Consider the following 144,179-nt stretch of genomic DNA (forward strand, 5'->3'; position numbering starts at 1 on the left):
TGTGCTGACGCCCTACAAAAAGTCACGCAGCGATGCTAAAAGACCTAGAATCAGGAGATTGGGTCGTAGTGAGGGATCTGAGGAGAAAGAGTTGGAAAGCAAGCAGGTGGAATGGACCTTTCCAAATCCTCCTCACCACAGAAACAGCAGTGAAAGTCGCAGAACGGGCCACCTTGATACACGCCAGCCACTGCAAACGCGTTCCTGAGCCCACGGTTGAGACACCATCAAGCGTGCAGAGCATCAGAAAGTGAACCAACACTTTCCCCCGCCTTGAACTGTGAGGAAAGGAGGGGTGTGGTTAAAAGTAGGACCACACGTTTCTCGAACTCAAAAAGAGCAGTACACTGGTTACGGGGGTGAGTTGAGGCACCACGGCTGATGCGATGATGCCAACGAATATACAGTGGTGCTGGAGGGGTGACAGAGGTAGAGGAATTTGCAGCATGTTCCTGCTCACTGCCACCATCGTCCTGCTACTGCTCCTGCAACAAGGCACATCTCAACCTAATCAACAACAGGGGTGCGAGAAATCAAACAGCAGCTGCAGACAGAGAGAGAATTGCTGCCCGAGTTTATTCGCCCCTACTGAAGCCTGAGGAAAATTCTTGGTACACTGTAGTACTATCGACAACCAGAAGGATTACAAACGACAGCTGCTATGTCCGCACACAACTTCCTCACGGAGTGGGGGCCGCAATACCTGTGACGCCACTACCATTGAACATTTCCGAGACACTAGGCGTCATGGTAGTCTTAACCCTGGGAGTTTCTCTGAAAAACAGAACTGATAAAGACATGGCTAAGAGCATCAACATGTGAAACATCAGCATCACCAATTACAGGGGTTCAACGGCTAGATTCTGGAACATGACACAGGTGACACAACAAGGAGTTCACCAATCTGTCATGACAACAACAAACCCCACCCAACAACAAGGAACTGTCTTTTTCACTAGGAAATGCTTATATATTTAGATTGTTTTTGTTCATCAGTTTTGAATTTCAATGATTAATGTTAGTTTGATTAATGGTAATTTGTGAGCGTAATATGCCCAAATGGAGGAAGGTAATGAGAATTCTTATTATTCATCTTCTCTGATACAAATGAGTAACTGTCATATGATTCGGTGTATGTGTGTGTTATAGTCTGCTGATTGAGTGAACATCATGTATGTTAAAATCTACTGACTAACCATTGTCCTGATTGTACAGCACATTATGACGTGACTATTGTGCTTACATTGTTCTGATGGTAGAACAAGGTCATCCTTTTACAAGATAATGTATTGTATATAATCTGACAACTTCCTCTGCTCTGGGCTCATTCGTGCCATCTCACACTTGAGACAGCAAGGACTCCGTCTGCAGACGACCGAATAAACTCTCAGATTTAGCAGTCAAAATATAATAAACTTTCTGAATAACTTGAGAAATGTAAGTGTTTTATTATTAGCAGTATTCATGCAGTTCACAGTGAGAGGATAATAGCTAATTATGCTATGCTAATTGGTGTTATTTGTGATTTAGTAAAATACTAGCACCATTTTTATTTTTTTTGTTGAATGTAATTTCAAGTGTCTGGTCAGATATGTCAAACATATTTCTTGTTTCTTTTTTTACTCTTCAATATAAATGGGTCAGATATTAGCAAGCTAACGTTAGCGTTAATGTTAGCTTTTTAAGTTGGTTCACTCAGCTATGTTACGCAACAGTTATGCCCTGTTAGGGGTATTACACTTAATTTCTACGTAATAACTAGTTTGTGTGGTGCAACTGCTTTATTTAGTGACGTTAATCTCTACTTAGTGAACACTTTTGTTATAAACAGGCTAAGTTTGAAGTTTGAACATCTGGAGTCACACTTGGACGTAACTGTTCTCTCCTCCTAAAGTTAGGTGAGCAGGACGTCACAGAGATCAGCTGTCAGTCACTGTGTAAAAGTGCAGTCAATGCACAGTCTTCATAAGGCTAGCACTACAGTGAAGTGTGTGTGTGTGTGAGGCGTGTCAGAGTTTCAGCCACACGCAGGCTCCATCACGCAGGTAAGCCGGCAGACAGCTGTGCTGCGGAGGTCCGTCAGAAGCAGAGCTGTCAATCAACTCTTCCCCTCTCTGTCTCTGAGGCGAGCCCCTGTCACCCTGCCCTCCCCCTCATCCATCTTTTCTTTCACAGCTGCATTCTGTCTGCCCACCGCTCTCTCTGACTCCCTCACACACACACACCCACATTATCATCTCTCTGTGGGCATTTGTCATTCTCTACCCTTCCTCCAACTCTTTCCTTCTTTTTCATTCTGAGCCTCACCTGACACACTGACCATGAGTTCTACATTATTTCTTGTTCTTTCATCGCTGGCTGACTTTAGCATTCACAGCCGCTTTTACTCATTTGACTTTTCCTCTCATACTCTATTAATTTCCCTTTGAGCGCCCCCTTTCTCTCTCTCTCTCTGTTCCTCTCCATGTCTCTGCCTTGCTGAGGTGGTCTAGATGCTAGATGAGTCATTGCAGCTTTTGCCACCCTGCAGATGATTTATCTGCCCACAAGGAAGCAGGGAAGGGAATGATGGAGTGATGTGTGCGTGTAAGTCAGAGAGAGAGGGGGGGCATTAAAGAAAAAGGAAAGAAAGATGAAGGGAAGGGGAGGCGGGAGAGGGGAGACCAGGGAAGATGCAGTCAACCTGCTGGCATCATACTCCTTCAGATGGAAGAAAACAGTCTGTCGACTGTCAAGAAAAATGCTCCAGACAAATATTTAATTCATCAAAGAACCTCTGACGTTTTAATAAATTAGAACGGAACGTTATAAACACAGATCAGACTTTATTTTCCTGCTTTTTGATTATTTTTTTTCCACTTTGAGAGAAGATGCGTTTTCAACCCGACCACCTTTCAGAAAAGTGTCACGCATCAAACATCTGCTGTTACTGGTTTGTAACACTGACAGGACTGAAAAGTAGCAGAAAGATGTGAGGAGAAGAGGAGATGAGGGGAGGGAAGGGGAGGAGAAGAGAGGAGGGGAGGAGAGGAGGATGAGGGGAGGGGAGGAGAGGTGAGGATAGGAAAAGGGAAAAGGGGGGGCATGGACAAGAGGAAATTAGATGAAAGGTAAGAAAAGAAAAGAAAGGAGATGAGAAAAGGAAAGGAAGGAATTAAGGGAATATTGAGAGGAAAGGAAAGGAAAAAACAAAAGGAAAAGAGATGAGGAAAGGAAGCGAAAGAAGGAAGGGAACAGTGAGAGGAGAGAAGAGAAAGAAATGTAAGGAGAAAAAGGATAGGAAAAGAAAGGATGGAGGAAATGCAATGAATGGAAAGAGGGAAATTAAGGAAGGGGAGGTAGAGGATAAGAGAAAAAAAGGAGAGAAAGGAAAGGAAAAAATGAAATAAGAAAACAGGACTGTAAATGAATGCAAAGGAAAGGAAAGAAAAGAGGAAAGGGAATAGTAAAAGGAAAGGGGGTAGGAAGGAGAAGACAGAAAAGAAAAGTAGAAAGGAAAGAAGGAAAGGAGGAGAGGAACTGACGGAAAAGTAAAGAAAATTAAGAGTAAGAAGAGAAGGAAAAAAAGTGAGAATAAGACCAGCCTGTCCAGCCTGACACCAGACATCACGCAGAAGACCTGCGCAAGGAGACGAGAGAAAAGAGGGGGATTGGAAGGAGGGAGGGAGGGAGGGTTTGATGGATAGAGGCGGAGTGGGAGGGAGGGAGTGTTTGATGTAGGGAAGGAGGGAGAGTGTGATGAAGGGATGCAGGGGAGGAGAGGAGAGGATGCTGAGAGAAGCAGCCAGGAGGGAATTTATTGCAATCATTACACTTGATGGACTCACTGAAGCTGCACTTCATACACACTGTCTGGCTCCTGTTTGTGTGTGTGTGTGTGTGTGTGTGTGTGTGTGTGTGTGTGTGTGTGTGTGTGTGTGTGTGTGTGTGTGTGTGTGTGTGTGTGTGTGTGTGGTAAAAGGCTTCATATTTACACACACACACACACACACTGTCTGGTTGTGCATTTGTCTGTGTTTTCTTTAGCGAGAGGGAGGAGGGGAGGAGATGAGGGGGAAATGGGGAAGGTAGTCTGAGTTTCTCTGTCATTTTCTGTCTGGCCGCCTCTTCCGACAAGGTGTCCTTTTCACATCCTCGTATATACATCGGCTACTTCCCTCCATTTTTTTCTTCTTCTCCTTCATTTACATTCCCAGACAGCAGAAAAGTGATGACATCATACAGCTCTTGCTACTTTGCAGAAGTAAACAGTGTGACAAATATGTGCTTCTGAAGTTTTCACCACATTATCTACATCGGTATTGATTGAGTGTTGTAATTAGTGGAGTGGATCCGAAGTTATATAGAGTATCTAGAATATAGAAGTTATGCAGTCTAAAACTAATGTGATATTAATTATTATGACTCAGGCTTTATGTTAATATATGTCTTTGTCTGACCTCCTCAGTCTGAGTGTTAAACTGCTGTGTGGAGAATCTAATTTAACCCAGCAAGAATGACTCGTTAGATTAGGATTTTGCATCCAATTCTATTGAAATAGTATAAATCTGTAAACATATGATGCTGTTAAATATTATAAAAAAGTACCAAGGTGCATGAGATGTAGGCAGATCTCTCTATCTTTAGTGATATCAGTGTGATCAAAACATGAGGATTTAATGGAGACTTATGAAAGTTAAATTGATTTCATGGAGCAGAGGATTATGACTTTTATTTTTTCTTCCATGTCTGACTTTCTTGTCGGAGTCACTGCTGACAGCACAGAAAAGATGTCGATGAACAATAAGTCTTTAAGTTTCAATGGAATCCCCAGTGGTAACTACATGTGTCTTCTAGAAACACAACACTGACATATTTTCACCCTATAAATTGATATGGCTAACATGTTAGCCAACAGTTGTATTAACACATCCAGTAGACATTAGCATTTCTTGGATGTTGTGTTTCTGATAACGTAACGGATGCAAGTCTAGTATTCACTCGTCTTTTGGCTCTGTTTTTGTCTCCACCACCTACAGTATGTTTACCAGCTAATTGTTAACTTGGTTTCTCTGTTGTTTAGCTTTATGCAGGTAGTGTAAAGTGAGTTTCTCAGAGCTTTTTCACTGAAGACAGCTGCCTTCTGTAGTTAGAAGATATCGAACCAACACAATAAGCTGAAAGAAGCTAAAACGCCCCAGAGCTGAGGTGATACTTCCTTCGTCATCACTAGCAACACCTTTTACAATCATTAATAATCATGTTATTCCTTTAACTAGTTTAATAATCTACTACTCATTAATTCTACTATTCACTTGAATCCATATTTTATGGATCTCAGAAACCAATTTCGTCAATTGTGCTTCTGGACCTATAAGATCAACAATTTCATCAGATCACATTTGGACTATGAGAAATTGTGATGCCATTTTTCACTATTTTCTGCATTTTTCTAGATTATATGATTGAAAAAAATGTTTTTAATTAAAAAAACACGACACATAAAACTGAAAAATAATCATCAGCTGCAGCCCCGAAAACATTTAGCTTCTATTAACCTTCTTCGGCGTCCGCGGCTGTCGGCCAAGTTTGTCGTTCACCCACCTACCCAGCGAACCACCCATTCAGCACGCCTGCCAGTCACCCAGACAGCCGCCCTCCCCGCCAGCCAGACAAGCCAGTGTGCGTATCCCAGAGCAGCGGTCGCCCAGCGGTGCTCGAGTGACAGCGCTCAGATTTAAAACCCGGCAGCAGGGTTTTGTTTCTGCCCCACTGACTCTTCCTATAACCTAACCAGGCTTTATCAGTCCTGCACAGGCTGCACTGGGCTGGATACAGCACCTGGTGGAGGAGAGGGAGGGAGGGAAGGAGGGAGGGAGGAAGGAAGGTTGAGAGAAACAGACAGAAATAATAAGAAGGAAGAAGGTGAAAAAAAGGACCAAACCTGTGTGGTGAGGAGATGGGAGTGAAGAGGAGGAGGGAGAAAAAAAAGCAGACGGAGGAGAGGAAAGAGGAGTGCAGGGGGTGTAATGGAACAACTGTGGAGCTCTTTCACACTTCACTGTGGTCCTGCCCTGCAAATGACCCTGTCATCAGTTTGCTTGTGCGTATATTTGCACGCGTGTGTGTGTGCGGCTTCCGACAGGTGTCTGATATTGAATCCTGCTACCTGACACAGTGTCGTCTGCCAGACTCACATCCTCCTCACACACACACACTCACACACACACACACTCAGCATGTCTTTAGATCAGAGATGGGTTTGTCCCCACGGTGGGCCGGATGAAAAATGACTTTGCCACCTCGGGATGAGTGTACATTTGACTGAGTCCGGTTTATTCAGGAGAGCGGGGGTGTAAGAGTGTGAATGACATCTAAGTGAACTGAAAGTCACCTTGGCTTGTTTTTTTTTTCCTTCTTCTTCTTCTTGTTAATTGCTATTGATCAGCGAGGACAGCGGAACTCTCTTGATTTTTACAGCAGATCAAATATCCTTGAGTTAAATCTCCAAAAACAGGACTGAAGGAGAAACACTTGGCCTTTCCTTGTAAATTCAATAAAGCTGCGAGCTGAATTAAACATTCATGAACGTTCGCCTGAGATCTGGCATTAAGCAGTTGTTTCATGACTACCTGAAGGGTTCCTGATTACTCTGCATCAGCTGTCCTCTTCTCTTCACCTCTGCCCTTCTCTGCCTCCTTTTAAGCAAATTTATAAAACACATTTACCCTCTACTTCAAAGCGTATAGGACAATCTACTGTCCATTGTGGGCTACTGTAGAAACATGGCAGCCTCAGCGGAAGAGGACCCGCTCCCTATGTAGATATGAAAGCTCATTCTAAGGTAATGAAAACAGGTGATTACAAACTAATGAAAACATACTTCATATATATATTCAATTTCTGCTAAGTCCGTTCTACTTGATGCCACTAAATTAGACGCACTGCACCTTTAAGAAAAGCTGAGAGGCAGTTTGTGGTTAATATGAAAAGACAATGGGTCCCACAGAGGGTACAGTCCTGTGAGGGTTCCCTGTCAGGTGAGGATGTACAGCTGGATGCAACCGGAGCCAAGGTGGCAGGTAACCAAGCTTTGCCACAACTATTGCACCACTGCAGTATTTTTCCCACATTACAGGCTGGCAACCTCTGTCACCATAACAAATACATTTTCTTCTTTCTTTTGCAGAGGGGAAGCTGAGTCAGGCACCAGCTTGATTGCAGAGGGGGATCTATCTCTTTTGTAATAAGATTAGCTGCTGGAGCCTATGATCTACTTCATGGCTAGTGATAAATCAGGCCAATCATTATATCAGCTGATATTAGATTACTGCAAGCATATCGTATCAGTGTCTATGATGGCCAATAAGTAACGAGACTGTAAAAAAAAAAAAGAAGTAGTATAGGTAGATAGTGTATGACTGTAAGACTATAGAAATTATTTTAAAAATAATTTTCTTGATTAATCAATTTATCATTTGCAGATCACACCTTTTTAATACCTATGTTAACATCTTCAAATTGTTTATCTGACCAACAGTCCAAAACTCAAAAGAAGTTCAGTTTACTGCCACAGAAAACAAAGAAAAAGAGTTTCAAAAACAAAAACTCCTAATTGAGAAGCTGGAGCTAGATTGTGTTTATTACTTTTGCTTGAAAAATTCAACAATAAATTATCAAAATAATTGCAGATCAATTCTGTGTCAGTCAATTAATACTAATACAATATTATAATGCAATATACACTACATTTATTTATTTAAAAAGAACATTCATATACGATTTATTACAGATTATTGCAGCATGTTGGTATTTTTCATATAATAAGTTCATGAAAATGAAGCAAAGGTTGATTTTTTGTCAACTTTAAAGATTGGGTGATACTAAGGAAGGAGAAAAGAGAGAGAAGGATGTCAAACAAGGAGAGAAACCTGAGAAGACGACATGCATCCTAACCTCTCTCCTCCTCTTCTACCACCTTCATCCTCCCCGTCCCTTGATGCTTCTTTAAATAAAAAGTCCCACACCCTCCAGTACACAGCCCTCTTCTCTCAGATCCTCCTTCTCCTCTCCACCACCACTTCATCCTGGTCCTCCTCTGCCTCTCCCAGACTCATCCTGCTCCCCCCCCCCTCTCTCTCTTGAAGAGCCGACGCCTCCCCGCTCTCATTCAAACGAGCCTCGTTGACCTCGTCTCACCTTTCCCCCCACTCAGACCCTGCCGTCTCTTCTCTACCTCTCGCTCCTTTCTCTGTCTTTACGCTTCATCTCAGATCTGAAAAACATGAAACGAGCCTCTCTTTGTCTGTGTCTCACTTAGCGTTTTGAGTTCCCTGTGTTAAAGACACGGCTAGAGTGTGTGTTTGTAACCTCCGTAACACTAGCGGAGCATAACAAAGTGCTGGCTTTGACTGACCTTTTCTGGTGTGGTGTGTGTGTATGTGTGTGTGTGAACCCGTGCTCTGATGGACAGCGGCATGACCTAAAATACATGCACTCACACACATACATACACATATAATCACAAGCTTTGCTCACACTGCCTGTTTTTTTTGCTCTGAACCATGCTATTAAAATGTTTAATATAGCCTTGGGCTTGCAGCGAATGCTTTGATCCTCAGCGAGGTTTGTCAGGGAGTATTTTCATGCTAGCGCAGCCAATCACTCTTGAAATCAGTGAGTGTATCTTGTCCCTTTCTGCGTACGCTGGCCGCCTCTAGACTCTACTTAAATATAAAGTGAGGCTAAACTTGTAAGCAGGAGGTGGCAGGATTCCGACTCTAAACTTTCCTCTTCCGCAACTACGCTTTTCCTCTCCAACCCTCTCTGTTCTCCTCTCTCCATCTTCATCCAGGCGTCGCATACCAAAAGAGCGGAGGACGGGACGTGCCTCATATCTGCAGCCAAACCCCCGGACTCCCGCTCTGCCGCAGTAAAAAAAGAACGGCTCGACTCGACCCCGCTATTCCAAGGCGGCGACGGATGAATAAATCACCCTTTTTTTAAAAACGATAACGATTAGGACGGAGGGACTGGTTCAGAGCTCAGGAGCAGTTGAGCTGATCTTTTCCCTCTGAGCACAGAAATGCATCATATTTATATGAAAGATAACCGTACGGCATGAGAGGAGAGACGGTTCACTATCAGACGTTTGCTTGCCTTTCCGTGGGAGTCAAACGTATTGACGACAGGCAGGTTCAAGTGTAGATCTGATAGGGCCAGGCGGGAAGCCAGAGCGCAGAGATGTTTTTGCCAATCAATGTCATCATGAAACACACACACACACACATAGACAGGCCTACATACAGTAATCCTGTGTGTGAAAGAGTAGTGAAATAATTTGTGCCGCTCTAGGTTTTGCAGCCCCGGCGTTATCAGAGTTATCAGGCAGGAGGATCTGCAGCACAGGAGAACGTGGCTTGGTTTGAAAATAGACACACTGTCAAGATGAGTGTGTGAGTGTGTGTGCCAGAGAGAGAGAAAGTTTGCGTGCCTGCTCTTTAGATACAAGAGTTGGAAAGGTTTTGGAAACTGAGATGATTATCTGCTTCAAGTTTCTTTTCTTTTTAACCAGTCAGCCATTTCATTCAAAAGCAGCGACTGTTTTGTACTCACCTTTATCTGAAACATTATAAGCACAATGTGAAATAAAAAAAGGAACGCCTGTGGGAATCAAACCCTTCATCCTGTCACCGTTTGGAGCCATAAGAAGGGATTATTAACTTAGAGAGGTGCAAGACTGCATGGCTGAAAATATCAAAACGATACACTCCAGAAGCCTGTAAATCCCAAAACTTCACGGAACCCCTGGAATCCCCCCTAAAGATCCTCAAATTTCCCAAATGACCTGATTTCAAATGCAACTAAGCACTAAAACATGAGTAGGGAACCGATCTTTAAATACTTAGTTACTTAGTTATCAAGATTGCATTGTATAAGAACACCTACCACTTTATATTTAGACTGTGTCACCTCTCAAGGTTATGTCTCACCTCCAGACAGGAGCCACCTGACTGAACAGAAACAGGAAGTGCTGATCAATGCACAGCCAGGCTGTCTGACGGAACTTCCACCGTTTGTTCTAAGACGGTTCTTTCCATGTAGCCGAGGACCTTGGGGTCATGTTATTTTGATACTAACAAAGCCTTTTATCCGTATTTATCATGTCCATTGGAATCAGGTTACACTGACTGGAAATGTTCCTGTTCAGGGGGAATCGGGAACCACATTTCCTGATATGAAGTGCTACTTGTTATCGCAATAAAACTCTATGGTCAAGTTGGTCTTTGTTGGAAGATGTCTTGAGTTTGGGCAGTTACTGCAAACTCTTATAATGGATACCAGGAGGATACCAGTGATTTTTCTAAGTTTATTCAATATGATCATCTTATTATGTTCCTTTCACTGTGTCTAGTCTACATCTGTTGATTCTTGACTTTGATTCAGCTGCTTTCCGCAACTGTGCAATTTCCCAGCGGAGATTATTCAAGATTCATTTCATCTCTCATCTATATGCTACATTATGTGTCTCAGGAGTATTTTTATACCTCTAAACCTCTGTCTAGCAATTTGTTTTCAGCTGGTGCTGTGATTCATTGGGAAACAAGCTTGACACAAAGGAGGGATTCGTGCATCAAGTTCTACAGTCTACGGTTATTGATAGGATCCTAAACAATTTAAGTCTTGAGAGCTATGACACATATGGGTTAGGTTTCCCCACTTATGAGTATCTGTTGTCTGGTAAACAGGCGTGAATGTTTTCCACATGCGTGCTGTCCCAGGTGAGCTCTGGTGTGTGTGTGTGTGTGTGTGGGGGGGGGGGGGGACGTGGGACGCAGCCCAGAAGAGAGATCCTGCCTGGAAGAATGAAACTGATTAGCTATGTTGGGTGGGGATTGAGGAGCTATTTTACTTGTGCGGTTCTCAGGGGCTGAGCACACAGTTTCCAGCCTTTGTGTGTTTTAACTGCATCAGAAGAGCTGATGAATGGCCTATTTAACGAAACCTCCCCGATGAACAAAAAAGTGAAACCGCAAGAACGTCAAAGAACAAAAAAAGCAACCCAAAACACAGTTCGTGAGTGTTATTCGAACGACCTTGACGAGTTCAGACTAAATCTGCAAACGTGAACAACGTGAATAACGTGAACAAAAGGAAGAAATCTCCATGGCTAATTTACCCTCAGTGAATGGGACTGATGTGTAAATTAACAGACATTGACCCGTAATGACATAATATTACAATAAAATGAAAATCTGTCATGGTAGATTACTGTTAAAACAGTGGCATGGGCAGCTGAAATGCTACAATAATTACACACAATGAGTTCACCAAAGACTGACAGAAATGTTTCTTCAAAAGTACAAAAAATGTGTGTGTTAACTTAGATATTCTACTGTATAAGCACAAAATCCCTGCTTAAAACGATACACAATACCATGAATATAGCAACATTTATTTGGTAGTGACCAATTCTGTTGCTAACTAGGAGCATTGAAACCTAATTTCCCCCAAAATATAATTATATTATATGTACAGGAAGCTAGGTAGTATGGTAGCTCCCTAACGAATTAGCAAGCTAGTCACCTTGGCAAGTTTATGCTGCTACATAAAAACAAAACAAAAAATTAGCTAGTTAGTTCAAAAGTGAAAAACTATAGCAACAATGCAGAAATGTTTCTCCAAAAGTACAAAAAACTACAACAGACAACAAAGTAAAATGTGACATGACCAATATGAATATTTTGATGAAAGAAACTTGATATCCAAATGTTGTCATTTCACTTTCCCGCTTAAAATAGGGTGCTATGTGTTAGCTAAGATATTTTACTGTATAAGCACAACACCTCTCCTTAAATAAGGATACAGATACAGAATAACATGAATAGAGCAACTTTGGTTTGGTAGTGAGCCACTCTTTTGCTAAATCTAACCATTGAAAATTAATTTCCCCCAAAGTGCAACTATATTGTATGTACAGGAAGCTAGGCAGTAAGGTAGCTTGCTAACTAATTAGTAAGCTAGCCACCGTGGCAAGTTGATGCAGCTAAATAAAAACAACAAAACCTCAAGTGAGCAGTTAGCTTACAAGTCAGGAACTTCAGCAACACTACAGAAATGTTTCTTCAAAAAAAAGTTCAAAAGTTTCTTAATTAATTGGCAAGCTACCTTACTGCCTAGCTTCCTGTAAAAACAATAACATTTACATTTTGGGAAAAATTATTTTGCAATGGTCAGATTTAGCAAAAGAGTGGCTAAAAGGAGCGGCCATGGCAAGTTGATGCTAACGAAATAAAAACAACAAAAACTCAATTTAGCAGTTTGTTTACAAGTGAGAAACTTAAGTAACACTACAGATCAAAAGCACCTGTTTGGATTGAAATGTAAAGATAAGACTAGCAAACTCAACTACTCTGCTTGTATTTCAACACAGCTAAACTGATTCACATCATATTAGCCTGGGCAAGATATATTGTATAATGTAGAAGTCCTTATCAGCCTCACTGATTACTGCACAAAGCCTCATGTCAGAGTATGGTGTAGAGTACTGGGTAAAGTATTACACTGTGTATCGCCAAGTGCCAGCACTTCAGATGAAAGCCTAGCACAGCACAGCACGGCACATTCATAATACATGACTTGTGTCTAACACCTGTGGCAGATAATTACTATTCAGATAGACGGTCAAAATACACAAATGTATGATTACATTTGCTCATTATCTGCTACTATCGTCCATTTACAGCTGGGGTGATGCGACATTTTGAGGGATCAACAAATTAGGACAACATGAATTGAAATATTTCTAGTCACTGTGGGTTTCTCTCACTGGTGTGTTCAGATCTGAATATAGAACCTATTGATACTTATTGATACATATTGAAAAATATTGACAAATTTAGATGGATTAGGCCCTATTATCACTTTTTTTCCCATCCAGAAACACCAGTCTACCTCCTGTAAGAGTTAAAACCTTTTTGTGACATTGAAGAATCCTAATTTGCTTCTTTCTTTTTTTTTTTTTTTAGCAAATATGACATAATTCATATGTAAAGATCATTGCAAGATCACTGGGCTGTAGGCTTTGTGTTGTAGGGCTGTCTGTGTGAGCGGAGACAGCAGAGAGAGGAGCTGCCTGCACCAATAACACCAACCATCTGTTGGACGCCAAAGAGGACTCTGTCTCACACCTCCTCCTTCCTCCTCCCTCCTCTCTGAGGCTCTCTTTCTCCCTCTCTGTTTATCTTTACTCTCTATCCCTTTGCCTCTACAGTATATATATAAATATATATATATATAATATCTCTGGCTCAGTCTGCTTTCTCTCCGTGTGACTCTTTCCCTCTTTCCATCTTCCCCTCCTCTATTAATCTGTTTTTATTACCCTCCCCTCTCTCTCTGTCTTCGAGGGCAGCCAGAGAACAGGGTGCGGCTGGATTTGGGAAAGAAGAGAAAAAAGGGAAGTATAAAACGGAGGAATGTGTCTGCTAGTTTATATCAAGGCTCCATTTACTCCATTTACTTAATTCAGTGAAAGTTTATATGTTGAAATACAGAGAAAGGCACTAAAACACCACAAAGTCAGCAGGTGTTAACTTGGCAAAAACCTGCTAAACTTTACTTTAACCATAATAGAACTGTGTGTGTGTGTGTGTGTGTGTGTGTGTGTGGGTGTGTGTGTGAACCCTGCTGTGTTTTGCTTACTGTGCACACCTGACAACACAGACTCACCTACTACTACAATAAACCCATTGTGTGATGTATTGCGGTTTGTATGCACTTATAGATGCATGTAACTGTGTGCATGCATGCGTGTGTGTGTGTGTGTGTGTGTGTGTGTGTGTGTGTGTGTGTGTGTGTGTGTGTGTGAGAGAAAGAGAGAGAGAGAGACAGAAAATGAACTACTACTGAGGGTTTGATTACAGACTGATAGTGATTCCTGTCAACTCGTCAGCAGACCACAGACATGGATAGGAGGAAGAAGTAGGGATTTTATGTGTATGTGTATGTGCATGTGTGTGTGTGTGTGTGTGTGTGTGTGTGTGTGTGTGTGTGTGTGTGTGTGTGTGTGTGTGTAGTGAGGGTGGTAGGGTAGGGCAATGGGGGAAATAAAAGATCCAAATAGCAACAGACTTTCACAGTTCTCAAATTGAATCCAGTGTCTCCAAGTCTACGTCCTGATCTAGTATCTCAAGTCTTTCTGGTTGTTTCCCGCCTTTGTAGGAATGTCTCGTGTCTGACATTATCTGACATTAACTCTATATCTTAAACAAATAAAGACAGGTAGAATGAACAGCAAAAAGCAAGTCATTTTCTTTATGAAATATGTGTCTGATATGAGTATTAGGTTATGAATTGTGTCCTGTGTTGTGTATTTGTGCTTCTTATTAGTAGAGACACCTTTATTGTTGGCTATGGGAGTAACATACAAAAACCCTGACACTATATGAAGTATTAACACCAAGTTGAGAAATCAGGTCAAGTATGGAATCGATCCCTATTTGAACGTTTCCTCTCATTTAAAAAGCGGTGCTGACTAATATTGGGTTTAACCGCTGCTGAATTAGAATACCTTCCAAATGAATGAAATGGTCAATGAATGAATGCCTGTCATTGTATGTTCACATACAATACAATTTGCTGAAAACTGTGTCCATTTAGTCTGCTTAAACACACACACACAGTGGTTTATGGCAGCATATATCAGTTAAATATAAAGGTGTTTTTTTTTTTCTTTCTGAAATGACATGAAAAGAGTCAGAGGCAGATGTACATGTCGATACATGATTACATGTCTTTGAATAATATTTTTCTCTCATCTGCTCTAAGACAAACAGACAGTCATTCCATGCACAGTATCATTCACAGGTTACCGTTACATCTCTTTCAAAACTCCTAGTTTAACGAGCCCTGCAGTACAAAGCCGGGAGACGCAGCCGCGAGGCAAAACTATAAATCTACGTGACTTACTGTAAATTATAATATTTATGACATGATGAAGTGTATGTTTATTCTAACACTCCAAGATTGACAGTGTCTCTCACAAATCTTCCTGTCAGAGCTAAGCGGCATGCGAGTGCTCCTTTGACAAGTGCTAATTAAAGAAAGCACTTGAATGAAGGAGTGGAGGTGGGGAGGAGCAAGGGGAGGAAGAGAAAACGCAAACGTGACTTCTGGCTTCGTCGTTAAACTGCTCAGCTGTCCAGTTGTACTTTTAAAGATGTTTGCTGTTTACAAAATCACACTTTTTTTGGAGTGAAGACTGCAGCTAAATTAGTGTTCCTTTGAAGTGAGGGAAGATTAGAAAAACACATTTTTGAGGGAAGGACTTTTACTTAATTTTGATTTTAAAAAATGTAGCATTTTTTGACCCCCAAAAATAAATAAATAAACAAACAAAATACTGGCTGATCAGCAGATTCTACAAACACTTTTCTCCTATTTATTCATAAATGTCTTGTGTCAGCAACATACGAAAGGATGGATGTGCCTGACATATCAATGAAGAACACACACACACACACACACACACACACACACACACACACACACACACACACACACACACACACACACACACACACACACACACAGCTCATGAATAATCAATGTTAGAGTGTAATGTGTTGGGTGGTCATGTCCATCTAGCTTATCATGTTGAAAGAATCTCATCAGTGTGGTTCTGAATGGACGGGCATGGCTTTGTGCCATCAAAGCAGGTCTGCTACTTTTTTGGGGCTGTGGGGGGTGAGGGAGATGTGTGTGTGTGGGGGGGGGTAATCTACCTGTGCACAAGAGGGAAACATCTAGATTATTCTTAGAACGTGTCCCCTTGTCCCAGGAGGAGCAAAGTGTGCAGCTCTGGGTAACACAGTATATAAAAAATACTAGAGTGTGACGGTACCAACGTTTTATAAAACACCATGATAGCGCTCCACATCTTTTGAATATTACTTTGACTTTAATTACACACTGCAGGAGTCAGTCTGTACAGTATGAATCTGTCATATCTACAGCAATTTACTACACTGCTTTTGTTCTCATTGAATATATAGAGAGCTTTCTTGTCTTTTCAGTGGCTGTAGTGAAGCAGCAGTACATTTTTATTCAGTTCAAGTTATTTGTCTCAGAACAGTTGAAGTCATTCTATTTTAGGGTTGGACAATACATTGATATTATATCCATATCATGATATGAGACTAGATATTGCTAAGCCTGTCACATTAACTACTTTTGTTGGACGATATATTGTCTCAGAAATAATCGCGATAAACAATATTAATGTCCTTTGAAGATCATTTTATAGCACTGATATAATGATAATATAATAGTATAATAATGCAAGGGTGGGGGCTACACAGACTGTCATTATGGTTGGGGACAGAGTTATTTACCTTTAATTCTTCTTCAGTCTCCACTCAGGACGTACACAGTGAGGAATGGAGGACACTACTTGTTTAGTCAATGTGACATGAATAGCCTCTTAGCTGCTAATGTGAAGTGTGGCAATACTGAAGTCAATGTCCATGTTTCAAACAATAAGTCCATATATAGACATGATGATGCTGATAATTACGTTATTGTACGATAATATGCAATTATTGTGACAGGCCTAGATATTGGCGTATATTCTGGATATCAGTATATTGTGTTGCCCCTGTTTTAAAGGCTGTTTCTAGCTCCTCTGTTATTTGGTCTTTTACCCACTTATTCTTTTCACATTACTGAGGATTATTTATCAAAAATAAATAAAAATATTAAAAAAATATTTTGTGAAAGTCATCCCTACAATATTTTGCGATATCAATAGAGGTATTCAGTCAATAATATTGTCAGAGAAACATCATTTTACAAGCCATAACTATAATTGATTCACTCTAACGTAAACCAAACATCTGACATTCAACACATTTACAAAATGATCTGTAGTGATAGTCAAACAACCTGGTTTCAAAAACAGGAGGCAACTATCTGTGTGTATGACAGGCTGGTAGTGTGTGGCGTTAGAGAGAGACCTCAACCACTGACCACAGAGCGGATGTGTAGGTCAGCATGCACACACACACACACACACACACACACACACACACACACACACACACACACACACACACACACACACACACACACACACACACACACACAGCAGTGTTTCAAATATGAAGCCAGCCACAGGAGACTAGCACTTGCCTGTCAGCTGCTGCTAAGGCATGCACACACACACACACACACACACACACACACACACACACACACACACACACACACACACACACACACACACACACACACACACACACACACACACACACACACACACACACACACACACACACACACACACACACACACACACACACACCTCATCCTCCCTCTGTGCATACTTATTATAAGTCCATTCCCACCCTCACCCTATATCTGACAAGTAAGTACTATTACACACTGTGCTGTCATACGGCCACACCTACTGTACAACACACACAAACACACACACACACACCTGAACACACACCACCTCTAATGTGGTGAAGGTCAGGTTTCTCATCAGTGTCCCGTCTGGGTGTGTAGACCACACTGAGAAGCACACAGCACGAACACACCGTCCTGTCTGTGCAGCTGGAGGGACGGAGCCGGGCAATGTCACTGCAGGGAAGCCGGCTGTCAGCAGCACAGGAAGCACCAGCAGTAACAACAACATACTGATGGAGGGGCTAAACAAATACATGTGTGCTGGACCGGATTTGAACCGTATCATCATAAAATATACAGGAAAACAGGAATCATATATCTTGAAGTCCTCTAAAATGCTTCAGCTGCTCCTGTGTCCCTCCACCAGATGCCCTCAGGCTTTTCTGCCTGTTTAAGACAGATGAGAGGTTCCAGATTATACTCAAGGACCACTTGAGATACTGTTGCTTTCTACATTGGCTCTCATAGAAACTAAGGGCCGAATCCACAAAGACTGGATTGCGCCCACTAACAGAAAGGGGAATTGTGCAGCATTTTTGCACCCAAAATTTGCCGGCGTGATCACACCCATAAAGTTCTGCAGCTGAGTGCAATTTGATTTACATCTGTGAGCGGAGCAGTTTCCAGTGTTTCAGGCTCCTCTCCACAAATTGGTCCATAATGAAAACTGCAGAGGGGACAAAAAGCTCAAATTGTGCATCTTTAATGAGCAGAGATGCACTCACAAACACACACACACACACACACACAATCACAAACCAACTTTCATGTATTTTGCTTCTATTAATATAACATAATCTACTGAAATGTCAGAATACAACTATTCATTTGACTCCGGCAGGTCTGAAACATGTTAGATTAATGTCTGAATGTTACAATAATAATGTGTCACAGCTGGCTGCAGCATCACACAGCAGCTGAGGAGTGAGTCTCCAAACCTAGGAGGAGGCCGTGTGCATTTACGCACGCGGGGAACAGCGGCGGTAACTTCATGCTACGTGAACTTAATGTTCTGTGTTTTCTGCGGTACATCTACACACGTCAGCCTCAGGTTTCAGACTCAGGTTTATACAGTAGGATTGTTTGTAATGAAGCAGCCCTGATGGATGAATCCTGAGCTCCGTCAGAGCTGTCAGCTGACACTTTTATTTTTAGAGTGACACAGAGAGAGAGAGAGAAAGAGAGAGACAGAGGGAGAGTGAAGAGCGAGTGTGCGTGCGGTTAACACCAATGCTGTGTCTCGAATCTCATTCTTCTGTACTTACACTTAATATTCTCAGTGCATAAGTGTGTTCACACTGAGAAGTATGGGAAAAAAATGCAGTGCACTGTAACCTGTACCTGGATGGATTGAGACACAGCACAACTCTCTGAAGACGCTAGCACCACCATCATTCTGTTTGATTTGATGGTTTATATATTAAGATGATGTTGCATGATCATATTATTTAACTCATGGATGTAGTTCTGTTTTTGTCAGGCAGTGATCACCTTTTGTGTTTTTTTTTCTTCTTTTCCCTCCACACCTGCCCTGCTCCCTGTGTCTCTTCCCTCTCAACCAATCAGCTCCCAGCTTGCCCTTTTGTGTCTTGCCACCTGTTCCTTGTTGCTTCATTAGTTTGGTTTGTCTTGGTTTTCACTTCAGTTTTGTTGGATCCTCTGTTGTCTGTGTTGTTGTGTTGTTGTGTTGTGCCTAACACAAGCCTTGAAAAGTGATCCTTCAGCTCAGCTCAGCTCTGCAGTCTCCTTGCATTTTGGGTCCACCTGCTCCGCTCCACCGAACATCAACCGGCATCACTGTCTCCGAAATAACGAGCAGCGGGCATCTGATGCTGGGAAATACTTCACCGCCCAAACAGCCACAGTGTAAACATGTTATTTATTTATTTCTCTTTAGATTTAAGTTGTCTGTAGTTATTATATATAATTCAGCCTTTAACTGCATGTGTTTCTTTAACAGTTTTTACTTCATTGTTGGCGGTTTTAACTTTTTAACTTAATAAAGCATCCGGCCATCCATCCATAGAATACACATTGTATTACTTTTTGTCCTACGATGGTCCAATTAGTTGTATCCTGTCAGGTCTGCATGTTTAAAAAAAAACAAAAAAAAACACATTGAATCTAGTTTTATAAAGTTTTGGTCTCTTGTTTTTGTGCAGAATATATCTAGAACTGCAATGTAGTTAATCAGCTTCCTCAGTGTCCATCAAAAGTACACTCAAAAATCCGTATTTAAGTATGCACACTAAATGTTTTGAGTATACTTTTGAGCTCGCTAACCCTGCTTAGGATCAGGGTGTGGTCTGGATTTGGGACACAGCCATGCTTCTCTGGGAGGCTGTATTAAGTGCTAATGCCAGCATGATAAACGCTGCCAACACATACCATGTTTACCATCTTAATTTAGCCTGTTAGCGAGCTAATTAGCGCTAAACACAAAGTAAAGCCGATGCCAAAGGGAGTATTATTAGCTGTGGTATATTTTTAGATTCCTGCGTTTGGGTTTCAGTGCCATCTTTGTCAGTTACATGGAGCCAGAAAATCCTTGTTTGGACACCTGTCAATCAAGCAAATCAAGCCCATACATACAGTAATGTTGCCTTTTGCCATCTAGATGCATGTAATATTAACAAATAATCAAGTATCACTGAGGATAATATATATATAGAGACAGAAGTTGTGACTTTTGGATTAGAATTCAATAGAGTGTGAGACTTTTAGCAGCTACTAGTGACCTCTGTCTCCACTACTGCAGACGGATGGTCACGCAGACAATTACAGTCACAGTGAGATATGTAGACAGGCAGATATTCGCTCAGTCCCACAGACATCTGAACATTTAAGTAGATGTTGAAATGACTGAGGAGCCGTGTAACCATGGCATCGAAATGATTAAACACAGACGTTGTTTGCAGTTATCTGTGCTGCTACCTGCACCTTTCGCTCTGGTTTTGGTTTCAATGCAGCCACTGTCTGCGACCGTGTGTGATTAACTACGCCGTAGTTAATAAACTCCCACGTAATAGTTGTGAAGGAGATGGAAGTCCATTGATTTAAGGTGACGGGCTGCGCCGAAAAAACATACGCCGAAAAGAGGAAGAGGAGGAGAAAAAGTGCATTTGCTCCCAGACGAAAGCCAGCTTATAGCTTGTACGCACAATTTAACCCGGCTTATCTCTGCAGGCTTTGCATCTCTCCGACATCCCCCCCCCCCCCCCCCCCCCCCCCCTTTTACACACACACACACACACACAGAACATTACACTCCTATTTACAAGAAACACCACAACAGGTTCTAGTTGCGGTTAACGTTAAGAGTCATTCTACATCCGACTCCCCTCGAGCAAGGAAAGTAAAGCAGCAGTGTGTTATGGTGTGGAGATAAAGGTGAGAGACAGAGAGAGAGGCAGACACACACACACACACACACACACACACAGAGAAAGAGAGAGTGAGAGAGAGAGAGAGAGGGAGCAGAGGAGCAGAGAGGACGACACAGTGCTGCATTGCAGCAGCAGAGCCAACAAAAATGTTACTACTTTGTAGGAGCCGGGCCCTGTTTGCTATGACGATGTTATCTCAGAGTTATCTAAAGGTCCCTTCCCTCTGAAGATGATCATGATTCATGTATGACCCAGAGGAGGAAGAAGGACACTTTGGTCAGACACATAATGGCCTCTTTATCAGCCTATAAGTCTCCCGTCGTACTGTATCTCAATGTCATTTATCTTCCCTCTTTCGCTCCGGAGGATAATAATGCACATGCAAGGGAGGACAAGGAGCCGCGTGTTTATGTGCTTTATGGGCTATCTGTCGCTCTGGGCGCGGGCGACGGAGATGAAATGTGTTTTAACCTCGTCAGGGGGGGCGTCGGGAGCGTCGGAGGTGATAATGGTAACTTTATTCGAAACGGCGCCTCTTTTCGGCGAGCGAAGTTTACAGAGCGCTGTGAGGGAGGAGAGGAGAGAAAAGAAGCTCAAGGTTAGGCGGTGGAGAAGAAGAAACAAAAGAGATTTGATGTCTTTTTAAAAAAAATAATATTTGTTTGATTCACATGCTGCACCGCTGAGACATTGAGACCTCCAGCAGGGAGATGTTTATTACAGCACAGACTGAAAAATAGCAAATTATAAGTATTCTTTGTAATCTAGACTAACTTCATGCTGCATTGCTGAGAGACAGAGAGAGGGAGGGATGGAGGGAGGGAGGCAGACAGAGACGAGGAGGGAGGTGGAGGGAAGGGCAAAGCTTTGGGGACACTGCTGCATCCAGTCAGCCAGCACAGACAGCCAGCCAGCCAGTCAGTCAGTCAGTCAGTAGTCAGGCTATGGCTGTCAGTCAGTGTTGCTGCTGCAGAGTGGTGCAGTGCCTCTCTCTCTCTCTCTCTCTCTCTCTCTCTCTCTCTCTCTCTCTCTCTCTCTCTCTCTCTCTCTCTCTCTCTCTCTCTCTCTCTGTCTGTCTGTGTGATTCTTTCTATGGTCACTCTCTCTTTCCGCTCTTCAACACCCATCCCACCTTTCTCTCTGTATTTCCCTTCTCTTCTCTAAATTCCTGTCCTTCACTCTTCAATATTCATATCCTTTTATTTCCCATCCCATCTTCGTCTCCCGTCGTCCCCCGCCTCCCTTTCCCTCCACATCCTGTCCTGCACTCTTCCTTTCCTCTTTAGATCTACTTTCATCTCATCTGCCTACAATTTTATCCTCATTTTTTGCTATTCTGTCCTTGTCATCTTCCCGGTTCCTGTCGGAAAAAACTCCCCATCGCTCTCTCTCCTCTCACTTCCTCTCTTTTTGCTCCTCCTTTTTTTCTGATTTGTCTTCATCTGTCTGCACTCAGAATATCACACTGGAACCACACAAACATTTTGATGAGGATCTCTCTAGCTGAGGATCATATGGTGTTCAGGTTGGGTACATTTGTCTTGGCAAATAGAAATATGCACATTTATGAATTGCTAATTTTACTGGTTAAAAAAAAAATCATCCAATTCATACATTGTTGTTGCCTACAAAGTTCTGATTGGCTCTGCTGATTTTCAATGGAGATACAGACCAACATGAGTGAAACATATCCTTCACCATGGCTATGTGACATGATGATATCTGGGTCAATGAAGGGGTTTTTTGTGTTCATGTGGTTTAGTTTAAATTTAAAGGGGTTAAAATGTGAAAATAAACGTATGAATAACTTGCACACATTCTTTTTTTGTGGACTCAGCATCAAATTTCTGCTTTTAATCCATTTTGAGAGAATATATTAGAGGATTATGGTAAAAATGTCTAAGTGGTGTAACCATAAAAACTTTGTGCCAAATAATTCAACTTGCTTAAAAACAGTAAATTCTCAATAAAACACCATATCAACTAGTTTGGCATGAGCTTACATTATAACTTTTATATTAAATAAAGGTAATGGAATACAATTGTTCTAAATATTACATTTCATCTGGGGAATCATGGAGATCAGGAAACATTTACTTTTTTTTAATGAAGTCATTATTAGTATAAGTCCACTTAAATACACTGTAGGTGGATAACATATGTAATATTTATCATTATTTTGTGGTTACACCATTTGACATTTTCAGGAGCATTCAATCTTAATTTTGGTTTAAAATGATGCAAATGTCATTTCAAATGATATAAAACCAACAAAAATACTAAATGTAAAAACCTGATGCTGCTTTTAAAACTAGTTTTTAACATCTTTTTGAATTGCTCATCTTACCAAGCTGTATTTTACACTGACCCATACATCGTGTTTCATTGTGTCACAAATCACATCACTCTTTACAGCAATATTTGAGTTTGCACAGATGATATGAATTAATTACTCTACTTGGCTTTTTACTCGCAAAGCTTTTATTGCACTTACAGTAACATAATGAGTGCTGCACACACAGCGCAGCAGAGGAGAGACAATGAACCAGGTGAAGGACTCCAGTTGTAAGTGCAATAAAAGCCAAAAAGAGTAATGTATTAATATAATCCATGCAAATGATTAACAATTAGACACAATGAAAAAATGAAGAGCCCGTACATAAAAAAGGGCTACTTCTGTCGCATGGGTGTTTTTGGATATGAAAAGTCTGACATGGACCAGGAACTTTTTATTTGACACATTTATAGAAAAGGTGCTATATTGTGATATGTACTTCATATCACCAAATAGGCCTACATGATATAAAATGAGCTACATTGGAATATGAGATTTTGTCAAACTGCAAAGATTTTCAGTTAACAGTGATATAAAAGTGAGAAAAGCTCTGGAACTAGAGGATATTTATCATCTTGATAAACGTCTTAAATGAATAATCAATTATGAAAGTTGTTCATTTTGATTATTTGACTGTTTCTGCTCTATTTGAATAGCTGACCAAAAAAACCGGAGATTCAGAAGTATGGGCTTTTTTTTCTGTCCCTCATCTTCCTCCCTGTCATTTTCTTTTTTTCCAACCGCTTCTCTTTGCTTGAACCCTCTGGCCACCTCATCTACCCCCTTGCTATCCCATCATCCTCCTCCTCCAAAACTCTTCTCTTCTTCCCACATTACTTTCTTTTCATTTCATCTCCCCTCCTCTGCTCCCTCTCATTCCTCTTCACATTTATTCTGCTCAAAAACTCCCTCATTTGTCTGCTCTTCTCTCCTACCCTGTTATTCTGTCCTCTTGCTCGCCTCATCTTTCCATTCCCCCCCCTTTTTTTTCTCCTTCCACCCCTCGTGTCCCTTCTGCAACTCCTCCTTTTTTTTTTTTTTGTGGGCTCTCCTCCCCTCTCCTCTTCAGAAAGCCACTCTCATCTCGTCTGCTGAAATACTCTCGTCTCTCCTCTCTCAGGGCAGGGATCAACCACAGCCCATTTCACACATGACAGAGTGTGCTGTATGCCAGTGATGTATGTATGCTGCTAGAGGTGGCGCTGCTGATGGGTAGCAATGGAGATAGGGTAATGAGCAGGGAGCCCTGTGTGTGTACACGCAACATGTGTGTGTGAGTCCTGATGACGGCCAACAAGGCTGACTGAAGACTATCTGAATTTTAATTCTCTATGCCAAATAAACGCATTGAGATTCTGCTCATACTTGTTCAGTAATATTCTAAGCAAGGAAAAAAAAAATTGTACTCCCTCTTCTAAGGCAGATATCAATATGCTCATTTACCCCATGTGGACGAGAAAGAGGAAGAGAATGGAGGGAGAGAGAGAGGAGGGGAGGAAAGTGAGCAAGGAGTCATAAAGCCTAAAGACAGAAAAGTAAGCAGAGAAGACGAAGATTAAGGAAGAGGAGAGGGAGAGAAAACATTCCATTTCTTGAGGGCAGGAGGTGAAGACAGAGTGGGAGAGACGGGTTACTACACTCAATCCCAAATGAATCAAATGGATCGGTTCTGCTACAGGGCAAACCCCCCCCCCCCCCAAAAAAAACCTTTATATATCTGTGTATGAGAGCACATTCAGTGAAGAAAGTGTATATGTATGTGTGTGTGTGTGTGTGTGTGTGTGGCCGCGTACGGTAAGTCTGTACAGTTTGTATGTGTTTGTGAGTGAACTCAGTCAGTGTTGAACCTTGGGATTGATCCCGTTCCTTCTGTTGAGTGCAAAGACAAAGTCTCGGTGTTGCTGCCTAACAACACGGCGAGAGAGCCGAGCGGTGATTTGACAGTGTCGAGAATACACTCGGGTCTTTTTTTTTTTACAGTGGAGGAGTCCTTGAACTCGAGCTCATCTGTATGCGGCACCATGTATCTAACTGGCTGAAAAGACTGAATTTCTTGTGGCTGCTGTCCTGAACTATGTGTCAAGACCGAAAAACTGGCCGTGGACGTGCTTTCCATGAGTCTCTGCAAGACACGAGAACACTTACATTATGCTTCGATGAGCCTGAATCCCGGAGAACAAAAGTGTGTTAGGACCTCGGGTTACGAGTTCCTAACAAGCAGCTCGCAATACTGTATGTGATGTTGTAAAGGTTACATACACATTGCGACACGGATATCGTACAAGAGTCAGAGACACATATAAACGGATACAAAAGTCAGAGACAGCTACACAATGGATACAAGAGTTAGACAAATGTCAGAATTACAGCTAAAAAGTAATACAAGAGTCAGGGATATGTCTATTAACTGATACAAGAGTCAGAGATACGTCTATTAACTGATAGAAGAGTCAGGGATACGTCTATGAACTGATACAAGAGTCAGGGATACGTCTATTAACTGATACAAGAGTCAGACATACGTCTATTAACTGATACAAGAGTCAGGGATGCGTCTATTAACTGATGCAAGAGTCAGGGATACGTCTATTAACTGATACAAAAGTCAGGGATACGTCTATTAACTGATACAAGAGTCAGACATACGTCTATTAACTGATACAAGAGTCAGGGATACGTCTATTACCTGATACAAGAGTCAGGGATACGTCTATTAACTGATACAAGAGTCAGGGATACGTCTAATAACTGATACAAGAGTCAGGGATACGTCTATTAACTGATACAAGAGTCAGGGATACGTCTATTAACTGATACAAGAGTCAGGGATACGTCTATTAACTGATACAAGAGTCAGAGATATGTCTATTAACTCTTTTATTTCATTTTACTTTTATTTAGTCTTTTTAATCTATTTTAACCTAGTTTTTTTTTACTCTAACTTTTAATAAACTTTCTTATTATCTCCTTTTTTTTCTCCTCTCATTTGTTTTTTACTTTATTTAAAAACATTTTTATCATTTCATTTTCTCTCACGTGCATTGTCCTCAAACTGTTCTTTGTCATTTGTTCCTTGTTTCTGTTTCATCATTTTTGTTCCTTCTCTTTATGTTGTCGTTGGTCCACAATGTCTTATTACCAGCTTGTCAATCAACTGTTTAGCAATTTAAACAATACAACCTGTATGGAAGCAGCTATATAAATAAAGTCTGATTGATTGATTGACACTTAACTGAAACAAGTCAAAAGTTAAGGTCACATGATACAGATTGTTGTTACAGGTCCAAAACAAAGTCTGCGTGAATTTAATCAAAAAATCATGTGACAGAAATGCTTGTGTGCCTTTTTTTTTTTTTATTGCTGCATGTGCAGAACGCTCACCAGAATCGTAAGGTATGCCGACGCCACCGCAGACCCTTCGATTAATATAGTTGCAATAATGATGGTATGGTAATGGATGATACAGCTGAGGAAATACATATTCATCAAGTGGGCATAATGGCAAAATTGAGCGAAAAGTCAAACGTGTGCTTCAGTTAAACACCTTCTACTACATCCTACACCAGTACATACACTGTTCATGTTAATGATAGGTTAACAGAACTGACAGAAGTATGTGTTATACAGTTCTAGCTGAACTGGAAGGAGATTATAGATCATTTTCAAATAGTTGAACGAGGACCAACTATGTAGCTGGATGGTGTTTCTCAGACACGGCGCGGCTATGATAAACAGCTGACTGATAAGGCAGGTATGAGCAACAAAGACGCGCCTGTCTAAGCTCTGGAGATACCGAGGGTGTGATCACAGCAATAGGTTGACATTGGCCCGTTACCAGGAAAACCAAGGATTGTAAACAAAAACACACCGGCTGTTTTACTGTGGTGTTATAGCATACACATTTAACAGCCAGCAGGTCTGAAAGATATGGCTGAAATCACTCTATATGATTTCTCTATAAATAACATTATATTCAGTTGGTAATTATAATGTCATATAATGGCTATGACAAAGTTTCAGTGCTGTTAAAACAAATAGCCTGTTTACTTATTAACATTTGTGTTACTATAGATTTGTATTGAATACAGAATCCTTATATTATAAGCTAAATCTCTGGAGCTTCAGCTCAGCCTATGCTAATGTATATCTTTTGTGATTCAGAGCTCATTTTTATTCAAATGTTGCCTTTTCCAGTCAGCTTGGACGGAAACCCACTTAAATCACAGTCCACCTGCAAAAAAAAAGAGAGGTCTTGGCATGTGAGGAGGCGCTGCAGGAAAAGAGGCCACCAGGCAGCAAGGAAGGAGCCAAGGTAAGGAGGACGGAGCGGCCCGAGTATCTTCAGCAGCGCAGTTGCTCTTCAGGGCCCAGTGAGTCGCCATCTGTCCCAGGGCTGGGGAGGCCAGGCCAGGAGACAAGCTCCCCTGACAGCATGTTACTGCCATATGCTGCTGGAGCATGTACGCGGCACAAACTGGCATGGCTGAGAATGGCATGAGATGGTATGGTCTGGTCTGAACCGAACTGAGTTGACCTTATCTGGTGTGGTCTGGTTTGCGTCAGAAAGAAATCTCGATGATCTACTGGGAATGCTCAGACAGGCCTGGACTGGAATGCATTTATTGTTCAAAGATATAAATAAAGAGTGCATCCATGTGATGAAAATCCATTTCCTGGCACTGATGTCAGCCTTTGTGTTGAACACACCTGATGGTGGTAGAGATTACAGTACGAGAGTCTGCTCTGGCTCAGGAGCAGTCGAGCATTCGGGATGGGAGATCAGAGCACCCTCCTCACAGTTACCATGACAATACAACATTTCAAAGTACATAACCTGTGACAGCATTTGTAAAACTTTTACATTGTGTTATCCTGTAATGTGTGCAATGACAGTCAAAAGAAGCATCTGACAAAAATTCAGCATCACTAGATGTCAGCAAATAACTATTTGCAATGTAAAGTTAAAGTGAAGTAATGGCATCCTGAGCAGAGAATGAAGTCACACTCCCTCTGTGTCTGTTGTAGTCTGTTATGGCCTCTATGTTCTTTGCTTTGGTAGCTGGTCTGGCTGTTTGTGCCATGGATGTATTATATGCCAAAAGTGGCACCCATGCAGTCCAATAAGAATTACTAAGATGGCGCATACGCCAAAAATCCATGTTATGCTGCAAACTAAATATGCACAGTAGTGTCTCTCCTGCTGGCCCCACCTGCAAGTTCCCTGCTCGGCCCACAGACTTTACATTGTGATGACGTTGCAGATTTTTAAATCACTTTTCTCGGCTGGAGGAAACTTTCACAAATATAAAACCTCCACGGATCAAAAATTCATAATAGAGTTATAATTGTTTTGTCGGCTGTTCGAGGTGTCCTGTCGACAGTTTTAAAGAAGTCTTGTTTACAATGGTGGTCTAATGGGGGAAAAATGCTTTTTGGGCCACAGAGGGAAGTTTTGGCTGCGATATTATGAATGGACACTGGGAAAAACAAACTGAAACTGACTGGGCCAGAAGGGTTTTTGTCAGGAAGGTGACCAAGAATCCAACACCTGGCGTGAGAGAGCTGAATGATGAGTGAACTGGCCAGAAACCCAGCAGGAGTTTGCCTGACAGCACTTAGAAGGTTAATCATGTCAACATCAGTGACTGGGGTGTGGCCAGACTGCAACATGTTGTGGAGTTTCTTTTTCTGCCTTATGTGAGTGTTGATTTAGAAGCAGCCTTTCACTCGATGTAGAAAACATAGATACATCACCTGGTTATTCCAATTTGTATAATGAAGCATGGCAGCATCATGCTAGACACTGGCAGACTGGCCAGTGTGGAGCCAAATACACAGAGATCCTTGTGCTGAAGTGCACATGGCCAAGATTTAGCCTTCAGCACAACTACAGCAACCACGTCCAGCAGTAGGCAAAGCCAAAGCCCACATCTCCTCTGGGCGTACTGTGAGAGTGAATCTGATGCTAAGGATGAAATGACTGACAGGCAGTACAAATGAAAGACAGCCAGACACATGAACAAAAAAATCCCCCCAAAAAAAAGAGTGAGCGGGCGGGAGTCCGACATACAGACAGGAGGGCAGGCAGCTAACAGAGAAAGAAGAGACAAGCTGGGTAAACAAGCAGACAGAAGCACCTGGTGAGTCAGAGGGACAGATGGACATGCAGACAGCTAGACTAGATGGGGAGCTTTGGAGGCAGGTAGACAAACAGACTGATAAAGGGAGGTTACTGCCAGGTGACCAGACTGCAGGTCTTATGATCTGCTCGCGTCACACACAGTGTGAGACAGGAAGACTGCCACTTCCCCACTCTGCAGCACCGCCACTGCTGACGTACACACCAACACATCTACCTCCACCGTCCCTGTCAGTATCTGTCCTGTTGTATGTGTCAGTGCTATTTTAAGTTCTACAAGACAATGCATGTTTCAACTGCTTCTTTCATTTTTAAAGAGGTATGAATTTGAGATGTATTCAATAGCAATCTGAAATATGTGTGCATTAACCTCATTTTTCACCCTTGATCTACTCTCTAGCTTAACCTCTCTCACAGTCCTCCTCTCTATCTTCTCAGTGTACATAATATTTCATACCAGGCTATGATGGACTTCCACAAGTTCAAATTTGCACCATGCACATATTCTCCCCCCCGCTGCTGCTACTTCCTCCTTCATTTGTAAAACAAACTGCGGCAGGCCTGTAGGGGTAAACAAAGCTGTACATATTACACTTTGAGATTTACAGTCGGTCCTAATCATGAGGCGAGCGGCCATGATTCGCTATGGAGGGACTGTCACGGGAGGGGAAGAGATGATTAAATGAGAAACAGAGGTAAAGAAAGCATACTAGCAATTGATCTTCTCAGTCTACAGTCCGGTGCCTGCTCAAGGGCGACGGCAGCAGTATGTTACCTAGAACCTGCTTTAAGAAGTGGTCGAAACGTTAATTGTACAATTTAACCTCAGTGTGCAGTCATCTTCTCATCTACAGCAGCATGTTACCTATCATTACTGTGTAGATGAAAATGTCGCTTTGGATGAGCTTTTTCCCTGAAATGTATGTGTGTGATGTGCGACAGATGGACGGACAAACGGATCCTAATCCTGACACTGCGGAGGGGAAATGTGAATTAGCTTCCATCTGCTGGGATGAAGCGACTAAACATACCTAACAATATGCATCAAATAATGGCCTGCGCAGCAGGTTCACTACACACAAGTACTGTGGCGCATCAATATTTTAATATATGCAGACTGCTCGAATCTGTTATTAAAACTTCTGAAAAGACAATCAATGTAAGCTACGTCTTTATTTCACAAGTCTGACTACACTGCTGTTTATCACCATTCCTTTATCAGCTAAAACTTTCTGACTTAAACAGACATAAAAACTTTGAGGAACTTTGTCATTTCCTATCAGCTGTTACAATTTGATATATCATGATTTACATAATAATGCTGGAAAAGCAGCAACACAGACACAAAGAAACATACTGAGAGCAAAATAGAAAGATAAGATGGAGAGGGGGGAAAAAAAAGAAAAACAAAGACAGATTCAGATGGTGTGTGTGTTGGGGATTTTTCCGGACATGTTGTATGTGCAGACAGAGACGTACACACACAGTGCGTTCCACACGACAGATCGGCTTTTATAGTCCACGGGATTTTATAGTGCACACGTCGCTGGAGAGCACACACCCCCCTGGTGGCACTAAGCTCATTTCAGCCTCACTGACAGATTTATGGCATTTCCATCACCTCATGTGTCTAAATGTATGTGTGTGTGTGTGTGTGTGTGTGTGTGTGTGTGTGTGTGTGTGTGTGTGTGTGTGTGTGTGTGTGTGTGTGTGTGTGTGTGTACGCGCACGGTGTTCGACTAGACGCCCCAGAAAGTACTGTCACACTTGACCAGGTGCCAAGTCCAGAGCAGTTGGCAAGACAAGACTGCAGTCATCTGCACAAACCAGTCGCAACACACACACACACACACACACACACACACACACACACACACACACACACACACACACACACACACACACACACACACACACACACACACACACACACACACACACACACACACAATGCAGAGGTGATAAGATTTTTGCTGAATAATAGATGTTTCCCAGTACTGTGCCATTATTTTCAGGTCCAAGCTGCGACACAGTGAGTCACAGCTGGAGGAGGAGAGCTTCCATTCAAACTTGGACACTTATTAGCACATTGTAACATTGTATGTTGAATGTGTACACAGGCAGACAGGTACAAATGACAATTGGGAGTTTTTTCTGCTCCTAACATGCTCCTCCTAAAACCACCAACTGTCATTTTTACATTTCTGTTCATGTACAAGTTGAGATCTAACACTTATTGTGTAAATAAGAAGGTTTAGGGTGTTGGTAGGTTATGATCAAGCTGGGTGTCCCAAGTCCTGGCAAATATCTGTTAATCACTAAAATGTCCCAGTTTTCAACACTCACTACCAAACTGTCCTGAATTTCACCACAATTAAAATAATAATAATATTATACTGTTTTCACCACTTACACAGACGTTTATTATGTTCTGTCCCTTTCATTGTTACCTAAACCAATATAGAAACATAAACAATGAACCACATTGTCTGTGCGTGTGTCAGTCAATCAATGTGTCGTTGTCAGGTTGTTGCTAACCTGTGACACTTGTGTCTCTTTCTGACAGAACCTGTCAGTATGCTAACAGTTAGCTGTCAAAAAAAGAGAGTCAGTTTTTTTCTTAAGAGCTCCAGCAGTCTTACTCCTTCCTTCATAAAGTAACCCAGCAATGAAAATGCTGTGTTGTGCGCATACTGTAAAAGTACATTATTTGTTTTTGGCTACAACAACTGACTGCAAACACCACCATGACACATTATCACCTTATAAAACTGCTATGGCTAACATATTAGCTGTTAGCGCTGCAGATACAGAGCAACGCTACCATTCATTGCAAATCATGCTTTCTGCCACCTAATGAATGTCAGTCCATTATTTATTTTCCTTTCAGCTTTTTTTAATATTCTCACCAACTCCGGAGAGAAATATCTGGCTCTTTGGTTGCTAAATGCTTCATTGTGTTCACCAGCTAGCCGCTAACTTGCTGCTTTTTGGTGATGGGCAGGTAGCATACAGTGTGTTTTTAGAGCGTTGTAGCTAAAACCTGTTGCTAGAGAATAATGCTGAAAAATCAAAATTATGAGCTAAAAGATGCTAAAGCGCTCAAAACTACTACTGGTGACCCTTTTCACACTACAGTAATTTAATCCTCTGTTAAAATCAAAGCATTAATTGTAGCTACTTTAAGCCACTAGCTAGTGCGCAAACATTTTTAACTCACTTAGTTATTTAGTTTCTATTCTTGAAGAGTTACACTTCATGAACATACAGTAAAACTGAGTAATAACTATACAGCAGTTAGTTAAAACTCAACAACCACATACAAGAAGTATTCATTTTCAGGTTCAATGCACTGAATCACACAACCTTGTGTCTTGCATGAAAGACAGAACTCCACACAGGAAGTAGACTACTTTTTTGTATTTGAACAGCTGATGAGGAAAAGAACAATTGATCCAAGGACACAAAGGACTGTCTGGAAATGTGAATCTCCCTCAATCCACCGCCATAATGACTTCCGAGTACTGCTCACTGCACCACCCACCTGCCACCTCCACGTTAAGGATGTAAACACACCCCAAACTCTTTGATATGGTTGGAGAGAGAAAAAAAAAAGGGACATGAAAAGAAGGAGAGAGACGGAGAGAGACTAGAAGAAAGGGAGCGAGTTAGTTCTGTCCCTTGGTATTCACAATGACTCCTAGCAATTAAAGCGGTGGATACAGAGCCAGATAAACTTCCTTGAAGGTCTTGGCAGGAGCTCTGAGGCTATCTCCTCCTCCACACCGACAGGCACACTCACCAGCAACCCGAACTAACCTCCACCTGCCTCCATCAGCCCACAGCAACCCATGTTATCTTACATTAACACACACAATCCTACACATCGGCCTACACTAACCGACAGCAGCTGACTCATTACGCACCACCAGCACACAAATACACACACACAAATACACACACACACACACACACACACACACACACACACACACACACACACACACACACACACACACACACACACACACACACACACACACACACACACACACACACAAACACCTTCCTAGTAACAGGTAGGGTATTTTTGCCTCCAGAACAACCTGAATCCTGTGAGAAAAGGAATCGACCAGTAGCACTGCTATTTTTCAAGCCATTTTTTTTTTGTCTCAATTTAATTTCACGGTCCAAGTCTTGTGACAAAAATACTCTTAATTTACTCATTATATAAAGTCATTATATATTAATTCAATTTACTCAATTATTCACTCGTGGAATTAGCCCTATCGTTTTAAAATAAACTAATGGACACATACCATAACCAGTCAGTTCAACGTTGGGTTAGGACATGGCATCACTGTGTCTAGATAGTATTTGAAACTTTGAAAAATATAGATTTAAATTCTGTTATGACATGATGATATAAAAATGATTAGACTAATGCCTGAACCCCTAATGATTTGTATTATGGTTGTTATTATTTATTATTAATTTATTATTATTATTATCATTAAGTTATAAAGTGCTTTACAGGGTTAATCCAGTGATGCAAATACAATTAAAAGATAACATAGAGCTGGAATAAAATACAGAGAAGTAGTATTTATTTTTTAAAGTTTTGAGAAGCGATTTAAAAGATATTACCCATTCTGAGCAATTACTCACTAATAACACGTTGAGGACAAACTCTTACCAAACCAAACAAAGAGAAAACTTGAAGAAAGCTGAAAAATCCGTACCTAGTCTTTCAGTTGTAATGTATATTGAGCCGAGCACGTTTGACCTTCCATAAAATAACAAAGCAGCTTACATTTTGAAGTCTGTACTTGTATTTCTTGTCTCTCCTTGCATAAACACAACTTACATTTCCATAGAAACCTTCTGTGAAAACATCTTTTCAATCTCTTGTACTGGAAATGTAGACAACAGCTAACACAGTTAATCTCTCTTGACTTAACGAGTCTTAAAAGCCCTGCACGCCCACAGAGGTGTTCTCAGTTATGGCTGATTAGACCTCGGCTCAGGTTGAAGTAAGGTGGAACTGTAATGGGAATTATGTGATGTTACAGAAGTCCATATACTTATATATGATTGATAAGGGTGTAAGTTGATAAAAGAGTAAGTTACTCCAATCAAACAGCAACAGAAGTGAAACTGAGGGGGATGCCTGTCAATTACATTGTGGACACACCCGCTCCATCTTGAAAAGATGCCTAATCAGGGTAAGAGAAATCACCCGCGTGGGAGTACAATATAAGAATAAGTGCTCGGAAATTACAACTTGAATAGTATAATAAAGAATTCGGGGACTTGCCATTTCAAAAGGTAATTTTCTTGCATTTCGACATAATACATTTTAACACTTTCCTAAGCTGTTGGACACCGCAGGTGACAAGTTAGATATATAAGTAGAAAAAACTAGTGCTGATATACTAAATAAAGAAAGTCATTAAATCATTACATTAAATGCAGTTTTAAAAAGTAAGTTGAAGAGATGTGTTAAACATAGGCTGGCCCACTATGGAGAATGTTCTGTCACTCGGGGTGCGTTGCTCAATCCTGGATGGTGGGGACAGGAGGTTGGCACCAGAGGTACGGAGTTTAAAGGACGGTGTGTTGTGGTGAAAAAGGTCAGCGTGTAGGAAGTGGCCCGGGTTAGGGAGGCTTTTGTAACACACAGTAATGGTGATTTTAAATAATGCAACAATGGTGGCACAAAAAGTATGGAGGCATAAAAAGGGGCAACAACATTAACAAAGAAAAATCCATAGCCGTTGTTAGGGATGGGCATGATTAATCGATGATCGATAATTGATCGTTAAAAATGTTGTAGATCACATGAAATTTTTATCGATCAAACGCTGGTTTCAAATAGAAGTTGTGTTGCGTAGTGTGAGTCTTGAAGCAATGCAATGAATTTCACTATGTGGCAGCAACGAGACACCTTACCAACGGGGGGCGATATTTGACAGAGAAAAGGTCTCAGCTACCTACCAGCTGCCGTAGATATCAAACGTAAACATGAAGAGGTCAAGGCGAAGTTTGGCGTGGGACCTTTTCAAACTAAAAATGACGGAGTTCATTGTAAATCCTGCACCTTGGCCAGGCTACCCAGGATAGCGCGACAATGCCTCTGCATCCCGGCTACTTCGGCCCCGTCAGAGCGTTTCAGCTGCTGGACTGACTGTCACCAGGCTGCGCTCACTGATCCCTGAGCAATGCTAAAATGCTAACATGCTAATCAACAAGAATCAGTAGGCTGGAGTTACTTTACTTTGTTAGCAGTGGACAGTCACCTCTGTAGCCTTTAGGTGAGTCACTCTTGTTGCTTTACGAGGCTCTACTTAAATTATCATAATTGTGAAGTAACAATATCTCTGTCACTCACTCTCCCTTTTTCTCTCTCGGCTCGGCTGGGTGCATTTTGGAGTCGTTTAACGTTATATATATAACGAGTAATATTTGATTGTTTTTTTGGAAGTGTTTCTAAAATAGGCTCAATCGTGTTTAAGCGCGCTGTATTGATTGATATGTGAAGAGGTTTGGCTCTTAGAACAGAAACTATCTTGTGGAAGGTGGATAATTATCTACCAAAGTGGCAGATAGGGGTAAAGAGCCAAAATTTACCAGGTGTTATTTTCCTGCTTTTCAGTAAGACACAAAATGCACAAAACAACATGACAACCAGAAGCAGCCATCACTTACCACACAGTGATTGGCTGGAGACAAATTCAAATCATTTGCTGTGAAAACGGCAGCAGATGCAAGGACAGATTTATTGGTATGCAACCAGTTGGCTTCTTATGAAAAGTTAACACATTGGTTAGGATGAGCAAGACAGCATTAACATCATGCTCACCTATTCAGTATTGCTACAAATAAGGGCAAAATAATGTCTAATCCTCTTTACCTTTAGGGCTTTTTTTCTAATATTATATCCAATATTAAAACAGGAGTGTGGGGTTCATTACAGCACGCCAACTGGCAGTTTTTTTTCTCCTGATTTAAAAATGTTGCTCCTGTCCTGAGGGCAAGGTGACGTCATCTGCCAATTTGCATTTAAGAGGAATCAGCAGTACCACTTTCAGAGTGTCTGCAAGTTTCTTGAAGTCAAAGAACTTCTTAATGCCAGCTAGAATTAAATAAATATTAGAGCTCAAATCAAATTAGAGAAACATGTCTTCTCAGAGCTGAGATTTGTATAATGGCTGAATTCTGACCAGAAAAATAGTGTACTGAGAAAGTACAACATTTTTAAGACAAAGTTAAAGACTCAGTCCGCGTTAATCACTATTCAAGAACTTGCATATGAATAATAAATGAATGAATACATAAATGATCCAAAGGCTTGTATAAATCACAGTCAGAACCACACAGTGAACACACAAGGCATGCCAACTGGTTTTGGGGTATTTTGTGGTCGGAGTTGTGCAGTGAACCAGTTAGAAACAGGGTGGGATTAGGAGGAACACATTATAATAGGTATGGTAATGGCTGGTAATCATTCATGAACAATCTCTCTAATGATTTTATGGTAGAAGTTCTGGACCTTGACAACTAAGAAGATGCTAGTGCTGCAACTAATAATGCCAGAAAACTGTAATAATATTAAACTGAAACAATAAAAATTAAAGAAAATCAATCAATTTCAATTAATTGTTTTAAGTAATGTATTGAGCAAAATGCCACAAATTCACAGGTTTCTGTCTCTAAATTGTTAATAGCTGGTTTTCTTAGTCTCCTATGACAACAAACTGACATTTTTGGGGAGAGGTGCACAGTTGGTATCATTTTGTCATGTACAGATAAATTGGAAGGCTACAGACATGTGAATGTATGAATAACCAACCACAGTCAAACTGTTGGTTTCACAGACTTGGGAAGCAAGTAGGCCATTTGACCACATTTAAACTGGATCCAATTGTAATTACAATGCTCACTGATAGAGGGCGCTCCTTTGACATTCAACTGCGGTCTTGACATATGACAAAGAGAAACATGTGTGGCCAAAAAAAGAAAACTAAACCAAGAGAATCTGAGTCTTCCGGGAAACAGATTTTTGGAATTCAAAGGCAAACCTATGTGTTTAGTGTGCTTGGAAACTAAGTCAACCATGAAGGATTTCTCCACTACAGCAAACCGCACAAACCAGACAAATATGACATGTACACCGGAGCTGCCAGAGCCGCAATCATAGCTGACCTCAAAAGAAAAAATACACCAACAGCAATGCCTTTTCACCAAAGCAACTACACAGGAGTCCTCTCTCAAGGAGTCTTATGTTGTTTCTCTTGGGCTTGCTAAAGCAAAGACGCCCTTGTGAGATGGCGAAACAGTGAAGCAATGTGCAGTACAGATGGCTAAAGCTTTTAGAGATGATAACATGGTTAAAAACTTTGAAACGGTCTCTGTCCCATCCCACCGTTGACGCCAAGATTTTTTGACATTCAAAATCATGTCAAGGGAAAGTTAAAACAAGTCATGCATCACTGCAAGTACTTCTGCTTAGCGTTGGATGAGAGTCCAGATGTGATGGATGTTAGCCAGCTTCATTTTCACAAGAGCCAATGACAGTTCATTTGAAGAGGAGTTATTGAAACTGGTGTCTTTGCGGGACTCTACAAAGGGCAAGGATGGTATCAATGCTGTTAAAAGTGTAGTGAGCATGGGAGTTTTGACAGGCTTTCAGCTGTTGTTGCCGTTGGTGCACCATCAATGTAAGGAAGCCCCACTGGATTTGCTAGGCTCCTACAACAAGATGGCACTGACTGTCCAATACATGGATGTATTATAAGAGCTGGATAACGGAACAAAAATGGTGCCCATTCAGTCCTATAAGAATTACTTGGCTGGCGTATAGGTCAAAAAAAAATTTAGCTTCTGGATTTACGTCCACATTATGCGTCCCACTAAACATGGTCAGTAGTGTTTCCCCTGGTGGCCCTGTCCACGAGTTCCTGCTCGACCCACAGACTTTACATTGTGATGACAGTCATGGATTTTTAAATAGCTTTTCTCGGCTTGAGGAAAGTTTTACAAATATAAAACCTCCATGAATCAATAGTTTGAGCTTGTCTTCAGTTCAAGGTGTCCTGTCAACAGTTTTACAGACGTCTGTTTTACAATGGTGGTCTATGGGGATAAAACTTTTTGTGCTGCAGGGGTTTTTTTTAGCTGCAATACCACCAGTGAGCACTGGGAAAAATCAGCTGATCGACTGAGCAGTGCCGCCTTATGCAGCTTTTAAAATACATCCATGGTCCAATACTGCATTGCATCAAACATCAGTTGGGTAACATTTATTGCTAGCTAACTATTACTATATCAGAATCAGAAAAATGTTATTAATCCCTGCGGGGAAATTGCTTTGTTACAATTGGACAGTACATTAACAATAATGTGCAAAGGTTTAAGTGTGGGTCAAAACTCTAAAAGTGATTTAGAGTACTTTAAATGTAAGTTTGCAGTTGTGGCAGTGGATTCTGAAAATTGAAAAAGATGGTCATGTTTTTATTTTATTTTTATCATAGTCTAAATCCTATTTTATTCTGATCTTACAGGAGGCTTCTTTATTGTACCGAGACAATGAACTTCAGCCATATTACAGATTTGGTTACCAGGGTTACCAATCTCATTCAAGTGGATAACAGGTCTTTCAGTCACAGGAAGTTAGTAGGCTTTTTGGATGAAGTGAGCGCCGCTTACTGGGCTTCACAGATGCACAGAGATCAGATGGATGATCTGCGGAAAGTGCTCGCAGAGGTTTTTGGCGCTGTGCACTTAAATCCCAGTATTCTTTGAGGACAGCATTCATTGTAATACAAGAGCTTACTGCAGTAAACTCAGGGATACACATTTTCTCTGCAACCTACTCTTGCTTGTGGATATTACCTTGCATCTTGATAACCTGAATATGCCAAAACTAGCATTGGGCACACTTTGCCTCCTGTAAAGAGATACGAATATATGTCCCTGGACGCAAGAAAATATTTCTCAAGTACCGAGCTGACATGGAAGCACTGCAGCAGTAGTTCAAGCACCGCTTTCAAGATTTCTACGCTGTGTAGCCACAAATTGTGTAATTCACTAACCTGCCCTCTGCTGCTGTCAGTGAGCAACCCTCAGAGTCACAACTTGAACTGTGCAAACTACAGTCACACCCCAAAGAGCAATGAGAGGAGGATTTCATTTTGGAGACTACGACCCGAGTCCTGCTTTCCACTCCTCAGAGATTTTGGGACGTTTGGGAGCACTTACGTCTGCAAGTGAAGCTTCTCGACGATAAAGTGTGTCAAGTCAAAAGAGAGGATTAGGCTGACAGATGAAACTGTGTTCCAGCTCAGGCAGACTGGATGCACATACATTGACAGTGACATTCAGTCTATTGTAAGCCAGCAGGAGGAGCTACAAGTGTCTCATTAAGACAGAACTTACTGATACTGATCCACCTGTGAGTGAGGGGTCGGTGGCTTCTGAGATCAATGCATGCTTATTTGAATATGTTTCATTAAATTAGTAGCTATATTTGGCTAATTGAATGTTATGGTTACATTATCCCACTGGTGGTAGTGCACAGTCACTATCTGACCCCTCTGGTAGTGAGTTTGTGGCCTTTTATATCATCAAAGTTGCCCATCTCTCTTCTAATTAGTTAGTGCTAGGGGGTGGTTTGATGGTGAGAAAAGATAACATAAGATAAGATGTAGTTTTATTGATCCCCCTTGGGAGAAATTCAAAATTGACACAGCAGTATAATAGGGGGGGATAGCAGTGTAAGGGTGAAAATGATAGAATAAAAATCAAGTTTGATCAAATTCAAAATGGCACACAATTTATTCAAATTCAGTCAAGAAGGTCCTGAGGTTGATGAAAACTCCACTCTTGGGTGGAGTAAAGCAGCTACTTTTTGCAAAGTCAGCAATTTTCTTTACTAACACTGATGATTGAATTTTGCCACGTACAGCGTAGAAGCCAAAATACTTCCATACACTCATTCTCAGATGCTTCGCACCTTGGGTGTCACAATTATCTGATCAGCATGGCTAATGTGTCAAACAACATAACGTAGCAGATAGATAAATACACCATGTAGATATGTCAAGTTAAAGTTTTGACATAAAACAGCGACGGCCCTAAAACACAGCAGCCGAAGCAAATGAAAACTTGTCAGAATATTAACATTTGCACAGCGTTGTGAAACCGTGGCCCTCTCAAAAAACAACGACTGCGTGACGCCGCTGTACAGATAACATGATTGATTTGCATTCATTACAGTTCTGGTGTGTCACTTTCATTGAGAAAAACTGTTCCCGCAGGTCTAAGTTAACTCATTTCATGTGTGACTCATTTCCCTTTCCAGCATTCATTAGTGATAAATCTTTTAATACAGTCCTTGTATCCACTGAAAACCCAAGTGCCGCTCAGCGCCTATCTGAGGCAGACTGTCTTAAACTTTTCCGGCTCATGAGCCAAATTGAATCATCTAAGTCTCGCCCTGGGACCCGGGCTCATTAAAATGCACTGGTAAACTTGTCATGTCACCAGAATCAGGTCGTCTCTCAGCTCCAGGTTGGTGAGACCGCCGTGTAAGCCCAGAGCCCGGAGAGGCCCCCCGTCTCTGCTGTCTCCTGCTAAATTCCCTGAGAGTTCAGCCGAAGTTCACTCCACCTTCTGATTTTTTTTTTTTTGAAGTTGTAGCCTATGGCCTGCACAGCCCAGTCACAGTCTGCATCAATAATGCAGAGACCACAGCCAGCTAACATCTCCGCCTTTAGCAAGAGGTCTGCTCGACACGCTGCTTAAACAAAGGGCGGGCTGAGGACGTCTCAGACTAGCACCATGAGAACAAGAGCACTAACACCCGGGCTATTTTAAGTACACACACACACACACTCTCTCACACACACACACTTAAACACACTACTGACACAGGAAGAAATACAGATGAAGGCATGGACATACACACACACTTTGCAGCTGTATAATACCCAGTTGTACACACTCTCAGATAAGCAGACTCTCAAAGATGAATGGATAAGTGTGCTGTATGTACACACAAACACACACACATACATACATACACACATTCAATAGTGTGTGTGTGTGTGTGTGTTAAATCTTTGTGGCTCATGTTAACAGCCTCTGTAGCCAGTCTATTGAATTACTACACAAGAGCAGAGCAGCACTGAGTACAGCGTTTCTCAGGAAAGCGTACGTCCACCTCACACACACACACACACACACACACACAGCTGTATCTCCTCTCATCAAGCTACTTGGGAACATCTCTGTTGTCAGATGAAAATATCTATTCAGGAATTGAGGACAACGCTTGCTCGTTTTTCCCCACTGACCAACATGTTATTGTTGAATTTTTTTTTTTGTTGAAATTTGCAATGAGATTCATAGTGTGCAGTTCAATGGAATGCTACATATAAAAGAGTGTGTAAATATTTCATTTGGAGAGAAAAAAGGAAAACCTCAGAAGTGGAGGTTTTTTGTTTTTTTAAGTACCAGCATCCATGTGAAGTGTGTGTGAGAGTGTGTGTGAGAGTGTGTGTGTGTGTGTGTGTGTGTGTGTGTGTGTGTGTGTGTGTGTGTGTGTGTGTGTGTGTGTGTGTGCGTGCGTGCGTGCGTGTGTGCGTGTGCCTGTGTGTCTCTCCAGTCTTTTCTCCTATGCAGGGACTTACTGAATTATTAAATTGCTACTTAGGCTTTGTGGTTAAATGAAGCTATGCAAACAAGAACTAACTGTATTAAAAGCACTCTAGCAGTAAGTGAATGCACTGTTCAACAAAGCTGTTTGAATGTCTTCTATGAAACTCACTTAAAGAGCAAAACAAAATCAAATGGCTGTTGTTTCTAGGGGCTTCATAGTAACTTCATCAATGATTTCATACTGCAGTTTTTTGGACTGTTCTTAATCAGTGTGGGAACTGTGGAGCCATTAGCCAAATGCTGGCCACTTTCTCTTCTCCAAAGCTTCAGGGCTGTGACTTGTGACATGTTGGTTCCCAAAGAAGCAAAAGGCGAGATAAATGAGGAGAGGGGAGCAAGTCTGGGTGAAAAAACACAACTGTGTTTATTTCACTATAACCATCATGGAGATGGCAAAGCAGCAGCATACATGATACACCCCCACTCCCCTGACCAAATATAATCAAATGTGCCACCTCCATTCAGTCTCCAACTGCAGCATCTGTCTGAGTCAGTGTAATGTGGAAAGAGCCAGAACTAAATCAGATGTATCATTTATCAGCTTTAGTTGAAATCCAGTAATTAGTCTCTGAGATGATGCACATGATTCATGTCAGAACACTGTAGCACCCCCTAAAGGATAGTCAGTGTAGTGATGAAGATGGCAAAATGTTCCAATCATGGATGTATTATAAGAGCTGGAAGGAACGCCACAGCTCAGCCTATCAGCCGATTTTTCCCAGTGGTCACTCGCAGTATAGCAGCTTAAAAAAAATCCCCCTGTGGACCAAAAAGCCTTTTCCCCATAGACCACCGTTGTTTAAAGAGATGTCTGTAAAACTGCTGACAGGGCACCTAGAACAGCAGACAAGGTCAATTATTACTCTTCTATTATGAACGAGGGAGTTTTTATATTTGTAAAACTTTCCTCAAGCCCAAAAAAGCTATTTAAAAATATGTAAGGCCATCACAATGTAAAGTCTGTGGGCTGAGTGGAGACTCATGGGTGGGTCCAGCAGGGGGGAACACTACTGCACACATTCAGTGGGCTGTGTAACACAGAAATAAACCTGGAAACCAGAAACTTATTTTGGCGTATGAACCAGTCGAGCAATTCTTATAGGACTGAATGGGCGACATTTTTGGTCCAGTATCCAGTTCTTATAATACAGCCATGGTTCCATCCTATGTATCATTATTGTCCTGATACCAGACAATCAGGAACTCCAGCTACCAACGTCTGAGGATTTCTAAATGCTTTCTACATTTCTAGTTGCTGGAAAGGTGACAAGAATGGCCAATAACAAACCTACACCCTTTATATCTAACCCCTAACCCCTAACCTTAACCTTAACCCTTTCTCCTCCATAGCAAACAGCATGTTACTGCCCCAGTATGAAGGGCTGCCCTAAAGACTCTCTCATTGTTTCCACCCTGTTTTAACAACAAAATCTCAGAGTATATGAGCAAAACATTTAATATTTCATCATCCCTGACCTACAGTAACTGAGAGACTGACAGAGAAGAAAATAGATATTGTAGCCGAAAGAACCAAAGTTACAAAGAAACATCTAAACACAGAGCTTCTCTGTTACACATGTTGTTAACTGCGTACGGAAGTATAAGATTACGATGGTGAGAAAAACTATTCTCAGTCAACGTAACTTCAGATTCGGAGTTCATTTTGTACAAATTCAGCAACGTTTTGCTTTCGTTGTTTAAATTTGCGACTGTTCTGCTTTGCGACTTCAACTGGCTTCTTCTCCAAAGCAACGGCAGCTGAGGCTCATGGGTATTGTAGTTAATAATAAAGTTAATAAATAATAAAACATATATAACATAAAACTACAGGGTTGTTACAGTATGAGGGAGAGTATTGAGAATATATTTGAAATATGAACACAGTTCCTTCTGAAACCACTGCCTTCACTTCACAGCTATGACTTTTCTTAAAGTATGGCATCAAAAATTCTGGTCTTCTTGTGCTATTTTTACCTTAGAAGGGTTGAGAATGTAGGCAGCATGACGGATGATGGATCCACTCTTCAGTAAAAGGGAAAAAAGGGCTTCTAAAGCTACATAAACACGCTTTAATCTACCAAACAATTTACCCACAAAATCTCCAACAGAGATAAACAGGATTGCTGCAGTCCCGAAAACCAAAAATATGTGTGAAAAGGCTGCACTGTGCTCGCTGAATGACTGAGGTTTAACTTTAATACATATAACGCACCTTCAACGCTGTGGTTTCTGCAGGGTGGCACAGAAAGAATACCATGTTTCGGCAAATAAGTTCTTTGATCAACTTGTCATGGTGTGCCAGCCGAGGTTAAAAATAAAACCACAGCTTTTCTCAGAGGGTTTCACGCAGCACTTTGATCATACATTTTTGAAGTAGCACAACATATTTTTTTACAATTTTTGTTGGCTTTATTCAGTCAGAACTCGGCAACGTGATTGGTTCTGGCCAAGAAAGATGTGTTAAAAATACTGATATATATATATATTTTAATTTTTTTTTAAAGGGGGGGATGCTAAAATCTTTTCTTTTCTTTCAGCCAGAATGGGAAAATCTTGCTTGTAGTGCTTTTGAAAGGATACGCTGCCTCTCTCGAACATAGATTTTTTTTTTTTTTTTTTTTAATGGGTTGCCAAATGACTTAAAAGAAATCATGGCATCAAGCTGTTTTTCCCCCCCAAAACTTTCTCAAGTTGTTATAAAGCAGATTAGACTCACAAAACTGAGCCTGTAGCATAAATTTAATGAACTTTTTCTTGATTAATTATACAAGCAGCATGAAGGAATCGATTTTTGAATGATTGCACAAAGAAAACATTTCCAACAAGACTGCTGCAGCTCCTCGGCCTGCTCCTGTTTCCACATTTGTGACGTTATTTTTTTTACTATACACAAGACGTAAAGTGCATCTGTAGATACAAAGACACACACACACACACACACACACACACACACACACACACACACACTCCCCAAGAGTAAGACAAAGACACACTCTGGTGCAGGCTGGCACTCGTCTTTGCCCGTCTCGCGCCTTCTCTCCACCAACACAATACTGTCACATTTTGGCGTATCACATGGGCTCGCAGACAGACAAGGCTGTATTATCAACAACTGGCTGGAGCTCAGGTCTTGTGTGTGTGTGTGTGTGTGTGTGTGAAAGCTGGAGTTCAGCGCTCAGACTGGTGTGCGTGTACGTGCATGTGTGTGAGGGAAAGAGAGGGAGAGTGTGAGAGTTCAGGTTGAGGCTGAGCCGTCAGCGGCAGACAAGCCCCGTCAAGTCCTCCCTCCTCTGTCTAACACACACTCAGCCTCTCGCCTCGGGAGGTGAGAAGCCGCTAATTGGCAAAGGGCGAACACACACACACACACACACACACATATATATATATATATACACACACACACACACACACTGTTAAGAACAAAGAGACGGACAGAAATACAAATAGACAGATGGACACAGACGTCTGGCTCAGTCTAGCAGTTGTGCAGTGAGCGGTGTGTGAAGCAGACACGCAGACATCACCGCAGCTAATAATACACACAGTCTGCTCGCTCGCTCGCCGACTTTCTCCTCAACTTTCACACTTATTATTTCATGACTTTATGTTTTTTTACCCGCTCGTATATTAATAGACTTGCGACGATGACTTTAATAAAAGGGAAAGTTCAGCCCCTGGTTTAGGTAAAGGTCGAACCAAACTGGAGACAGCAGCATCTGAGTCGCCCGGCTCCGTCCAGCTTACATTTATATTCACTTATGAACTTGTTTCGTGTTATTTGTGCTGGCTTTAAGACTCACTGTTGTCATTTTAAGTCTACGTCATCATGCATGAGAAGTCTCAGAGGTGTCATGTCAATGTCATGACAAGTGAGCAAAAAGGCCATGTGATAGGGTTCTAGAGTTGTGGAAAGTTACAGAATAAGAGGAGAGAGTTTACCTGCTTAATTAAATCACCACAGATATTAAGGCTGGGTGCTAATTTGAAGACCCCCCCCCCAAACATGTTTTAAGACACATGGAAAATGTTCTGCTTTGAATAATCATTTGTGTCTGAGTTTAATTACCTTGTGCATGTTGCATACTGGACCATGATTGGCTGCAAACTAGTTGTGATGTCACAAAACGTGCTGCTATGTGCATGTGTTTAACGCTGCACATGTACATGATTCTACACAGCTCAGATCAAATGTCACAGTCAAGGATTAAAACTTAAAAACACATTTTTGACTTTAATAAAATGATAAATAAATCATTTTAAAAACTGTGATTTTAAGCATCATCATAAATGTTCAGTGCGTGGAAAGGTCTGATGTATAACACTGTTAATTACACTCAATATATAATATTTTTATATGTGATTTTTCTATATCTTTACCATATTGCTATATAAAAACACTTTCACTAATGTAATTGTATTGATTTCAACCATATTTAGCTCAACCACAACTCAACTTCTCGGCGCACTGCAGTTTTCTTTCTTCTTCTTCATCTACTGTTTCTCACCATAGTTCATTGTGTGTATCCCTGACACCTCACCAACACGTTGACTACATTTCTTCACTCATAAAACATTTAAGTGGTTTTATTTTAATATTTTAAAAACCTACATTGTGTATATGATTGTTTGTTCTTCTTTTCCTGGTGCATTACCACCAACTGGCAGCCAATGTAACAGCAAGAAAATTGGCTGGGCGATATGGACAAAATCAAATATCACGATATTTTAGATCCAATACCTCGATATCGATATTACAACAATATTGTAGAAATGACTGTCCATGCTTTCACAAAATATTTACACTATGAAATGTTTGATAAATAATCATCAGTAATGTCGATATAATGAAAAAATGGGTAAAAAGTAAATAACGGAACAGCTAGAACAATCTGGTAAGTTCAGAAAATTACCTATTTTACTGTAATGCAGCATTTAAAACCAGGAAAATACAACTCTGATGATATATCGTGATATTACGATATCTAAAATCTAAGAAGATATCATGTCTCATATCACGATATCGATATAATTTCAATATATTGCCCAGCCCTACTCTCAACGCTGCTTTATATCGCTGCTAATGAGCCAAATCTCCATCTTTAAGTTTAGAAAATCCATTCAGAAGACTTTCAGTGTCTTCTCATATTACCACTCTACTTATATGGTGGCTTTAAAATATAACATTGAATTTTTTGTTGAGGCCTTAAAAAGCCTGAAAACATATTTTCTCAAACAGCTTCTAATTGAAAGCAAAGGGGTTCTACATTATCACAAATGCCAAAATTAGTGCAGTTTTGATTGTTTATGTCAGAAATAAATAATAATGTATTTGTTTTTTTGTCTGAGCTTAAGTGGGCGGGGCTTTGTTGGAGATGTATGATGTCATATAATACTTGCACCAATCACAATTTCGTAATATTTTACTTCGAAAGTTGCTTTTTTTAATGTTAAAAATTTCATTTTATCAAGAAACACATAACATTTGAAACCAAGTTGTCGGGGTGCTTTAGAATGAGCAGCAGCACGCGTTGTTAGATAACTGGCAGTGAGCAGAGCATGATGTAATCACAATAAGTGTCATCATCCTGTTTACACTGTGTCTGGCTCCCTGACTTCACTCATCCATTCAAAAGAAGTGTTACAGTATCTGCTACAACGAAAGGGCTGAAATCAAAGTGCACATTTACAGTATATGAATGCACTCGACTCCAGCATAATGAACTCATTAGGAACCATTCTCTGTTCCATTACAATGATTTAAAGGTTTGAGTTTATTGTAATGAATTACAGCTTGACAGGAACTTTAAAGTCTAATGTATTTTATGATGTATTATGATAAATGACAGCTCGCAAAAATAATGTATAAAAAAAGGTCAACATGTAGATGATTGGCACTTGGTGTATTATCCTTTAATACTTTAATTCCTCTTAATCCTAAATAGTGTGACACTCTGATGTGTTGGTAATATGTAACCTGCATATTGAACATGTACAAACATCATCCAATGGTGCTATGGCTTCTACTGAACCCAACTCACACAACTTTACCTAAACACTACCTCATCAGTAATACAAACAGGTATTCTATTGATCCGTGAACTCGCCCTCATCTCTAGGTCTCAGACTTCAACATTCAGCACAAACAGAGGCAGGATAGATAGGGAGGGGGCTCTTGTACAGACGACAACAAGTGAATACTCTCTACCAGAACTCCCACAGGAAAAAAATATCTCCATCAGTCCATCATAGACCTCTAACAGACAACTAGAGAACAGAGCTGAGTAAACAAATGCATCTTAACCTGACCAGAGGACTCTGCTGTGTCACATAAACATATAGATTCAAACTTATAGTGGTCATAATATGCAGTACCAGTCAAAAGTTTGGATACTAGTTTTTCTTTATTCTTACCATTACTATTCTATAATGTAGAACAATACTGAAGACAAGCATTAAATAACATATATGGAATTATATGGCAAGGAAAACTAGTGAAACAATCCAAAATATTTCATATTTTAGATTCCTTTGCACATGATTTCCGATACCTGCACTTGTTCTATGACTCCATCATCGAGTTATTTCATAGTTTTGATACCTTTAATATTATTTTATAATGTAGAAAATAAATTGAAACACGATAATGAGTAGCTGTGTTCAGACTTTTGCTCATGATGTAGATTTGTTGTTTTTTAATTATGTTTAAGATGATGAGACTGTGTTAAAGAAAATGATGCTAATAGGTTTGTTCCTATGAAAGGTAATTAGTGCCAGCTTGATTTAGATACTGCAGCACATTTTAACATAACTCACTTAAAACAATGTCAGGGTCAGTTTTTAGGACACTGCATCTATATGAATGAGTACTTCATTCATTCTTCTGTTCATGGTATGGTATGTTGAGTGGGAGGTGTGGGGGATTTATGGGATCATCACTCTTTAAGTGAGCATGATGAGAGGATGTATGTATGGATGAATGCTGCTGATGTTTCACCTCTCACCCCGCCCTGCAGTTTTAACATTCTAACCAGCTCTGTAGCGACTCATCTCAGACCGGGCAGGTTGGTGACACCGCCTCATCATCTGCACCGCCTGTCTCATCTGCATTAGAAAAAAGTTGGGTGGCCCCTAGCCCAAAAATCAAGGTATCACATCTCTAATCTAGCTGCCCCTGCTAGCCCGTTCATTAAATCATACAGACAGCTAATGACACACCAGACAGACAGAAAAAAAACATACTTATGTGTATCTGCTCAGAGTAACGGTGAGGTGACAGGCAGCGCTGCCCCGCAGGGACACACACGCAGCGGTGCTGGTGCTGTGGCCCCGGCGGGTGGAGGAGGAGGAGGAGGAGGAGGGGGGGTGGGGGAGCCGGGGTTAGCCTGCATGCTGCTAATTTAGCCGCGTTAGCTTAGCGGTGCTGTCTGGCGCAGCTTGGAAAGCAGCTCCCAACTCTGCACAGCAACTTCTACTGTCTGGCCCAAAAGTCAAAGCCCACACCGGACAGCCTGGCGAGCATTTAGCCGCACCAGTTAGCATAACCAAGAACATCCCCGCAGCCGCCTACCATACAGTATTTATGCGTTAAAATAAATAAATCAGTGTACATCAATAATAGCAATTGTGACAGCCGTCCTACCTGTTAATGCAGCGGATAACGCGCTAGGTCGCCGAGTCTGCGTGTTGAAAAGTCAGTGATGTTGTGTTGCTAGACGTCAAGTCCAACTGCACTACAGTGGTTTCCAGTCTGGGAAGCAAAATAAAGCCCAGCTGCCCCACTGTACGGTACATGCTGCTGACACACACGCTGCCGCTGAAGCTTTGGCGACACCCGCAGTGTTCAGGCGGTACTGCAGCCGTCTGTCTGCAGGGAGCATGAAGTGCTGGTCTCGGTTTCCCCAGGTCACAGGTCAGCATCTGAAGCGAAGCAGCAGCCCAGGTGTTAGTAGCAGATCAGTGCCTGGTTAAAGGGCATATGACCAGTGAAGAATGAGTTTTTCCTGGCTGTAATCATCTCCTTCAAATGTGCTTTCAATGGAAGTGATGGAGGACAAAATCCAGTGTGTCCACTCAGTAAGTTAAAAGTAGATGTAAATGTTATATGAGGCTTCATCAGTCTGAGTTAGTCATATCAAGTGGATATCTGACACACTTTTTAGCATCAAATAACCTCTGTGTTCTCAAACAGCATTTGCTTAGACTCATTTGGACAGCTGAAGCTTCAGATATACATTCAAATACATTTTCATATGGAAGGACTGGATTTTGTCCTCCATCATTTACATTGTAAATGCATTATAAAGGGATCTTCTAATGGTGAGTATGAGCAGGAAGAATAAATACAGCAAGAGAACCTATTTCTAGTTTTCTAGGTTAGTTTGGGCTCCTGTTATAAGACAGACCTCGTTTGTTCAAATGCTTGTTACTCACACCACTCAACTGTTATAATTGATAGTAGATTGATTGCATATAAGAAATGGTGCAAGTGTTTAATCATTCACTTCATTTCTACAATGTTGCTTCATGGTATCAAAATTACCTTCAAAGATATTCAGTTCATCTTTTGGTGGATACATTTTCTACAGTGGTCCTAATAAGATCAGTGTTTGGTGGTGATAGTCAGAAATGAACAGAACAATGTATTAAGATATTTCACATTAACACAACACATCACATGTATTTTACTTCAGAACTAGATGATATATTATTAGAGGAATAAACTGCTAGATACCCATCAACCATATTTTTCATAAATAAATACCCCTCTGACAACAATATCATTTGAATATAACAAACAAGATATTTATCACAAAACTTTATTTAAATGTGTACATAACAATATATTACATAATAAACTATTTAAAGTGTGTGCAAATTGTAAATCAAAACGTGTCACTGCATGTTATGAACAACCTGTGACAATATGCTGCCTTCATATTAAAAAACTCGCTATAAAAGCAGGAAAATAACGCTCGACACTAGTGTTCTAAATTTCCAAAGTGTTGTCTTCATGTGCGGCATCTAACAGGTTAACAATACGTCCTCAGTCAAGTTTACGTACATTATTCCTGTGCCATTCCAGTTCCAAAACTGATTATGGATGTGAATCCAATGCCCCTGAGCAATTTTGGCCATGTGCCCCAGAGCCAAAAGAGGAAATGGGGAGCTAATTTTCTGTGACTGGAACAGTGATTAACACAGTTTTGCCATGGTAACCATACTAAGCAGGCCTGGCAAGGTGCCGAACAAAAGCCCCACCAGAGGAAACTCTTTTAGCATGTAATAACAATCATTAACCATCCTAATGTTGCTGTGAGCTGCCCTGATCATGGCTGAATTAAGTACATCTGGACTGTTTGGAACGAGTCTTGGAGGTTACTGGGAAGTCGACGCATGGTGCTGACAAAGGCCACTGTGCATGATGAGAAGCCATTTCCATAGAAACCACACCAGCAGGGAAGATTAGGGAAAATATTCTGAAATGTACACAGACCTAAATATGCATTTCATTTAAGCGACTCCTGAAAAACTGAATCCTTAAGTCTGTGGTCTTGTTAGAATCGTGAGTTAATAACAGAAATGTGTCCAGGCCTCTTTTTCAGATTTCTATATTTCAGCTGTGGATAAAAAATGCAACACTGTGTGGTTTTTCCAAAATAGAAAAAAAAATAAATAAATAAAAATCCCTGCAGGCATGTTACCAAACAAGAGACAAAGGCATTCCTGTGTGACCAACTCAGAGTAATCCCCGACGTATCCCAACTGGTACTGCTCCTGTCTGACAGGGGCCATGGCAACAACAATGCTGCCTTGTGACATGACTCAAGGATAAAGGCAAATACCAGATCTAGAGTCAAGTGACAAAAATCATTTAGCTCTCTGAAAATGCCAGAGCGGTGCAGACTAATTGTTGAGCCAGTCAGACCGAATCATTCAGGAACAAAAACGGGCACAATTGGTTTTTCCGTGGGCCAGCTGAGGACACCTGTGCCTTAGCCGGCGTGGAGGGAGGGTGAGGAAGGGAGAGAGAGAGAGAGATAGAGCGAGAGTCAGATGGGGCAGTCTCATTTCTAGTTAATCCATCTACATTGTAAGACAGTCTCTAAATATGATGATGAGGAAGGATTTAAGTCCAGTGTTGCTTTTATTTGACCCTTAGCAGTTTTCTCTGTTGCCCTCGTCCATCCCGTGATGAATAGTACAGAGAAGAGCATCCACCCAAAGCCAGCAAGCCAGCCAGCCAGCCCGCATGAGGAGGAGGTGGTGGAGGATGGTAGATGGTGAATTCAAGGCAATGCCTCACCGGTCAGCTGAATAACAAGACTTCCACTTGTTTCTGACTGGATGAGCAGCAAGCCAGCGTGTCTGCCTGCAGTGCTGGGCTTGAACTGGACGGGTAGCTTCAGATAGTGCTGTGATCTAATGGTTTGGGGGAGAAGAACCAAACTTAATGAAGAGACAATCATATCAGTTCATAATGCTAAAAGCATGAATAATTGACATGTGAAGCAGCACTCATGCACATGCATTTCCTCAACTCCCTTAGGGTTGCAGCATATGAACCATGATATAACTAATGACATTACAGCACTAAACTCAAAAAGATGTTACGCATCCATGTAAACAAAAACATTACGACAAAATGTACAGACATTAAATGGAGCAGCATGGATATGGTGTGTGGAATGTGCTGAAAATAACAGTATGTACATAAAGAGAGTGATGCTAGGGTCATCACATGGCTAGTGTGAATCCACACAGCAGTGTTCACAACACACCTAGTGCTAGGTTCAGGTTCAGGCTGTGGCAACACATGGCGTACCCTGCAAAGGAGCTGGATTCACAACATCACTACGTCACAACATCACGCAAGAATCATGAGGATTCTCCCATCTCATGAATCCAGCTGCCTCGCAAGGTAAGACGGTGATGGACAGATGGTTTATCCAATCACCTGCCAAGTATTTTTGTAAAGCGCCTGCCCTTTTCTAAACATACACAGTCCATTTGTTTCCAAGGACTTGTGTAACAAACCACTTGGCTCATCGGATTAACACATGGCAAGTCTGGAGATAAAAATGTCATAACACAATATTATGTGTGACAATGCTTTAATAACAAAAGGCCTGTACGTCTTCTTTTATTCCAAAAACAGTCGTATTGTTGTTGTCTTATTTCAAAACACACACATGTTGTTCCCATTCTGAACACAGCCCCACATCAGCAGAGCACAGCACGGCACAGCTGGTACCTGTGGCCAGGCAACCCCTCCCATAGGCCTTAATAAGTCAGAAGATCAGTACCCAACAGGTCTCCAGTGTGTACTGAAAACAATATCATCCTCCAGGCCCCAACATTTCACAGGACCTCTCATAGTGGGCATGTGGGAAAGTGATGTTACACAGACTCACAGTTACATCACAGTGTGCATTTACTGATTATGCTTCAATAATCAAAGTAGAATTATCTTTAACAGGCTACAAAAACTATAACTAAACATTATAAAAAGATGCTGCTGCTGGATATTAACAAGTACAGAATGTGGAGTATCTGTTGAGGATAATGACCATTTGACTCACCTCAGGGAATATTTGGAATGCTTGATATGGAAGGGCTCCCTAGGGTTTACAAATTTCAGCTGCAAGTCAATTAGAGAAGCCACACATCAAATCTCAAATCCATGCACAGACACAATTACAATTGTTAGAGGTTATGACATTTATCATTCAGTACAAGTCATCATGCAGCTACTATGAGCAATACAGAGTCACAATATATACAGTTAAAATCTAAGGTTTTCAAAGTTTAACCTTCTGCCATCTTTTAATACATTCAACCTCAAAGTCTCTATAGTTCCTTGTTTTACTTTGACAGCTTAACTTTTCCTGCATAGAAGTTTCTGCTGCAGTAAGCAAGAAACACACACACACACGAAAAAAAAATCCCACTGTATGTCTTCATGGGAACGGGGCCTGCCTCACCTCATGCGCGTCGGACGAGTTGTTGCGGATGTTGACCTTCAGAGTGCTGGACTCGCCCATCCGTGTGGCCGGGAAGGTGTACAGATCCTGTGGAGAGTACACACCCCTCCGCACAGCCTCCTCCTGGCTGAGGGTTACAAATGGTGCCAGTTTGAAGAGGAACCATGACCATCACAAAACCACAACAATTCACAGACTAGACAATTTATCTTAAAACAAAACCTGCTGTACACTTAACCTGCAATAGACACTACATTAACTTTTGGATCTCTTAAAGACAGAGTTTTCCTTCCAAGATGATGTGCAGTGGTCACTTCATTGATACTGTGACATCTCCTATACTGGCTTCTAGTTTTAGCACAGAGAGATCCTGGTCAGAGGAGTTGTTACCTGGCTTTTCCTGCTGAGGCATCAGCTTTCTTCCTGGCCTTAACAGTAGTCTCTGTTTTTACCAGAGAGCAGTCTCCTTCCTGGGGTGCCTCCACTGGTCCAGACTTTATCCCCTATAGACACAGACACAATATTAAGATCTTAGACCAGTTGGCCCGTTAAGTTTATCTTTTTTTTTAACCACTTCAAGTCTGTTGACTGGTAAAATGCGATAGAAAAGAAGCATTTTTTTATTAGAGCTGAATAATTATGAAAAAATATATTTGCCTTTATTTTGACTGATATTGTGATATTAAAGGGAATGCTTACAGTATGTTTACATCATTATTCTCATTTTTATTGATTTCAGTCATTTTTGCAGGGATCTGTATCAAATATGTTTTCTTAAGTCTGTAGAATATGATGAGTAGGTGAGGACATTTTTATTAAAATGGTATTTAACACATTTTAGTAATAATGCACCTCCTGCTATTTGAAAACTGCAGTAAGCCATATTGTAATTTCTATAAAATTTCAATGAAGTGTTCAGCCCTAGCTTTCATGTTTTAATCATATCCAGAACACCACATTTGACTTCATGTTAAGAGAGCTGAGACACATTTAAGTTAACATCGCGTGCAAGCACTTTAACAAACAAATCCCACATTAGCATCCGATTAGCATCTCCACTGTACTTTAACCCTGCATGTAGGAAATACTATATATGGCAACAACAACAGAAAGTACCACCATTGCAGCAGCTTAACCTACTTATGTAGAGCCATCTATTTCACTTCCCACTTGCTGTGTGTGTGTGTGCTCTTAAGTTAACTGGGTCTGTCATAACACTTCACATTAAAGCGGCGCAGACGAGAAGCCGCGGGCCAATCTCAGCAGGGTGGCTCTTCTTAACATCCCACAACCCACTTTTTTCATTTGTTAATTCTGTCACTAACACTATAAAGCCATGGTTAAGGTGCAACTATACATGCTGATTTTTTTAAGCTGATATTAAAAAAAAGAGCTAATGACACAGTCTAATACTTTAAAGGAAGTAAATGTATTCAAACGTTTATTCCCCGGGGAACAGTCGTGTGCACATGGTTTGGGAGTGTTAACTTGACAATGAATATCGTTGCTCAACACACGCATGCCTAATGAAATGTTAAAGAAGTGGAGATCAGGGCTTTTTTCTGCTCTGTTGTCGTTTTGAAACACAGCTTCAATAAGTCCATTACTGAGACAGAGAGGAAGCACAGCTGAGGAGCTAATGAGAGCACTGTGCTAATGTTATTGCTGTTTTAAGAGTCAAAGAAAAATGTTCAATAGAGGTGATTTATGCAGTAGCTAAAAAATCTAGTACTAGGTAAGAGGTTCAGGTAAGAATTAATAAAAGGGTAGCAACTAAGTTTCAGCAAAATAAATTGCCTGACATAATTAAAGTAAACAATATCAGTGTCACTTGTCAATAATAAATAAGTCCTCACAGTGCCACAGGTTTGAAAGCGAATTCTGGTTTTCTGCTGGGGCTCAGACAGAGGGTGGCACTCCAAGTCCCAAAACTGGGCGTAGTCCCCTCGGTCCCTCGGCAGGAAGGTAACAGGCACCTGAGAGGGTAAGAGAAACATTAGAGGAAATCACTACTTATTAAAACACATAAATACTTGTTTTACTAATACATGTTCTTATAGATTCTGGCAGTAAGAACATGCTTCATTTATTAACCTTATAGCTCAGTACAATTTTACTGCTGCCACATTAATAAGTCAAGTCAAGCACATGAAGCAATCAACCGACCAATTGTTTAAAATGTATAAGAAAAGAAAACATGTTTTAAATTGCAATCATCCACCTAAATCTGTGACACCCATTAGTCAAACCCAGATTGAAAGAACCAAGCATAGAAAGGTTCAAAAGCAGTAAATGATTCACAAAATAATTCAATATTTTGACAAAATGCTTTAAAGCTTCTTCAGGCCTGCAGTGTACCACAAACATGAGTGATTTTTCTGTGTTTGCAAAGGCTGTTTGATGCTTCTTCCCAAAAGAACAGCACTTAGTGACTCAAGGTCTGTACACCTTTAGACCTGTCACTGGTAATCATGGCTTCCTTCCATTTTCATGTACCAGGTCCAGGGCCGAGTGTGTATTATGTCTCAGTAGCTCTGCTTACTGGCACACCTCAATGACTCATAGCCATCATTGATGTTATTAGTTACACATGTGTTTATCCTGATGTGATCGAGTCAAAATGTTGTTAGAGAGGTTATTGTTCATCTCTATGGCAACCTAATTGAAAAAGTAATTTGATCTAAAATGTGAGTCAATGATTAAAAAAAATGACAAATGCCAAATTGTGTTACTCTACTGTTAGTCTCTAAAAATGAATAAATATGAACAATACAAGTAAATGATAGTGAAGATAAGGATTATTTTTACAATATAGGCTGGACCAACAACATTTAAATAGCTACTAATAGCAACTTGCTATTGGTTACTATTTTAATAAGGGGAGTTTTATAACCAAATATAGTCTAAACCAAATATGGCCAGAGAAAAGTTAAACCACTTATCTCTTTCTAAAGATGCAGTATTATTATCAAGTAAGACTAGAAATGATAAAAAATACTGTTTCTGTGAGCCAGCTGGTAGGTAGGCAGATGGTTTTGGCTGGTAGACCTGAATTTAACCTTGCATTCTGCAGAAACTTGTGTCCTGCTCCTTTCACTAAATTATACTGACAGGTGTACTTGTGTGTGAATGACTACCTGCATCTTTTCGTGGGCTCCCAGAGTGCCCGAGACCCTGGAGCACCTGAAAGCGGTGTAGGTGGCCCGGTAAACATCTCCACTGTTGTCAACCCCCTGAGGAGAGAGAAAAGACCACAGCTTGACCCCCAAGTCACTGCAATCACACAGTGGCCAAAACAAGACACAACTACAAGATTAAACCGAGAGCATCAACAGCAAAACAAACTCATTACCAAAGTGAGCCACGAGACAAAAGAGAATAAATTTAGCTCCACTTCAAGTGAACCACAATGAAAAGAAAATGAAATTCAAAAGAAATTGGAAACAACCTACAAAAGAGGCATAAGCATCTGTTCCCAGAGGAGGGGTGTTAACGAGAACAAACAAAAAACGTAAACAGAATGAAAGAATTGAGAGAAGAAAGGGATAATGGGGAGAAGAAGAAAAAAAGTACCTTGACATATGGAGGAGCAAATGATGACAGGTACCACCTCACTTCCACTTCCCCGTTCTCCACCTCCAGCTGGGCCTCTGAAGTACAGGAGCAACACAGAGAGTGTGAGTCTCCCTCAGAAATATACACACAGTGTGTTATCTACACACTACGACATTAAACCACACAGTCTGGAGGGTTTTTCACACTGACTTCCTGCAGAGTGTTTGTTGTGAAGGTGTTCAGACTTGACCACAATGTATTCATGTTGAGCTCAGATTTAGGCCGCTCAGCTCTTTACCTGATGTCTCCCCTGAAGGAGTGGTGGGGAAGATGATGGTCTTGTTGCTGATCTCCACCAGGGCGTGAGGTAGCTGCAGAGGAGTCTGCGAGGCGAGTGTAGCTTTAGTTGTCAGTCTAGCTGTGGGGAGAATGGGGGTAGCAGCCTGAGGAGCCAGGGCTGATAAAGTGGTATCTGCTGGGGCTGCGGACACATCCAGAGCCAGGTCCCGACGGATCTGGACCTTGATAAACTGAACCGTTACACATGTTTAGAATGTGTTAAATTCTCACGTTTAGCACATGTTAAGTCAACATTCATGAATGACGATCACGTTGTATGTTGGGTACCTTCTGTTGACCATCACACTGGACATAAATCTGTCCGCTCCATGGCAGCAGGGAAGATTTGGATGCGAGTGAGGGGTTGGGGCTGATTAAAATCTGCAGGTGGCACCTTAGTTGATGATAACAGAGAAATTAGACACAGGTGGATCAATCAAGCATCAAATTTAGACACAGTCAGAGATCGTTCATCCTGTGTAGCTATGATAATAATTATAATGACTGGGCTGCAGCAGTTACATACTGTACACATACAGCACTAACAGTACAATTACCCAAAACACTTAATGTTTTACAAAGGTAAAGCAGTGAGGAGATTTGTCATTTTTATGGTAATATTGTCTACACAGTGTGAACATGAAGATGAAATAATAAGGATAAAGAGCAAAGCATTTAGCTTAGCTGACATAGCAACTAAAACACCTTAAGAGTTTGAGTTTGAGTGTGTTCTTACTGTGATTCGATAACCCCGTGCTGAGGGGTGATTGTGAGGCAGTGAGCGGGCCAGGACAAATCAAAGCTCAGCTCTCTGGACGTGTTGTTCCGGATCTGAACCTGACTGGTGGTGGCAGCACCATCTAAAAGGCGACGACAACAACAACAAAGTGTAAGCTGCTGGGTATTAACAATGTGAGATACAATTGCAGTCACAGCTGGGAGTCGATTGCTTCACCGACCACACTCCTAAATGTTAAAGTAGAAGTCAAAGCTTAGGTGATAAAAGTTCACCGCATAAAACACTTTCTGAATCAATATTCCACTCACTGATGGTAGGAGCCGCGAGCACAAGTTGTTCTGGATGGATGGTCCAGGACTCAGACTGCCTGTGTAATGGCTCAGAAGCCTGCGGGGAGGGAGGGGAAAAAAAGCCATTCTACATTCAAAAACTATTTTCTGTCAAATGCACTGAAACTTTTCTTGATCACATCCAGTTGACACGGAACCAAAAATCATAGCCAGAAAGCATCAAAGTCTATTAAAGAGGGCTCGTGGTACCTTTAACGTGGGCTCTGCCACTCTCATTGCTGGACCCTGGGGACCCTTCACTGGCAGCACGTCCAGAGTAACATTACCATTTGCCAGGGACGCACTGGGAATTAATACAAACACATGGTTATAAAAGAGCTGCAAAATGCAAACAACACACAGACGCTTACCTCACAAAACAACGCTGACTATAAAAATGTACAGCCAATTCATAAAGCTGCTATTTATAGTAAGCAGGGCCTAGTATATCACAGTATGTAAGTGATATTTGATGTGTATAATGTTACCTGTCTGTCTGTGAGGGCAGCAGCAGCTCGTTGTGGTTGCTCTCCTCACATTCTGTGCTCTTTGTGCTTCCCAGCAACATCACAGCCACCTTACTCATGTTTCCATAGAAGATGTGGGCTTCATTTGGCCGCTGGGGCAGGTTGTACACTATAAGAAACATAAAATCAGAGTCAAACCAAACACAACAGAGCATATCTGAAGACCTCTATTCCAACAAGCAACATGTACATTTTAGAATCATTTGTTTTTCCAGTAACATTCTGTAAGTGAAAGATGTATACTTTAAACAAATATACTTCCAAATAAAACCTCTATATAAACTCCTAAAACAACCCCAATGGTTAGAACATTACATATAGACGCTATTGTGAACTGACTATATGAATCACTCGAGATTCATTCATCAATTAATAAGCAACAAAGTAGCAAAACAAAGTCTAAAAACTTTCATTATTATCTCCAGCACAGACATCCTTGGTGGTTTTTTGTCATTCATAACTGGGACATCTTACTTTCTGTCACATTTTCTTCTCCCAGGAACTTCTCATTAAAGTCGATGTTTTTCAGCAGACTGTTGTCAGACAGAGCCTTCTGCGCAGCCTCTGGTTTGCTCTGAAGCAATCTGAAAGAACAAAAAACACAAACTCACTGTAGTGGGAATAAAAACAGCTTTCTCACAAAAACAGAAGCCTCTGGAGCTGGATCTACAAACTATTAGCACTTTTAATGACTTTAAAAACAATTCTGATGTATTTGAAACTACAGCAGCAGAATATAAATAACCTGTGGGCAGCAGCACTGGAGCTTCATGATTCTGGTCAAAATGAGAATCACGCTGCACTAAGAATTGAGATGACAACTTTCTGTCTATGGATCTTAGGGACACCATTTTTAGTGGAAAAATGATTTATTCTGTATATCGTCTTCATGTAAACAGAACTTAGAAACAGAATTATCATTTTTTATACAAACAGCTTTTCTTTTTCAAAATGATGCACTATTCACATTTCTGCCTTGACTGCATCTCAACATGTAACATCAGTGTAAAGTTGATAATACAACATGACGAAAAGTGGCAGAGAGGCATATAGTATTATTGGTTTGATTGAGTAACTTCATCCCCAGGTCTGAGCCTAACTCCACCCACTGCAGAATTATGAAGTGCTAGAAAAAAGGTGGGCAAGGTGCTGAGAGGGGGGAGTTGCTCTGTGACATCCCCACGCTATAGAAGAATGATGATGATAATAAAAAATAATAATAATGATTAGAGGAAGACAAAGACTGCAACGACATTTAAACAAGCCAGAAGACATTTTTAAATAAACCTAAATAAAAGTCTGTGTGTAATATGGTTTATTTTCACATGAAGACAGTTGTGGCTTCAACAGCTAACAGAAAACTCTCTGTCTGGGACTGTCCAGTACAGAGCGGAGCTGTGGTTCAGTAACCGTTTTAAACTAAGATGTTATCAGCTGATAAGTGCAGGAACAGACAGGTGGAGAGCTACAGGATGAAATGCGAAGGGTATTACTGCTGTTTTTGTGGCTGCCAGCAGCGTTTAATCCCAGACAGTCACAGACAGAGATTTTCTCCAGCAGGTCAGTGCTGCTGTCAGCTGCTGAAACTAAAACTGTCAGAATATATTTGAAAAACAGCGCAGGTCTGGGGTACGTGGACGTTCTATCATTGATATAAATTACATGATGTAAGAGAACTCCCAAACAGTCGACTCTATATCAGCACTGGCCTCGCCTTTTCAGGACTGACTTTAAACAGCAGATGACACGTTGAGCCATTTTCAACCCATGAAATGCAGATTTTTATTATTTTGGTGTCAACAGACTATAATTTAGTTTACAAAAACATGTTTAAGTGTGCAGTATCTCTTTAATGCAAGGTCTTCCCAATGCTCTGCTGGATGTTTGAGTGGCTGCGTGATGAAGATTTTCTGCTTAAGTGCTTTAGACTGTCATCATTGTCTTTGAATCAGGCTCCACATTTCAGACTTTGGTGTTTTTCCTCAAAACTGACAGTTGATAAACCCACAATCACTGAGTTTCCATAACTGGGGACTGGTTGTGTAAATGAGGAAACTACAAAGAATGAGTGGTCTTAAAGAAGTCAACATGTTCAGCTCTGCATTGGTCTCACTGTCTGCATTTGTAAAATCATTATCCAGATCTGCACCGATTCTCATGAGGACAACAAACTCATTTTACACAGTGATAAAACTAATTTATATTGACAGTTACAGCAACACAGAGCGGTGCTGTCATGCTGGAGATTGATACAATCACTTCAGTCCAGAGAGACTCACAGGATTCGTTCATCAGGAAATGTTTCACTGTATCACAGCTTTGAATCAAACTGCTGACACGGCTACTTAAACAGCATGAAAACAAATAAACTAAGTGTTGGAAGGTCTCACCCTCTGTACTGCTGCCTGGACACCTCATCTCCACAGAACAGCAAGACAGTAGCCAGCAGGGCGCTATCTGACTGACACAGGCTCTGCTCTCTCTTGGTGGACTTTATGAGCACAGTAATCACCTGAAAAACACACACATAATTAGTGACCATATTCTAGCATACATAAGACAAACAGAGCAAGAAAATAAACTATAACTACAGCTAAGAGAAAAGCAAGGTCAGGTTTTACTGCTAAACATGAGTTCTAGTGTCTTGTATCCTCTCTCCTACCTCTTGCGTTCTCTCCTTCAGTACAAATTGTGACGGGGCGAGGCTGATGACAGTAGGCTCCATTACTTTTCGGGTATGCACATCTGAGAAGGCAATGGCTTTGATGAAAGCTGCTCTGGAGCCGGTGTTCCTCACACACAGGCAAACCTTGCTAACACGCCCCACAGCGATGTCTGTCAGTGTGGCCACATAGCCGTCCGCCTGTTTCCTCTGCTCCTCCAGGATGATGTTGCTGGTGCCGCCGTAGCCTGAAAGTGGAATCTGACGAAGACAACCGCCAAATTTTACTTATAATAATAATAATAATAATAATAATAATGCATTTTATTTAAAGGCGCCTTTCAAAGCACTCAAGGACACCTTACAAGGCACAAAAACACGACAACAGTACATCAAACATTAAAAATCAGGTACATTTTAGTGCAAAGATAAAGAAATAAATATGAATGTGACTATAAAGTGCATCAGTGCAACAAATAAGCAAGAACATGATTGCATAGTTAGTGTGAGACAGAGTATGCCACTGTGAATAAGTGCGTTTTCAGGCGGGATTTAAAGGTGGAAACAGAGTCCGAAGTGCAAATGTCTGGTGGGAGAGAGTTCCAAAAGCGGGGGGCAGATCGGCTGAAAGCTCTTGACCCCATGGTAGTTAAGTTAAAAAACGGGTCTTACTGTTCACCAGGAAATGTATAAACAACATCTACAGCTCTACAAAGACACCCTGAACTCTACCCGCTCCTCCTACTACTCTGAAATCATCCAGTCTGGCAGCAGCAATCCAAGGACCCTCTTCACCACCATTATCACACTCCTCAAACCAATGGACACCATCTCACACTCCTTCTCAGTTGAGAAATGCAATAACTTCCTATCCTTCTTCAGTGACAAAATCAGCACAATCCACAGCCAGTTGACCACCTACCCCGCTCCATGTCCCGAACCTGGGCCCCCCCTAACCACTGGTAAATCCCTCTCCACCTTTGCTACCATCACCTCCTCTGATCTCTCCTCCACAGTCTCAACCATGAAACCATCAACCTGCAACCTTGACCCGCTTCCCACCGCACTTCTAAAGGCCTTTCTCCCTGCTCTCACCACCCTCATCACAACCACTGTAAACTCCTCTCTTTCCTCTGGCCATGTCCCCTCCTCCCTAAAGCTTGCATCAGTCACCCCCGTACTAAAGAAACCCGGCCTTGATCCTGATTCCCCTAACAACTACCGCCCCATTTCCAATCTGCCTTTTCTATCAAAAATCCTCGAACGTGTTGTTACCAAACAACTCATCACCTACCTAGACTCAAACGACCTCTTCCAATCTGGTTTCCGCTCTAAACACAGTACAGAAACTGCCTTCCTCAAAGTGACAAATGACCTTCTGCTATCCTCTGACACCGGCTCCCTCAACATCCTCATCCTCCTTGACCTCAGTGCTGCCTTTGAAACGATCCACCACTCCATTCTCATCTCCCGTCTTCAATCCACCCTTGGCATCACTGGCACCGTCCTCTCCTGGCTCAGATCCTATCTCTCCGACAGACACCAATTCATTGCCATCAACAACTGCCAATCAGCCACTGCTCCTCTCATCCACGGTGTCCCCGAGGGCTCTGTGCTTGGTCCACTCCTCTTCATTCTATACATGCTTCCACTTGGTCAGATCCTCCGTCTCCATGGTCTCCAGTTCCACTGCTACGCCGATGACACACAGCTTTACCTCCCCTCCAAAACCATCACTGCCTCCACCCTCTCAACCTTCTCCAACTGTCTGACTGCCATTAAGACCTGGATGCAAAATAACTTCCTCAAACTCAACTCCAACAAATCCGAAGTTCTCATCATTGGTCCTGACTCCCTCACCCACTCCACTCAGAACTTCTCCCTCAACATTGACGGCTCCACCATCACCCCCTCCACCAAAATCCGTAACCTTGGAGTTATCCTGGATCCCACTCTCTCCTTCCTCCCCCATGTCAACCATATCACCAAAACCGCCTTTTTCCACCTCCGAAACATCGCCCGCCTCCGCCCCAACCTGTCTACTACCGCTGCTGAGACACTCATTCATGCTTTCATTACATCAAGGCTCGATTACTGCAACAGTCTTCTCTACGGCACCACCACCAAAGTCCTCAAACTCCAATACGTCCAGAACTCTGCTGCACGCCTCCTCACCGGTACCCGCTCCAGAGAACACATCACACCTGTCCTCCGTGAACTTCACTGGCTTCCAATCAAACACAGAATCAACTTTAAAATCCTCCTCACCACCTACAAGGCCCTCAACAACTTAGCACCCCCCTACCTTGCTGACCTCCTTCATCACCACGCCCCCTCCCGATCCCTCAGGTCCGTCTCTGCCAACCTGCTACAACTCCCCCGGACTAAGTGCCGGACCTGGGGTGATCGGGCCTTCTCTGTTGCTGCCCCCACCCTATGGAATTCACTCCCCCCTCACATCAAAATCTCCCCAACCCTCTCCTCTTTCAAATCTGCACTAAAAACACACCTTTTCATACTAGCCTTCAACTCCTAGCTCCCACTGGACTCGTCATGTTTTAACCTTTGTTTTTGTCTTCTTTTGTTTGTTTGTTTTTTAACCTTTTATAACTTATAAACATTTGTTTCATAGCTTTAAATAGGGAAATAGGGAAATTGTAAAGCGTCTTTGAGCACCGCATAAAGCGCTATATAAGTTTGATTTATTATTATTATTATTAAGTTGGCAGATGGGGCAAAGAGCTGGTTGGCGGAGCCAATAGCCCAAGCCTTTCTATAGAAGGACTGAAAGCAAATAGGACAAAAAAAATAGAGAAAAGATGCAGAAGGGAGAATTCAATGGAGAGAAAAAAGCATCCTCACTGTGAATTTGACTCCTGGCTGTGAAGGACGGACTCCAGACTGTTTGATCTCCAGCTTGGCCAACATGCAGGCCACCCTGGTGGGAGCGAAGAGAAGGTGGATGGTCACGTCCTCTCTGGGACGAATGGACAGCTCCCCGTGTCGGGTCAGACGCTCCTCAGGACTGAACATACTCTGGAGCTGAGACACACAAGTATATATTCTTCACATTTGAACTTTATAGCAGCAGAAACATCTTTGGTAATTAGTCAAAATGCAATCTATAATGACTTTACAACATTTCACCATGCTGAGAGTGGTATGAGTGTAAATATTTCTATTTTATTAGATGAGAAAATGCAGATATTGCCATATTAAGGTGTTCAATATAGGTCTCTTCTCTGTCTTGCTACATGTGCCTTCATGATCAAACTGGCTGTACAAAGAAAATAAGTTTAAAAGCACAATACACTTGAAATTAATATAAAAGTTTGAGAAGTTTTGAAGTAAACATTATAATGTACCTGAAAACAGTCCTGATCTTGACCACGAATAAGCAAGCGCAGCTGCTGTGTGGCGTTGGTCGAGTTGTTCCTTAGAACCAGCTTCTGTTGGCTGAAAAACAATGACAGCTGTTGGTTATGTGATAATAGTGTGCAGGTGTTCTGTGTCAAACTTATTATCTCTGACAAACTTTGCTTAAATGGTGTTTCTGAAAATGAGTCATTATCAAAATGTCTTCATTTGTGTAGGATGGCCAACTCAGACTGTCTGATCTGTGGAAACTGTTCTATGTTTTTTTTTCTTTTGATCATTTCTACCATAAAACTTTTAATTGTATTTAAATGTCTCTTATTTTGCCATTTGTTGTTTTTATATGCTGCCTTGATGCTTTTTATGTTTTATGTAAAGCACTTTGAATTGCATTTTTGTTGAAATATGCTATACTAATAAATTTGACTTGCCCTGGCTTTAATACCACTGTTCCCCCTAAGTGCTTTCACTAGCAGCGTAGCACCAATGCTAAATGATGAACAACACTGCTGAAATTTGACATGTATTGTACATGATAAATAACAATCGCAAACCACACACACTTTCTCCTTTCTAAACTTCAGTCAGTATTTTCATGTCAGGAATATAGTATATTTTACTTTACTGTTATTTTGTTTCCAGTGGTATATCATTCAGTTTATAAATGACTTTACTGTTGCTGCTCTAGAAACAATGTTTAGTTATATTAAACACATAACTTAATTCTAATCCTGTTCTCAATTAGCATTATTTCAGGACATAGTGCTTACTTCATTCTTGCAAATTAATGTTAGACTGTATTATGAAAAACTACAAACTGTGTTGCTTTTTTATAAATATTGTCATGATAATGGTCCAAGACCTCAACCCCTCCCTGACTGTGCTGAGGCATTTCATATTTGACATTTATTAAAATGACACTTATCTGGACCATCGGAGCCCTTCCGATGGTAAAAGCTCCTGTAAATGATCACTCACACATGACTCTGGACATGGATAAATCTATCTGGAACAGATCTAAGCTAGTTTTAAGTTATTCTACTGCCACTGTGCGCAAATACAGGTCCTGGTGTTGTGGGCTCTGTGGGCACAGAACAGCACCGCTGCTGGTTAAAATCCTCGGGGAAACACTGTAATACGGCTGTCTGTCCTTTCAATCAGTATAAATAAATTGTGCATTATGTTGAAATAGCTTCTGAGGAACAACACTCCCTGTAGACATTGTCTGTCCCTTTTCATAAATAACATTATACCAGCTTTAATAGAATAAGAGGAACCGGTGGGCCTTGAGTTTTTTTATTGATTACTTTCAAATTAATAATTGATACCTTGAAAGTGTTTTTCTGTTTCCACATAAGACACACAGTAATGGAAAAAGTGCAAAGTTGCTTACACAGCTCGTCCCAGAGTGACTCCTCCCCAGGCTACGAACTGTTTGTTAGAAAGAATTGGTGGAACGTCATTGGCCAGACCAGAACCAAAGACAGCAGCAGGGGGAAAGGCAGCTTTCCCAGAGTCCTCTGAGACGACCTCTCCTTTCAGGGTAACCTCATACTGAGGACCTGACGGCAGCACTAAGATGGTGAGAAGGCTGCAACACAACAAGCAGAACCAATTTATTCCCAAAGAATGAATTTAGATGTCCACTAAACATGTGACCAGATCTATCTAATACCCAACCCCTATTATAGAATGGATGAACTTGTGGTTTCTCATTTACAGGACTTTAAAGAAGAAATATGGTTGTTGCCCAGCTGGGTAACTTAAGCACATGCAGTAACACCAACTGTCTTCATACCTCTCTCTGTATTTCCTGCTGCCGTTTGCCCTGAAGGACACAACAATGCCTTGCTCCTCTCCCACTCTGAGAGTCAGCTCATCAGGTGTCACCAAGAAACAGTCCTCAGCATCACTGCTCTATAAACACAGGAGGAAAACAAGAAGGAACAGATGTGATAAGGTCAAAAGAGCAAAGAGAAAATATGTTGAATGTTGGTGAGACTGCAATGAAAAAGAAATGAAAAAAAAAAAAAGAGGAGTACAGTGAGGCAAGAAAGGGTGGGACCAGGACAGAAAATGAGGAAGAGGAGGAACGAAAAGAAACAAAAAGGTAGAAAAAGAGTAAGAAAATGGAAAAAGGGATGAAGAGAAAAGATAAGCAGACAGGGAGAAAGTAAAAAAAATAAAAGAAGAGAGAAATAAAAGAAGAAAGAAGAGAGAAGAACAGGAGAAAAATATCATTGAATCCCCACTGTATGTGCGACAGTCTGAGCTCAAAATGTCACAGAGGCTTACCCAAACCCCAGATCTAATAAGAAAAGTAAAGGTCAGAATTACCTTGAGTTTCAGCTGCACATCAATGTTTCCTGCATTCTTTAATGGCAGCGTCTGTTGACTAGATTTACCCAGCGGAGCACACAGGCTGACAGTCTAGACAAAGGAAGCACACAAAACAGTTCACTGCCAACTTTACAAAGGCCAAAAAAAAAAAAAAGAAAAAAAAAAGAAATATGATGATTAAAAAAAAGGTTAAAACCATATGTGTTAATGATTATTTGAATTTCTACATAGATGTAGGATATGATTTGAAACATTTTAAGAGCTTGTGCATGGAAATCCATTCAGGTGGTCATATGTGGCAGGATTTAACATCAGACCTGTCACTGCTAACTCACTGGGGATGATTAAAAGCATCTCTGTATGATTCTCTCATGCTGGTCGGCTAGTACAAAATCTTTCAGTCATAATGAGTCGACAACTGCCACAAACAAAGTTCTTAGAGACATGTGTTAAGAGACTTTTTAGCTCCAACTTCAGGGTAGTTACTAAAATCCTTTTGCTTTAAAAAAAATGGAACAAAACACGTCTCCTTTCCAACTCTGTTATGAACATAAAATCTACGACACACAAAAAACACACAGCTCTGATCACGGCATCCACCATCTTGTTGTTTTTGAAGTTATATCTCATGCAGACATAACATTGGTGTACCAACCACTGGCTTGCATCACTTGAGTGTATCTATTGGTGGTTCGAAGCAAACATAAAAAAAAGCCCCTGAAGGTATGTAGTTCTCAGGGGAGCTCCCCAGTGAATAGTTCAGTCCCAGAACTGAAAGCACCCAGTGACTGGCCAGGTGTACTGTTAGTTGGTTCGTTAGCCATTTCTACATTAGACTCATTACTTTAATCAAAACATGGATTAGAGCATCTCATCTTCATTTGGCTAACTCTGCATATGTTTGACTGGGCTGGTTTGAAGCAGGGAGATGACAAGAACTTAACTCAATGTTCTAAATAGTGTAAACATTCACGGCCTTTCATAAGTGCAATGATTAAGTCAACATTAATAATAAGCTAATGAGAATATTATAGTTTCAGCCAACCTTTGAATAATTACATCCATGATTTTTCTGTACTATTGTTGTAGGTTTTACAGGTGAAGCTTCACTGTATCAGTCTGAAAACAGCCATATGGCAGCTTGACTACCTGCAGGTCTTTTGGAGCGTGGACCCTTGCGGTTCCAGACCTGGCTCTGACAGGAATACTCCTGATCACATGACTCGCACCAGGAGAGTCCACTTCAATGTCCACCCGAGCGCAGTACTCATCAGCTGGACCAAGCTCTCCTGACAAGCACAACCACAAGGAGTTAGCAGGGTTAGCAGAACATAACTGGGTTTGACTCCATCTGTAAAAATCTAATGCTTTGAAATAATTATAAATTAAATGACATTTAGAAATTAACCATTGCTATTAATATGAACGTAGTAAACAGTTCAAATCCATTAAGTTCAGTTTAAATACAGTATATTCAATTACGGCTGATTACCTGAAGAGGTTGTGTACTTCTGAGGAGCCTTGAAGTGAACCCAGACCATGAAGCTCTCTGGATTCTGGACAAAAGAAAGCAACATTTTGTGAGAGGAGTGACTTGGATCTGTGAAACTGCTTTATCCATAACACCTTGATATCCCTTCTTTCAGATTTCATTAAAAAATACTGATTCATTTTAGGGGAATACCGGTATTACTTAGGCTTTACAGAAAACAGTAGACGAAAACATGCAGCATGAAATAATGGAGTTAGGTGAGTGAGATGCTGACTGAGTTGGTAAGATATTGGCAACTCTTACCTCTCCGTAGGTGGCATGCATCACGTGATTCATTACAGAGGGAGAGGACACTGGGGTAATGTGACCAGCCTGCTGTGTTGCCTCAGATGTCATGGTAACAGGGTGCTTGGAAAAGGTGAAGCATCGCCATGCTGTAGCATTCTGGAGGAGAGATGATAACATGTAGAATGTTAAAACAAGTTCAATTTCCCCAAATAAAAAAGATTTCACTCAGTTAGAGAAGTCTTTACACCTTTGTATGATACAAACACTTAATCCCTGCCACTGGATGTCACTGTATCCCTTTGGTGTGTGTGTGTGTGTGTGTGTGTGTGTGTGTGTGTGTGTGTGTGTGTGTGTGTGTGTGTGTGTGTGTGTGTGTGTGTGTGTGTGTGTGTGTGTGTCTTTTGACTTACTGCACTGATGACCAGTCGGATGGGTACTGTAGCATGAGTCCTGTTGAATATTTTGAGAGGGAGGGATCTGGCACTGCCCATGGACAGATCTCCAAAATCCAGACAGCCAGATTTGCCGACTTCCACCTGAGAATCAATATTACCTTTAGTAAAGGTGAGGACAAGTATTGATCTACATCTAAAAATTATCTTTCTACACAAACACTGCCTGAATTTGTTATTTCAGATTATTTTTTTTAGATTTCTGAGGCCCTCACCTCTAGTGCAGGATTCTCTGCTATAGCAAACAGCACCACCCTTTTGGAAAAGATAGTGGCCCTGGCAGCCACCTCTGTCTCAGCGGATGCAGGCCAGGAGCAAACACTGAGAACACACTGGTACACACCAGCCTGAGGAGGAATGAACAACACCTTCTGGTCCTCTGTACTCTTAGGCCCAATGATCGTCTTGTTCTTCACTATCAGCCACTGGTACGGCAAGCTATCAACCTGTAGGGCATGGAAGATGGAAGCAAAAGTGAAAAGAAAAAAATAAATAGAGTGATTAGTTGGCCAGTTTTGCCTGATATGAAATGAATTCTCATGTTTGTTGAATTGGTTGTGTGACATTTTTATGGGCAGCTATGAGCAGTCCGTGGTAACCTTCTCACCTTCTCTCCGTCAATGGCCAAGCTCGTGACTGTGATCGACACTTGCTGCCATCTTTCGGAGGGGTTGAAGAGGCTGAGGGATGTCTGTGAAGCGATACCTACGCAGCAAGCGTGAGGGAACCGCAGCTCCTCTGGCACAACCACTTGACCTGAGGAGGACATGAATGAAATGAGGTAAACGGATACAAGAAAATGCAGAAGAGATAACGTAGGTAAAGACTCAATATTCAGCATTATAAATAATAAATAAAAATATATAAACTGCATATTGAGCACCATGAGCATTGCTACCTCTCAGTTCCTCAAGACCACCAGTCATCAGTGGCTCTGCCCCGTACTGACTGTAGGATTTCCCCATCATTCCCATGTCCTGCTGGCTCTGATTGGATCTAGGAAGGTGATGGGACCCTGCAGCACCAGGAATCCCCATTGGGGCTGATGTGGGTTGGACGTGTCTCACTGTTAGATCACTGTTGGGCATGCCTGAGGAAAGAAATAGTGAAATAGTAGGTTTAAACATCACACTGCCAAATGTTAGTGTAGAGTCATTACTACTGTTTTAACTCAGCAACTTTAAGAAAAAAACAACATGCTTGAAGAGGACACACCATAGAGACCATTTGCAGTTGATCCCACATGATAGGCACCAGGGTGTAATTGAGATTCAGGTCCTAAGTACTGCTGAGCCAGCTGAGAGTTGAAGAGAGAGCGTCCAACGAGGAGGGACTGCATATCTCCTTGGTGGGGATGGTCAATCAAGCCAGGACACTGAGGTTTAAAGCTGGGGATGGGCACGTAGTGAAGTCCCTCTGATGAGTAGGACGGAGGCATGCCAACTCCACCAGCATACACAGACGATGACACAGAGGTAGCAGGCCCCCACTGCTGGGTGCTGTGAGGAGCTGTGGCGGTGCTACTTTGCTGGATGTTCAGATTGCTACAATAACCTGAGTCCACTTTAGTGAGCTGCCTTACATTGGACTCAGAGGGGTGAATGTGGTTCCTGCAGCCTGCTGAGAGATCAGCTGTTCTGTTCCCAGGACAGTGGTAGTTACATTCACTCTGGCTGCGGGTACAGCTCAGAGCAGAACCACTGCGGGAGTGCTCAGGGCTTTTATAATGCTGTGGAGGTAGCGGGTCCAGACTTTTAGAGTGATGCGGTTGCAATTGGTCGAGGCTTTTGGGCAAACCGAGAATGTCCAGGTTAGACTCTGGTTCCACAGGTGGGGTTGGACTGAATCTGATTATGGTGGTGCTCAGTGCCATGGTACAATTATTCTGTAGAGGAAAAAACAACAGGTGGTCAATACCGAATTCACTATAATAGTGACACAAAAGAAAAATAAGAAAAACATAACTTTTGTCTGCAACATTTTATTTGAAGTCTCCCTCTTTTTTTTTTTTTCTTTAACATTTTTAAACATTTTAAGTACAGCTTTGGGTGACCAAAGGAAGAGTTACACAGAAACACTTCTAATCAAACCAATCTGCTTATAGTGTGTTTAAAATCATGCATTAACTGTTTATATAGTGCTTGTAAATGCTAATAGTAGGGCTTTAAGTAAAGTGTTACCCTTTTGTGTTTTTTGGGCTGCTTTTTTAAAAATCACATGGTATTATCATATGTTCAATAATAATCTCATTACTGCCACAGTGCAGCATAGAGTTAGAGGACACTTACAACATTACAGTAATAATGTGCTCATTGTAAATATTTGACATTGCAATTTGAAATAATAATAATAATAATAATAATAATAATTAATGATGTGGAGTGGTAATGAGAACACTCCAGGTTAGTATATTAGTCTATTTAGGATATCTGATTTTGTGTGGTACCTTTGGCCTTTCTGGTGTAGGTATAACAGTGCTCTCATTCATTGAGATGTATGTGAGCCTGCTGAGACTCGGGCTTTCGCAGATAGACTGAGGAGAGAGGTCAAGACTTGGACGTTTGTCTGGCAGACCACCACTGGACGATGAAGGCGACACCATACTGTGAAGACAAGACAACAGTGGAACAACGTCATGAATGCAAATGTCTGATCTCTACGTCAGATAAATAATGGCAAATTCTACCAGACAACAGAGCAATATGTGATACAATACCTATCAGTACTGGGAGGAGAGGCCTGACACGGAGACGATTGAGTAAGAGGAGAGGTGGACGGTCTGAAGTTATACTGTGTTTGTGTCTCCTCAGCACAGGGCTCAGGAAAACCCTTGGGCACTTCTGAGAAAACAAAAATAACATTAAACATTCAGGTTCATAAAGTCACTATTCTCACAGGGGCTTCCTCTGCTGATTATGTACAGGAAAGTGTATACTGATCACATTTTCTGGCTTTTACTCACCTGATGCAATGTCTACTGGAGGCTGGCTGTTTTGGCAAGAAAAGCCCACGTGTTTCTCCACAGGTCTATGTGACAGAGAAGCAGCTGTGACACTCCTGGGAGGGGCTTTCCTCTCTGGAGAGTTACTTTGTCTGTCATACTGCTGCTGGCCTGCGCTCCTCGCCCTCTGTGTCGGCTGAGAGGAACCTTTAAAACAAGGCAGGCCTGACTGCCCTTTCCTCCGCTCCGGGGAGGTTCCTGGCACGCCAGGTGAGGCAGCAGGGCTTTTATCACTCCTTTGTGAAGCTTCTAAGGAAAACCTAATGTTGTTGGATGCTTGTGGGTTCAGTTCTCCTGGCTTGATTCCATTTTCTGTGGGGGTCCTGCCTGAGGAAACACAAAACTTGGTAGCAGAGGACGCAGCTTTATCATATGCTGCCATTTTGTCTGCGGGGGGCTTGAGTGTGGAAGATTGCCCTGAGCCCACAGACCTTCTGGCGGAGCTGGATGATGTACGAGGGCGAGGAATAGAGCTTCTTTTTGAATCACTATTATTATGGGGTGGTAGTGCATTTGAAAGGGATGCTGCAGATGAGCTAGTGTTTAATGTAGTGTCTCCTTTTGTGACTGTATCCTCTGTTTTGGTACTTGCAGGGTTTTGTTGAGTCTTGCTTTCCATCTGCTGAACTGAGCTGCTCTGTTCCTCCAGATATCCTGCCTGAAGGTTCCTCTGAGATTTCCTGAGGTTATCGGCCCAGCCGGTCAGGTCGAAGGTAGTGTGTGCCACCGAAGCGTCACTGCTGCCAGACACGTCAGCCTGTTTCAAATACTTCTCTATGTTAAAGGCGCTCAGCTCTCCAACACAGGTGCTCCTCTGCAGTGTGTCCAACATAACGCTCTGGTCTGCCTCAGGCAGGATCTAAGTAGACAGGAGATCAGTGGTTTTTAATTAGTAAAGATGAACATTTCAACAGGAAGTTCAAAGGTCATGCGTCCAAATAAACAAGCTATTATTTTAATGACGTTTTGAGCCCTGCCTGATTCCACTACAGATCAATGAATGAATTCCAGATCCTGATCATAATTTAAGTATTTTATATAATTCACCACAAAGTTTTTTTCTGAAGTCCTAAGATTGAAGGACTGAAACAATCAATTAAATCAACTGAAAGAAAATTAATATGAAACTTTTGATAATCAATTGTCTTATTGAATTGCCAAACATTCACTGGTTCTATTTTCTCCAGTTTGAGGATGGACAATGAATATTTTGGGGTTTTTCTGTTGGTTTCGACAAAGGGGGAAAAAAAGTAAGACATCATGTTGAGCTCTGGGGATCTGTGATGGGTATTTCTGTCATTTTATAGACCATACAACTAAACGATTCGTCAAGAAAACAATCTGCAAAAAAAACCCTGCAAATTAATTAATAATGAAAATTGTTATTTTGTTGTTTTTTCTAGAGCCTGAGATGACATATTCAAATCCTTTTGTTCAACCAAAAAGGCCAAACCCAAAGAAATTCCTTTTGAAATGACTCAAAAATGAAAAAAGCAGAAAGTAAATCACTTTTATTAAGCTGATACTAGCAAAAAAAGAAGTTTTTTGAAAAGTGACCAAAAGAATGAATCAATCATTGACTAATTAACAAACTATTTTCGGTTCATTTATTTTTTTTTAAATGTTGTGATAGACATTTTTATGAAAGCTGGAGAAGGATGAATCTATGGCATAACATGCAATATTGGGTTTTGAGCACTAGCCCTGGATCCTAACTATGTTATAATCCATTTATATGAAACTTCCAGTCATCGAAACATGAATGGAGTCATAATTTTGCATTTGTTTGAGGCAATAACCAACTGACGATACACACATTATATATCAAGGTTGTCTGAATAACATTCAGAGCCTTACATGTTCAGCTGGGTGTGGTTCCTCTGTGCAGCTGACAGCCGGTCCAGCAGGCCGGTTCCTCGCCCTACTTCTCTTAGACAGCTCCATGATCATGGCAGCCAGCTGAGACGGGTCAGTGCTGATGGATGCATCTGCAATGGCTGAGGCTATTGTGCTGATACTCAGCATAAGATGGCTGCTATTATTGTTGGGGGACACACAGCTCTGGTTACCCAAGCTTGACTCAGAGCCAGAGCCCTCACTGTGGTCAGGCAGTGCAACACGGTCAGTGTGATCCTAAAAAAAGGAGTAGTGATTATATGTCTGTCATACAGCCAGCCTTCTGATTCATAGAGCTATTTAAATATTAAATATGAAAACGACCCCTGTACCTCTTGTGCACATGGTGCAGGATCTGTATCACCTTTAGGTGATATCCTTTCACCTGGTGCCTCTAAGGTTTTGTCCAGGTCCTCTGCAAGAAGATGATAAGAATCAAGAATTACACAGAAAATCATCTGGAGAGAAACAAAACAAAAAAGGAGAGATCCCTTTGCCTCAACAATACTGTGAACACACCTTGGTTGAGTGTTTTGTCAGCTTCACTGAGCTCTGTGGTGTCATTGTGAGGAGAATCGTCTCTGGATGAGAGTCCTGAGGAGTGAAGCAGCGGGAACGGGTCCCTCTTCCCTGGAGAGGTAATGATGTAGCCAAAGGATGGCTGAAGGAACAAAGAACATGCTTTTAATACATGTTACAGTTCCCTCCCAGGACTTTAAAAACTAAGTAAAGAGGCACAGATGAATGCAACTTCAACTTTATTCCATAACAAGTCCCACCTATGGCTATATTTGTGAGTTAACTCTTTAGCAGACTCAACATGAAGTCTCCAAAAGAGAGCGAGAGAGAAAGTACATTTTAACTTTCAGTACCAAGCAAAGAGAGCACATTTACTGACCCGTTTAACCCCATCTACATCATCACTGTTGCCCAGACAGCCCAGGGCTTCAGAGCGCTGTTCAAAAAACTGCCCTAAAGAGAGTCGCAGGTAGCTTTGGTCCCCCTGCTTAAACTCTGAGGACACCTGGGAAGCCCTCATTAGGATGTGGCTGTTGGCAGGGACCTTCCAAGATGAGTCACTCTGAATGGTGGTGTTGGTGCTGGGTGGTTCAATCTGCTCCTCCTGCAAGAACAACAAGAGCCTGTGCTTTAAACTGAAATTCATAGCTGAGAGTTGTAGTTGTGTGTTAGTGAGTTCTCTTATGGCAGTAACACAAAACAATTAAATCATTAGTTAATTCTTTAAGTCATGCATGTTCACTGGACTATGACGAACAATATAGTCTGAGTGGATTTTGTTTATCTTTAGTGTGTGGTAACACTACTGGGTGTGATTCAGCCAATAAGAACTGAAAGCCTGAAAACGGGATAACTGCAAACTGTATACCTGCATGAATTGATTCTCCTTTTCAAATTCCTCTTGATCCTTCACAATCTTTTCCATAGCATCACCTGCAAAAGGAGGTAAAAGTATCTGTCCATTAACAGTATTTAGTAAAAAAACAAAAACACTATAGTACAGTTTCATAGTATTAGAATAAGAGTTGGGTAGTCAGTACGTACCGGGAGGAACAAAGTCTTCAGTCTGAAACTGGACAACATTCTCTGTTGTCTTCCCATCAACCTCTTTCTCAAAAGAGGAAAAATATGCCAAGTCTGTCACCCATTGCCCTTCTTCGTTCTGGTACACCACACCGTCAGTGGCATTGGCTCCTGAGGAGAAAAGCAGTGCTGTTCAGCTAGACATGACACCAATATGTATCAAGACTGAGTATTTATTATCAACTCAGTAAACTTCTGATCTAAATGTCAAACCTTTTTGAAACTCCAGCTCTAGGTTGTCTGGACAGTGGTTCCACCCATCATCTGAATCCTCTTGCTCCTGGAAGCTCTGGGAGAAATATTTGGGTTCTAGGGAGGTGGAGAGGAGATGGTTGTCATCCTCGCTGGTGCTGTCAGAGGCCTCAGGAGGAGTAGTATCACCACAGGGTCCTCCTCTTAAGCCCAAGGAAGGCCTGGCACCATCAGGCACATCTACACCATCATCATCATCGTCATCATAATCCTGGTCATTGCTTTCTGGGAGCAGCACCTGGCACATAAACAAAGTTGAGATTTAAGTGCAAATGTCTAACAAACTGTAGATGATTATAACAGATACTTGGGTCACTGCAAATCACATATTCCCCTGTAGCACATTGTACCTGAGAGAGGTGGAAGCTCGACTGGGTGCCTTGAAGGTGGGAGACAGTTAAGTCTTGTGGTCTCCTGGGTCCAGCTCCACCTCTCAGGTAGACAGAGTCCAGCAGTCTGTCAACAGCAGGCCCAGACTCTGTGCTCTCCATGGCATCCTGCCATTCAAATAGCATATTTTAGCCTTTGCTGCTTTTAATTTATCACTATAAATTTCCAGTGTGGAGTGGCACACATCTCACTGTTTCTAGGTCAGCTGCAGTTACTCAGACATTCACTTATCTGACATGTCACATGCTGACCGCCAACAGGGTTTTAAAATAGATATGTTGAAGTATGGACACAATAACATGGACATAGGAAAAGGAGTGGTAAAGCTTTTCAGTTAAGATTTATATTTTATGTTTATGTGTTTTATAAGTGTGATTTTCTACCCAAATCTACATTTTTGAGTATTCAGATTTTCTTTCCACTACAAAAAAAAGCCAGCTGCAAACTGTTTACAGCAACCCAACATCTGCAAGAATGAGTGTTTCATACTAAACTTAACTGCTCCTCTGCAAATTAAATTCTACTGTGAAAGACAAAGCAATGCCCTTAACAGTGTCACATGCAGCACATGTACACCTTATAAAAAATAGAGGGCACAGCCTGGTTAAAATGCCCATCAGTGGGTGAGTCCAACACTTGTCAGTATCTGCATCTGTGCTCACCAATGCCTCCTGCCGGTCCAGGACCATGCTCCAGTTGACTGGAGAAAGTCTCTGAGTTCCCCCAGAGGCCCCCATAGAGAAGCTGGCCTCCCCTGTTCCAACAGGACCCACACGGTCACCCATCTGCAAAACAACACAGACACTCCTGAAGCTGCTCTATACTATCAATGATTAGCACACAGAGATCATTATCATGTAGTGAGAGATTGGGACATTGTAAATTTTAAAGCGGTGCATGATAGTAAAGAATAATGTAAATCAAGCCCCCTAAAAGCCAAAAATTAACAATGATCACAAAAAAGAGTGTTAAAAAAAGATGAAACTACATTCATACAAAGTTCCCTGGCAAAATCCACACTCTGAGATGCTAAGAGTGTTTGTGTATAAAGTTTTAGGCACTTTAGATGTTTATCTATTATGTAATATCATCAGGGGTGTGTCTGCTTATCCCAAATGTATTCTGCAACATGACAATGAGCCCAAACATCCAGCCAGAGTAATAAAGAACTATCTTCATCAACAAGAACAACAGAGAGTCCTCCAGCAGATGGTTTGGCCCCCACAGAGCCCTGATTTTAACATCATGGCGTCAGTGTGGGATTACATGAAGAGACAGAAGCAGCTGAGTGAGTCTAAATCCACAGAAGAACAACTGTGGAAACTTCTCCAAGATACAAGGAACAATGAAGTACAGGTTTACTGTGTAGAAAGACAAAGCTGCTCACAACTAATACTGCTCTCATTTAGATTTCTGTTGTTCACTTCATATGAAGTTATCTAACAAATAAAAACTATTTATAGCATTATTTTTGAAAGCATCCTAACTTTTGCACAGTGATGTATATTACAGTAAAATGTTGCCAGCAATAAGTTTGTGTGAAATGTAAAAAATAGCAAAAATAAACATTAGGGATTTGATATTTTGAAGCACAGGTGTATCTAATGATCTTAATGAGTTTAACAGCCTCGAAGCACCCACACAGATTATTTCAGTTATGGCTAATTAGACATCTGTTCAGGCTGAAGTTTGATGTGTCTATGCTGGATTTACATGAGGTCACTGGGTTCAGGGTATCACCAGTTTAGTTAGTCTCTTTTCATAAACAGTCCAACATCATAAATGTGCTTCAGGGGGCATTACAGTCTGTACAGCAATACAACAACAATGATAAAAGTGTCATTTGTCTCACCCATAAGCTGGATTTATGCTTGAGGTTTTAATGACAGGCCTGCAGTAGGTATCTACAGTGTAGCTTTTAATTTATAGTTAATTGTTGGATTTTACCTTTTGATAACACCACCATGTCCATGTATCACAACATCCTGTATTGTATGCAGTTCGGTGGTGTTATGTTTTTACAGAATTCTCTAAACTGCCCCACTTGTCGCATACTGAATATGAGACTATTTTGTGCAGCTGTCTTGTTTCCATTCATTCATTCTCTGTGATGGAGAGTGCTAATCGTGGTGAGCAGAAGGTTTGCAGAGAAGAGAGGCTGCAACTAACAATTACTTTCATTATGGAATCAGAATTTACACTTTTTTAGCTTGAAACGACTCAAAACAATCAATTATCAAAACAGTTGGCTATTATTTTAATAGTTGGCAACTAATCGATTAATCAACTAATCGTTGCAGTTGTACTTGGCTCAATGTGCGTTTCCGAGGAGGAGCAGATTACTGAGTCTTTCTTCGACTTGCTTCATGTTGTCTTCTCTATCTACAATCAGAAGAAGATAACACAAGCAGAACTCACAGTTCTTAAATTCTCTATGTGGTGTCTCTGTAGCCCCCCTGTATGGCTACGTCATAATTCAATAAAGCAGAACTATAAACCTACCTCCACATGTGTAACAAAGCTAACAGGAGAGTCAGTTGCCAACATAGTCATGACAAGAGGATCGAGGTTCGAGGTTCGAAGAGTAAACCACAATTTAGAAATAAAGATTCGGTGCTAAATTGCTGATTAAAGACTCAGAACTCATTCTTACCTCAGTATGTCTGGAAAGGCTGGTCCTTCCATGTCCTGTCAGATTGTTCTGATCACCGTCCTCATCCCCACCAACAGCACTGCTACCCACAATCCCCAGCCCACGCAGGGCATCGTAGGTGGTCTGGATGTTAGCCGTTGGCAGCGGGATGGTTGAAACGCCCCCATCGTTTCCGCTTTCCTCACTCCCACTGCTCCCATCCCCTCCTCCTCCATCCCCTGATGTTATGAAATCACACACACAAACAAAAAAAAAACTGTCAGTCCCCTCAAGGGTTTAGGACTTGTGCAACTGGATCACTGGATTTTGAATTGGCTGGCAGACACATTTGTCTGGGGAAAGTAACTCAGTGACCAGCAGCAACAATAAAAAGGGAGAATGTCACTGCAATAACTGCAATTTTGGGAGCATATATTCACAAAACAATAAAGTTTTAAAAAAAGACTAGAAAAGCAAATGACTTTCCATTATTGAAACCAAACATTACTTGAACTGATATAAACTACGTAAAATGTATCATTGTCGACAGATTTATAAAACCAAACAGTTTATAAAAATGTAGATAAATCCAAACAAAGCTAAATATTTTATTTTCAAATACAATAGTGAAATGAATGAATCAGGAGGATTTTAAGCTGCATATTAAACCTGTGACAGGAGGGTTGATGACTTGTCCCTCAGCAGATCGTCTGTGTTCGATCCCGGACAGAGATGGACCTCCCCGGCCGCTGAAAGACTCATCATCAGAACTGCCTCCCTCTAATCCCGGCCTGAAACTGGGACGATTACTCTCTCCAACCTAGAACAACATGAAATACACACATAGACACACACGGACACAAAAACAAAAGTATGTTTTACAGGACATTTTAATGAATATGTTTAATTCATAAAAGAAAGACATTGGATGTATTTATAGCATCTAAAAGTTAGACATGGAGCCCAACCAACGCAGGATTTTTGAGGCTTTATAAAATCTATGAACAATATGCTGTGTACTATTTCTGACCAGCTGTCTGGAGGTGCTCGGCAGCATCCGTGTTCTGGTGGTATTGCTGTTCCTTCTGGCAGACTCCAGCTCATCCTCAGTGTCCTCATCACTGGCGGGACAGGAGTCCATACCTGTAGCAGCCAGACGTACATCAGGCATCCGGAAGTCCTCCTGAAGTAACAGCACACAAGACAGTGTTAGACATTACAAAGTTCGTTCTTTTACACCAGTTCCAACAATCACATGGGCACAAAACAGGTAGGGGGCGTATTTGCACACCTGGTCATAGTTATCAAGGAACTGGTGTCTGTACTGTTCAGGCTCTGTAGAACTGGGATTTGATAGGTCATCAGATGCAGATGCACCAGCCAGTCCCTATAAAAGATGCAATATATTTAACAAAGACACTGAGAAAACGAGATTGAGTGAGATTATGGTGATAGTGTTTCTTAAATTCAAATTGTTTGCTTTTGCAGAGTAGCAAAAGAGGAAGAGGACAAGCCATTAAAAGCACTATTTACTCATTTTATGGCAAAAGGAAGAAGAGTCTTACTGTTGCAGGGATCTCCTGGCCCTCCACTCTGCCCCTCTGCATGGCAGGAGGAACCAGTTTATTGAAGTAAATCTCCAGTTCATCGTCGGGCAGGTTGTTCAAATCAATGTCATCATCTGGTGATCAGACACATTCATGTTTAAACCAAGCATCATTACCAGCACCTCAGACCTCAGATTCTGTTTGATCCAAATATCAATCATCTATCCAACGTGTAACAGTGAGCACTGAGGGATGCAGGGATATAATTCAGGAGCTGGGGGATGAAGCTCATACCTGTAATGTCACTGTTCATGCTGTCTGCAGACATGAGCTTCTCATTTGCCAAAAAGCTAGAGTTACTGCCAGTGAAATGGTCACTGTCCACTCCCTCGCTCTGCACATAGTCTTCCTCAGCTGTAGCCGACAGCAGCTGGGCCTGTGAGGATTACATATGAGAGGAGAATGTAAAGGAGGGGATCCAATAACAATGTTGTTGACGATAAAAGCTTTTAGAAAGAATAATATTAATGCATGTACTGTAAAAAGACCATCAATAGAACTATACAGTATACATTTTAGGTAAACATTATAACTCATGTAATGCACTGATGAAACAACGTAGATGGTTAAGACTAGTGTTAACAAATACATATGTACAATCATTAAAATACAACTGCCAACTGAAAAAGCTTCCAAAACTGGTACCTACTTTGGCATCTACACTATCTCTATGTCCAAATGTGAGGAGCCCTGTTGACAGATCTGTAAGAGGAGGAAAAAGGGGGGGAAAAACAGTTGGTTTTACAGTGATATCAAGATTGGAAATGTATTTGTATCTACTTCAGAAAACATAATCATCAAGTGTTCCACACTATTAAGTGAAAATCGCTGTCCAAAGAAAACCCTGTATGTCCAAACTTGCTGATTTTGCCAGATAAATTAAGGATTGTTCCATCGTGGGTTGAAAAGAAGACCCTACTTGTCAAGCTAAACGAACCATTAACAAACTCTTTGGAGTCACAAAGCTGAAAACAGGGCTGTTTTTCTTACCTCATGAAGGGCTGGCATTTTGGGGACACATGGTTTTCTTTGAACAGCGACAAGGAGCTTTTTTTGCTGTGTTTTACCTGTTCCAAATTCAGTGGGTCGACCGAGGACTGAGTCTGCGTGTGTGGGGGGAAGACCATGCAGGGAGCCTTGGTTTCTGGATGCACACTCATCCAGATTAATTTTCACCAGCATGTCTGATAGACGGTGGGCTGCAATGAAGTCATCCGCATTTTCCCTAATGTAAATAAGAAAAAAGCCACATAATAAAAAACATGGGAAAAGGTAACAGTAGATAACTAATGTTAGATATGCCTGTCTATGAAATTAATATGCCAATTAAAAAAAAAAAACAAACCTGTAAGCAAAATAATGAATATTCAAATGTGTTGGCTGATTATAGATACATTCAGATGGTATGTAGTTAGCTTGGGGCTTTAGGTGACAAGATGAGTCTGTATATCTTGTGTGTCCTCTTAAAGTCACACGGATAAATTTAAGTACAGCCGTTACAGAGAACAATCAGCCGTTTCATTCTGATTCCAGGAACTAGAACAAGTTTTTCTTCAGATTTCAGAGACAACACTGACCAACATTAAACCAATAGTACAGTAGACTGTGTGTATGAATATACTCACAAGTCATCTTTGAAGCCGAGGGAAAACTTGGATTGTTCTCCAAAAGATGATTGTGAGTTTCTCTGATGCAGCTCTCTGCCCTCCAGATACGAGGCCTCAACTGGATCTCCTCTGTAAGACATGAGCACATGATATGGCTTTCACAAAAGAACTGGTTGTTAACAGACTAGGCAACTCTGCATCATTCTACAAAATCAAATTTAGCAGCTGAATATTGACTCATCATGAGCATCCCCCAGCCTTGTTCCTGTTACTCTTTTTTATTTTTAAAGGAAATTTAAAAGACCACAACTTGCTGCAGAAACTTCTCTTTCAGACACGTGTATCCATATACAGTTCTACATTTGGCAGGCATGTCTTAATAGCACAGACACTGCAAAAGAGGAATTAGAATAGTTTCCATATTAGGTCTCACACTAGTTAAATAGCCTTTGTGATGATTCAGAGGATGGCGCATGAGAGTGTTTCTACAACAAGTCACATCTGTCCCGACCAGCTCCCCACCTGTTGTCAGACTCAGGTCTAATTTTAGCCACTGTAGAGGCAGCCACTGGCAGTCCTGGGCCTGAACCCAATGTCACATTCCCCAGTGTAGCACGGCCACTGGTGCTGTCCAGAGACTTGCAGAGGAAACTGGGGAAGGCTTCATCTTCCAACTTGTAGAAACTGTCTGCCATTTCCTTGAATTGTGCAAGGTTGACAGCCAAATGTGGCTTCACGTCAGCTCAGGTGAAGACCATCTGTAATGCCTGGGGAGTAGAAATAGAAATAAGAGGGGGAACTACGCATCATATCACTTGGAAGAATACAGTGCAACGGTGGTAACTTAGAGCATGACTTGTGTGTTACTTTTCAACAGAGAAACGATCACCATTTTTTTTTTTTAAGTAACTATTTGAAAGTATGAGTAAACATGTCCATGCATGTTGTTCCGCAGGTGTCACATTTGTGTAATTAAAAGCAATTAGCGGCTAACTGCCTAAACACGCCGGGTTAGCTCACTTTTAACTCAAGCTAACTTAGACGCTAAAAACAAGACAGAAAAGAGGGTTTGTCAGCAAGCTTTAAATTTCAGTTCCTCCACTATTTTCAAACTTCAAGTTGGAGGAATGAGTTACAGACAGCACAGAAAAGTGGCTAACTAATTATTAAACAAGCTTCCTCAGTTTAACCCACTTCTTTCAAGACATTTCTTCCAAGTGGAGAATCAAATCATAACGTAAACGTTAGTTGGAGCCTAACTCACTCACATTCAACAGAAGCGGGCCGACACACAACGGCTCCTCCCCGACTCGAGTTTCGGCTTTATATACTGGTGCAGACACGTTGCAAGTTCTACACAAGCTACAAAATGAACTTTTCCAGCATCTGAAAATCACATTATTGCTTTAAACCAAACATACCAAACAAACAGTGCAACACCTCGGAGAACCAAACAGCGCCCAGACGCTACAGGAAGCCCGCCACAGCGTCATTTCAACAGGGCGGGACTTCACAAACTTGAGAGCAATTTGATTGGACAATTAAACTGAGAGGGAGGATATTTTTACACGTGATAGGGTGAAATTCGTGTCACTTGTTGGCTTGGACACACTTGGGACAGCTTGAAAAAATAGTCCATTGATGTATCAATAGAGTGTCTGTCCTAGATGAAAGAGAGAAGGGTGTGTTTTATAGAGTCAGCTGTAATGTATCTGATGAAAAAAAAGAAAGAAAAGAAAACACCATAATTTGTTTACTTGAGCATTAAATATTAAGTATGGGTGCTTATAGAATGAAGCATTCAGAATAAAGCTATTTTAAAGAAGCTTCCAGGTTTAAGTACATTTGATATACCTCTCACATAGAACTGAGGGGTGCAGTATGATACTTCTAACCAAGTGGGGAGTTTATTGTACTGTATCATGTGTTCTACCAAGCAGCTGCAAGAAAGCCTAGGTTAGCAGACAGCTGCCTGCTGAGAGAGCTACCATCCCATGCATTCCAGTTTTTGACAGTCATCTATTTGAGTGAGCCATGAAATGAAATTTTATCCTCACTATCAAAACACACCATTTATTTCTCTTATATTGTGAGCAAAACTGCCTCATATTCACTCATAATCCACAGGGAAATATCTTATACTGTATCTGCCTCCAGAGATGAGAGAGATACCAAGAGCTGCAGAATTGGTAGATGACACTTCAGCAAGGGGGAATGTCTCCAACATGGACTCATATGAAAAGAGCTGTACCAGGTTTTTCAGATTCATAAAACAGGCTCCCTCCAGGTGAGTTTCTAGAGAATGATGCAAGCTTATATCATTCATGAAGTGTAAAAAAATAAAGTATTTTTCCAACCAAATAGAGAATGCCAAAATACAGTGGATCTATTTATAGCCAAAGAACTGCATGATGATGAATCATGAGATATTTCCATGTGTTAGTGTTTCACATGGTTGTCAGTCACTCATGAATGAATGCCATCGTAGGGTTGTGGATGTACAGAAAAAAAAGTCGAAGATAACATTCTTTTAATACCCTGTGGTGTTTATTCTGACTTCCATCATGTGCAGTTTTGTTCCTCAATAAAAGCTGAGTAAGTACAAACATTTCCTTTTCCAGGTGTTGATGATTCATAAAACATTGCATCTCCATTTTTTCTGGTTTACCAGCCAACATTGACTATATAATATAACCCCAAAACAAACACTACATGGGATGTGCTTTTTTAAAATTGTACATTCCTTGACAATAAAAAACACTGGTACACAAAGCTAAATATGGGAAATTTTGTTCTTAGAAAATGGTTATCAAAATCCTTTTTTTTTTTTTTAAATAATTTGTGCATCCAAAAAGACTCATCTATATAATACACATTTTACAATTCTGTCTTCATGACAGCATCCAAAACATTTTATGATTTACGCACACACACAAAAAATGAACAAAACAGAGAAAAAAATACAGGTCTTTATTAGAAATGAATGGCAGCTGTGTGGCCCATCCCCATCCCCGTCCCCCTACCCCTGCTTATTTCAGTCAAAACAACCAACAACCAACAAACAACTACTGCCCTTCAGCCTCAGGTAAGGGCATAAGTGCTCTAGAGGAGTATCTGTAGGGAAGAGCCAGTTGCTGAGACTGAACGGGCTCAGCATCACAGTGCTCTATGAGGGAAGAGGGAGGCAGCAGGTGACCATACCTGGTCCCTTCTCTGGGAGGATCCAGAGGCGGAAAGAAATACCTGAAGCAACAAGAGATGGGAGAGGACGAAGACGCACAAATACACATGGATGGAGGGGGGTGTGGGGGGGTGGAAAAACCAACATTGGAATACAGAAGGGAAACACATAAAAGGAAGTAGAAATGAGAAATTAAAAGCAGAGCAAGGGAAAGGATGCATGAAGGCTTTAGGAATAAAAGATGGAGATGAAAATGGCAGACAGGGTAGTGATTTTTGTTAAAAGGTGTATTTAAAAAAAACAAACACTTTATGGAATCAAGAAAAAATGGAGCCCTCAACCAATAATACCCAAGTTTTCATCTCACATACTGCACGATGCATTAAGACAAGGGCAAACAGTAGCTGATGCACAGGAGACATTAGTAATACGCAGGATGCTGGTATATCTTTGGAGTGGTCAGCTGCCGCAGGGGAGGGACAATGGGAGCTCTCTTGCCAATCCTGCATGCAACAAGCAGTACAATACCACATTACTGCAACAAACCCCCATGAACACACTCTGTTCTGTCAATAGGTAATGCAAGAAAAACTGAATGCAAAGTCATTTTTTTTACAAACTGCATGATAAACATTTAATTTGGTTGTGAAATTAATTATTGTTATTTATTAACACACAGTGCAACAGTTCTCACGTTACTCAGGTTAGAAGTGACTCCAGAGTTAAGCCAAAAAACCACAAGGAGGGTAAAAACAGGCATTGGTTATTATATTACTGCAAGAGGTTTACAGGTTATTGAATTGAACATACAGCCACATACCAAAAAAAGTGAAAAAAAGTGTTGGATTGAACACTATTTCTTACTGGCACTTTTAATCCTTGCTTAATATAACATCAAATGGTCAAATCTGCTCATTTATACTCCAAATTTTAAAGTGAGTCTATGTTACTTTGGCTGAAAAGTGGCCACTAATTACAGGATAATGATGAATGCTAAAACACTGTATAACAGTAGAGAAGTTTGCCTATCTAAACCTAAGCCTCCATATGCTTCTAGTCATACCAGACTAAGTGAAGCTGGAGCAACAAAAGCCCTGAGTGTACTGAATTGAGCAGGGGTGTATTTCATAAAAAAAAAAAAATTAAAAAAAGGAATGCATTATCTCAACTTTCAAGAGTTATGTTACATAGCCTCTCTTTAAAGTAGCACACGTCAATAGCTGTATTCATACCCATGCTGTACGTTCACACTATTTTCCGATGTTACTACAGTTGGTTAATGAGGTTTATTCAAGCGGTCCTTCTGCTCAGCAAAGAGTTTGGCGATAACTGCTTAGAGATACATTCAAATTGACAAGTTAAATGAGGAGAGAATTTGTCAAGAAAAAGACTGACTGCTCATCTTGAAATGGAAATGGTCCCAAAAATGTTGAGCAGCAGCTATTAAATTGATCAATATTAACAAAATAATGTTAGAATAATTCTGCTTCTTATCCCAAAAATATAGTTGTAGCATTTGCAATAATAGCCACATAATATTGTATACAGACAGGTGATGAACCAAAGAAAATATTTAACCTTAACACTGACATATTACAAGCATCAGTACAAATCAAGAGGAAATCATTTGTTTAACAAAAAAAACAAAACAAAAAAACAACGTAACACATCCGACTCCGCAGGCTTTGAGGCAAACAACATGTAATTGCTGGAAGCCAGAAGCCAAGCTCTTTGCATGAGTGCAGCACATTGGGATGAGATCAGTTTGGACCCAGGAGCTTGTCAGTGAGAGCGGCTGCAGTCCCAGTCAGTGTGAGGCATAATAAATGAGTTGTCAGTTCTGACTGGCACGGGTCGGGCTGTGGGTGAGTGGCGTCAGACTTGCACCGCACCACCTACCTTCCAGCGGACATCCCGTTCAGGGCGTTCTGGGAGGTCTGAACGGAGGAGCCCACCACCATGCTCATGGCCGTGGGCTGACCGGACGTGCCGGTGAGTGGGCTGCCGTCTCCCTTCAGGATGCCCGTGCACTTCCAGTTGTCCATGTAGTTAGCTGAGAGGGGAAAAGGTTAAACTTTTAATGTGACTCCAATAACACACGTCCAATTGTGTTCTGTACAGCCAAGCAAAAGCTACTCTCAATGCTTCTCTAACAAAGTTTTTCCTTTACAAACATTTACCATGTAACAAGTGGAAAAGTGTAATGCCCCAAAAATGTCCACCAAATGTCACTGGAGCATCTCGACCATTGACATGGTTTTAATTTAGTATTTAATGATGTACATAGGGATCTATTGAGTGACTAATGTAAAAAGACTAGGTGTTATAAGCAAATGCTTCAGCCTACAACTTTTTTTTCCTATTCTGTATTATTTTTTCCTTTTGGTTTGTCACTATTTCTAAGTGAGATGAAGAAAACAAGGACATATGATTATTAACTTTGTTTATACATGTATATTTGAGTTTAATGACTGAAATAAATTAAACTAAACAAAAAAATGCAGCTGCAGTGTGCTGACTATTTCTGCTGTTACAGATTTTGTTATTTGGTCCAGCACCTCCTTTCTGATTCTGGGTGTGTGCGTCTACTACACAACCTTTTTATGCCGGTAAACACTACACACACAATCAGTCAAACACAAAGAGCCTTACAGGGGGAGCTGACAGCTTTTTTTTTTTAGCAATGGTGAGAACTGCTCTTCACCCTTTGTAAATATGTCAGCTCTCATTGTGAAATTAAATTCATCATTCATACACTTGCTATTAAAAATGGCTCATGCACAGTAGGTAAACACCTGTTGAGAGTCTTCTGTTCACTGAGCATTGGTCAAACTAACATTTTAAAAACGCAGCTTTGTGAGCTCAAGTGAAGCTGTCAGTAAAATTAAACAAGCAGACAAATGAGCAGTCATCAACTGGGACTAAAAATAGCCTCCCACCTTTCCAGAGGCGCACACAGCCGTCATCCCCGGAGGAGGCCAGCAGGGTGCTGGTGATGTTCCAGCTCACACGCCACACCTGGGAATTATGGTTGTCAAACTGAGCCACGATCTGCACTTCAAACTTGGTGGGTCCCGTAGAGGTGCTCTCCTTCCTGGATGGAGATATAGAAAATCAATTTTTGTGGTGCTGTGGTTTTTTCAGTTCTGTCACTTTTTACTGTTTAAAATAGAAGTGTTACAAAGGTGCTAACATGGATGAGATGAAATCGAAGTCACTGATATGCGAGATGAAGGATTCCAGTGAATACACTAATCCTCGTCCCTTTGTGCACTTTGAAAACACATAGTGTGGTAAAAAAATCGCAATCAATCACCTCATAGGAACAAGCTTAAAGATTCTGACGTCTTTTGTTGCTATGGCGAGGACGTGGAATGATCTCCCCAGGTTTGGAGCGAACGCGATGTCATGTACCGCATCTGTGACGGTCATCAGAGTTTCTGCTTTGGCATATTTCCTGTTCAACATAGGCAAAAATAAATTAAAATTAGTTAAAAGTTTCTCACAATAGAATTATGTATGTTCTACTTTTGAATGCCGTGGTGTATTTACGAAGGAAAACTTACCTTGTGTTTTCATTGTACTCGTAGATCTGAACTTTCCCACCGTACGTTACGTTGCTGTCGTCACTCCCCACTGCAAACATAGGTGGGTGGGCACGAGAGCTGGTCGGTGGGGGAAACAACATAACATTTAACAGACACACACTCCACTGCGCAAGATCATAGTTCAGACTTTTAAAAGGTAAAGCTGCAAAAAAAACAGGCCCATTAAAAAAGGTCAGTAAGTCAAGTTTAACTCGACTTTAACACAACACTGCCAGAATGTTTGACGCTGCACAGAGTAGTTGATGTAACATTTCTTTCTTTAAACTAAAGATACAGTAATGGATTGAAAGTTTGTTAATGAAGCAAAGTTACTATTCATTGATGGAATTCACCAGAAAGTGTGTTAGTTTCCCACCCAACCAATACATTGTGCACATACTGGGTTTGTGTGTCAATAATCTGTATCTCTGTAACACTGTATGTCTGAGCAGCTTAGTTAAAGTTAAGAAAAGATTAAAAATGCAGTTATGTGCCAAGATGTAAATGGGCACAGGTTCAACTGAAAGGCTACAAAACCAGATCTTTTTAATGCCAAACCAACATACAGGTGACTCGTAGGAACACGGCACACCAACGCTTAGTGTTTGTTATTATCAAGAAATGGTAATCAATTTAATTAGTTTCACCTTTCGGGTTGTGCAGTTCAGCATACTAAGAAAAGATTTTTAGAAATAGTATTGGAACAATTCAGTCTGTTTTAGCATTTATTTATTTATCATATTTTTGTGAAAATGTTGATTTTCACAAAATTAGCTTTGTATTATTCTCAGTTTTAATCAAATATTGAACTGTTGGGTGTCAATTTTTTGAAATATTTATGTATTAATATATTATACAGCACTGAATAATACATTTCATACTCTGACTAAGTGGGGTAAAAATCCATATGTTGGTATGTGCTCTGCAAAATATTTGGTACACAGTTTTATGATTAAAAAAAAAGCAAAAATGTTGGATCCATACATTTTAAAAGCAGGTAGTTTATGAGGTTGTTGGAGGGCAATGGAGGCATTGTAAGTAGGAATTCTAGGAGATAATAACTTTTAATTGTTAATCGTTAAATATCAGAAGAAATGAATCTAATTTGTTTGGGTTTTGTCATTTTTAAGATTTCTAAAAACCTGTTCCCAGACAAACACAAACAAACACACAGCATGTTGTTTCTTGATGTGTGTTAAACTAATGCGCACATTTACCCGGTGCCTTCACTGACAGAAAGGTAAGATAATAAAAAATCTTTTTTTAAGTATTAATAACATCTCCAATGTCCCCTAAACAACTAACTTTATGCTTAATAATGCAAAATGGCAAAGTATAACACAGCTAGGACTGGCAATCTGGAAGTGTTGTGAGTTTCCAAACACTTCAATGTCACAAAACTTTGTTAGCTACCTGGAGGGATTCCAAGAGATGCAGCTGCAGCTGAGTTTGCAGGAGATCTCATGCTGCAGGGACCACTGACTCAGATTCATGACGTCAGGAGCCTCATAGATCCTCACCACTCCATCCGCAGAGCAGGTGGTCAACATCAGGCCCATGTGTTTAGGGGCAAACTTCACATCAGTCACTGAAGTTCTACTGTCCACCAGTGTTGTTCTTTTTATCTAAAACAGAAATGTGAAATACTCAGGGTCAGACATTGAAAGAAGAGTATGGTGACTGACATTTATTACATTACAAAAGAGTGACAGAGTTGTACAAACCCAGTGGCTCAGTCCTCTCTGTTTGTCATTTGACTCTCCGACAATCTCCTCCCAGACAGCAGCTGTTCTGTCAAAGGAGCATGAAGCTAGAACCTGCCCAAATTCTGGATGTGCCCAGGTCACTCTCCACACTGATCCACTGTGTGTCTGTGGAGAGAGCGAAAAGAACATCTGTAAAATCAATATAACCCTAACCTACTTGAAGACACCAGATTTCAAGCTGCAACCATAAAAGTGAATGACTGTTTAGAAGCGATGGTGCAGGTGATCTACCTTCCAGCTGGCTGTGCAGTGCCACTCTCCATTCTCACTTTTGTCCCAAACCTGAGAAGAACAAGATGAAAAATAAAATGTTATAAATGTTGCTGTCACTTAAGCACCTGTGTAACATTACACATTCTGTTAAAGTCCTCCTCCACTCAAAAATATGTTTTCTTCTTGTTTCTGGATGTTTGAGCTTCACTGTGCGAGCAATGTATGTGCTGAGTGGGCCTAGGAGCATGATTTGTGACACTGAAACTAATTTGGGAGCCAATCCTGGTCCAATATTCAATTTACACAAGTGTAACGTGGAAACATGCAGCCCTCAGTGCACATACACTGAGAATGGACTTCACAGTGAAGTATGAGACATCTTGTGACCAGCAGTTAACCCTCTGAAATGATCTAATTAAACATTTGCATATGGATTTTTAATGAGGCAGAAGGAGTAAATGCCATTTTAAAGGTTTTAACGGGGTAATTACACTTTCTGTGGAAAACCATATCAAACACAGAATATTGTTCCAAGCAGAGCATTTCTGTGTCCTATTACATGTCTGGAGGGGATCTTAAAGCTATAAACATAACACACACAATGAGTTTGGTGACTAGAATAAACTGTACATTTTGATATGAAGCTTTAGATCAATTGTTCGTCCACAAATACTTTGGTGAGGAGTTAGGGAATAAACAATGTGTTGCTAACTGTAGTGTTTACATTCACTACATCTGTGCTACAACACAGCTTATCTAGCTTGTATGCTACATTCACGTCGGCTAGCAAACTAATAATAATACATTTCATTTATACTGCGCTTGCCATTCATAGTGAAACTCTACTGTATTAATAACAGTATGAATGAGTGCTACAGTATTAATAACATAGCACACAGCAGAAAGACAATAGTAAGGAGAGTTAAGCTGATATAGCCTTCTGAATAGAGAGGTTTTTAGGCCTTTTTGAAGCTAAAATCAATGAGAAATGTTGGAATTAGCAGACAGGCTTAGCTAACTGTCTGGGTTAGTCAACTACAGGTAGCAAACGAGTCAGTAGCTTCAACAGGTGGCTATGGATGTGGAAAATGTGCTAATGCTAACAAGCTAACCGCAGTGGCTAACGTTAACATTAGCAAGCTGGTGCACACTTGATGTTAGCTCACCTTCACACTTTGGTCACTGGAGCAGGTTGCCATTCTCCGGCCGTGGAAATCATACGATACATCGTGAATAAGATCTTTATGATCTGCTGCGATACTACGGGCTACAAACATGATTACAGCTGCGATAGGGCAGTAATAGCCAGCAGGCCTGTCATGTGTCCACTAAATGTGTATCTGTGTGTGTTTGGCGGGTCCTCTGTGTGTGGTGAGTGTGTGCACCGATGTTGACCACACAGCGGCGCACACACTCCAGTTTTAAAACAACGTAGGTTTCACTACGTGTTACTTAAACCTGTCAAATCTAGAAGGGATTACCAATGAGACTCCAGAAAAGTTATTAATACAGTTTCAGATGTGTTCTTTTATTTTTTTAATTGATGAAAAAACATAATTTCAAACAAACACATCAAATACAAAATAGTAAAAGGCTGTATATATGTAGGCCTATACATCAAATACAATATAGTAAAAGGCTGTATATATGTATACATCGAATACAATATAGTAAAAGGCTATATATATATACATCAAATACAATATAGTAAAAGGCTATATATTTATACATAAAATACAATATAGTAAAAGGCTATATATTTATACATCAAATACAATATAGTAAGAGGCTATATATATGTATACATCAAATACAATATAGTAAAAGGCTGTGTGTGTGAGTGTTTGAGTGTGAGTGCGCGCGCGCGTGTGTGTGCACGTGCACGTGTGTGCGTGTCAGCAGAAGTCAGTCTCTCAGCAGCAGTCAGTTAGAAGCAGACAGTCAGTCACTCAGTAGCAACAGTCAGTCAGTAGTGTGTGGTGCGGTGTTTTGCGGGAGCAGCAGACTCCCCGCAGAGATCCCCAGGGTTATTACACACACACACACAGACGGCTGTTTAGATGGCTGACAGAAAGGAGTAAGTTGGTGAGCGGTGCTGCAAACAGTCTGTGATCAACCAGCAAGTGTGTCGGGGTCACTAATTCCGACACAATGCAGCAGGAATTTGAAGACATCGACTCGTCCGGCAGATGGCAAAACCTTTACAACGTAAGTGTGGACTCCGGAGAGGCCCAGTGTTTCTATGACGATCGGCGGCTAACTTACTTAGCTCGCTAATTTCATAGGGAGTTAGGACAGCTTTGTTAATGTTTGGTAACTTTTAACCTCCCGTACGACTCATTTCATCGTGTTAACGCACTAAATTCATCACATGGTGTAGATGTTGTGAGTATATATAGCGCTTTGCACTTTAGTGAAGAAAAAACTAGCAATTTGGCGCTAGCCTTTGCTGACTTCCGTAGCTAGAAAACGTGCAGCGGCACAGTTCTCACAGATGAGCTCAGTTAGCTCATGCTGGCCGACGCTAGCAGACGTCAGCTGCAGTTTCTGAGAACTCATCAGGACTTCCACAGAAAAGCGCATGTGTTTTTTTTTTGTTTTTTTTACCACCAGCTGTCTCAAGAGAGGGAGAGAGAGAGAGAGAAAGATAGAGAGAGAGCTCTAGCATTTAGTTTATGTTCCGGTGTGACTTTGTGTGAGCCTGTAATATATAGCTGTAGCTGCTAGCTGAAGGAGAACATATAACAGGAGATGCTTTGTAGCTCACACTTACTCTGTTTAGAAGTTAGAAAACACTCAGTCACACTCAAAATACCGTTGTTACTCCATAAACAATCCATTTATAAATTAGATACCAATAAATGTCTTTATACAAGCTGTAAAAATGTTCATGTGTTGCTGCAGGGGGAAAATATATTTTATAGTTTATGTTATAAGATACAAAAACAATACACAGAATCCACTTTCTCACTCAATGATTAACGAAAATGTCTAAGTATAGTGTTACTGGGAACTTGAACTGAAGTGTAACTTGTATATTCTGGGAAGTGGCAGTCTTTCTCATGTTTACTGTAATGTTGAAACTACACTACTTGTGTATCCGGGTCTTCTTTTTCCTTTGTTGCATTTCATTAGTATCAGTGTCACAGTTTTTTTTATCTGTCACTTCCAAAGAAAAGATAGTGAACTTATTGTCTGACAGAGGTGAAGAGATCATCTTTAACTGCACCCCACACACACACACACACACACAATAGAAACTATGAGTAGTAACTATGTATGTGATAAAAAGGCAGAACAAAGCAGAGCAGTACATGACATTTATATAGATAGAATTAGGTCTAATTCATGTAGTTTTGTTTTAGAGGCTGAATAGCACTGGATTATCTCTGTGTGTGTTATTTCTAATGATGCAATCTGTCACTGACCACCACTTATATACAGACAGGATGTATGACATATGTGCACCAGTTCATCTCAAACTGTGTCTCCCACTTTATAAAGTGATATTGCGAACTTCCTGTTTGTCTCTCTTTCTGCCAACAGGAAATCCGTAACCAAGCCGGTGAATATCCTTACAGAGTGGCAAAACTTCCAGTGAATCGGAATTTGAACCGCTACAGAGATGTCAGCCCGTGTGAGTCTCATGACGAACAATGTAAACAAAAAGTTTGCATTACAGTGTATGACATATTTGTAACTGCTCTGTGGTCTCTGTGGTTTTTAGATGATCACAGTCGGGTCAAACTTGAAAACTCTGAAAATGACTACATCAATGCAAGTTTAGTCATGGTGGAGGAAGCCCAAAGGGCTTACATTCTTTCTCAGGTGACGTATAGTAGCATCAACGTCAATATCTGCATTCATAGTTCAGATTTCTGGCATGAGTGAATGTTAGAAATCTAGACGCCACGTACAGCAAAATATGCAAGCTTTAACTTGATGTCCATCTCTTTGTTTTGCTTCCACAGGGGCCTTTAAGGAATACCTGTGGTCATTTCTGGCTGATGATTTGGGAGCAGTGTTCTAAAGCTGTTATCATGCTCAACAGAGTCATTGAAAAGGGATCTGTGAGTATACTGTAGCACCTGCTGATTTTTTTCCTACAGTACACCCTCTTGTCTGTTTTATTCAAAAAGTTGTGGGAGGAGATATATTACAAGGTGTTACATCCTGATTTATCTTTATTCAGAGCATTTTTGCATGAAACACCTTTGCTTGCTCAGCTCAACTCCCTCATTCATAGGTAAACTGGGGATGAATATCTTCATATTTCAAGGAATTGGGAATTACTGTTCCTTATAACAACCTCTCATATCCTTGCTTTTAATATGAAGGACTCACATAGCATACAGACTGTGAACAGAGGGGGAACAGCTAGCCTGTATTATCTGCACAAAAAACAGTGTAAAAATGAAATGTTGTGGTTTTATGGGGGATTATGTATTGGACTGTTTCTCAGCCAGCAAATAAGCACATTTCCAAAAAAAAGAAAAAGGGGGAAAAAAAGTGTGAACTAATCCTTTTTAAGTCTTTGTGAGCAACACTACAAATTTCATGTAATTTTTTTTATCAGTTTGACTGGTAAAATCGCCACTGTTGCACTTGAGGTTAAAGTTCAAGTCAGCGTACAGTACAAAGAAGAAATGATAAGAAATCTTACACTGAAAATAAAAGGCTGGTAAAGTATGAGCTGCTAATTTGCTCCAATTAATGTAAGTTTAAAACCTTCAAGAATACTCAAGACTCGTGGAAAATAACATATCAACCCTAAATATCTGTTTGGCATCGTTTTTCCCCATTTCATCATGCTTCACAGTTAAATTCAGCTGATTTGAGTGATTTGTGGCTTCTGGCTATTTATCAACTTGTGGAAACAAGCTGGCAAGTCAGAAAGAGTTTGACTACACACTACTATTGAATTTAATAACCCCAAGAGTAAGAAATATAATTTCTGGCATCCTGTCTGGCAGCATTCTTATGTGAACAAACACACATGTAAACACAATGGGGAAACATCAAGGAAAAATGATGGCGGTCGTGTCCTTGCATCGTACGATAAGCCGATATTGTAATTGTCGTGACAGGCGTCTTGTCCTCGACTGACTTTATTCAATTCTATCTCAACAGGAAAAGTGTGCGCAGTACTGGCCGACCACAGAGGAGCTACAGATGTCTTTCACGGACACAGGGTTTGTTGTCAGGCTACTGTCAGAGGAGGACCAATCCTATTACACAATCCGAGTGCTAGAACTGCAGAACACAAAGGTGAGCATGAGAGGGAAACGATGAGTGATATAACCTTTTTTAAAATCTGGAGCGGTGCATTTTCAGAGATCAGATTTTGGCTTGGTGAAAGCTGCCATTTGTCTACTTAAGCAAAAATTGCAGTCCATTACTGTATTTAAAGATAATGTATTGACATTGTTGTGCCTGTGTTGCTTCATCTACATATTCTGAGCATACCTTTCTTAGATTGCATTATCTGATGTGGTTGCAACTGTAAATCCGGGCATGTATGGAGATGATAAATGTCTGTGTCTTACTGTTGTGTGTGATGCCAAATCAGCCCATTCTTGCAGAACTCTCTGTCTGTCTGTACAATCCTCCAATCACACCACATCTTTTCTACTGCAGACGGGAGAGTCGAGGGAGATCTACCACTTTCACTACACCACGTGGCCTGACTTCGGCGTTCCCGAATCTCCCGCCTCCTTCCTCAACTTCCTGGTCAAGGTTCGGGAATCGGGCTCGCTGGGCTCGGAGCACGGGCCCTCGGTGGTGCATTGCAGCGCTGGGATCGGACGCTCAGGGACCTTAGCCTTGGTGGACACGTGCCTGGTCCTGGTGAGAACAGGGAGTGGGGAAAATAGCGACAATGGGAATGTCACCAAAGGGAAATGTTGCCTAATGTTTACATTGGGAACAAAGGGTTTAAAACGTTACCCAAGAGATTCAAGTTTTGACAAGCCACGCCAGACGAAATGTTGGTACTTTATTAGCAACGGCTGCGCAGGGAGGAGTCGTGGCCTGTTGGTTTTGTTGATTGTTCAGTGGAGCAGAAAAGATGAATGTCAGCTAATACTTGGGAAATGATTTGCAATCCACTCAGGGGTTTTGTTCCCCCTTTTTCTCAAGAATTACCCCTTTGGTGGCACAGAATTCTGGAAATCATATTCAAATCATACTCTAAAAAAAACAAATCCTGGTCTGAAAGGAACCGAAAAATAACTAGGCTAACGGCCTAGTTAGAGAGACCTCCAAAAAGAGGTGGTCTCGGCCCGCTTGACTCCGCACCAAATGCCGACCTACCGGAAGATGAGGGAACGTCAATCGGACAAATTTTGATTTGTTTGCAGGTGTGAACGCGGACCACACCGCAGTCTGTATGCTACATAGTAACAATTTTACTTCCTGGTGCAGACCAAATAATTGAGCTAGTGGTGTGAAAACGCCCTAAGTTAAGAGAACATGAGTTGGATAGATACCTGTTAACATATGAAGCGTATGCCAATAATGAAAGAACAGCACCAGCGGCAAAAAGATTAATAAGTTATATCCACAACTGTCACTCAAATGTCAAAGAATTAACATAGGCTCATAGATGCAGCTGTTTGAGCCGCTTTCTAAACATGTGACGCCGCTAACCTCCCGCCCGTCTGTTTTGCAGATGGACAGGAGGAAGAACCCATCGTCGGTGGACATACAGAAGGTGCTACTGGACATGAGGGAATACCGCATGGGCCTGATCCAGACCCCAGACCAGCTCCGCTTCTCCTACATGGCTGTCATCGAGGGAGCCAACCTCATCCTGACAGACAACTCAGCAGCAGCAGCACAGGTTAGTGTTGTCATAAGTCAGATGATTAAGAACGAAGCTCAGGTTCCGATCTGAGTCCGTTATGAGATCATGTGTTATACACTCTGTGAGTAAGCTCCACACTGACATCTGAAACCAGACAGGTGACTCAATGTAGTTTCCATAGAATGTAGGCAGATACTGAAACCTTTGCGGCGTCTTTTTTGTATGCATTGCATTTATTTGGGTAAGGTATGCTACAAATCGGGCCCGCAAAGCAAACCGGTGGAGATCCACTGATATTTGCAAAACTTTCTCAGAGAGGAGTTACAAGAAAAAAGACTGAAGCATTGTTGCAGTTTTAAGCTTGTTTGAGTTGGAAAGTAGAAAAAAAGCTGCAGCAAGGCCTCTCCTCCTTTTTTGGTGTAACTATATCTTGCAGTGTCATAGTATATTTTTGGACACAATTCTGCATAGTCCACATAACCTGAAACAGCCTATCTGCTATTGACTGTATTTGAGCAGCTATGCCAGCTATGGGTTTTTTTCTTTAAATCTTCCCACATGTTATTTAATGTATTGAGATGATGCAATAAAACTGCATTAGAAAAAGAACAAAACTTAACTCTACACACAACTGCCAAGAAATTCAAGTGGTGTCAATTTGTGAAATTGTTTAGTGTTATTATATTTTATATTCTTTGTTAGTATCTGCCCTTAATTCAGTGCATGTGTTTGAGTTGGCTATTCTTAAGTCTGAAAAATAAATATGTATTTTTTTTAAGTGAAGGTAATTTTAGTCATTGACAGATCCAAGTATACAGGAGTTTACAATGCTGTGCAGTTTAAAAATATTTCATTAGCTTATCTTTTATAGCAAAGGGCACTTTTTTTCTGTGCATTGATGTTTATTTTTTCCTTTATTTTTTTTTTTTTTGTCCTGTCATCTAATGTCTGTCTTTTTTAATGTATTAGTTTTGTACTGGTCTTGTGAGGAATGCATTTTTATTCATTTCATTCAAAAGCTGAACTTGTGTTGTTGTTCGTGACAGCCGATTGATCATCGAGTTTAAGAGAAAACTTTTTTCCCTGTTCCCTGTAGCAGAACAAGCAGGAAGCGATGACCCAAGATGACTCGGAGCCAGATCTGCCCCCACCGCCGCCTCCACCCAGACCTCACCTCAATGACAGCAGGCCCAACGGCCAGCCGGGACCATGCCTGGAGCTGCCAACTGCCTCAGAAGACGACCTGCCTGCAGAGGAACCAGCCAGCCAAGACCACAACGAGGCAGACAACACTGGGCAGTAAGTAACACACATCAGGATTGCCTCACTTTACGATTATAAGGTTTGAGATACTCAGGTTCAAAGTTTTGACATCCTTGATATGAAAATGGATACTGAAACACTTCTCTTTTACACTCTTAATGTACCGTGAATAGATAATATCAAAAGGTCACATTTTTTATTTTAAGATAGAACCTTCAAACTCTCAATCAATTTACAGGTATCAAATTGTAAGATTAAGCAACATGTCATGGTCGTTCATGGTTTAACCACAGTCACAGAGCAGTGAGGTCACATGGTAACGAGGCAGAACCTGATTGGTCCTTTTATCTTCATTCCCAGCTTTGATGGTGCTTTACAGTTGGAAACTTATAAAAGGCCAACTTTGAAATAGATTTTTAAGATGGATGTATTTAGATTATGGGTCCAATAATGCAGTTCATTGTTAATAAATTGTCAAGGCATAGTTTTATTTGAGTAACCACTGACAAACCATTTAACAACCTGCAGTTTGTTGCTCATTCATCATGGGGCTTTTTTTTGGAGTGTGTCTCTTTCCTATTTTCCAGTTAATTCCATGCCAGTTCCATGTCATTTTCAAATTACTTTTAGACCTCAGAAGCATATCATCATTTCCCTCTCACAGTTCTATTTGTTCTTCTTAGGAAATAATTGTTTAGTTGTCTGGTACAGCAATGGCAGCGGTGCATTAAACAGATGGGATTTTTCACTCAGAGTCGTTTGCTGACAGCTCGCCCCTCTCATTTCAGTGTCCGAAAGCGACACCGTGAGGAGAGGATCGCCAGCACCTCGCAGAAGGTCATGCAGATGAAACAGAGACTGACCGACTCGGAGAGGAAAAAAGAGAAGTGGCTGTACTGGAGACCCATTCTGCTTAACGTGGGTGCCGGGGCGGCTCTGGCTGTGGGTCTGCTGGTGTGCTGGATGTACTCCCAGTGAAACACTCAGTCACTGAAAACTGACTCTTATTTTGCACCAGTACCTGAGATTAGGTACTTCTCTAAGTAGATTTAGATGGTAATATGTGCATAACTGAGGGTATTTATTTCTTAAGGTCAAATTGCGGGAGCGCTAGATCAAAATGAGTGTGTGTATATTTTTCATGTAAGATCTTAACAAAAATAGTAACATCTCAGGATCTTGGTGCCAGCACGATGATTTGATTTCCTTTCCTTCTTGTCACTGTTGATGAATGTACTGTATCATAGCAATTCGCTTTGAAAAAAACTTACTTAAGGTGCAGTACAAAGAAAAAAAAAATATTCTGACAGTTTATTTTTGCATTTTTTATTTGTAATGGCCAGATGTGTGTTGATCATCTGTGGACACGTTTTACAGTTTGAGTTTCAGAATGACTTGTGTTGATTGACTGTCCAGCCTACCATAGATATGTAAGAAGTTGAGACCCTAGAGGTCAAGTATGGGAGTTTGTTTTGTTTTTTTCTGTTTATGAAATTTGCATTTCATGCATGCATTTAAAGGTTTTCCAAAGCACCACTTGTTCTTCCATTTACATCGAGCAGGGCATCCCAAATTGGACATACACATATGCGGGTGACAGATTAAAGGTGGTGTTTGTGTTGGTGTTTTGATGATGGTGGAGGAGAGCACTGTCTAACATGTCGGTTCAAAATCTCCCATAGGTGTTCAGATTGGTTGAGATGTGGTGACTGAAGGCCATAACATATGATTCACATCAAACCACTCAGTGACCCCTCATGCCCTATGGATGGGTGCGTTGTGATCCTAGAAGAGACCACTCCTCCCAGCAGGATAGAAATGTTTGATCATAGGATAAAGGTGATCACACACAACTACTTTGTATTGATTTGCAGTAACCCTTTCCTCCAAGGGGGCAAGTGGACCCAAACCATGCCAGCAAAATGCCCCCCCCAAAGTATAACAGAGCCAGATCTCCTTGCTGTAGTGGGGCACGCATTCAGACCTGTACCAGTTTTTCCTTTCATTTGTCACCTGTGTGTATGTATGCATATATGCCCATTTTGGGAAGGTTCATGTGGAGCTGCCTTGCTGATGTTTTCAAACTCTGCTTGAATGTCAACCTTTTTGTTTTATTTTATTTCCCATCATATAAGCACGTATTTTCGTAGGCTTCAGTTGTCACACTGATAAGTAGAAAGTTGTCAGGTCCCTCACCGCTTACTTAGTGTGTGTATTTACCCACTGGATGGGTTCCTGTTTGTGTATTTTCAAGTTGATCCCACTGTTTGTTCTCGAGGAAACCAAAGCAAAGCTGTCCATTTTTTTAAGGAAGGGATACATACAGCCAGGCAAGCTGTTCACTGATGAAACCTTGTAATCCCTTTATGTGGAATGTATTTTCTGTTCGATCTCTGACATAACTGACACCGGCATTACAAAACAATACGATTCGTAGCACCTTTTGCATCGACTTCTTAATTTGAATCCACATTATTATCACCGCATTGGTTTTCAATTGACTGGGACCAATCTAAAGCTGTAATAGTGCAATTTAGAAGATGGAGCACCTTGGATTGAAATTCTTAGAAGAGAATGATAGCAAACATAAAGTGTGTACATGTTTGTTTGCTGGTTGAGACAGATTTTAATGTGCCTTGAGGTGAGTTACATGGAAAAAGAGTGCGCTCCAAGGTTTCCTAGCATGATCAGTACAGACTTAATGTAAGCTGTCCCCATGTAACATTAATAACATGTTTCCACTGTATCGACCAGAGGCGCGAGAGGATAAATTGTACCAGACTCGACCGCACACCAAATGTGTCATGAGCATTTACCGTCTCCCGAGATGGGAAAAAAAAAGATGTTGTTGATTGGCTCATTTACCACTGTCAGACACGGCTTTTTACTCCGTTGTCATTTAACCCAGGAAAGATGTGTTAGACCATAACATTCCATGCATTCCTGTTTTCCACATAAGATTTCAGGGGAGTTTTGTACACTGCTTAACCGCAGGTGAGAATATAACAGATGGTGTTTTGAAAAAAAGCAAACAAAACGTGAAATACTTCTTAAATAAAACATTCACTTTTTTTTTTTTTTCAAACCAAAACCTGCCGTGTTATTTCTTCTGCCCACAGCTCTCCACATCCCTGTACTGTAGTCATAATTTCATTCTGACCATGAGTTTAATCAATGCAGACTGGAGGCCACTCACTGTGGATTCCAGGAACTGATTCAATATTTCAAGAAGAGGCTTTGCTCATATTGACTTCTGTAGTAATTTAATTGTTTTCTTGTCTGTGGAATGATGTTGGCACGTGTGGAGGAGGAATACTTGGATGCAGATATCCACTAAAAGAGGATTTCTTATATTCTGAGTATTATGAATTGAATAATCAAATGAAGCAGTAGATATTTATTTAAGGATGGAAGGAATTTAAGTCTGAACATTATAAAACTGATTGATTCAATATATAAAAATAGTCATGGATAAACCATGGATATAGTTTATAGGGTAGAGACGTTCAACAGGCCAATGGAAACAAACTACAATTTGAACTACAAAAGGGTCCTACCAATTGTTGCAGAACGTGACGAGTGAAGGACGACTAACTTAATCCCTGAATAAAATTGCAACATTTTCTTAAATGAAAACTAAAATAAACGTATCCTACAGCGGAAAATATATTAATAGATATCCCAAACGAATTCTAATTTCAGTTTTTGGATATAAATAGCTGAGGTATTGATTCTGATAGCAGGATTTATTGTCAGGCTTAGCATTAGCGGCATTCCCGCCTGCTGTTCCGCCACAGTTGAAACCTTCTCCTCGGTTTAAACTGGCAGTTGTTGCTGTCAGGACTCAGGATAAAGAATAAGGTTATGTTAGAAACGAGAAATGTTCACCAGGATGAAATATTGCTCAAATTAACAATACAGTTATTTATCGTTCCGTTAGTAACGTAGGTAGCTAGGTTAGCAGCTGTAATGTCTCTGCCTCCAGACAAAGCTTCGGAGCTGAAGCAAATCATTCACAACCATCTGCTCAAGGTGAGCAAACTCTAACGTTAAATAGCATTTTCGTACACGCCTGGACTGCTAAACAATGCACATAATGCGTGCTGTACTCACGTAGCCAGATACATTAAACGCAGACCAACATGCGAACTGCCATTACAAATAAAACAATTGAATGTTTACTTGCGTATTGAGAAAAGTATACGCATTATACATCGTATTTTTATATCTTCAGCAACTAAACCGTGTCATTTAATGAGTTCGGCTGTATTAAATCGGTATATGAGGTTTGTCCAGTATTATTTTAATTGCCAGTCATTTTATTCTTCAATGGATATTTGTGTGCATCAAGATAGGCATATGCAAAAATGAATAAGTTCTGTGCCTGTATGTGCCCCAGGATTTTAGAGAAAGTGGTATTTCTATTGACAAAACATTGGTTATTGTTATAAGCACCAAGAAAACTTACTGGAGCTCTGTAAGGTGCACTTCTAACTTCAAGAAGCAAACACTCATCACCCATACTGGTGATCTCTGAAAAGTCTCTTTGTGACTGTTGTTTATGTGATGTGAATGGGGTTTCATTTGTTGTTCTCTGCTTGTCAGATGGATATTCACGGAAAGATTCGTGAGGTGCTGGCTGAGACTGTGAGGGATGATCAAGGTCCATCACATCGAGGTCTGTCTGAAGCGGATTTTCTACACGCTCTTCAGCGCAGGGGCATCATAGATGATGTGATGAAGGACCTCCACTTTACCCAGGTTGCCCAACACTTAACAGGCAATTTTCAGACTTATATATATACTTGATGATACTTACAATAGGAGCTCATTTGAATTCATTTGAAATAGCCTTTTTCTAACTGAATATGGATGATGAGTTTGATCTAGAAAGTATTTTCCCTGTTGTATGACATCTGTCTCTAACCATAAGTGAGTGCATGATACTGACAGTCATCTTTTCTGTGCTTTTTCATGTTGGTTTGATTTGTTAGGAAGCCCCCACAGATACAGAAACAGGATTTCCTCCGAAGCCTGCGACTCACTTTGTAGACAAAGATCTCACTCAACTGAAGAAAAGTAAGAAACATTATTTACAAATTCAAAAAAGAGCATCATAATGGCTCTTTCATAACATTTGACCAATTTTTTTTCTTCGTTTCAGCCAATATTGACCCATCCAGGCGGTACCTGTACCTACAAGTGCTTGGTGGTAAGGCCTTTTTAGAGCACCTCCAGGAGCCAGAGCCTTTACCTGGTCAGGTGTGCTCTACATTCACACTTTACCTCCACTTCCGAAATCAGAGGTTTCGCTCAAAGCCAGTGCCCTGCGCCTGTGAACCTGACCTGAAAGAGGGCTTCCTCTTAGAGATCCACAGAGATGGAATAGGTACAATTAAATCAGTGTTTTTAACTTTAAAGCAACCCCACTCTTCTTCTGCATATACTGTTTCAAAAATGTTGTCAATTTCTCCTTTAAACCTATTCTGTATGTATGTCATCACTTTTGTTACCACAGGAGAGGGCAGTAAGATGGCAGATGCAACTGCCATGCTGTCCATGTGTGACCCAGTTCACTTGGTTTTGATCAAGACAGACACCTCCAGTGAGACGACACTGGTATCGTCCTACTTCCTGGACTGGAGGACAGTCCTCAGCGTGCCCAGTGGGAAGACCTGCATTGCTGTGGAGCTGATGGGAGTTGGTATGCAAGAGTGATTCAGTAAATAGTTATAAAGTGTTTATTTAATTACTAATTTCTTTATTTTGAAAATAGTAATATCTGTACATTTGAAGAATGAGGCTAGTGTCATTCTATATTTTTATTTTTGTCAACAAATCCTGTGAAAAGACCAAAACCAAGAATTGTTAGTCTCTCAATACTTTCAGGACTTGCAGACCATGCACTTTGTCCTACTGAACATGTAAACTTTGTAACTGATCATAAATATATAGCTTTTAGGAAATAATTGATTGGTTGAAATGTTCATTGAGAGAGAAATTTAAATAAAAAATACAGAAAAATCAACAAACCAAATTTGATAAAAACACCAATATACATGGCTGAAAAGGAGAAGTAAAAACCTATTCAATATTTAATTTCTCCACTATTTATTAAATAATAATATTTCTCTATATATTAATAATTAATATATTATATTCTTGTATACATACATAGATTTATACACACATATGTATTTATATGACGTATTCTTAATCATTTTTATGCACCCATATGTACAGTGCCTACTTATCTTTATCCTATATAAAATATGATAAAATAAGGTGTATTAACTAGTTAGCTTTATATTGCAGCAATGTATATTATAATTATAAACTAACAATACTTTTAGGGGCATAAATTGATACATCATTTAAACAATTACCTTTATCTTTTCTAAATATATATATATATTGATTTACATGCATAAAAAAATGAATTAAGTCATTATGACTGAAATTAAATGGAAAAGTTTCTCAAACAGGAATAAGCAATGCATTTGATGCTGTAGTGAGTATGTCAGTAGGAAGGTGTGTGTGTGTGTGTGTGTGTGTGTGTGTGTGTGTGTGTGTGTGTGTGTGTGTGTGTGTGTGTGTGTGTGTGTGTGTGTGTGTGTGTGTGTGTGTGTGTGTGTGTGTGTGTGTGTGCGCGTGTGCGCGTGTGTGTGTGTGTGTGTGTGTGTGTGTGTGTGTGTGTGTGTGTGTGTGTGAGTCAAAAGTCATATTCATGGTAATGTAGAAACAGTGTGGCTCATTGATGTGTGTTTAGAAGTTTTTGAACAACAATGTAGCTCTATGACACAGGAATGAATGAGATATCTGGCTTTAGATACTTGTGTAAAAAAGACTCTAGTAAAAGCAGACGTCCTGATTCAACTCTTTACGCCAGTAAAAGTAAGACTTAGTTTAATGACTTAGAAGTCGCCAAATGACTTACTTGAACGAATTTCATTAGTTTATATAATGCAGATTTGTAAAATATTACTTTTATGAGGGTCACAGTCACAAACAATAAACTTAGCATTTCATAATTGTGGTAGCAGCGGTGCAGCAGATCTAATGAAGTCCACGCAGCACGCTGGATGCAAACTAATATTAAGCCTATTGCCTTTTCATTATAATGTTGATGGACATAAATTTAGTTCTTTTGCCTTAATAATGATACAATAATACACTAAAAATGGTTGGATTGGGAACCCATACATACATAATGTCTCCACGTTGCATTGAGTGTTGCTTGATATGACCAGGGCTCAGCTAGTGTTGCCTTTTTAAAAATCGTCGATTTCCCGGGATTCCCTGGAAAATTGGCTTCTTTTCCCGGCATTTAAAATGTCTTATTTTCGGGAAAAATATTCATCCCTAGTGCGCATGCATGACCAAGTGTACCGTGCCTAAGCACACCTCTTCCAAGCGTACCGTATCAGGGAAGTGTACCGTACTCAAGCACGGTACACTTGCACTCACACTAGCCAAATAATCCGGATTTTATGGGGCAAACGTGTTTGGGCACGGTACAATTGCCTAGTGTGAGTACGCCCTAACACATGTACTATGTCGATAAAGCACATGTTAAGTAGTTAAAATGCTAATTAAGTGCATATTAACAAAAATGCATAGTATCAACTAAAAATGTGCTAGAGACAGTCAGCAGTAGGAAGTGGGGATGGGAAGATTTGCAGAGAAACAGGATGTGTGTGTGATCAGGGAAGTGTGTTTTGCTTATGTATAGTGGTCAGTTTTCTTCACAGCTTTAAGTGAGTCATACACTAACACTTAAATTAAAATATTTGTGTCTATTTGTATCGCCAGGAAGTGAAAGCAAACTCCCAGCTGGTGTTTTGACGGTCAGTCTGGAGCTTTACCCTCCTCTCACAGAGACTCTAAACACTGACATCATCAGCACACAGGTCAGGACAGTGGAGTCTCTTTATATCTGTCTGTTATCCCTCTGTTCATTCATCTGCTTCATTATTCATGAATAAATTCAGCCGCTGTGAGCTCACAATGAATCAATGCAACACAAGTCATCTTCTTCAGGGCTGGTAAAGCTCATTGATACAAAGGCAACACTGTAAGAGCAACATTCTGGGCTCTATATTTAGTGATTGATGTAACTGTATTCCTCATCCAGCAATCACTGGAGAGGCAGAGGACAGCGGAGAAGGAAAGGCTCTTCTTGGTTTATGCCAAACAGTGGTGGAGGGAGTTCCTGGAGATCCGCCCATCACACCAATCCAAAATGGTCAAGATCTTTGCACAGGTTCGTCTGAGTTTATGGAAGAAAATGACACAATTCCACTATATAGGTTTGCTTCATTTTAAGGATATTTTTCCTAAAGCTTAACGTGGCAGTTTCTTTACTCATTTTCAGTACCAGCAGACATGTAGAGTAAATTAGAGCTGTAACAATCAGATGATTCACTGTTTGGTAAGTTGGCAGGAAATTAATTGAGGACCATTTTGATAACAATAAAACAATAAATATCAACAGTATCATTTTTCAAGCAAAAAAGCCAAATATTCTCTGATTTCAACATCTCAATATTGAAAATCTACTACTTTTCTTTATCATATGTGACCATGGATTAAAGATCTTAAGGTTTTAGCTTGTTGCAAGCAAATGGCAAACATCACCACAGGCTCTGAGAAATTGTGGAAGCCATATTTTTGGCAGATTAATAGATGATGCAGATAATTGTTGGTTGCAGCCGTTGAGTGAATAGCATGAGTTTAGATTGTTAAACATATACACAGAGGCTGATCAGAAAGCTGCTTAGTAGGCCTGTCACAATAATTATGTTATCAGCTTATACAATAACGTAATTATCAACATCATCATGTCTATATATGGACTTATCATATGATACATGGACATGACCAACCAGTTTGAATCCTGAGCTTCTTAAATTCATATCAGACTCCTCTTGCTACCTCTGCAGGATGAGAACGGCGTCAACAGGCCCGTGTGCTCTTATGTGCGCGTCCTCAGGGCGGGCCGATTGCTAGAGAGCCCTCGACAGGCGGCCCGCTTCGTCAGCCTGCTGGCCCAAGAGAAGGCCCCCGTGGTGGGAGGAGGAGGAGGCAAGCAGGAGCAGTGGTGCACATTAATGGCTTTCCTTTGCAGAGGGAAGGTAAGGACAAGTGGCCTGGACTCATTATTCAAATGACAACACACTCACTGTCCTGCTAGATCCTTGTTTGTCAAAGATGGGAGACAGTGGCACAGTCATATTTGTCCCTGCCAAGGATCAAGTGTACTGCAGTAGTCATTCTCTTTTCTGATTAATAATAAATCAAACGTTTTTAAAGTGTCTACACAGTAAGATTTATTTTAAACCTCATTGTGCTACATCGTCTCCAACAAGTCAAGTGAGATGTTTCAGAAAGTGTCTGCTATATTATCATTATTGGATTTAGTATCTTGTTTGTGACATACTGTCTATGAATAAGTGCAAGGCGGCTGTCCAAATTCTCCATTTGGCCTTTCTTTAACAGCACCGTCATGTTATTGTTACGTAGTGTAAATTTCCCTTTGCTCTGTCAGACTGTCTAAACAGCTTGGATCTAACAGCACATTAGTTCTAATGAGTAAACTTCTCTGGGGATAATAACATAACTAAGACATACTATATCTTTTTCTGCTTTGTTCATATGATGAATGGAAATGACTGGATATTCAAGTCGGTTATGATCTTGAGGGAAACAGAACTTGATTTAACTAATGTGTATTTTTCTCCCTTTTGTTTTCATGCATTGTTACAACCAAAAGTCCAAATTTGGGAATGGTGACACGAACACTAAAAGATTTGTTCTGTGCTCTCAAAACTTGTCTCAAAATAATAAAAAGCCCATACTGGTGTCCAAAAAGATAAGACAGCAACAAAAAAAGTCCCTAGCAGACACGCAAGCATACAAACATTTTCAGACATCTGTTCATGGATCCATATTTTGCCTTCCATGTACTGCAGGTCATAGTTTCCCATCTTCATCACACCCACTCCAGCATTCTCCGTGGTCACACACACCTCAGATAAAGTGTGTGTGAAAAATTCTGCCTGAGAATAACTACAGTGATGTAATTTCAGGCCAAGTCTATTACCTCCGAGATATAACCAAACTTGAAAAAGAGACCAGTGTGAAAACAATCCAGAATTCATTAAAATGTAAGTGCATTTTGAGTCTTAGAAAAAAAATCAATGAATAAAACTGTGATCGTATTTCCCTCTTAAAAGCCCTTGAACTCATAACCTCAGTTTGGGAAATATGTTTTGAATTAAATATTTTAGTTCCCCTAGGAAAAAGTTCAGTTTTGCTCCACGAGTCTAAAAAGTATCGCGTAAACTTGGCTCGGCCGGGACCTCGCTTCGTTTCTGAGCACAACTGATTGTGTCATTTCTGAGAAAGCTGGAGCTGACTGACTGATGCATTTTCATCTCGCAACGAGATACCAGGGAATTTCCCAGACCACCGCGGGATAAATGCTCCCTGCCTCTCCCTCTCTCCTGCGAGCGGCTGGCAAGACAGACACAACACAACTCTCACAAAGTGGCCCTTGTCAGCTGTGATTTATGACTTTCATTCCAGGGAAAATTAATTTAGCCTCATCAGTCCCCAGCCTGTTCCAACGCTGCCGTCCATATTAGCACTTCTGGAGAACATCTATCATTTTGACTCGCCCATACCCAGAGCCAGTAGCAGCAGCAGCAGCAACAACAGCTATAGCACCAGCACAAGCCTCAAGCTCAACCCAGGCCTCTTTACCAGAAAAGTTTTACTAGTGAAACAAGAGCTGCTCACTGTCATGGACTATTTGATGACTACATAGTTTATTTCCTCTCCAGTAGACTTTCTTGTATGTGTTCAACACTTCTGAGAAAAGCCAACAGCGCATAGAGAGCAGGATATTGTATTTCTGTTTAAACAGACCGTTGTAGCGACATGATGAATTAGAAAAGAGACAGGGATGGTGTGAAGATGGCGTTAAATCTGTCTAAATATGTGGACTTGGAATATATCACGGTTTAAAAGCCACATGCACTCACAGTGTGATTAATACGTTTGTCCCACCTTTAATGGTTTTCACTTATAAAGATAGACTTTTTTCTTTTTCTTAGATATTCCAGCAGTGGCATGAAAGGTGGTAAATACATTCTTACACTGTATCTTGTCCAGCCACCAGGAACAGCAAAAGAGGCTAATTTAAATATGGAAGAACAGCATTGATATTTTGGGACAGCATACAGTATTCTACAAAAGAAAAGAAACTCTTAGCTTGTAAAACTTTCAACCACAAGGGTCTTTTGCAGCAAGACACATTGTTCTGAGGGGAGAATCTGTTTCAGCTTTGCAGTTCTATAGAAGTGCATGACTGAAATCAAACAGGGGAAAAAAACAAACGTGTTAAAGACAAAAAGGTGCGACCTGTTAGCCTCCTGGTTAAGACGCATACCGCAAAACCACAATGTCCTCCATTTGACTTCTCTTGCATGACACAACACTCTCTCTACTCCTGTTTCCTGTCTCTTTCGCACTTTTAACTGTCAAAAAAGGCACACACAAAAAAAAAGAAAGCTAATGAAAAAGTCCACACCCATGCTAGCAGCTGTGTGAGGCTGTACTCTGACTCTAAATGAGCTACATGCTAACGTTAGGAAGCTTATACGCTCACAAAGACAACATGTTTATGTCTTAGCAGTTGCAGTGTTTACCGTCTTAGTTTAACGTGTTAGCATGCTAACATCAGCCAATTTGATGTTGCTAGATGAATGGCTAAGGGAAGCAGGCACAATGAGATGTTTGACTCAAAATTACAAATGTAATGCTCATGGTGGAGCTAGAGTAAAAGTCAGTGGAGCATCAAGTTATTACCATACATCTACTGGGAACCACGAATGTGTTAGATTCTATGCCAATTTGTCTTGTAGATATTTAACTGGAAAATGTCAAAAATAAGTGAAAAGTGGTATTGCCAGAGGAAAATGCAGGGGATCACCATAATTGATAATATCATGAATGTCTGTACAAAATGTCATGGCAATCCATTCAGCAGCTGTCAAGATATTTCAGTGTGTACCAAAGTAATGGACCAACTGACAGGCTGATATCGCCATTCGTAGAGCCACTCAGCCTTCACCGAGTTTGAGAATACTATAAACACTCAGCTATAGTTTCTACATTTCAATCCCTGGAAAGGAGCTGAACTAAACATTGTTTGTCGTCTCCAGGGAGACTGTGAGGACCACGCCACCCTGCTGTGCAGCCTGCTGCTGGGCTTTGGCCTGGATGCGTATGTGTGTGTGGGCGCCAAAGCCAAGGGAACACCACACACCTGGGTCCTGACCAGAGGTACTGATGGAAGCATCACCTTCTGGGAGAGCCTGACTGCACACAGGTTCGATTTCTTTCTTTTTTTTTAATGTCATTGCCCCCCTCCCCTTCTGTCATTAGTGTTAAGGGCCGTCCACACTGAGAATGATAACTATAATTATAAATATATAGTTTTAAATATCGTTCTAATTCAAGTGCATGGTGGAGTCCACACCACAACTATAATGATAACGATAGAGGAGAACGATATTGTTGGAATCACTTTCAGAGCAATTTTAGGAACGATAAAAACGCTGACAGTCAATAAAAGTCCTTCCCCTGACTGTTGTATATATTTATTTGAATGCAGCTTTGCTCCTCTCTCACCATGGACTACACGCTGTAAATATATAAATAATATGTAAATATAGGTCTTTATTATTACAAAGATACTGGAACTTTGATCTCTGTTATAATGTGAAAAATAAAAAACAACAACAACAACAAAGTTAGTGGATCTTTGTAAGCATATCTGTGCTCATACTGTGTCCCTGCCGCAGCAGTGCACTTTTACGCACTGCACTTCAACATCTGCTGCAGGTCAGTTTGGTCTGTAAATACTGGAACATCAGAGCAACTAGTGTCTGAAATACTTCTGATCAACACACTGAATCAGCATCCACCTCTGAACTCTTCCGCTTTCTTTTTATTTCTCCATACAACGTACAGCAGCTCATCAATAATTAGCTGCAGACACAGCTGGAGATACTGGACACCGCTGTTTCATTATCGTTCATACTGTGTATTATATAGTTATAGTTATCGTTCTCAGTGTGGACGGCCGTTTAGTCTCAGAATAATAGCGACAGAGTAGATGTATAAGAAAATGCAGCATATTATAGACATTTTTGTAGAGGATATTTAAACATCTGCAGAAGGAGGAGAATGTTGGTGTTGGAAGAAGTCTTTTGTTCTTCAGAAACAAAATGTTAACTTATAAAACCACTGAATATTAAAGAGACTGTTTGAACTACACTGAGTGTTTGGTTTTGGTTCAGTTAGCTCATTAAGTAATCTTTGTGCATTAGTCGGCAGGATATCTTAGAATCCCAGTGATTTTCCTCGGAATTGGAAGGTCAGGTCCAAGGAACAGTTGATTACATTTTGCTGATAACCCCGGGATTCTGTCCATCAATTATTGTGTTTTACTGTGGGAAGAATGGAGATAGACTTGGTTTCATATCTAACAAGTATGCTGATTTACAGTCAATAAATGATAGAAATATGCTTTACCAGAAAGCATTAGTGGATTGTGTTCTCAAAATATTTTATAGGTTTTTTTAGGAGCTTTTTATAGTCTTCCATCTAAATTTCACAATTTTGTCCTTAAAGACTTTTATTACTTGTGGTTTTGTTTTATTACATTCATGATGGTTGTATTTTTATTTGAATTTGAATCTTTATACTCTGGAAAAGCATAAAAAAATCTCATTAGCTGGAACTTCCCACCATGAAGTTTCGAGCTGATTTACTGGAACTACAGTATATTTTATCACTACATGGAAAATGATGTGATTCAATGTGTTGTAACTATTGTTGTACAGTTTTTATAACATTTAATTACAGAGTAAATCTGCCAAAAAACAAGTTGTCATATCATGTGCAGCATTAACTATATAAATCATTTTGTTTATGTTTTTGTAATGAGACTGAATCAGCTTGTTGCCTCATGTGTATGATCAGATACCTGCATCGGGCTATAGACCCGGATGCCCCACCGCTGGCCCCTCAGCCCAAACCCTCGTCCCCCTACCGCACTGTGGGCTGCGTCTTCAACCACCAGACCTTCCTGGCCAACTGCCAGCCCTCTGACGCTGTGGAGCTCTGTGTCTTTGACTTCCAGGTACCTCACTACCATCATCGGATAGACCAAGTTAAATACACTCCACTTACATTATTCATAGCACACTGTCCCTGTTATTCTTTTCTAATTATTAAAGCACTTTGCTGTAAAAAAAAAAAAAAAAAAAAAATCCCACTGAAATATCATTAGAGTGTTCATTTGTTTCACTGGCAGATATTATGATAATAGTCAGGACCAGGTTTGGTGAAATGAGTTTCAGTATGAAAGTGTTCATTTATGGCTGCAGATCAGATTGGATAGAGAATATGTTATCAAATAGATAGTGGTGATTTTAAGTCAGACCGGGGGCAGAAGAAGCCTAGAGCGCAGAGCAGTGGAAGACGTCCAGGTTTAATCATCAGACCCGTGGTCAGTATGCGAGTAGTGAAATTGAATCTGCAACAGCCTTCAGCCGCAGTGTGCTGCTTCCACCGTGTGAGCAGAGGCAGTAGCCCCAGATAAGAGCATCAACTAAATGGCTGTTGGTTGTTTTTTGTTTTTTCTCCCTCCCTCTTTCCCTCTCTTTCAGAATCAGTCTAGGTGGAAAGCGATGAGCGCAGAGGCTCTCAAGTCCGTCTGTGCCCCAGGTTCCACCACCTCTCTGCCCCCTCTGCCTCCACTCTGCGCCCCATCTCTGGATGCTGCTGCTGCTAGCAACCAAATGGAGCTGGAGATGCGGTACCTGGTCTCAGAGTACAGGAAGGTAAAAAAAAAAAAAAAAAATCAATATTGAAGTTTGGGAGTTTTTAGAGGATGTTTAACACTTTTGCCCTGTGCTGGGGAAAAAAGACTGATTTTCAAATAGCCTGTTATATAAAAAAATAAAAAAAGTAACGTGCTGAAATGCATTATGTCCTCCAGGACTTGGAGCTGGCGACAGTCTGGGACGACCACCTGTCCTACCTGCTGTCCTCGGCCTTGTCGGCCTACGAGCTGGAGCGCTGCAGCGGCGTCTCCTGCGGCAACGAGGAGTTCCAGGACGCAGTGAGGAGGGCGGTGCCTGACGGACACACCTTCAAAGGCTTCCCCATCCACTTCCTGCACCGCAATGCTCGTAGAGCCTTTGCCACCTGCCTCAAGTGAGCTGGGGACACACTGAGGGGTCAGCAGGGTGTACGTACAGTACGTTTGGCTAGAAAGTCCACGGGGAGTCAATTTCACATTGGCAGTGCTCCATTCTGTTAGAGTATCCTTGAGTACAGTCAGTACAACCATCCATGCCAGATACAGAAAGGTTAGAAGTCATGGCAGGAGCAGACATGACTCAAAAGTTCCTTAAAAGAAGAACTAATCATAAAAAGTACGACTATATAACAAATGCCAAAAAGTAATTGATACCAGATATATTGTTGTGTTCATGATACAATGTAACAGAGCCATGAATGAGGCTGTGATGAAAACTTGCATACTGACCCAATTCAACGTCAATTTTATTCTGTTTTTTCTCTCTTTTTTTTTTTGCCAGGTCTCCATTCTGTGACGAGATAGTGTGTTGTCGTGGCGACAGTGTGAGGCTGGCTGTCCGAGTTCGGGTGTTTGTCTATCCAGAGAACGCATGTGCAGTGTGGCTCATGTTCGCATGTAAATATCGCTCTGTGCTCTGACCGGCTGACCCTGGACACACACTCACAACTTCACCAGGACACCACAGGCCTGTTTCCTACAGGTCTATACATGTACAATGCAGCAAGAACACCTCGGCTTTCACTTTTAAGTCCAATAGACTCATTATATATATGTACAGACAACATATACATATGCCTCAGAATTGTATTTATGTCTATTTTTGTAAATAAATAAAACTTTTTAAATTGCACTGTCTACTTGTTGAATTTTCAAATATATGTTATATATAAGTTTTTGTTTTGTTTTTTAAACCAGATTAATGATTTAGCTTTAAATTAGCCTAAACGATGCAGAAACATTCTCAATATGTTTAAACATATCACAACAGTTTAAATTTGTTCAACTCTTAACACACAAAATGCTACATATCTAATTTTAGACTCAAAATCTCTCACAAAATGCTAAATATCTATATCAAATTAGTCAATGCATTATGCACATGCTTTGTTAGAGTGTCAGAACAATGCAACAGTTCATATGTTAATCCCAATTTAAAAACAATTATGCTATCGGTCACTAACTTCAATTCCACAAGATTACATACATATAATGAGGAAAAATACACTGTGCATCAGAAGTCAGTATTTGAAATGATGTAGGATTAGAATGACCTTTAAAATCTTGTATTTATTAACAGGCTCTTACTGTAAATATAGACAGTCAAATCTAGAATCTGACTTTACAGTAAATCCTACATTCATACAAGAGAGAATTATGAGTGACTGGTCCTGCTCTGTATATAGCACATGTAGGTTTTATTAAAGATACTAAACCTCAGATATTTATATCATTTGTAAGTTTAATGGTTGAAAAGGGTCAAAGCTCCAGCAACACTTGCAGTATACAGAACAGCTTTTTCAACACATTTCAGCTTGCGGCCTTCATCAGGGTCATCATAAAACACATTACAGACAGCATTTAAATAGGGTCGTTAAAAAGCAGGAAAAAATGTTAAACAATGTACAAAAAGTAGCCAATTATGTGCATCCAGACATAAAAGCACAAGTGTAATGGTTGAAAATATGGTAAGCTACAGTAACTGTGGAAAGTATATAGAAGTAAGCCACAATTTTTGTTTCTTTACTTTTCACTACTGCCATAAACCTGAGATAGAAAGCAGTGGTGGTGACGTCAATCAGCGTCAGTGATGCTCAAAAATTCTTAGAAGCACCTGCTGCACTTACTCAAATATGTACCGAAAGTATATCAGTGTTTTTCACTTTGCATTTTGTGACTCATCGGGTCAGTTTGGTTCTTTTCGCAGAATGAAACTGAGCCAAAGCAGCTCTAAAATATTGTAGTATGTTTACTTGTAATACATGAACACACCACTAGATGGCGATTTAGGACTAAACATTGGCGTGCTGTATGCGACTGCAGCTGTTCAGGCCTTTATTCTTACAACTCTTAGGAGCATCTTTGAATACAGACTGGGTAACATGACTGGTCACTTCACAGGTCCACCCCAGCATTCACTGACTCACAACATGCATAACAATCAGTGGATGTATTGAATAAATAGAGGTGTATAACAAAGGCAGACTCATGAAGAAAAACTCTTTTAATCATGATATTTTGTCTTTAAGGATCAGGAGGACAAACCACAGTGAAGCTATTATTCTGGCTTTGAACGCCACAGGCAATTGTTGACTTCTAATTTGAGGCTGCCTGATTGTGAAATTGCAGAGAGGGGGCAAAGTGATAGCTGCTTGGTCGACTGAGTTGCTTTGTGGTCGGGAGCAGTTGACAAAGAAAGTTTTGCCCTGATTGAAGTGCTCTATTAATTGACATACACAGGGTAGTTTTGTGTGTGTGTGTGTGTGTGTGTGTTTTTTTTTATGGAGTGCTGCTTCCCTCAACTCCCTTGTTTTCCGCTCCATGCAGTATTGCTCCGTGCTGTTTGGAGTTCAGGGGGGAACGGTTGACACATCAGCCCAAACTTTGACAAGAAGCCTGTGAGGATGGCCAATTAATTCGATTTTTCCGGGAGCTAATTTGCAATTCTACATTTGCCCCAGAGTTGTTGAACATGAAGATCAGGAGGGAGGGCTGAAAGAGCGAAATAGAGAGCTAATGAATAATTCCTCCCTTTTTCTCTGAATGTCACACACACACACACACACATGCACACACACTTCCGTTCCCACTCATTACTGTATACCAGAGGAAGGAATGTACAGCAAAGGAAGTGTTTGATGCTGGGAACTCAGGTATGTTTTCAGCCCATAATAAACAGCAGTGCTCAGGTGTAATTGACTAATAGGTCCTGTGGGAGGGCAGTTAGTGTGTATAAAAAAATAAAAAAGAGGAAGAGAAGAGAGGGGATGCTGGTTCCTATCAAAACCATCACTCACGCCTTGCATCTCAACAGTGATGCTGACATGCAGTGTTTGCATTTAGGTGAGACTTTGAAAACATTTCTCGGTGTGTGTGTGTGTGTGTGTGTGTGTGTGTGTGTGTGTGTGTGTGTGTGTGTGTGTGTGTGTGTGTGTGTGTGTGTGTGTGTGTGTGTGTGTGTGTGTGTGTGTGTGTGTGTGAGTAACACCTTTGAAAACCCCTCACATGTCAGTGTAAAGGTGAATGTAGTTTTTTACGACTGAAATGACTAAAAGATTAGTTTCACAGTGTAAACGGTTCAGCAGCCTGTATTTTTGGTAATTAGTAATGTTAATAAAGCGGATATAGATAGAACAGACTCGCAGGTGAGGAGATTTTGTCCCGATTCTGTTTGAATTACAGCACACACACACTTTTTATTTTTCACACGTATAATCATCTTCCTCTTCTGAGGAGGCATAAGCTGCTAATGAGTATTTTTCATCCTTCACCTGTAGTTCACAAGTATTGTCAGTAATTTCATCATCAGTTGTTATAATGGTGTTGATTGGGGGAAATAAATTGTAGCTTGCAGACATCTTTAGCATGTTACTGTGGCGTGCTTGTTTATTATGCCTCACAGTCAAAAAAGAAGCTTCCGGCATTCATTGAGACATAATGTTTGTTAGACATTAAAGAATTTCCCTTTAATAATGTTCACAGAATATCTCATGAACATAAAGTTTTTTTGGGGGGGGGGGGATAAAAGGTTTTAATGTGTGTTTAATGTAGCATTTCATACAGTAGATTAGGTCTTATGCCTCAGGTTGCATTATAAGACTTAAATCCAGTTTCTTAGAATTATTTGCAGTATTCAATTCAATTCCGTTAATTGTCATTATACAGAGAAAAGCAAAGTACAGTGAAATTAGCAGTGTCATCAGGGCAGTACAGTATAAAAAGTACAGATTAAAAAGACAAGAATAAAAGTTAAAAAACAAGATTTTGAATAATAACTGAGTAAGTTATTATTAACCAATACAGCAGTTTTAGAGACAGTCCATACATTGGCTATATTTTGCCCTTTAGAGCATCACTGTTTCACTGCTTTACAACCTTGCCTGCAACGAATGAAGTTAAGCTTATGAATGTGTGAATAAGCACAACATATAAAGTTAAAGGCAGATCAATTAATGTACACAATATGTGTTCTCCAGTGTTGGAAAGTAACTAATAAAATGTATTTCTGTACTGTATTGTAGTGCAATTTGCAGATACTTGCACTTTGAGTATTTACATTATATGCTGCTCTATACTTGATTACCCTTCAGAGAAAAATATTCTGTGTTGGATTAATACAGTTAATTTAAAGATCAAGATTTTATATAGAAAACATGAGCAATTTATAAAATATGATGCACTGTTATGGATGAAATTCAACTCCAACTTGACCAGCTGTAGTACTACAATGTTGCTTAGACAGAAATGCGTCCGTAATAATAATACGACTATATAACATTCAAAGACGTGCGGGGCATTCTCTTGAAATCAAATATTTCTAAGTGCGATATTGCTACGTTTAAATATAAATCTCAACACTTTTCCTCCACTTGTGTCTTTGATCACAAGAGTATAAAGTCCGTATGACCTGCACTGGGGAAGGACAGCCAATAGCCACGAGCAAGTTTTAAAGCACTGCTGCGAGATGACATGCCAAAGTCTGCTTGGCCGTGATTCACGACAGCTGGCACGTTTTCAACACAAAGGCTCCTCAACAAAGTAATTATACGCTGTGTTAAGACAAGAGGGCTGAAATGTGCTGAGAGTTTAGATTGTACAGACTAAATAAGGTGTGGTGTTACAGTTTCTTTTAGTGAGATCTTTAAATGTGCTGTAAATGTGTCATCACGGATTGCCTTGGTAACCTCTACAGACGCATGCGTTTGATTGTTGATTCGGTTATAGGTGCCTGCGTGGAAATGGATGTGTTCAAAGTGATTGCATGTGGACAGGGCTTTGATTTCTGTGCTACACTACTGATTAAATCTCACTTCTTCTTTCAAACAAAAAAAAAGAGAAAAAAAAGGATAGAATACTTTAGTTCAGGGCTGTAGTAAGAGGTTATGAAGCACAGAGGTCGTTGAGTCAAAGTCTCTCCAGCACCACTCGTCTGTAAAATGTTTAATTAATTGGGTTTTTCTTATTATATTTATTCAGAACAACTACATTGTTTATATGTAGGTTACCTTGCTAGCAGCCCCCTTTTCACTACCTTTGTCGGCCTATTGTTGCTCTTCTTTGCATGTTACCACCACCAAATGTCATTACGTGGAATAATGTGAAGGTCCATAGATCAAAATGTTCAATTGTGTACTTGTGTGGATGCGTGTTCATTTCGTGCCGTTGCATGATATAAACTAAATGAGGACCGATTCATAAAGACAACAGGTTTTTTTTGAAAATTTGCTTTATTTAAGTTCTATCAAATTTGTAATAAAACAATCTTCCTTTGTTGCTTTGTCCCCCCCCCCCCCCCCCCCCAACACATGGAGTGATTTGGGAGCTGAGTGGTTACCATGCATGCCCCATAGTCATAGCGTCCCTGGTTCGATTCTGGCAAGGGACTTTTGCTGCATGTCCTTCCTGTCTCTCTTCTCTTCTTTCCTGTCAGCTTCTATGCCATCTACTTTCAAATAAAGGCAAAAATGCCCAAAAACAATATTATATATATACAGAGTCCATGGGCACACCTTCTGACTCCTCAATAGTATCTCCAGCCCTGCTTTAGATTTAGTTTTCTTCTTTGCCTCAGAGTTCTGCATAATAAATAATCAGAGCTGAACAATACTGGAGTTTTTTTTCCTTCCTTTTTTTCCCCCAAAGGCAGAAGATACAGCAATGCAGTCTGAGCCAAATCATCCAAACCAAACAGAAACAACACAAATGCAAACTGCATTACTCTGCCTAGTAATTACTAATGGTCCTGATCCCTGGGAGTCATCCAGACAAAAAGCTTGTCTCTACGCATTCAGAGCACAGGTGTATCTGCTGTTTGTTCTGGTCGCAGTAATAAGAAGCAAGTTCCCAAGGCCGGTCTCCTAGTTGCAGAGCCACCTCATTATTTTTTTTTGTCACTAGATGAACCTAATTCAATGTACAGGCCTTCGGCTCTGTTCGAGTTTGTCAAGTAAATGAGAAGACTAATGGCGCATCTCCTTATCAGTGGTGTTTTTCAATTGTGGTAATATATCTACTGACAGACACTGATGTATCAACTAATTACCGTATTTTAGCCATTAAAAAGGGAGCGTTTAGACATCGAGCGCTACATGCATGTATGGTTACAGTGTGTGTGTGTGTGTGTGTGTGTGTATGTTGTTTCCATATGCCATCTTTGACAGACACAAGTGCTAATTAATTAAACATATCAAAATGACAGAACGGATGTTACTGATGTGACATAAAAATTGTAAGAACTACATATTTATAGTTTTTTTTTCTCCATATATGGTGATTAAATGATTATTAGAAATATGATTATGTACACTTTTTTTCTAAGGAGAAGCCCACAATCATGCTGCTTATGACTTGAGGCTAATTGTTAAAATAGTCATTAGGGTGTACCTGTAACTCCATATCTGTGCAATTATTATATTTCACATAATATCTTCCTGCCACCCATCGCCTCGGCTCTGCACCTCTCTCTTTCTCTTGTCTATTTCTATTTTTGAAATGTAAAAATTCCTGCAGGGGGTAAAAAGGAGGAGTGGGTGAGAGATAGAGAGAGGAGCGTTGGGCATTGGAGAGAAATGCGTTGCATGGCCTGGAGCCTAACGGGTAATAAAGTCATTAATTCAGCTGATTAAGTTGGCCTTTGGGTTAAAGAAAAATCATATCCGTCTCCCTTTGAGATGTGACTGGGGAAGCACAGAAGAGGGAGAAGCCAGCTAATTAGTGCTGAAAAACAGGAGGGGGGCCAGAGAGAGGGAGATGGGCGATGGAGGGAGAGACAGAAAGAGAAAGAAACTGTTTGCGTGTGTGTGTGTGTGTGTGTGTGTGTGTGTGTGTGTGTGTGTGTGTGTGTGTGTGTGATGGGGAGGAGGAGGAGTTGATGGTGGGTGGGGGTGCGGATAGGTGTTTCGACTGAACTACTAATGAGGCATGTTTGGGGTGAGGGAGTGACAAGCTCATCAAAACGCCCGCTTGCCAGGCGAGCCATTTTTCTCAAAGATTTTGCCCGGCTACCTTTGAGCCTGACGCTGCCACTTAATGATGTGAAACAAGACAGAGAGGGAGAAGTTGGGGCAAAATGTCAGTTTGCTTGCGGTTTAATGAGCTTGTTGCTGAATGCAAGAGAAGAAAGCAAGGGGAAAAGAGCAACAGGAGTTGCAGGCGAGATCTCCAAATCCCCCAGTCCTCCACTGAGCGATGACGGCACCTTCATGAATGCATTAACTTGTGGAACTATAGTGCTGTCATGTTTTAGAGCTGTGCGATATTAGCAACTTTCTATATTTAAACTTTAGGACTAATGTGAGATCTCTCGTTTATTTTATGTATTGTCCCTCTCGAAGGCGCACCCTCCCCACTGTTCTTTTTCTCTACACCATTGGCTACACCTCTCCTGAAATTTGCTGATGACACAACCTAAGGTTGGAGCCCAACATCAAGGCTGACACCTCTTCTACCTTTATCCTTAAACCTAGAGCACCCCAGGGCTGCATTTTGAGCTCCCAGTTGTACCAGTTGTACAGAAACAGCACTGAAGGCCCTGCAAAGAGTTGTTCATTTGGTAGACACCTGACTTACTGTGAATCAGAACATTCAGAAACAATCTCAAAATGGTGCGAGTGGAAACAAAAAAAGCAAGAAAGACATGAAAAAGTGGATCAGCAAACTTATCTCACATGTCCTCGACCCAGAAAGATGAGAACTCACTGTGACAGCAGAGCAACATCCCCAGTTTGGAGGCATATTGTGTGCAGACAGCAAAGGCGGAAAACCTCCAGCAGGGTTTTCTTAAGGCTGAGCTCTCTAAAGAGGCACAGAGCAAAAGGGAATATTCCCTTAAAATCCAGCTATTAGAGAAGACTCTGGAGGCTGAGAGGGCACAGCGACAAAAGATGGAAGGTTTTGGCCAAGCAGAGGGAGGTCACAATTCAAACTATTTGTGGAGACAAAAACAAAGGAGGCAAACCTCCAGCAGGATTTTCTTAAGGCTGAGCTCTCCAAACAAGCACCGAGCAAAAATGAAGATTCCCATGAAATCCAGGAATTAGCGAACGCTCTGGAGGCTGAGAGGGCACAGCGTAAAGAGATGGAGGAGGTTGTGGCCAAGCAGAAGGAGGATATTCTCAGAATGGAGGCTACCCTGGTCCAGGAGGCAAATGAGGACTTGCAGCACTGGTTCCGTCTCCTGGCTGAGCAGCAGTGTAACACCACCAGTTTAGTGGCAGCACTGAACCAGGCGAGGGAAGACCTCAAAAATGAGAGGCGCCTGTGGCAGGAGGAGAGGTCCTCTCTCTTGGAGTCTCTCAACAGCAGGGAGACCCTCGAGGAGATGGAGGGAGCCAGTGGTGGCTTGATGGACAGAACTGACAGAATTGAAGAGCCCAAGCAGACCAAGAAAAAGTCTCTGAGGAGGAGATTCCTCTAACTCTTCAAACAAACTTGATCTCTCCAGCCTGTAGCTGCATGAGTTGTACATTTCATATATTGATATATTCCTATTATGTCTATTATTATATATTCCTTGTTCCTATTATGTCTATGTTTGTGTTTGTTGTCTAACCCTAAACATTTTTCAGAATCAAAGGCCAATTTAAGCCAATGGTCATGACTTTCACCCATTGTTTCGTTTATTAAGGACACTTTCGTGTTTTTGTGTTGAGAAATGTTGAAGGTATTAGTAATATAGCAATACCAGCTTCAAAATGAAAATTAAATGAAGTTAAAAAGCAAAGTTTCTGTGCTCCAGGTCCTGAAAATTACGTGCTGCAGGCACAAAATTGACTTCCTATTTAAGTTCATTAGTTTGAAAGTGCTGAGTGACACAATGGAAAACCCTGTGTCCATGGACACAAAACAATAGCTTAAATTCCGTGACCATTTTACGAACTGCCATGAAACTGGGTTGTCTACCCTTATTCTTAACACTCTTAATTTTAGAAAGCAACTGATAACAATGACATTTCTAACAAAGTGTAGAAGTCTCCTAAATTATTTAAAGTTATGTTTTTAGGTTAGTTTTGATAGTGGCATTATTCTTTTTCAGTGGTATAAGACCAACTTTAAAACTATGCTTAAACCTCTTAATTATGGGAGCACTAGCCTTATCGGCACTGTGTATAAAATGTAATCATCACTTTTTAATCACAGACTCGTAGATCATACTTTAAGGATAATGCTGTGTCCAAAATCCTTCATTCATTCAGTACTCCCTACTAAGTGGGTAGTTCCAACTCTGAAAAGTGAAGTCAATGTGGAGGTGCCTTAAACTTGCATTCTCTCTAACGGCCAGCAGGGGGAGACTCCATTGGTTGCAAAGTATGGAAGTTTATGAGAAAATGACCATATTTCTCCAATGATTTATTACCCTAGTAAACACTTTACTAATGTGTTTATGGTCTGATTTACTAGTTTCAGCTCTTTTTCAGTGGCAGGATTACATTTCACTGTGATTGTACCTTTTGTGATTAGATGTGACATATAAACTTGATTGACTGATAGATTGATAAAAACAGTGGCCTGCAGTGGCCGAAATGATGCTAGGTTAGCAGTGAGAATCAACCAATAAGTAAAGTGGTGGTGTTAAAGATGCTAAAACTCTCTCTAGAGCTACAAGCAATCCTTTAAACAAACAACATTGTAATTTGATCCATCGTCCATGTAAAAATATCAATTAGTGCAGCTTTTAATACACTGTGGTTAAAACCACCTCGCTTATAGCAAGAGTGACACCAAACAATTTAAGCTGTCATAATAACAATACGTTTTCAGTGATGCTTCACATCACATTTGGGCTAGAATTGATCTTACTAGGGCTGGAAGGAAAGGAAAGCAGAAAGAAACACCCCCCACCACCCCAATCCTGCTACATACCTCTGCCTTAAGCAACATCTACGCACACACAAACAAAATTACCATTACATTTGTTGATTATTGTTCAGAGAGAACCTGCAATTTAATACTGTCAGCAAAATCTGTAATTATAATTGAACTTGCACAGAAGCGTCTCAGTGCTTCAGTTTTTATATCATATATAAAGGCGGATCATCATTTTCTTCTTCCCTGTTGGCCAGAGGGGCAGCACGTCAGAGAAAAAACATTTATACTCCTCTCACGAGGGAGCTGCTGACCCCTGCATGACTTCAATCTAAACTCTGGATTGTTTGCTATTGTGAGCATCAAACAGCAGGGATACAGGGCCGCGCTGTGAGCCTGTGACAGGAGTCAAGTCTTTAATACTGAGCTGGATTACTGCATGTGAGAACTGAGGAAGAAAGTGATTCTTAAAAGGACAAATGATGATGCCTTAAAAAGTGGGATTATTCTGTGTCTTTTATCTCTGCATGACTCATTTAGCAATTACTGCTGATGATGTGCTTTGAATGGGTTCTATGAATAGATTTACGCTTTGGTCTCCAGAATGAAACATTGGCATTGTACGTTTCTGCAAAGTACGGATCCATTGAATCTCTACGTTTCAATGTGGATTGCGATTTTAAGCTCTTCGCATTGCATTTAACGCTGCGTTAAAAATGCATGGCACAAAGTTGCAAAAACATCAAAGCAGCAGAGACCCCCAACAAAATTGGGTGTTATGAGCAAGAAGTCACTGTTTTTCTGGTGACAAAACTTGGTATTTTTACCCAAACCATGATTGTTTTCTAACACTAACCAAATCATTTGTGTGTCTAAATCTAACCAGACCTTAACCATAGCGTTGTCACACCATGAAACATTATTACTCAACTGATAACAACCATTTCATGCGGCATTACATTACATGTGAAAAGCTTAAAATGTGATCCACACTGAAACGAAGAGAGTGAAACAGAGATTCAACAATTCGCAGAAACATATCCTGGAAATTGGGTTGTTTGAAAACAATATAGAGTAATGAAAGGAGGGAGAATGTATGAAGGTACTAATTAGAATATATGCATTTGAAAAAATGTAATTTTCTTAATACAAGAGGCAATATGCGCTCTGCAGTCGTTGACAAAAATGGTATGAAGTCTCTACATGCAGCTATGGAAAAACCCACACTGAAAGAGACAGTTCACCAAAAACACTGTAAAAGATACTTCCTCTTTCCACAGAGTGCAATCATGGGTTTCAAATGTTTGCCAGTTTTTGGTTTTAGCTGGTGCCAGCTTAGTGGCTTGTGGGACTTGGTGCATCAAAAAATAACATTTGTAGAATAAAAACAATCAAGAGTAGCATTTTAAGGATCAGTTTCATAGACATGTTTTATAAGAGGCTGTCCCTCCAAGAAAAATGACGGGAACAGATACTCCAAAACAACATATATTAATGTTCACATGACAGAAGCCTTTTAGCTAATATCCATTATTCTAATATTGGGTAACAAAGTCCACGTAGGGAGGAGGATAAGATGGATGGATGGGTCAACAACATCTAACTTTACCACGAGAGATTGCTGTTAATTCCTTTTTTCCAACCTCGAGTCAACATTGTTTTTTGGAAACCATGACCACAATGGTCTCCTAACTTTAACAAAGTAGTAACCCAAACTGTGATCTTAGATCTTAACCAAACTTTAACCACAGCATTGTCACATCATGGTATAGTTATGTTTCAAGTGGTTTGTAATGATTTTGGAGGGCACAGAAAAATGATGTCATCCTGTTAATAATTGCCAATAGGAGCCCTTAGATCAGAAAACACTTCTGAAAACAGCCTGGAGTGCATGGACCATTGATTAATTTGGAGGACTTGCTGGTTCACAACAAAGTCTGTAGATTGTCTTGTGTAACCATGAGAAACAAGTTTGGTACATTGTTTTCTTTTAACCATGATCTTTTCCTATTCTTAATAAACCAACCTCTAAACAAACCTCTGCTATAGTGTTTTGTAACAGTTGTGGAAAACACTGGCAAATGATTCCACCCTTCTGAGGGGCATGAGATCTGAAAAGGTTCATATGTGTCGTTTGGAAAGCAAAGACTGATGGCCTATTTTGTCCTTTAGCTCAGAGGACTTGTTCAGACTCTAAATTCTTAAATCTTTGGCTTCTTTCATCCTTTTGGTTCCCGTTATTGTAAAGTATCACGGCCCAACCTTGCTGGAAAAACACAAGCTGGTAAAGTACAATTTAGTGGCATCACCTTACATGCTTTATGTTTACTGAGGATCAGATTTTCGGTCACCCCTCAGTGCCATTCATAGCTGCCAATATGCAAAGCTGCCAAGCAGAGCTTTAATGTCCTATAGCAGGAGGAACATAAGGGCTTCCAAGGTTTAGCATCCTGCCCACTGCCTGGGTACATCTGGTCCCATGGCAAACACAGAGAGACTCCTTTGTCAGGGTCTACAAAGGCAGAGAAGGAGAGAGGAACGAGAGAAAGAGGAACTCTGCTGGTCTTCTTTTTAAACCAATTCAAATGACTCTCTTCTGGAGTCCATTAGAATAGCAGAGTGTCTTCTTCAGTTGCAGAGAGGCACAAACAAATGTGCTCTGTGGCGGCTGCCAAATAACCTTGGCCACTGCTATTGAAATGGTGGTCAATCAAAAGAAAGAGAGAGTGATCGGAGGGGAGAGAAAGCTGTGAAGCATTAGAGGGAAGCGGGAGCTGCTGAGAAAGACGGATAAGTAGAGCAAAGGAGGAAGAAAATAAAAGAGGATGAAAGAAATTGAAATGTAAGAAAAATGATGGGATAAAAGCAAAAAATAATGTATGAAATATATGGCGGAAAAGTCAGATTGAGTGATAATAAGGTCAAAGACATTTATGTTAGAAATCAGTATATATACTTAATCATAAATCCCCAAAAGTCATGATATTTATGGTATCTTGACCTTTTGATGTATTTACATACAGCGGCATTAGACCTCATCTATGATGTGAACACTCTGAGTAAGTCAGCTACAGAAAACCAGCAAAAAAAGGTAAACGCTAGACTGAATAGGCCGTAAAGACAAACGAGTGCAGTTAGGGTTCGGCTCAAGGTTATGGTTAGGGTTAGGTTTCGGTAAAGGTTAATGTTTGGGTTAGGTTAGGGTAAGAGTTAGGGGAGCACCTTGTTAGCCAACGGGTTACAGCGCATGCCATGTAACGGCAGCGTCCCTGGTTCGATTCATGCAAGACCCCCCCCCTTTCCTATCGGACTCTCTGAGTTGGTTTTCGGTTAAGGCTAGGGTTAGGTTTTGGTAAAGGTTAAGCTTGGTCTTAGGTTAAGATTAGAGTTAAGTTTAGGTAAAGGTTAATGTTAGGTTTTGGTAAAGGTTAAGGTTTAGAGTTAAGTTTCAGTAGAGGTTAGGGTTAGGTCTCGGTTAGGTTAAGGTTACAGTTAGGTTTCGGTTATGGTTAAGGTTAGGGTTAGGTCTCGGCTAGGTTAAGGTTAGAGTTAAGTTTCGTTAAGGTTTGGGTTAGGCTAAGATTAAGGTAAGTGTACAACTCTTGCAAGAGTTTCACAAATCCTCCCTCTCTCCCATCCAATCCAACACCAACCAAGAAGAAAAGGTAGTATTTATATTTCCGTGGCAGCTTGCAATTGTTTCTAATTGCTAACTGTTAGTTAATGTGTTGTAGTTGTAGAAGAAGGGGAAAACACCTTGTATTAACATTTGTATGTCTATACAGAGCTATAATGTAGTGTACCAGAACATTTGACAGTATCTTCTAAGCAAAGAATAAAGGACAGCTGGAGAGGAGGATGTGTGCGGAATCTGAATGGAGAGGGATGGCACTAGTCTGCTAACAGGTGACGATGCTGGTGAGGGGCCAGAGATGTGCCAGCCTGAGTAAAGGGTCAAAACACCAGAGACAAAAAAACTCCCTGCGGTCCTATTTGCTGAGATAGAGAGACATAGTGGGAGACATAGAAAGAGAGAGAGGGAGAGTACGGCCCAGAAGATCAACAGATGCCCTGAAAGAAGTTCCAACAGGCGCTGGCGTCAGAGGGACATCAGTTGATTAGAACCTCTAATGGATGCCTTAAAAGGATTGGCTGCAGAATAAAGGGACAGACGGGGGGGGAGAGAGAGGGAGGTTGAAAGACAGGAGAAATAAATGGAACAAAGAAAGGAAAGGAGCAGTGGAGTTAAGAGAAATTAAAAAAAAGAAAAAAAACTGGGGGATTGTCGAGGAAAGTGAAATTTAAATACGGGCTGCACCATGCGACTTCCCTCCACTCGCCCGCTTCCTCGCCCCGTGGCAGAGGGGAAGAAATGAAAAAATGTTAACGGATGAAAGCTTTCAAATGAACCTGTTACCACAAAGTTGTTTTGCTCGGCCCGGGTTTATACCCCCCCCCCCCCCCCCCACCACTACCACCACCACCACCACCCAACCGTCCCTGTAAGAGTTTACTACGGCAATTACTGCAGGGATTTATATTTTCAGGGGAGTTTTAATGCCGTTTCAAAGGAAGAATTAATTAACAGTCAGCTTTAGCGTTTTTACACCAATTTCACACACCTTCAGTGACAGTAATTGCTTCAGGGTTATATGAGAAATCTTCAAAGTACAATATCTTTTCATATAATTAAAAATGAATCTATTTTGGCGTTCTGGTAGGCAAACAATTTTGGTGGCAGATATTGTTCTGGGTGTTTATGGATGTGTACTTTATGTGAGTGGAAAAGCACTGACCTCTGATTACTGATGACAGACACAGACAAAAAATCAATCCCATGCTTTTTTGTTGTATTTTTCCTGAAGCAGCATCTCCTTGAATAAATTATATGCTGTAATTCATGGCACGAAATCATAGCAAACATTAACATAAAGACAGATTAAAGTAGGTCATCAGAGATATTGTACATACACGAAAATAATATTATCTTGCTCTAATATGGGATAACCAAACATGAAGCCATCAGACTTTTCCAGAATTTTGGACTCTTTCAATACTTTTCATCCACTATTCAATCTCACATATGATTTATAAGCTAAGGCTGGCAAGATTTCAATTCAAGTATACTGTAAGTTTTAACCAAATGATTTCAAATTCGAATAAATGTGTGTTTCCATCAGCTGCTGTGCTAATTTTGCAGTCGGGGGGGCCATGAAACCAGTGAAGAAGAAAAGGGTGGAACAACAAAAGAGCGCCATGATGGAAATATGACATTTATGTTTGTTCCTCGCATACATAAATTCATTTATGATAAATAATAATAATTCAGTTTAAACGGTTATCATAAGTTAGTTATCATAAAAAAGAATTTAATTGACTGAGTGTAAGAGCAAATGAAAAGTTTACAAACTGCTCTGAGAGAGACTTACAACACTCCAAATAAAATATAATGATTTTTTTTATGTGAATGGCATTAAAACTTTTTGTCAGCATTTCCACTTAAGTTTTTTTTTAATGTGCAAATTAGAAATAGAAATAAAAACAGATGGATTGAAACACAGTATGTGTGCTTCCATCCATAATTTTCTTGACCTCCCCTTCAGTTATAATAATGAGATGTCTGTATTCTGAAGAATAAGATCTTCATAGGATAACACATTCACTTCACTACTGTTATACCTTTGAAATGCAAAAGCTCTTGTGTCTTGATCCAATACAGTATAGTCCTAATCATTTAAATCAAATCCATCCAGTAACACCAAGACAGATTGTTGTCCTTAAATATGGATTCACATATAGTTTACTGCTTAAACCGGAGAGCAAATCCTACAAAGATCTCTGTCAAAAATGTCTGACTAACATGAGACTAGAAGAAGATTTCATATTTAACATCCACTAAAGATCCTACACCCAAAATATATAATCAACTGGCTGGATTGATTGAACACACACACACACACACACACACACACACACACACACACACACACGCACGCACGCACGCACGCACGCACACACACACACACACACACACACACACACACACACACACACACGCACGCACGCACGCACGCACGCACGCACACACACACACACACACACACACACACACACACACACACACACACACACACAACACAGCTTTCTGTTGTATAGACGATGAAAAAAGCTTTAATAATTTACTTCCCATAGAAACATATCAGTGTATCTCCTTGTTACATACAGCATGTCTGACAGGTCACAATCAGGTAATCAATCCATATTTCAGCATCAGAATATGTGATCCTGAATCAAACATAATAAGAAAATAATCATTTTTTAAATCATAATTTTTTTTACAAAAATGTAAACCTTTATCTATCTTTTAGGTTATCATCTTCCCCCCCCTCACTTGGCCCTGTTGTTTGGAGACAAACAGACAGCAGTTAATAGGACTTCTTTTTTTTTGATCATCCCACAGGAATCCAATTACAGCAGTGTTTGGAGATCAGCGAGATTACAGTGTATCTAAGAAAAAAACAATCAGAGCCTATCTGATTCCCAGCTTTAGCAGGAGACACGTCCCTGTAATGAAGTCTCTTCTTTCTCCTCTTTCTCCCCATCTCTCTTCCTTTCTTTATCTCCTTCTTTTCATCTTTCACTCTCCTCTACTTGCTTATTTTGTCTTTCTGTTTCTCACTTTGTCCTTCTCTCCTAATTTGGGATTTCGTGGCCTCTTTCTGTCTTCGACTCTCCTTCCTCCTCTCCTCACCTTTTCTCCTCTCTAACCAGCACACCTCTACACACACACACACACACCACAACAACATCCCTCTGCCTTTCCCCCCCTCCCTCCCTCCCTGCCTCCCTCCATCATGCCTACCACATCATATTGCCACTGGGGATTACTGCGGCAGGCCTGAAGGTGGTGCACGTACACAGAGAGCTGAGTGCAGTGGAGCGGGCGTTTTTCACCTCAGTAATGAAAATATCACAGGAGACCCAGTGGGTGGCGATGACCTTTGGAGAGCGCTGCATTTTCGCCTCGCTTGCTCGCTCTTTCGTAAAATGCCCGGCCACCCGTCTCACCCACCCCCCCTTCCTCCGCCCCTGGGCGATTGTGGCTCAGCAACTGCAACGCATTGAGAGCTTGTAGATCCATACTCTGTGTAAATAATTTATCACTGACTGAAAAAAGGGGGGGGAAACAGGAGAAGGAGTGCAATGCTGTGCAAAGAATGATGATGATGATGGTGGAGGAAGTTTAAAAAAAAAAAAAGAAAAAAGGAGACTTGCAGTATTTTTGGAGTCTTTTTAAACCGTGATAGCTTAGAGAGAGCGATGCAATCACTGTAAAGTTACTACAAGAGAGATATTAGGAGAATGTAATATGCTGAATTTCTACGAATCATCTCCTTTTTTTAGCTTCTTTTCAGCTCTCTGTTGATCCAAATGCTAAAAGTCAAATGTTCCCCATCAAAAATGCAGCAGCAGCAGATTGCGCTACATATTATGATATCAGTCCCCACTATCGCATCAGTCCTGACTGCTGGTCCATAAACGGTGAACAGATGAATGCATTATTGGCACCATTATGTTGAAATGTCAGCGTGTCTCCGTGCAGTACAAAGGGAAGCATCACAGCACGTCCTGTCAGCTATCCTGCAGGTAATGAATTGTCTCAACAGTCCAGATATGTCTGCTGTGCTGACTGGATACACATATATACATATATATATACACACTGATGTTTATGCCCATTCATTTATATCCAAGTCAGTCTTTCCTCCTTTGTCTTCCTCTGTGATTGGTCTCTTGCATACAGAAGAGATTTTATGTAAGGAAGTTTGTTTGTTTTCAAGGTATTTTAATTAAATGCAACTAAAGAAAAAGATGCATTTCGGCTGGAATGAATGTTTTTCAAGCAGGAAATTCAATTTTTTTTTATTGATTCTAAAGAGATTTGCACACCAGAATATGAAGTAGAGACAAATGTAAGTAGACAAATGAAGATATAGAGAAAAAGACATGAATTAATTAAGTTCTATTGTTTCACCACACATCAGGAAATCTCACAATACCGCCCCCCAACTATTATTTTTCTTATAGTTTGGGTTTTATATGATGTTAGAAAAAAGTGGAAAATGCCAACCACAATTTCTTACAGCCCAAGTTAACTATTCAAAGTTTATTTTGTCAAGTTTTACTCATTTTTGAAATGCTCAAATTTCATACTATTAGATATTAAATGAAAAAAGTAATTTCCAAGATGACTATTATTTATGGAATACTGCAATGAGGATATATCATCACAATGTGTTCAGGAGCTCAAATAAAATGCCATTTTCTCCTTTCAAATTACTTTCTCACCTTTTGTATAATTGAAATCGTTCTCTTTGTGTAATTGCTTGATTTTTATTAATGGTGATAAATCACCGCCAGCCAGTCTTTTTTAATCCAGTTTGCCATAATCCTGTTACATGCAGTCTGTCTCTGCTCACTCTCAGTGACCTGAGGAGATTGATTGCGGTATTGATGTGTGCGACTCCTCCACTGCTGACCGACGTGTTGTAATGTTGATCAGTGAGCTGCATCAGTGATAAAGGTCAGAGGTGGAGGCTGGTCGTCAATGAGATGAAAAAAAACAGCTATCGCCTTATTTCTTTAAGTGCAAAAACTTAAAGCGTCACATCGACAGCAGCCTTCTTTGAGAGGCGCAATACATAACCACAATATGTGACTCATCAAGCATTTAACTGAAATCAGAAGGACCCTGACTGCACAGAAAAACATATTGTGTGATGCCGAGGCTTTATCCCTTGGTAGTTATCCTCCATTACTATGTAATGATATTCATGAGCTGGGCCACCATACGGCTGTGTGAGTCTTGTATGTGTTTCATGCTATATATCCAGCCAGCATCTCCTCGGGGCCATTTGGCTGAGGCCTAATGACCGAGGCCAAGCTAATCCCCCGGAGGCATGCACTGCACTCTCCTTTGTAGGCGAAAGGCTCTGATGAGGCCTTTGAAGGAATGTCACACTGGTGTCTCACTGTATGTCGCCTCTGGCTCACCCTTACTCCATCCACAAACACGCACACATAAACACACACACGCACGCAACTGCCCTGCAGACATATAGACACAAGTGCACGCAAATACGGAGGTGAACATCTCTCTGCATGTATTAGCATCCACGTACGTTCATAGAAACGCAGGCGCACATGCAACTGCGCACACACACACACACACACACACACACACACACATGCGCATATACACAGTGGGGCCCTCGCAGTAGGGGCCGCAGTAATAGGCACCCTGCCATCTGGAGACCCTGTCCAGGGGGCCGTAAACAATAGAGCCCACTCAATATGGCAGAAGACATCATCAGTGTACATGAATATATGTGTGTGTGTGTGTGTGTGTGCTTGTGTGTGTGTATGTGTGTGTTGTTAACATAAGAGGGGACGTAACCGGATCTTCCCCACCTAAACCAATGTTTTCTCACCCCCTGCATCCACCCCGAGGCTGTTAGGTGCTGCTGCTCTTAATGGGACGATCGGCACATACGTTCTGAATAATGTAAAATCTCATTTATTCAATACTTAAAAGCTGGACTGTGTGTGTGTGTGTGTGTGTGTGTGTGTGTATGTGTGTGTGTGTGTGTTTGGAACATATGCTTGTTTTTCTGTTTGTGTGTAATATGTACTGAAGATAAAGATGCTGCTTCTACTAAAGAATCATTTCACCTTTTTATTTGCATCTATAACTTAATGATTTTTTCCATCTTCTATTCATTTCCACTGTTTTTCTCTGTAATATGGATCCACTGAAGAGCGTTGCATTTGCAACCATGGTAGCCACTAATTGGAACAAAAGAAGCCTACTGCACAAGACTGATATTGAAGAGAGCCAGATGCACACTCAATCAGTTCTACATGGAAAAGCATCCTGTCAATGAAGCTCTGCTATTGTGTAATAGGATTTCTTTTATTTTGCAAGTTTTGTCTAATTGAAATTGTAGTGTTTTTTTTTAGTTTTTTTTTACATAGGCTATTTCACATGCTTATTTCTCCTTTTTTTTCTCTTATCGAATCTACTGTTCAATTTCCCATGTGACACATAATGTCCGTGCCTGTTATCTGCCACGCTGTGACATTGTCCTGCACGTTCAAAAACACGCACGTTCTTTGTAATTTCAGAATCAAAGTGGGATCTCTTTGTAAATTTCCTTTAAGGTACGGAATACTAATAACCGTTTATCCATTGTCCCTGTTCCATATATGAAAAATAATTGTCATAACGAAATCCAGCCGCCCCCCCCCCCCCCGTCACCCCCCCCCCCCACTCCCCTCCCCTCCCCTCTTCCCCCCCGAGCCTTTTATGAAAATCAGATCTAGAGAGCGCCTAATTAGGCGTGATTCACGGTAAAGGAAGGGGAAAGAGAGGAATGTGAATAAATTGAGACCAGGAGGAGGAGAGAAAGGAGCGACAGACTGGTGATTAATGTGAAGGCTGTGATGCACGTCAACGGGGAGACAAATGAAAGGATGGGGAGATTCTCTTTGAGTGAAAAAAAGAACACAATCTAGTAACATTTCAGCCTAAGACCTGGTCAAACCTATTTCTACCATACACTATAAACACCTCAATTAGGTGTTTTTAAAAAAAAGTAATTAAGCATTTTTTTCAGTATTTGATTAGATTATCGGAGTAATATCGATCTCGAAGAAGTAGATCGTTCTTTTTATTAGTGTTTCTAATCTTTTTGGCTGCTGAGCCCTAAAACAAAGCATCGACACTCATTTTCACAGGTTGAATATGTCTTTTTCTTATGAGTAGTTCAACCACATAACGAATCTGTTCCCCGGTTTAATCAAAATAATGTTATAAAGGCCTGAAAATGCAACATTTTGTAATTAATCAGTAAAAAAGGAAACGCTAGAGGGCTGTTTAAAGACATAAAATAAATTTGTGCAGCAAAAATCTTATATCTGCTTTTCTACCGTGTTAATAATCTCATGAACCCTGAGGGGGGGAACTAATGTACTAAATCATAGGATGTTTTTTGCAGATTGCATCATCATAAAAACACAGAAATAGTGCAAAAAGGTAGTATATGCTAAGTATTCAGTCCAAAAACATACTTTCACTTTTCACAACATCATCTAACCAAAGAGAGGATGCAGGAACAGGCTGATTAAAATGATGCATCAGAGGGGCGGCTGACCATCTCTCAGTCTGGCTGATGTTTCTGGCAACTTTTCTAACCTCACCGTCTATAACAAGCCTCGCTAATGGACTACCTGGCTTATACAGCTGCTGCTGGCTGATTGGCTGAATATTTAATGATTTGCTCAAAGTGGGATTGGCTTCTCGTTGCCCCCATCTGGGCCCGCTGAATCAAAGTCATCCAGTAACTACGCTGGTGTATCGAATGACTGAACAACTGGCTGGCTTGTGTGCAGCTCCTCCAGTAATCAGCAGCGCTCCTCTGCCTCTGGTTTTGGCTGCGGTGCTAATTGATGGAGGAAACGTAGGAGTCCTCCCCCCCATCACCACCACCACCACCACCACTAATGGGAGCCTCTTTCTTCCTCTCTCTGGTTCACCTCATTATAAAGCGCAGAATGTGGGAAGGTCAGGGAAAAATCTACCTGAACAATTGTTTCCCTCCGAAACGCATTTAGATGAGAAATGGAAGGTTTACAATTAGCTTTTTATTAGGGTGTTTTTATGGGTTAGAAATGGTCCCAAAAGTGGTATGGAAATGATGGTTGTGTTAATTATTGCAACTATTAACCCCATGTTAATCAGGAGGCTCAAGGAAAAATCCTCTCGGGTTGGTGCAGATTTGGGCCGGTGCTGTTGGATAACAAAAGAAGGGAAAGAGCTTTTCTGTGGCTGATCTGACAGAAGCATATCCAGACTGTCTCCACACTGAAACACACATGCTGGATAGATTGCAACCGTGTCTAAATGTGCGGTCGCTCTCTAAAATGCACACTCCTAGACTTCACTTGTGTGGAGATAATGGATATCCTGCTGAATTCTAGAGTATTGTATACTTAATGGAGACCAAAAGACATTAATAACCTGTTAGAAAAATGAGTGTGATACTGCCAAATGTGCTAAAATAACAGATGTCAGTGAACTAAACATTAGGATTATAGCATAGGAAAAAAAGGCAGAGGGGACTGAGCTATGGAGCATGGAGGTAGAGTTTGTGGATGTGGCAGTTATCGGAGTATAAAATATAACATTGGATGGTCAGCTTGGTTTATATGGAAAACAATATGTGCAATCGAATTTGCAAGCTTTCTGGATCAATTAAGTAATGCAGCATCATAACCGCTCTCACTATCATATTCTATGTGTCAGTAAATTGTCGCCTTGTCATCAGCTTTTGTATGTATTTGTCTGTAATGCTTTATTTTTTAAATTTTTATCTTGTATATCTCACCATAGGAGGGCCACCCAACAAGCTCTTATGTGTGTTATTGGCTCTTTCTGCACATTTCATTTCACTTTTGTTAGTTAGTGTTTTCTTTCCTTAATCTTAAAAAACGCCACATTACTTTTTGGTATTATGTATTTTTTCTAAAGTAGTGATTTTCTTACTGCAGCCAATCAGGTGCTGTGACTTTAGAATCCATGTGTAGAATTTTGATTTTTGAACGTTCCGTGTGTCACATCAGGGGTTGTGTCACCCGTCCTATAACCTATCAGGTGATGTCACCTGTGAGGTGACACCATGCCCTGTCAAAATGTCATTTTAATTGGATTGGATTCTTCTTTGACTGCTAGTCCACAGAAAATCACTGCATCTCCTCTTTTTTTTAATGCTTCAACTAACTGCTACTAGTGCCCCCGTTGCTCATCCCACATACCCACAATGCCTCTGTTTCCTCTGATCAGCAGCAGACTTCAGCCACCCGTGTTCGTTAGGAGTGAGGCTCCTCTGCCGTCAACTCCGGGGAATGATCAGTGTTCTCTTTCTAGGTCACTGGTTATGCGATGCGCCGAGCCACTGGGAGCCACTCCTATTCCTTATTCTCCCTCCGCAGGAGAAGCCAGCCACATCTCCAATTAAACCGCCCCTCCGCCGTGCTACACCCATCCACCGTCGGATCTGGAGCAGTCATCTCGCATTCAGACGTCTTCGCTCACACTCTGTACCCAGAGTCCCCGAAGATGCCGGGGAGAGACAAGGAAAGATTGTTTCCTGATTGCTGGCAGGAGGAAAAAGGGGGAAGGTTTTTGAAATATTTAGCAGTGAAGCGGTCTCGCTGGAACATGGAGGTTTTTGTTTTGTTTTATATTTGATGTCGGTAAACTTCGGAGATACACAGGTCTTCCATTTAAATCACAGAGATGTCACGCTCGATGAGAATTCACCGTGACTCGACGCATGACTTTTTCAAGACTGTTGCGACTTGGGGAAAGACGGGGGAGTGTTTACATGGCATCTGCTCATGAGGGAGAGACCTAATTTATGCAGCAAGTTACTGTTTAAGAGATCAGAGTTTCATAGCTATTAAATATCACTAGATCAGGATTCTGCACTGGGTCCCAGACCACAGGACTATCATACAGGTAACCAAACCTTACAGTAAGATACGTTAAGAGATTGGGATTAAAGGACAAATCCGCTACTAGTTCATAAATGTACTTTAACAAAGACATAATTAGAACATCTGTCAACATCTGTCTTGCTACTATCTCAAAGCTGGATTCTCTGCTTGACGCATTCAAACTGTTAATACATCACTGACAAAGTTGATGTGGCAGTATTCACTCTCTTGCGGCTCTATTTTTGGTCTCCACCAGCTGCTGAGAATACTATCTGGCTCTTTAGCTGCTAAACGCTCCACTGTGTTCACCAGTAAGCTGCAAACTTTGTCTGACTACTGTTTGGTTTATCAGAGCTGTTCTGCTGAAAACATCTGCCTGCTGACACTGATGAGAGTGAGTCCAGCTGTAAAAACCAAAACAATGAGCTGAAAGATGCTTAAAGCGCTCCATAGTCAGGGTGGATGGTGGGTGTACAAAATACAGGATGTGTTCAATGGAGACAGAGGTTTGCAGATGTTGTGATTCAAGTCACTGCAGACCTTTTTCTGTATTTAACCACTACATTTCCCTCCCAGATTCATAATGCTGCACTTACTACCAGCAGATATTGCATTGCAATATTTGATATTATGGTGTAAAAAGAAAAGAAAAGAAAGAAAAGAAATATATTGTCACTGAATATTTTACTGATATGATAAGTATCAATATTTTTGTGACTCGCCAAATATGTTAATTAACAACATTTTCTCATTATGTTGACATAAAACGTTATAAAGCCGGCATTACTTTTCTGTGCTATACATGGCTGGATCTACCATACGGGCAATGTGGACAAGTGCAGGGGCCCTTGAGCAGAAAGGAGCCCTCAATGATGGGAGGGCTCCATAGAAATATGACACAAGGCTCGACCCATTCTCTTGATGTTGATAATTATGGTCACTGTCTGAAACCCAGTATGTCCACAACACGAGGTAGAAGTTTTCCCTTCAACAGGAGCATTATCCAATCATCATTTTAAAAAAGTGGTTTGGGGGACATGAGCTTCACTGCCCAGGGGGCCCTGGGAGTACTAATGCAGCCTTGGCACTGAATGCAATTTCTAATGGACAGGTTTGATTTTTACTATGCAAATACTGATTATAAGTAGCTTGAATTGTCATATTGGGCATGCATCTAAACCCTTTGCTCCATTTTCACACTGCTTTTAACGGTGTGATAGCCATTTAGAAATACAGAAGTTTCAAATACAAACTCCTATACATCACCCACTGCCCACAGAAAATATGAACTTTTCGTGATATGGAATTTTCCATTATTTGGATTATTTATAACTCCTCCAAAAGTCACCAAAAAAATCTTAAGGAAAATATTAAGGTGTCTATCAGTATCCATGGTGATGACCGTTTCCTGCTGGGTGGAGGTGGAGAGTGTTCCAGGGCCTGTTAATTTACACCCACCCTCTTGATACGGAGGGCCCTCCACAGCTGTGAGGGTGACTTCATGAAGATTGACACACTGTATTGAAGTGGTTTTTGAGTGAAGGACATGACATCACTTTTTTCACTGGAAACGTACAAGTTTAAATTGTTGTTGAAAGAGTTTGTGGAAATCACACTTCATCACAGAATAATTGATCATCTGTGCGTGCATATTCTCTCTGTTGAGTGTTTTTTTATGCTATGATTACTTATAGTCCTGGGAAAGTTGTGAAACAACATTGCAGACAGCTTCATAGTTACATCGGGGAGTTTTGTCTCTATCCTCTATTCACCTCAGCTAACCTGCAGGAACAGATGTCTCTCCTACACACCATTTGGAGAGGGCCACTTTCTTTTTTTTAATTACCTAATTGTTATTCATTTTTGTAAAAAAAAAAAAAAGGCTTCAGATGTTTGCTCGGCTTCAATTCGCTCAAACTATACCTACACTCGGAGAAGTCTCACCACGGCTGTGTTTGACAAAGCCTCAGGACTTCCTTCTGTCTGTGGCAAACTTTCTCCTTTGAACTTACACAGCGTTAAAGTGGCCATTGTGTGTGGAGTCACAGCCCAGTGTTGGTTTAATTGAACAGCCCTCAGGTCAAAGGACTGGAACATTTTTTTTTTATTTAAAGTTTGGTTATGAAAAACAGAGTTTTAGCCATCTTCTCTACAGTACAGACAGCTGTTGTTTATACAGCACATGTAAGTGAAGAAAATAATAGTATTAGTGATAATAGAGCTGAGCAATCATTTAATATTATCGTGTTTTGACATTAAGCCAAATCATATTAAGTTATCAATTTACAAATTCTTGTTTTTAATGTAATTTTATATAGATTGGACATAGTGTGATAGAATAAAATACAACTTTATTGTCCACCATGGAGGAAAATTGTCTTTGGCTCACCAATAATAGACAATAGACAGAAATTACATAGAATCCATCAAATCATTCTTAAAATACATTAAATACATAAATACATGAAATATGTAAGGTACAAAAAGTGCATATCAGTTCCTTAGTGCGTATTGATCATTTGGATAAAAAAACTGATTACATAGATTTCAGTACAGTTTTGAGGTACTTGTATTTTACTCTTACTACTCTCCATATTCTGTTACTTAATACTTCTAGTCCACTACATTCAGAGTGAACTAATGTATTCTTACGCCACTACATTTCCTGATATCACAGATATAGTTAGGAGTTGTAGATTAAGATTTTGCATAGTGCACACACTACAAAACTCTGCAGCTCACACTCATGTTATTTTTGCCTGTTTCATGTCCTTAAAGTCATAGTTTCCTAAAACTTGAATCAGGAAGTCATTTTTCTCTACTGTAGAGCAGCAATCTCTCTTTAAAGATGCTCACATTCATTTCTATTGGAAGCTTTTTTTCTACCTTTTCATAGGATCAAAATACTACATCCATAGCGAGAGTGATGACATAATAAATGATGTACAAATCTTCTAGTTCTAGTTCAAAATGTGTTTTTATCTGTCACCAAACCACATGGAAATATCTTTACTGTCATTTCATCATCTACTTATCCACAGGAACATGAAATACACCCACACACAGCAAAGTGAAGCCATGAATGAAAAGATACACTTGCAGTGCTTTTAACAGTATAGTAGACCTTAAAGAAACCTGCACAGCACCGTGTTATATAGCTGCACTACAAACAGCCTGACACCTCCTCTCCTCTGTTAGAGCAGCAGAGATGAAGGGCCATCAGGGGAATTCATCCATCCATCCATCCCTCCATCCCTCCATCCCTCCATCCCTCCATCCATCCATCCATCCATCCATCCTAAAGCATCAGGGGACAGCTGCTTTTACCAACAGCCTCTGAGGCAGGAGCAGGGCCTCTCATCTAAATATTAATAATGCCTTGATGGTGGTGCACCCACATACAAACCCCCCCCCCCCCCCAAAAAAAACAAAAAAATAAAGAGGGGACAATTTTGCCCGTGCAAGGTGGAAGGAAAGAATCTAATTTAAAAAAGCTAACTAATAACTTCAGCATTCTGTTATCACCGTAATGTGACGGCCTCGGCCATGACGGCTCAGAGCGGGTCCGTAAAGGAAAGGCGAAGGAAACCAGGAGTGTTTCTCATCACCAGGCTGAAATTGAAAACAAGCATTTCATTTCCAAACACTCATAGCGAGCGTTAGAATCGTACGAGCGGCCTCTGATTTGTTTTGGAAGCAAGGTGAACATTCTGTCCCTAAAACTAGATAATGGGGTCTTCCATTTGTGAGCCCCACATGCTAATATGATATGCCTGTATCTGTCATTTACTTGGAGTGTTTGTCTTTGTACATGACGTGTGTGTGTGTGTGTGTGTGTGTGTGTGAGTGAGTGTGTGTCATCTGTGAACGCATGCCAGCACTTTAATGTGTGTGTGTGTGTGTGTTTTTTTTGCTCTGTGTGTGTAGGTTGCGTGCCCAGTTTCAATCTTGTTTTTGGGCCATTGATAATTCCTCCATTTACTAACTGGAAAATAGCTAATTAAAACCCACTTCAACTAACAGGCTGTCTGGGACAACGCTAATGTCGCTGTGTACTAATGCCTGCTTGCCATTTCTGCTCCTGTACACCATAATCAGTGACTGTTACCCTCCTCCCTGCTCTGCACTATAATGATTCAGATGCAGGGAATACTGCCACTGTAAAGTACATACAGTAATAGGAAGTCCATTGTCACTATGTTAGACTACTGCTTGCTATTTGTGCCCCTGATAAGAAATGTGTTTGCATGTAGACACAATATGACACTTACTGTTTCTTTTTTCCTCTGGTTTGTTCTAATGATTCCCTGCTGTTTAAATGCTACTGTTCAGAGACATGTAGACAGCAGCGATGGGAAGTCTGCTGAAAGAAAGCCGCTGCCATAATTAGTACTTCAAACACCTCTGGCCAACCACCGTAACCCGTTAAACTCTGATTATCACTTACAGGTAATGTTAACCCGTTCATGCATGAATTATGATCCTCTGAGTTTTCCTTAGTTTTATATTTCCTCTTCTTTTTTTTCTTCTTTTTTTTACATTTTTATTCAAGTTCTTGAGGGACAGCATCTATATGCATTTTTAATTTCAATTTCAACAATCAGCACTCTAGACAATTATGCGAAAATGTTAAAATAAACATGATTTTCTTTTACATATTTGAACACTTACTGCTCTTAGCTATGGGAAGAAAACCTCATAAAAGCATGCACTGTATATTTTGAAATCTTTTCTTTTGTGTACATCTTCAAAAATCCATTTAATACAAATAAAGAAATGTTATCAGGAGGCATCTACATGGGTCCCATTCATAAAGTGAAAGATCATTGATCTAACACTGAGCTTTACTGACAGTTATCTTGTAATACTCATCTTTTTTTTACCCGTATCTTGTGGTGTGTTGCTCTCTGCTTCTACTTAGTGTGATCATCAAGACGCTGCAGCCACAACAGACGTAAGTTGCACAGAATATTGCTTCTGAAGTAGACACGCTGCAATAATAGTAACAGAAATCAATTATTTTGAAGTGACTGTAGAAACATGTATTTTCACAGTTGTACTACATAGTATAGTAGTCATTGCTTGCTTACATAAAATCAATTTAAGAATGATAAAAAATAAGAATAATGTGATGTCTTCTTGGTGTTACTTGATGTTAGAACATTTTATTTAACTTCTGTAGTGTTATAAAATCAACTGAAGTGTTGTATTTTGTGATATACTGGATATGTTAAGTCCTCCCTCCAAATGGCATTAGGCAAATGATCTTTGCTGAATGTTACTTATGTGCAGAGTTAGACACTTGAAGGTTGTTTTCACATTGATCTGCTGAAGGTGACACTTTCTCTGTGCCCACCTTGAATCTCAGTTTAACACAGTCTATCTCAGTGTATGAGGATGTCATGACATCATAACTGGTTTGGAGCCAATTGCAGTCCAGTATGCAAATTACACTGAGAATGGACTTCACAGTGACAAACTACAGTCCAGCAGGTTCACTTTTTCAATGATA

The 144,179-nt window shown here is 40.7% G+C and overlaps 4 protein-coding genes across 9 annotated transcripts; 2 read left to right on the forward strand and 2 right to left on the reverse strand.

The window, feature by feature from the left end:
- Positions 1 to 50,839: 50,839 nt before the first annotated feature.
- cep192 (centrosomal protein 192) lies at positions 50,840 to 84,574 on the reverse strand. Of its 4 annotated transcripts, none has more exons than XM_062422663.1 (52): positions 84,519 to 84,574; positions 83,620 to 83,864; positions 83,116 to 83,226; positions 82,558 to 82,715; positions 82,140 to 82,192; positions 81,725 to 81,866; positions 81,449 to 81,564; positions 81,175 to 81,270; positions 80,914 to 81,066; positions 80,553 to 80,703; positions 79,905 to 80,122; positions 77,914 to 78,036; positions 77,212 to 77,358; positions 76,823 to 77,099; positions 76,571 to 76,720; positions 76,395 to 76,459; positions 75,906 to 76,130; positions 75,527 to 75,668; positions 75,340 to 75,422; positions 74,969 to 75,244; positions 73,073 to 73,970; positions 72,827 to 72,950; positions 72,557 to 72,713; positions 71,335 to 71,995; positions 71,009 to 71,200; positions 70,718 to 70,866; positions 70,326 to 70,556; positions 70,069 to 70,194; positions 69,674 to 69,814; positions 69,371 to 69,434; positions 69,028 to 69,167; positions 67,876 to 67,968; positions 67,337 to 67,455; positions 66,932 to 67,129; positions 65,529 to 65,619; positions 65,026 to 65,205; positions 62,164 to 62,424; positions 61,892 to 62,013; positions 59,976 to 60,085; positions 59,463 to 59,610; positions 59,185 to 59,278; positions 58,954 to 59,032; positions 58,643 to 58,766; positions 58,195 to 58,300; positions 57,866 to 58,097; positions 57,586 to 57,662; positions 57,150 to 57,245; positions 55,869 to 55,988; positions 54,403 to 54,515; positions 54,013 to 54,139; positions 53,611 to 53,669; positions 50,840 to 52,450 (listed from the first exon to the last, which is right to left on the reverse strand). In XM_062422663.1, exons 2-52 carry the CDS (start codon positions 83,790 to 83,792, stop codon positions 52,318 to 52,320), a joined length of 8,424 nt encoding a protein of 2,807 aa, XP_062278647.1. In that variant the 5' UTR covers positions 83,793 to 83,864; positions 84,519 to 84,574; the 3' UTR covers positions 50,840 to 52,317. The 4 variants fall into 4 exon arrangements, with proteins under 4 accessions (XP_062278647.1, XP_062278645.1, XP_062278646.1 ...); XM_062422661.1 differs by having other exon boundaries at positions 71,326 to 71,995; XM_062422662.1 differs by lacking the exon at positions 84,519 to 84,574 and adding an exon at positions 84,366 to 84,501 and having other exon boundaries at positions 71,326 to 71,995.
- Positions 84,575 to 85,639: 1,065 nt separating this feature from the next.
- On the reverse strand, positions 85,640 to 93,193 carry seh1l (SEH1-like (S. cerevisiae)). The gene is made up of 9 exons (XM_062423312.1): positions 93,011 to 93,193; positions 91,863 to 91,913; positions 91,590 to 91,736; positions 91,279 to 91,490; positions 89,845 to 89,943; positions 89,595 to 89,735; positions 89,218 to 89,372; positions 88,178 to 88,331; positions 85,640 to 86,340 (listed from the first exon to the last, which is right to left on the reverse strand). The coding sequence occupies exons 1-9, from the start codon at positions 93,119 to 93,121 to the stop codon at positions 86,163 to 86,165; spliced, it is 1,248 nt and encodes a 415-aa protein (XP_062279296.1). The 5' UTR covers positions 93,122 to 93,193; the 3' UTR covers positions 85,640 to 86,162.
- Positions 93,194 to 93,767: 574 nt separating this feature from the next.
- Positions 93,768 to 102,997, forward strand: ptpn2a (protein tyrosine phosphatase non-receptor type 2a). Of its 3 annotated transcripts, none has more exons than XM_062422828.1 (9): positions 93,768 to 94,052; positions 95,391 to 95,481; positions 95,572 to 95,672; positions 95,816 to 95,914; positions 96,975 to 97,112; positions 97,482 to 97,691; positions 98,515 to 98,691; positions 99,746 to 99,948; positions 100,701 to 102,997. In XM_062422828.1, exons 1-9 carry the CDS (start codon positions 93,996 to 93,998, stop codon positions 100,888 to 100,890), a joined length of 1,266 nt encoding a protein of 421 aa, XP_062278812.1. In that variant the 5' UTR covers positions 93,768 to 93,995; the 3' UTR covers positions 100,891 to 102,997. The 3 variants fall into 3 exon arrangements, with proteins under 3 accessions (XP_062278812.1, XP_062278814.1, XP_062278815.1); XM_062422830.1 differs by having other exon boundaries at positions 99,749 to 99,948; XM_062422831.1 differs by having other exon boundaries at positions 98,515 to 98,685.
- Positions 102,998 to 103,822: 825 nt separating this feature from the next.
- cep76 (centrosomal protein 76) lies at positions 103,823 to 115,938 on the forward strand. The gene is made up of 13 exons (XM_062422648.1): positions 103,823 to 103,944; positions 104,518 to 104,673; positions 104,907 to 104,991; positions 105,077 to 105,301; positions 105,431 to 105,616; positions 107,725 to 107,822; positions 108,047 to 108,175; positions 108,855 to 109,046; positions 112,140 to 112,306; positions 113,965 to 114,124; positions 114,654 to 114,827; positions 114,986 to 115,203; positions 115,590 to 115,938. Exons 1-13 carry the CDS (start codon positions 103,882 to 103,884, stop codon positions 115,726 to 115,728), a joined length of 1,992 nt encoding a protein of 663 aa, XP_062278632.1. The 5' UTR covers positions 103,823 to 103,881; the 3' UTR covers positions 115,729 to 115,938.
- Positions 115,939 to 144,179: the final 28,241 nt, after the last annotated feature.

This window comes from Scomber scombrus, chromosome 7 (genome assembly GCF_963691925.1).
Source record: "Scomber scombrus chromosome 7, fScoSco1.1, whole genome shotgun sequence".
In the NCBI taxonomy this organism is placed as follows: domain Eukaryota; kingdom Metazoa; phylum Chordata; class Actinopteri; order Scombriformes; family Scombridae; genus Scomber; species Scomber scombrus.

What these genes read in the sequence shown, in the direction of transcription:
- cep192 (XM_062422661.1), bottom strand. Translation starts at nt 83,792, where the DNA reads ATGGCAGACAGTTTCTACAAGTTGGAAGATGAAGCCTTCCCCAGTTTC. An exon ending in CTGCCCTCACAGACAGACAG is followed by an intron (nt 59,279 to 59,462) that starts GTAACATTATAC and finishes ATTAATTCCCAG; the next exon opens with TGCGTCCCTGGCAAATGGTA. An exon ending in CACGGGGTTATCGAATCACA is followed by an intron (nt 58,301 to 58,642) that starts GTAAGAACACAC and finishes TCATCAACTAAG; the next exon opens with GTGCCACCTGCAGATTTTAA.
- seh1l (XM_062423312.1), bottom strand. Translation starts at nt 93,121, where the DNA reads ATGTTTGTAGCCCGTAGTATCGCAGCAGATCATAAAGATCTTATTCAC. An exon ending in CCAGTGACCAAAGTGTGAAG is followed by an intron (nt 91,914 to 93,010) that starts GTGAGCTAACAT and finishes TGTTCTTCTCAG; the next exon opens with GTTTGGGACAAAAGTGAGAA. An exon ending in AGAGAGGACTGAGCCACTGG is followed by an intron (nt 91,491 to 91,589) that starts GTTTGTACAACT and finishes TTTCTGTTTTAG; the next exon opens with ATAAAAAGAACAACACTGGT.
- ptpn2a (XM_062422828.1), top strand. Translation starts at nt 93,996, where the DNA reads ATGCAGCAGGAATTTGAAGACATCGACTCGTCCGGCAGATGGCAAAAC. An exon ending in GATGGCAAAACCTTTACAAC is followed by an intron (nt 94,053 to 95,390) that starts GTAAGTGTGGAC and finishes TTCTGCCAACAG; the next exon opens with GAAATCCGTAACCAAGCCGG. An exon ending in GGGCTTACATTCTTTCTCAG is followed by an intron (nt 95,673 to 95,815) that starts GTGACGTATAGT and finishes TTGCTTCCACAG; the next exon opens with GGGCCTTTAAGGAATACCTG.
- cep76 (XM_062422648.1), top strand. Translation starts at nt 103,882, where the DNA reads ATGTCTCTGCCTCCAGACAAAGCTTCGGAGCTGAAGCAAATCATTCAC. An exon ending in GAGAGCCTGACTGCACACAG is followed by an intron (nt 112,307 to 113,964) that starts GTTCGATTTCTT and finishes GTGTATGATCAG; the next exon opens with ATACCTGCATCGGGCTATAG. An exon ending in GCCTTTGCCACCTGCCTCAA is followed by an intron (nt 115,204 to 115,589) that starts GTGAGCTGGGGA and finishes TTTTTTTGCCAG; the next exon opens with GTCTCCATTCTGTGACGAGA.